This window comes from Ceratotherium simum, chromosome 35, assembly GCF_057802395.1.
Source record: "Ceratotherium simum simum isolate JZ-2026a chromosome 35, ASM5780239v1, whole genome shotgun sequence".
Taxonomy (NCBI): domain Eukaryota; kingdom Metazoa; phylum Chordata; class Mammalia; order Perissodactyla; family Rhinocerotidae; genus Ceratotherium; species Ceratotherium simum.
In genome coordinates, this window is record NC_141934.1 from 23,537,131 (window position 1) to 23,681,309 (window position 144,179).

A 144,179-nucleotide genomic window follows, 5' to 3' on the forward strand; every position below is an offset into this window, starting at 1 on the left:
CTACCTCCAGAATTCTCATTCAGTAGGTCTGGGATGGAGCCTAAGAATTTGCATTTCTAACAAGTCCCCAGGTAATGCTGATACTATTTCAGGACCTGCACCCTGGAAAACAATGCCCCAAAAGAAAATAGTGGTGCTGTTACCAGAAGGAGGGGAATGAATGTTGGGGTGGCAAAACAAAAGGTGGCCACTTCACTGAGGAAAGTCAAAGATCTAACTGGTATGGAGGAAGCAGAAGTAATTAGCACGGGCCACTGGAAACCACATTTGGAGAGGCCCTGGATTGTTCCATTGCAGTTTTCAGTTTCATCTGCCATATATCCACCACAACCTCCCCTGCAATTCTAAGCTCCTGCCACAATAAACCATTATCCGTCCCTCCGTCCCTTTGCTCAGGCTGTTCCTGCTGCTTGGATCTGCCTGGTGAACCCCTAATCATCCTTCAAGATGAAGGCTCAAATACCACCCTTGGAAGTCTCCCCTGATAATGGCCCTTTCCATCACTCCCATCCTTACCACCCAGAAATTAGTTGTTACTTCTGTGTCCCACATAGCACTTTGTATATCACTCAACTATAGCATAGTAATTCAGGTCTGCCTCCTTTTCAGCTGATCCTTTTTAGCCTTTTTTTCATGTGCCTCCTCTTCTACTCAATTTGAACTGTGGAGTGTCAAACATTCAAATGTTAAGGCTACAGCAGAGGCCATGGGTTCTATCATCATTTGAGATGGAAAGCGGCTAAGAGAAGGGGAAGCAGTTGTCTTGTACCTCTGGACTCCAGCGTATGAGGAGACACAGGACAGGACCTTACAATGGGTGTATCTGTTTCCAAATCAGGACATGATCTGGGTGGTGCAGGAGGACTGAGTGAATGAACAGGGCTGTCCCATTCTTCCCTATGACATTCTTCCCTATCTGCAATCTTTCCTTAGGCCCATCGCTTTATGCCTCACCTAAATAGTGATGACATACACACTTGTACGTCCAGACTCCTACACCCCAGCTGTCTACCTGGCCTCGCCACAGGGATTCACATGCAAGAGTGGGGGATAGGGCGTAGGATGGACACCTTCCATCTGAGAAGTGAGCCATGAATAATATAAACTATTTGTATACTCAGACCTGGGAAGAACAGCATTTGGGGCAGAAAGACAAGCAAACAGGCAAACACACATATGGAGACTACTCTTTCTTTCATAGTGCTCATCACCTAAGTCACTTCTCTATTGTTCGTCTTCTTCCACCAGATTATAAACTCCAGAACAGGGATCATGTGCACTTAGACGGCGCACAGTAATGAATGAAGGCATGACAATTATTTGCTTTGAGGACTCTGAGTGCTCCCCTATTTACTTTGTGTCCCCAGTGCCTAGCACAGTGTGGGGCATGGAGCGGGTACTCAGTACATACATATCTACTAAATTAATTAATGAGGTCCTTCGCTTCCTTTGCAATTACTGCTCTGGGAAAAAAAAGTTGCCTTTTAAAAAAAAATTAAAGAAAAGAAACCCATACAGCAGTACCAAAGTACTGTGGAATGGTTTTCAAAACCATAGCTCCCTGATGGGATAATGTAGTTTAAATATAGCAGCTATTTTTCCCTCCAGTCGGTTTGTTCTTTGATTTTTGTGGAAAGATTTCAAAAGTTCTCCTCCACTGCCCTCCTTCCTGACCCCCAAGGTGCTCAGACCTTAAACAGCAAAATGCTTACAATGCAGAGACGACTCGGCCTCCTGAGCCTGTAGAAAAATGAACAGGGATTAAATGCGATTTTAATTTTAAATGATGAGTTACTCAGATTCTCGCTTCCCCGCCGGGTGCCAGGGTGCTGCTCTAGCAGTAGTGGTAGCACAGTGAGCAGGTAGAGTTTCCGTCCGGCAGAAATCCAAGGACTACGAATGCAGTGGATTGGGTTGCAATGGACAAATTCCTAGAATAGGATCTTTGTTCCCAAGCTGACCAGCTCACTCCCTTGATGTCCTCTACAATAGAAAAAAAAAAGGGGGGGTGGGGGGGGGATGTTTAGGTCTCCTATTGTGATCCCGCTGTAGTTACCTGATAGTTCACAAAAGATCCCGGGAGGTTGGCTGCCCTCCTGAGTCACCTTGTGATTCTCTCCTGATTTTGGAGGGGGAGGGTGGGGGACACGGTGTATCCTGAGGGAAGCATGTCTGACAAGCCTGATCCGTTCCATCCGAGAGGATGCATCATGAGCCCCATCTGGCTCCAGCAGTCTGCTGACGCTGAGGCAATGGTCCTCTCCCAGCACACCCCCGTCTGCTCCTGTCCCTCTCCAGCCAGCTCAACCTTCATCTTCCCCTGAAAGAAGCAGCTCTGGCTTCTCTCAGTTGCAAGACTTCCTCTCTCTTCCTAGCCCTTGCCTTCTTTTCTGCAATCCCTCTTGCTCCTTTCTCTCACCCAGGGCTCCTCTCCATCTCCCACCCCTCTGCACATGTGGGGTTGACTGGAAGTGCTCTCACGCAGGCCCCTTGGGACAGCCCTGTTCATTCACTCAGTCCTTCTGCACCACCCAGATCATGTCCTGATTTGGAAACAGATACACCCATTGTAAGGTCCTGTCCTGTGTCTCCTCATACGCTGGAGTCCAGAGGTACAAGACAACTGCTTCCCCTTCTCTTAGCGGCTTTTCATCTCAAATGGTGGTAGAACCCATGGCCTCTGCTTTAGCCTGAACATTTGAATCTTCTCAGGTGGGTCCAATCTGCATAGATGGGGGATGGGTGGAGTATAAGAAAGCAGAAGCTTGGCTGGAGATGTTTGCAAACATTAGACGTTTCTCTTCCATGACTCATCGGAGGAGAGCAGAGTCCTCCCTCTTCCTGGAATGCAGCAAACCCACGGCCAAGTCCTACCCCCACCCCCCCTCCAAAATAAAACAACCGACACATAGAGCTTTGTCCTCAAAAATCAGATTTCCCCAAACATCTGACATGGCAACTTGGGGAGGGGAGCATTTTGAGGCCTCAGAAGAACAGCCTCCAAGGGGATTCTCTGAGTTGGAGGGAGAGGGGGTTGCAGAAACAGAAGGATCATTTGCGGCAAAGCAAGTGCATGTGTTGTTAGGCTGGGTCTGTTCAATAGAAGTGCCTTTACCCCCACTCCCTTCCCCCAACCTTCCTACTTAGTAGCTTCCTCATATAAGACCTGGGACAGCCAACCTTTGTATCATTCCAGCTAGGCTTCATTTCAGTGGTACATAAAAGGGTTCTAGAAAAAAATAGGCTGATGCAGATAAAAAGGAAGGAAAGCAGACAAAAAGGAAGACATCATTTATTAAACACATATTTGCCATGCCTGCGATATGCTAGGAACTTTTCACGGGTTGTCTCACTCCATCCTTAGGACAAGCCTGTCTGGTAGGTATCATTATCATTCCTATTTTTCCAGATACTGAAAGGTGATTCTCAGAGATGTTAAGTCATTTGCTGAAGTCATACAATTAGAAATCACTATTCAATAAACAGTGTTGGGAATACAAGATTATTTGTATGGAGAAGAATTAGTTGGATCCATTCCTCACACGAAGAAATGCAACCAATTTCATATGGGAGAGAGAGTTAAATATTAGGGGAAAAAATCTGTAAAACAATTAAAAGAAGCAACAATAGCATAACTGTGTGGAAGGGAGATAAATGTGTAAGTACTTCAGATAAAGAAACATTTTAAATTTGCATAACAAAATGTTACAAAATAAATGGAGGAAATATATGCATAGAGTTTTGGAAAGAGACTAGATGATTCCTGAAAAATCTTTTAATGCAAGGATCTGTGATTGCATGACTGCGTAAAAGCACTCAGAGAGAGACACGTGCACATAGATCTTGATTGTAGCAAGTATCTCCGTGGCTGGTCCTCGGACCAGGTTAATTTCCTGGTCCCAGAGCGGTCCCTACTCCCACTGTGGTAAGGGGAGGGGATCATTCTGAGTCCCGCAGAACTGTAGTCTCCCCAGGGTGGGGAAGGGACAGCTGTTTAATTCACTGCACAGGGAGCTGAGAAAGAGGCAAAGCAGAAAGTTACATCTGCTGAAAACACATGAAGAGGCTTCTGCCAGCAGAATGCAGTGACCTGAGCTGGAATTCTGCCAGGACAGTGGGATTAACTTCCCAAGCGCTGGCCAAAATGGGCCCCAGCATTTTTATTTTTATTCGTTTTCCATTACAACTGCACAGCAACGCAAACAAGCCCCAAAACAATATGAGCCACCGAGAGTCATTTTCCCTTGCGGGGTGCCATCTCAACACCACACATCTTGCTGACCTTATCTTACCGAAGTTTAAAATCGAGAGTTTGATTACTCACTTTCCCACCAATGATAATGTGAGAAATTGCCCAATTGGAGCAGTAAGCACACAGAAAAGGGAAATAAAGCAAGATGTGCACGTGAAGCCCATCACAACCAGGAATAATAACTTGAGAAGTCAGTGGAAATCTAAGAAAAGATAGATCCAGCTCTTCCAGTCTCCCAAGATCAGGGGCTGTAGGCACTGGGATAGAAAGAGATCTAACCACAGGCATAAATGTCAATTAAAAAGATGGTGGGGTGGGGAGAGAAGGGAAAGGGCTTAGTGCATTACACCCAGGCTTCAGGCTAATGATACTCTCAGAGGGTACTTTCTACATGTCAGACATTAGGTATGTTTTAACTTATGATTTGCTCTGTTCTTCTAGCTACATGATTCGATGTTATCACAGGTCTTCAAAATATCACCTTTTGGAAAATGGAGGGAAACAAATTCAGAGAATTGCAGCCACCTGCAAGTATGAATGTATGCTCTTAGGCAAACTACTTATCCTGTGTCCCTAGTTCCTCATTGCTCAAATGTGGATAACAAAATCTACCTTATGTAGCTTTTGTGAAGGTGAAATGAGAGAAGGCATGTGAAGTGCGTAGCACAGTGCCTGGTAGAGCTGATAGACACACCTTTATCTTAGGCTCATGTTAAGATCCAGTCCTCTTAAAACAAACCATTTGGTTCAATCTCATAACATCAAACACATTCATTAACATTGTTGAGGATATAGAGGCTTCCTATTGTTCCTTTTTTATTAAGAAACATGCCATACATATAAAAAAGTACAATAATAATAAACACTCATATATCCACCATCCAGTTTAAGAAATACACGATTGGTATAATGGGAGTTCCTTGTGTGCTCCTTGAACTCCTTCTCCTCCTTACTTGCCCAGTGGTAACCTCTAGCCTGAACTTGGAGTTTCTCATTCTCATGCATATTTTTATATTTTTACTATAGATGTATAGATCCATAAACAATTTTGCAAACTGTACTGTTTAGCATTTTTCAAATTGTACATAAACCTCACCGATTCTGTGCACATTTTGCTTCTTGCTTTTTTACTCACCGTTGTTTTTTTGTTTATAGTCAGGTCCCACCCTCTTTTTCAGACTGTGAAGGCTGCTCCTATCTTGAAGAAAGCTGAAGCCAGCAATGCCATGGGGTCTGGCACTGCCGGGGTACTGGCTGATGACAATTTCTCAATTGTCACACTTTTGATAGAGCCTTAGTATTAAACGAGAATTGAGTAAAACCTGCAGGTCAGCATGAATTTTTCACTCAAACCCCACCCCCCGCAATTCCCCATTAGGAATATTTCACAGTTATCTTAAGGAAGAATGATGTGAAAGCCCAGATATTTGCATATAAACTTTCCTTTTGGTCCTTCCTCTGAGCTACCTCAATAATTCAAACACTAGTTTGCCTGAGAATTACTGTATGGGAGGGTTGTTTACACAAAATCATACATATTGTACTTTGTTGGCAATTTAAGGAACTTTCAGGGGTTGTTTTGACTATAGTTAATTTTCACCTTTATCATATATAATGTCATTCCTTTGTTATTAGTTTTCAATAAATGCTAGTTATTACTATTGTTATTATTGGAGAGGCGAAGTATATAACTGATTTGCAAAAATATTGGAAGAACGAAATCAGTTTGGGGTATGATGGAAAATGGTCAATGTGTATAAAGATGATGCTTTGGGTCTTCCAGATAATGTGTTCTGGGGTGCACCAGGTGGGCTGGGAAGGTTTGGCAGGGGAGCCTGCTATGTCTGCAGGTAGAGTACACCCACACAGCAGACAGGCTTCCACCACAAGATTCGTTACTGAGCTAACCTTTGGCACACGTATAATTGGATTTTATAGTGCCCCACCTCCTTTTTTTTATTGTGGTCAAAAACACATAACATAAAATTTACCATCTTAACCATTTTTAAGTGTACAGTAGTATTATCTATAGGCACATTATTATGCAACAGATCTCCATAACTTTTTCATCTTGCAAAACTGAAACTCTATATCCATCGAACAACAACTCCCCTTTACCTCCTCCCCCAGTCCCTGACAACTACCATTCCACTTTCTGTTTCTAAGGGTTTGACTAGTTTAGATACCTCATATAAGCGAAATCATACAGTATTTGTCTTTTTATGATTGGCTTATTTCACTTAGCATAATGTCCTCAAGGTTCATCCACGTTGTAGCATGACAGGATTTCCTCTTTTTTTTTGGTGAGGAAGAGTGGCCCTGAGCTAACACCTGTTGCCAATCTTCCTCTTTTTGCTTGAGGAAGAGTGGCCCTGAGCTAACATCTGTGTCTATCTTTCTCTATTTTTGTATGTGGGTTGCTGCCACTGCATAGCTTGATGAGTGGTGTGGGTCCACTCCCGGGATCTGAACCCACGAACCCAGGCCGCTGAAGCAGAACACGCTAAACTTAACCGCTATGCTACTGGGCCGGCCCCAAGGATTTCCTTATTTATTTATTTTCTTAATTTTTATTTATTTATTTTTTCCGCCAAAGCCCCAGTAGATAGTTGTATGTCATAGTTGCACATCCTTCTAGTTGCTGTATGTGGGACGCGGCCTCAGCATGGCCGCAGAAGCGGTGCGTCGGTGCGCGCCCAGGATCCGAACCCGGGCCACCAGCAGCAGAGCGCGCGCACTTAACCGCTAAGCCATGGGGCCGGCCCTCCTTATTTTGTTTTAATCTTTTTTTTTTTTTGAGGAAGATTGGCCCTGAGCTAACATCTATTACCAATCTTCCTCTTTTTTTTTTTCCCTGAAAGCCCCCAGTACATAGTTGTAGGTCCTTCTAGTTCTTCTATGTGGGACACCACCTCAGCATGGCTTGATGAGCAGTGAGTAGGTCCGTGCGCCCAGGATTCAAACTGGTGAACCCTGGGCCACCGAAGAGGAGCGCATGAACTTAACTGCTGTGCCACCGGGCCAGCCCCCGAGTTCCTTATTTTTTTAAGGCTGGATAATATTCCACTGCATGTATATACCACATTTTCTTTATCAATTCACCTGTTGATGGACATTTAGGTTGCTTCCACCTCTTGGCTATTGTGAATAATGCTGCGATGAACACGGGTATGTAAATATTTCTTCGAGATCCTGTTTTCAATTCTTTTTTTTTTTTTTAAAGATTTTATTTATTTATTTTTTCCCCCAAAGCCCCAGTAGATAGTTGTATGTCATAGCTGCACATCCTTCCAGTTGCTGTATGTGGGACTCGGCCCCAGGATGAACGGAGAAGTGGTGCCTCGGTGCGCACCCGGGATCCAAACCCGGGCCGCCAGCATCGGAGCGCGCGCACTTAACCACCAAGCCACAGGGCCGGCCCCCTGTTTTCAATTCTTTTGGGTATATACCCAGAAGTGGGATTGCTGGATCATATGGTAATTCCGTCTTTAATTTTTTGAGGAACCTCCATACTGTTTTCCATGGAGGCTGCTCCATTTTACATTCCCACCAACAGTAGTGCCCCACCACATTTTGATCCTTGCTACATTGTCCTGCTTTGCCCCACCAGTTTGGTGAGCCCACCTTTCACCCGTGCTCTCTGTTCTGCTAATTCAACTCTGGCTACACCAGGTGCTCAGGGCTGCACAGCTCCACTCTGTGCAGCTCCCTTGGTCGGCCTCCGAGATTGATTCCAGATGGAGCAGGGCTCAGGCACAGGATCCAAGGTCTCAGTGACCAAACCATCTCAGATTCCATATCGGCTATTTCTTACTTTCTAAATTTGGGAAGCATTGCCATTTGTTTCTTATTTTCCTCCTCTTTCTTCTATGAAGGGAGAGGTAACTGTCAGAAGGAGTTTGTTGGCCTCATTCTGTCGTTTTTCTGCTCTTGAGGCCACTGAAGTGGATGAAACTGGCTCTCAGAAGCCCAGGTGCACAGAATCTAAACCTTAAGTAGAAACTTCCTCCCAGTTCTCTTACTCCTCAGGGTCACCTGTGGCTCTAAGGGTTTGACAGCACTGAGCTCTTAAAGGGAAAGGGCTAGAGTCCTGCATGATGCAATTCCCAAGCCACAGAAGGATAGAGTCCTTGCTCAGATCTTCCCCTTAAGCTCCGTATCAGACCAGAAGACTACAGTCTACTTTTTCTGTACAACCACCCCACCAATGGGCAGGCTGGCTCACTGCTAGTCCTGAGCTGGTGAATCGTGAATCATCTTCTTTTTTTTTTTTGGGAGGAAGATCAGCCCTGAGCTAACATCCATGCCAATCCTCCTCTTTTTGCTGAGGAAGACCGGCTCGGAGCTAACATCTATTGCCAATCCTCCTCCTTTTTTCCCCCTTTTTCTCCCCAAAGCCCCAGTAGATAGTTGTAAGTCATAGTTGCACATCCTTCTAGTTGCTGTATGTGGGACACCGCCTGAGCATGGCCGGAGAAGCGGTGTGTTGGTGCATGCCTGGGATCCGAACTCGGGCCGCCAGCAACAGAGCGTGCACACTTAACCGTTATGCCACGGGGCTGGCCCCATGAATCATCTTCTAACCAGGGTCAGTCTAGCACTGGCAGCTTCCCACCTGTGCCTGATTCATTTGGCTTCAGCTGTAGATTTGACCTGCTGGTGTTCAGAGGTCCACCTTAGACTTGTGGGGAAGGGTGGCGGGTATGCAAGGAGACACAAAAACCTTCAAAGATTATTCTTGCTCTCTGGAACATTACCTTCTAGTTTCAGCAATGGATAGAGTTGAAGAGAGAGGAGACAGAAAAGGTTCAAAATGGTCTTCCTCCTCAGCTCATGAATTCTTGAGCCGAATACTATTGATGCTATGTCTGCTGGAAACATGGGTAGGCTGGAACCTACTATCAATTAATTGACACTATCAATTAATTGACCTATTTGATTTAGCTCTGGAAAAATGAGGTTTCATCTCTAAAGGGAGTTCATGATAAATGTAATTTCCCTCTCTGAATCCTAATGTTCCACTAAAGAGACATCTTGTTGGAGAATTTGGGAATAGGGAAAGATAATGGGAATCTGACTCCATGGGGAGGTAATAATAAATTTACTCATGTATGTGAGTCTCATGCTTTGAAAAACCATGTTAACCCCATTCTCTCTTTCCATTCTCATTTCTAACTGGTACCCATGATGGTCAGTGTCAACCTGGCTAGACTACAGTCCCCAGTTATTCAATCAAACACTAATCTAGTTGTTGCTGTGAAGGTATTTTGTAGATGCGATTTACATTCATAATCAATTAACTTTACTAGAAGCATCATACTTCCTGATTTCAAACTATACTACAAAGCTATAGTACTCAAAACAGTATGGTACTGACATAAAAACAGACATATAGATCAGTGAAATAGAATAGTGAGCCCAGAAATAAACCCAGGCATATATGGTCAATTAATTTATGACAAAAGAGCTAAGAATATACAATGGGGAAAGGATAGTCTCTTCAATAAATAGTGTTGGGGAAACTGAACAGCCACATGCAAAAGAATGAAACTGCACGTGTATCTTACAGAATATACAAATGTCAACTCAAAATGGATTAAACACTTAAATTTAAGACCTGAAAACGCAAAACTCCTAGAAGAAAACATAGGGGGTATGCTCCTTGACATTGATCTTGGCAATGATTTTTTGGATTTGACACCAAAAGCAAAAGCAACAAAAGCAAAAATAAACAAGTGGAACTACACCAAACGAAAAAGCTTCTGCACAGCAAAGGAAATCATCAACAAAATGAAAAGGCAACCTAGGGAATGGAAGAAAATATTTGCAAATCATATATCTGATAAGGAGTTAATATCCAAAATATGTAAAGAACTCACACAACTCAATAGCAAAAAACCAATCTGATTAAAAAATGGGCAGAACTGAAGAAACATTTTTCCAAACAATACATACAAATGGCCAACAGGTACATGAAAAGGTGCTCAAAATCATTAATCGTAGTGGAAATGCAAATCAAAACCACAGTGAAATACCACCTCACACCATTAGAATGGCTGTCATAAAAAAGACAAGAGATAACAAGTGTTGGTAAGGGTGTGGAGAAAAGGGAACACTTACACACTGTTGGTGGGAAGGTAAAGTGGTGTAGCCACTATGGAAAGCAGTATGGAGATTGCTCAAAAAATTAAAAATAGAGGGGCCGGCCCAGTGGCGCAGCGGTTAAGTGCACGCGCTCTGCTTTGGCAGCCCGGGGTTCGCAGGTTCGGATCCCGGGCGTGCACTGACGCATCACTTGTCAAGCCATGCTGCTTATATGGCAGCATACCATATAAAGCAGAGGAAAATGGGCATGGATGTTAGTCCAGGGCCAGTCTTCCTCAGCAAAAAAAGAGGAGGATTGGCACTGGATGTTAGCTCAGGGCTGATCTTCTTCACACATATAAAAATTAAAAATAGAACTACCATATGATCCAGCAATCCCACTTTTGGGTATACATCCAAAGGAAACGAAAACAGGATATTGAAAACATATCTGCACTCCCATGTTCATTGTAGCATTATTCATAATAGTCAAGATATGGAAACAACCTAACTGTCTGTCAATGGATGAATGTGGTATATATACACTGTGGAATATTATTCAGCTATGAGAAAGAAGGCGATCCTGCTGTTTGCAACAACATGGATGGACCTTGAGGGTATTATGCTAAGTGAAATAACCCAGATAAAGACAAAGACAATTACTGCATGGTATCACTTATACGTGGAATCTAAAAAAAAGTTAAAATCATGAAACAGAGAGTAGAAAACTGGTTGCCAGAGGTTAGGGGTGGGAGAAATAGGGAAAGGTTGGTAAAAGGGTACAAACTTTCAGCTATAAGATGAATAAGGTCTGAGGATCTAATGTAAAACATGGTGACTATAGTTGATAACACTGTATTGTATAAGTGAAATTTGCTAAGAGAGTAGAACTTAAATGTTCATATAGATATATAGATATGTGAGGTGATGGATGTGTTAATTAACTAGATGGGAAGAATCCTTTCACAACGTATACTTAAATCATCACGATGTACACTTTAAATATCTTATAATTTTATTTGTCAATTATACCTCAATAAAGCTGAAAAAAAAATCAGTTGACTTTAAGTAAATGAATTTATTTCGGATAATCTGATCCAATTGGTTGAAAGACCTTAAGAGCAGAGCTGAGGCTTCCTTGAAGAAAATGCAATTCTGCCTGTGGACAGCAGCTTCAGTTCCTGCTGAAGAGTTTCCTTCCAATCTGCCCTTCCTGATGGCCTGCCCTATGGACTTCAGATTTTCCTGACCAGCCCCCAGAATCACATAAGCCAATTCCTTGCAATAAATCTCTTACTATATATTTCCTACTGGTTCTGTTTCTCTAGTAGAACCTTGGCTGACACAGTACCGTGCACGTGTGTTCTGGGCAGCTAGAATGATCTCACAATCCCCAAACGTGCCAAGTGCATTTCCACTTCTGTGTTTTAGCTCGTTCCTTACCCCCTGCTGGAATGTCCTCTTCCACAATGCCACTTTTCAAGTCTCACATCTTGCCTTCAAGGTCCAGTTTGAAGAGCTGCCTCTGTGAAGCTTTTCTGGCTGCCTCAGATCTGTCAGTGCTCCCTCTTCTGAATTCAGACAGCATTGTGGGTGACCACCCATCTGGCCTGCGGACGAACTTTATCTTGTTATGACTCCAGTAAGGGTCAGAACCATCACTTTTACAACTTTTTCCCTAATCCTAACTGCTGCTCTGCCCCAAAAATATTGACATTTGTCAGTGATGTTCCTGAAACTCTACCAGCATAAGCAGAGTGCCATCTTCAGCGTTCTGATGTATTTCATAATTCCTGTCTCTTCACAAGAAGCAACATTTTCACGGTGTGGAGCATCCTCACCCATCTTCTGTGGCTCAGATATGCTAGAATAACAGAAGGGGGCCTTTTGAAACATGACTCAAAATAGGGAACAGAGCCAAAGACATGATTCTTTTCTTTTTTTTTTTTTAAAGATTTTTTTTTTTTAAAGATTTTATTTATTTATTTTTCCCCCCAAAGCCCCAGTAGATAGTTGTGTGTCACAGCTGCACATCCTTCTAGTTGCTGTATGTGGGACGTGGCCTCAGCATGGCCGGAGAAGCCCGGGATCCGAACCCGGGTCGCCAGCAGTGGGGCGCGCTCACTTAACCACCAAGCCACGGGGCCGGCCCCAAAGACATGATTCTGATGTAAAACACATAGGAGTTATATCAAGAGGCTGAGGAAAGGTCTCATTGTTCAGTCTTCAGGCCAGATTTTCACTTTTTCCACTTCCTCTACTGCAGGGACTTGAAGTCCCCTCTGGCTCCACGCAGGGAAAACCTGACAGAACTGAATGTCCAACAACCTGAGCCAAAGATCCTAAGTGGAGGTGAGGAGGGAGGAAATGGGGGCTAAAACTGGAGGTTGGCAGAGGAGAGAGTCCATAGAAGGGAGATTCTCAAGTTCTCCAATCACAGCCAGAGAACCACTCAATGTGAAGCCTGAGAGGAAGCAGTAGAGGGTCCTGGAGCAGCGGGCAGGACAGGGTGACTGCAGTGCAGGAGCCCCACCCAAAGTGAACATGCTGGAGCCTGAATCGAGGAACTCTTGTGCAAATTCCTTCTGGACATTGAGGGTGCACGTGACTTACCAGCTAGTACCTGCCACTCCTCAGTGCTGGGCTGCACCTTCTGTCCTCCTGATGCTCCAGGCAGAAGAAGGGGATTATACAACCTATCCGAGATGACGGTGCATTCCTCTCTAGCTCAGAGGATTGCAAGGGCTCTTCAAAGATGGGGGTCCCTGTCAGAAAGCTCAGTGAGGGGACCGAGTAGCAGTTAGGATTAGGGAAACAAAGATGTAGAAATCATGGTTCTGAGCCTTATGGGGTCATAACAAGATAAATTCAACCTCACTAGTAATCAAGGAAATGTAAATCAAAGAGATACAATTTCCACCTACCAAACTGAATTGTTTTTAGAAGGGCCTCAGGCAGCCTCACCCATGGGGCTCATGAGAAAGCGAGTTTCTTCTTCTGGCCCCCAACCTTTTGTCACCTCCCCTTAAAGAACAAAAGGAATTGAAGTTTTTTGGGAAGAGAAAGCAGAGTGCGTGGGCCTTCTGGCCCTAGCTCAGCTACATCCTGAATAAAACCATACTGTCTTCAGAATGGTCTGAGACTGCATACTGAACTTCAGTTTGTCTGAAGGTAAATCCTGAACTCTGACCTTTCCTCTGAGGTGGGGCAATTCTGAGGGAGCTCCACAGTGTGGCTGGGGGTGAGAGAAAGGAGAGAGGGGGCAAAATGGGGACACAAGTCCTCATTAAGACCAAAGTTCTACTGGATATGTTGGATATGAAACAAATTTTCTTCACTGATGCACCCCTAAATTATCTGGGTCCAGACTGAAACTCAAAATCAACAGAGAGAGTGAGTGACAGCAAGAGAGAAGTGCCAGCAGCAATGACGAGTTGCCTCTGTGACAATTACTCACGGATCTCCAACTGACTAATAAATGCACAAAAGAAAAGTTCAGCCTCACTAGTAATCAAGGAAATGTAAATCAAATTAAAGAGATACAATTTCCACCTACCAAACTGAATTGTTTTTAAAAGGGCCTTCTGTTACACATGCTGGTGGGAGCGCATACTGGCTTTCTGAAAAGTCACTTGGTAATAAGTAACAAGACTTGAAAAATGATGAGGCAGTAATTTCACTTCTAGGAAATGATTCTGAAGAAGTAACAAGAGATGTGAACAAGGAAGATTTTATGCAGAGATCACTGCTTCATTATAATAGCAAAAAAAAAAAAAGAAGGAAACAATTTAATTATGTCCAACAAAAGAGAATGGTTAATGACGATAAACCCATATTGGAGAATATTAGGTAGTCATTAAAAATGATCATTGGTATAAGCAATTTGATCCAAAAATATATGTGAAATCCTGTGGGCATTTTAAGTCTTTGCTGGCTAGGGTAAGTTCCTTCACCTCTCTGAGAACTCACATTCCTTGTCTGTAAAATGAGTTTATCAGTATCTACTGGGAGAGTTGCTATGAGAATTAAATATGATAATATATGGAAAGTGCTTAGCAGGGTTCCCGGCTTATTATAAGACTCAATCAATGTGAGTAATGATTATTTCACAATGGACATGAATAATTTTTTAATAAGGGAAAAAATCCTAATTCATGCTATTTTTTTTTTTTTTAAAGATTTTATTTATTTTATTTTTCCCCCCAAAGCCCCAGTGGATAGTTGTGTGTTGTAGCTGCACATCCTTCTAGTTGCTGTATGCGGGACTCGGCCTCAGGATGAACGGAGAAGTGGTGCCTCGATGCGCACCCGGGATCCAAACCCGGGCCACCAGCATCGCAGCGCGCGCACTTAACCACCAAGCCACAGGGCCGGCCCTAATTCATGCTATTTTGAAATAATATTTCAGAAGAATTTTTGATAAAATGGAAGACAAAAATAACATTAAATATAACAGCAGAATACAAACAATGCGTGTGCATATAATCCCACTTTTGCAAATGCACACACACGTACACAAACATATGCATGCATTTCAAAAACACTTAAAGGAGCTACCTCAAAATATTACCAGTAGTTAAGTTGTGGATTATGGAGTGATTTCTGTTTTCTCCTTTATAGAAGGTGTATTTTCAAAAGTTTCTACAGTAAGCACTTTATGGTTTTTAAAAAGTAAAAATTTTCAAAAGATTCCAAATCTGGTGCGGGGAGAATAGAGAAGGGAAAACTGTGACCTCCAGCTGTGAGTGGCCCCTCCGTTGGTGTCATGCTCCACAGAAAGCCAAGTCACCCCTGTGGGGCCAGGGTGTCCTGTGAAATATATAGACCAGGGTCAGACCAGCTCGTGAGGCACGATGGCCTCAGCAGACCTTTCCGGGGAGTGGGCACTCTGCCACCCGGGCCTGTATCATAATGAGATAATGTCTGTGAAAGCACTTTGCCAAAGAGAAAACTCTATCCAGATAGGTGATTCTGGGGCTTATTCTAGAGAAAGGAGGCTCTCAGAGCACATTCCATTAAGGAATTTCACACTCTGCCTCCTCCTCCAAGCTCTTCTCTTTTTCTCCCTCCCCTGAACAGAAATATATTTAGTAACCCTATCTAAATCCTCTTCTTTCCCTTAATTTGATTAAGGAGGTAGGGGAACAAGGGATGAAGTGGGGGGTGAGGAGAGAGGGAGGTTGAGTTGTGGGGAAAGATTAGAGGAGCTGAATGGATATCTCAGGCCGAGTGATGCCTGAGTGTGGACAGGACAAGGGCCTCCAGGTACTTAGTACAGAAGCAGAGGACAGAGGGAGGGAACACAGTTGATCACGGAGCACGCCTCTCTGGGAGAATGAGAACCAAATCAGGGGGGTCAAGCTTTAAGGATTCACCAGGAGAATGGGGGACAATTTCCTGAAGGAGGCACTGGCATCTTCCCGAGTCTATTCTGGCTTCCTGGAGCTTTAGGGTCTTCATATCCTTAAGAAGTTCCAAGAGGCCAAGAGGTTGAACTCCTGCTATATGTTAGGTACTTTCACACGTATCAACTAATTTACTCTAATTAAGTAAGTTATTACCACCCATGAAGCTGATGCTCTGAGAGAACAGGGATTTTGCTCATCAGCACACAGTTGTCAGTGGGTGGGGAAACTGGGGTTCAAATCCGGCTCTGCCTGCTTCTACTACTCTCCCTGGCCAATGTTATCCTCAAGAGGAAAATAACAACAACCAGTATTTACTCAGCACTATGTGCCGTACAAATCAGTGGTTTTATTTAATCTTCACAATGTCTCTACGAGGTAGATACTATTAATAACCCCATTTTACAGATGAGCAACCTGAGGCTTAGAGTAAGCAATTAAGCTGAAGTTACAGAGCTGGTAAATGGTGTGAGAGTAGGGAAAGTAAAGGAACGCTGGGTATGAGGCATTCCAAACGAGAGGAGCCCGTTTTATGTGTGCCTCTTCTGACAGTCTGGTTGCTCCTCAAGGACAGGGACCTTACCTTGTTTATCCTGTATTCCCAGCCCCGAACACAATGCCTGGAACAGAGGGAACGTTTGTTGCAAGAACTAGCGGTACTTGATAAGCTTGGCCAAGTGAGTCTCTGCTGGGGGCCAGCTTGGTGAGGATTAAGTGAGACATATTTGTCTAGGGATTTCCAAGTCTAAAATGTCATGGTGTTGTGCTTCAGAAATGGCTCTGTTGGCAATGGGGATTCCTGCAGGAGGCTTTAAAGGTGACCAGGACCTTGACAATGGGCAGGCCCAGGGAGAGGGCTCTAGCTCCCCTTATGGGGTTGGATTCAGACCAAAGTGACAAGGGAGGGTTGTGGCACACACTCCCCACTGGTTCCTTCCACAGAGACATCTCAAGGACATCGCCAAACTCTGGGGGATAAAACATAGTATAGGAGATGGGGTGGGCTGGCGGGAAGAGTGCCATCTGGGCAGCTCAGAAAGACAAGAGAGAGAAGGGAGGGGGGAGATTAGTGCTTTAATTAACAGGGGCCTATGACTCTCCTAGAAATAGGTTTGAAAGAATAAAGGGCAGAAATTTGGTCTCTTCTAGAGAGGACTAATATCCCCCAGGAAGGGACCCCAGGCTTCAGCAAGAGTCTCCCATTGATTAGCAAATACCTCACTGCCTTATGGTCCACTACAGCTTTATTATTATTTTTGTGTGTGTGAGGAGATCAGTCTTGAGCTAACATCCGATGCCAATCCTCCTCTTTTTGCCAAGGAAGATTGGCTCTGGGCTAACATCTGTACCCATCTTTCTCGACTTTATATATCAAGCCGCCACAGCACGGCTTGATAATCGGTGCGTCGGTGCACGCCTGGGATCCGAACCTGCGAACACTTGGGCCGCAGAAGTGGAGTGCGTGCGCTCAACCGTTGCGCCACCGGGTTGGCCCCCGCCACAGCTTTTGTTGAAGCATTCATGCTTCTCTTCCTTCTATAACCCCTGAGGAAGGCTACCAAAAGGCACAGAACAGAAACAGCTACCAAGTTCCTGGGCCAAGTCCAGGACTTGCTGGCCTGTATTCAGAGAGCCTCAGCCTTTCTCCTCCTCTTGTAATAGTTCTTGGTGTCTTTATGTGAGCTGCTTATTAACCAGAGGATATCAGGACACTGGGAGGGGAGAGCTGCTACCAGTTGCCAGTGAGTGTAATTTAGAAACAGAGCGAAGCAAAGCTGATGCACGCAGTCTGTGTGACAGAGGTAGCCTGGCAGGGTGGAACCAGACTCTGGTCACAATGCTGGAGCATCAGATTGGAGGGTCCTACGACCTACGCGGGCGGCCAGGAGAGCCAGGGGTTCACTACCAACATTGTCTGTCTGTAGAAGAGTTCCAGCAGCCAGGACAAAGGATAACGAACAGCTCTGAAGGCAGCTGGAGGAATCCTAGTTGGGGTGGGACAAGGCGTTGGATCGACACTCCCCTCTCAGAGCAACAAATGGAGGAAGCTCTTTCAACGCTGTAGGAACTCTTCTATCATCCACCCTTTCCAAAGAGACTACTTTTCAAGAAGAGGCCCTAAATCAAAGACGCAAATCCTGGGCATCCTCTTCCCTCTCTTCCAGTAAGCTGCTGCTGACAGTCCCAGTCTACAGAATTACTGTTGATGGGCTTCATCAGCCAGCTGACCCTTAGGGTCAGACCAAGGAAGCAGAGCCCCTCTGGGCCTGAGACGGTTCTCAATACTAGTGCATGGAATGGCTTCCTGCTGTGTCTAAAGAAAAACAGCTTAGCCAGGTTTCAGCTGGGCTGCAGTGTTATATGTCTTAGGTTTCAAGTTGGTACCAGCTGCACTGAGGGGAAATGGTTGGGGAAATTCTCCCATTTGGCTTCTTTCCACATGGAGGATGGCTAAAGGAAGAGAGAGCTTAGAGCTGCTGTGCTGGTGTTGGTGCCTTAAAAATAATGATATAAACATAGCCACAGAAGTCAGCCTGTGGAGTCCCTGATGGGGACCAGAGAAGAAATGTTGTCCTGACTTACCCTTCAACCCATGCTCTGCAAACAGAAGTGACCCAGCCCTCATCTATCACCTCAGAAGCTAAACAACTTCCTCAGATGGCCCCATGGAATATAAATCAAGAGGGCCTAGCTTCTAAGAAACCTGTATACAACTGCAGACCTCAGAAATACTTGTCCTCATATTCTTTCCTCCTCTATGTTCAAAATAGGGTGCTAGCAAGTCATAATTGCAGATGAATACTTCAGATCACCTTAAGCACGTTACTCGACTTCTCTGAGCCTCGGTCCTCACCTATAAATGGGAATCATGTCATATCCACCTACTGGGTTTGAGGTGGAGATTAAATAAGATAATTCAAGTAGAGTGCTTAGTCCAGTACCTGGATGACTGTTAGCTGCTATACCATCATCATTTCACTGGCTGAAGGCCATTCCCAGGTACAAAGAAGGAAAACAAACACACACCACCACTTCGAATTCTAATCCCAAACAAGAGGGTTGTGGGCCAGAGCCTCAATGATTTCATAACTTGCAAAGCTTCTTTCTCCTGCTCGCTCTTGCCAAATCCGTGCCAGACCTGGTTATACCTGGCAACCTTAGTGGCCTCCAACTTGTTTATTTTCATAGAGAATCCCAATAGATACTTAGACCTGCTGGAGCAGAGACAAATTCAAACACGCTGGGGTGTCAGTGAAATGTAGGGTAAGAAATCATTGCAAAGAAAGTTTGCTCCAATTCTAAGAGTGCCTGAAGAGCTGTGGTTTACACAGAGAGCCCCACTTTTTCAGACAAGCAGGGGAGCTAGCTTACAAATTCTTTCCTCTCAAACATACTGCCACGATAGCGTCATAACACGCATAACAAACACGTTTGGCTCCCAACTGAACAGGTAAAGACACGATAGCATTTCTGCTTTAAAGCTATTGAATGCCAAAGCCTTTGCTTCTGCTCAGGTGTCCTAACCTTCCCTGCCCGGCAATTGGATCTGGGGTAATGGGTGATCCAGCAGGCACAGAGATGACAGATTCCTGCATCGTGTAGCAACGCCGGGACAACCTGGGGCCTCTGGCCTGGCAGGCAGGCGGGCAGGCTGGGAGAGGCAGCCGTAAGTGCACTGACCTTTGTCCCTGTTTGATCTTGGGGTGGGCAGGCCTTGCCAATGCTGCTCTCCTCCCTCGGTGTCTGCCTGGGACTCCTGGCTAATCCAAACATTCTCGGGGACTAGAGAAGCCCTGACCCTGGTGGGTGGCAAGCAGAGACCTCTTCAGGCAGTCAAAGGGCGCTCTGAACCTCATTCAAGACACAGCAGGGGTGGGGCTCATAGGTGTGTGTGCCCTCCTGCCACCAAAAGAAATCGCTTCCCTTCTGGCTTTTTCCCAGCTAGAAGGCTTATCATTAACTAGCTATCTGCTCCTCTAGAAAACTCTTTATCTCCTTTGAGGCACTCCTTCATTCAAACCACTACGGGGTCAAGGGGTCATATTAAAAGACAGTACCCCCAATCCGAGCTCAGCAGGGTTGCTTTCCTCTTTGCGTGGCTTGTCCTCTGGTTGCCAATTAAGTGGTCGTCCTGAGGAACCTGTGTGTTCTTTCTTCCAGGAAGGTTCTCCAGCGCTCTGGTTCCCCAGGTTGGACACAAGGAGGGTGACAGACACACACGTCTGCTAAGGAGGTGGGGGCACTCTCTGGCTCTTTCATGGTAAATCCTCCTGTTTTTTCCCTCTTTCTTTCTTCCTTTCTTAATTTCCCTGAATGACGCTGCTGGGGCGTGAGGAAGGTTGAGCCACAAAAGCAACTTTTCTTGAGAAAAGTCTGCCGGTTTTCTCTTTTCAGTAGGAAGTTAGGCCCTGCTTCTCCATCCCCTTAACCTTATAGAGGGCACTACGCCTGCCAGTTCCCTTCCAGCTGGCAGGGGAGCCCACGGTCAGAGAGAAGCATCCTTCTCTTTCACAAATAAACAAATCCAATCCATGTGCTAGAGGACTTAGGGTATATTAATAGCCAGATATTTTGTTTTCCTATTCTGGTGCTTATCCCCTTCCACTAGTATGAAAGATAAGAGAACACAAAATGTTCTCCACCAGCCACCCTCTTCCCCTCCCCCAGGGAGAGGCAGGCCAGGGGGCGTGAGCTACTCTGTTTAAAGCCATCGCTGATGTACAAACTCTGAGAAAATACACTTAAAAGTTTATATTCAGTCTCTCTTGGCTACTGTTGCTGCTCAGCAAAGAAACTCTATATTGTTTAAACCCTCCAGGCAAATGGGTTGCAAGGCAACCTTTAAATAACAGAAAATACCCCAAACTAAAAATAAAGGCATTAAAGGATGGAAACGTGGTGGCGCTCTGGTGAAGGAATTCCAAAATCGGGGCCAAGGAGAAGGTGAGCAACTAGGCTGCTCTTACGCCCCATCAGCCCATTTGCCTGATTTCACCCTTGTTAATCAAGTGTCTTATAATCCAGACATACTGGGTCCCTCTTCTTTTTATTTCTAGACTCTTAGGTTCTTTCCATGGAAGAACCTTTTATGGAAGGAGGGGGCTCAAAAGCCCTGTGATGTCTGGCTGCCTCCTGTCCTAAGGAAAGTTCCAAAGACTCTAATCAATGTACTTCCCTACTGGCTCCCAACCCTGACAGTGACTAGAACTCCTATTCCTGAAAAGTCCTTAGAAACTCAAGAAAAAAGAGAGCTAGGGGCCCAACGAACCACAAGCGTCCTTGTACCAGGAAGACAGGAGGGTCAGAGTTAGAGAGGAATGTGATGACAGAAACAGAGGTTGGAGTGATGCACCTGGAAGACAGACAAGGGACCACAAGCCAAGGAATGCAGGCAGCTCCAGAAGACGGAAAAGACAAGGAGTCAGATTCTCCCCTAGAGCCTCCAAAAGGTACACAGCCTTGCTGACACCTTGATCTTAGCCTTATAAGACTGCTGACCTCCAGAAATGTAAGAAAATACACTTGTGTTGTTTAAGTTTGTAGTAATTTTTTACAGCAACAATAGAAGACTGACACAGCAACTGAGGATCTTTTATAAGATATAAGAAACCTATGGTTAGTTCTTGGGCACTTTGTACCCTGGTATTGCAGGCAGATGACGGGGAAACCAAGGTGTTTCCTTCTTGATGCACTTGACCACAGAGGACCAGACCATCAGGGGGCACTAAATCAGCTGGGCTGATTCACTCTTGTATATCATGGCTTCCTTTAAACAAATGAATAAAATAAACACAAAACAATAAAAAGGCTGCTCTTTTTTCTTTTACCCACTGACAGGGCAGGCTGATCAATGTATTATCCAGTAGGCAGACTTGACAGTTGGACATTGTTTTCTCCCATAACCTATGCCCCATACCCTCAACCAGTGTCACTCAAAGAGAGATCTGACCAGAAAGGGAAACTGGAAGAAAGAAAAATAAATCACCTCTATCCCCCTACTCCAGGTTGCTGGTCAGAAACTACTGAAGAATCTCTTGGACTTCTGTCTAGAAGGAAACTTAAGAGACTCAAGGCTCTTTTCTTTTGTGAGCAGGTTTGCTTTTTTTCAGACTATTCTCTGATTAGATGTCTTCTAAGGGCTTGCATAAGAGAGCCTAGGAAACCCTATCTCAACAAAAGAAGGGAATGACACAGGATTTCCCTAGTTCCTTGCCTTCTAGAAGCATAAGCACTTGAAGACCATAATTTACTCTGTCTCATATTTCTAGGAGACAAGAACCATCAGGCCCATTTTATAATTTGGGACCCTGAATTTGGGACCCAGAGGGCAAGCAACATGGATGCAGTCACACAGCAAGTCAGAGTGATTCGCCTAAACCAGAACACAGCTCTTCTGACTCCTAGACTGGCACTGCTCTTGTGTTCTTATGCTTAGTCTCAGGCCCTGGCTAACCAGGTCAGTAGGGTGCAGCCTCTGGGTAGGTGGTCTCAGTGGAATGCAGAGATATAAAACCATTAAACCTGTCATCACAAGGCAAGCTACTGACGCCCCAGTGGAAAGATTTTCCAGACTAGAGCTTTGAATTGCTGTGTGTGTGTGTGTCTGAATTTGGAAGGTAGCCAGGGGTGCAAAACAACTACCAGGTCAAGATATTTGCACTCTACCTTGCATAAGGAAACCCATGAAGAGCTTGCATCAATAGAAATCTTTTTCTATCTTCTCTCTCATTCATCCTTCCTCCTCTCCTTCCCTCTACGATTCTTCTGAGAGCCTGGAATCTAACTTGAGGAGCAAAGCTGATAGATTCCCTAAACTCACCGCAAGGGGACTGAGTTGGCTTATACTGAATAGCTGCTGAGGCTTCAGGGCCAGAACTACCAATGCTCACAGCTCTGCATGAATGCTGAGAAGCTCCGCATATTGTCTCCCATTTTTACTGCCCTTTCACACACAGGGTGCTCTGCAGAACCACCCTCATTTCTTGCCATCTACATTTTGTGACTCTCAAAGACTGTGAAAGGATTCCCCTTTCTTTTTGCAAGATATAAAGAAAGGAGAATGGAGTGATTTGGTTTAAATATTTTAAAAGTGTAACAGACTCCTAAACAGGCTGTTGTGTAAAAGTTGATGTAGAAATTAAGCTGATATTGCCAGGTGCCCTTCCTAAGGGCCCAGAGCGGGCAGAGCCACAATATGGACCCTGTGTCATATCAGGTAGAGGGCAGAAAATGGCAGCTGACAAAGGCAAAGTCAATAACCTTCAAAATCTGAATGGAGGAAGGTGATAAAACAATACCAAGAAGGTCCAAAGATGTCAAGACAAGACAGAAGGAAGGACTGGGGGGACATAGCACTTGGAAAGACTGGTTAGTGCTTTCTAAAATCTGAGCTATCAGTGGACTCAGGTTTGGATTTAGTTGACTATCCCTCAACCTTAGACTAGCCCTAAACTAAAAATAACCAATGCCCCCGAATCTCCTTCCCTTATGCTAGATATATGCACACAGAGACATGATAAAATAGAGAAATGGGTTTTATTGGTGAGGAGAAGTCAGAAAGGAAGACTGGGACCCAGAACAAAGGATCAGATGGGAGAGAGTCCCCAGAACCTCTTTATAAGGTTAACTTCTGAGAAGAAAACTACTAAGAATCCAAAAATAATAATGTCTGCACTTAAAGGCGGACACATCTAAAAGATGTGTAGCTGAGGTGACTGTGAACTTCCAATCACTAGGCTAACTTCTATCCATCCTTTAGGAGCTGGGGCCTCCCCACCATGGATAACCCAAGGAAACTGCACCTTATTAAACTATCCTCTAACTAGACTCAGGATGTGTACCAACAAATGGAGGGATGGCCTGCAGGATATTGACAAAAGGAGACTACCCTCCACAACAAGAATTTACCAGTATTTATATAGCATTATGCTGATGAGGACAGAGACACAGTCTCCTGGTCAGTTTTCTAGCCACTGTAGAACATACTCACATTCTTTTTTTTTTTTCATAATTTTATTTATTTATTTTTTCCCCCAAAGCCCCAGTAGATAGTTGTAGGTCATAGTTGCACATCCTTCTAGTTGCTGTACGTGGGACGCGGCCTCAGCATGGCCAGAGAAGTGGTGCGTCGGTGCGTGCCTGGGATCCGAACCCGGGCCACCAGCAGCGGAGCATGCGCACTTAACCGCTAAGCCATGGGGCCGGCCCAATACTCACATTCTTGGAAGTAAAAATACCTTAGGAGTCTGCAGCTACTTTCTAGGGTCCCTATAAGAGCTTCTGATTACCAACTGGGTATCTTAGATCCCTTGATAACGGGAAAAGAGGTAGCTTGGGGGCTAGACAGAAACACTCCATGCCCTGGTATCTGGTTTCTAGATCTGCAAAACCTTTAAATTGTGGTAAAACAAGCATAACATAAAATTTACCATTTTAACCATTTTTAAGTGTAAGTTCAGTGGCATTAAGTGCATTCCCACTGTTGTGCAACCATCACCACTGTCCTAGATCTGCAAAACTTTTAATCAGACTCTGTAAAGTGATGATGACAGCAAGGTGTTGATTTCCCTGGGAAGGCCCTTCCTGGCCTTCCTTTGTGAAATCTCTCTCTCTTAAACTACAAAAGCCTCCCAAAAGGTACCAAAAGTCCTTTTGAGCTGGAAGAGCTGGAAATACCAAGGTGGAGAGTAGTAATGCCAAAGTGACTCCTCATTCCACTTTCATTTCAGGCTCTACCATCCCTACCACTTAGCAATGATTTCTGGGCCAATCCAAATCTGAATTAGCTTCATAAACACCTCTGTTTCCAAAGTTCCCCTCCCCAAAACCTACTCGTTCCTTTTGGTTTCCCTGGGTAATTGCATATTTTAATATCTAAATGAAAAGAACAGTTGAAAGCTCGAGGGGTAAAGGTTTTCAACCTATGGAACTGGTTTTCAACCAGTTTTCAATCAGTTCCATAACAGAAAAGTTTCCAGAGAATGACAATATGGGGAAAAACTCTGTGGTGTGGAGCACCTATGAAGCTGTAAGGAAATAACTTGAGAAACACTGTTGGGGGTAGTCCAAGAGAGCATAAAAGGATGGAGGAGTGTATGGGAAGGGGTGATGAGACCTACGTGTTTATGATTCTCAAGTTTTTATTCATCTTTATCTCCAGCCCTGACCTCTCCGTGGAATACAAGACTCCTATATATAGCTCCTACCTGACAATTCCTCTTGTACCTCCAGTAGGCACCTCAAACTTAACACGGACAGAGTAGAACTCTTCATTTGACCCACATTTCCTAAATTTGCTTCTCTCTTAATCTTTCCTAACTTAGTACATGACAAAAATCTGAAAGTCATCCTTGATACCCCTTTTCCCTCATCCCCTACCTGCAGAAAATCTTACTGACTCCACCTCCAAAACACATCCCGAATCTGTCTACTTTTCTCCATGTGCACTGCCATTGTCCTAGTCTAAGCCATCATCCTTTCTCATCTGGACTACTACAATGGCCTCCTCAACTATCTCCCTACTTCTATTCCACAACCCCTTTAAGTCACTTTCTTCCCAGTAGTTAGTGATCTTTTAAAATTCAAATCAGGTCACTTCCTTCCTTGCTTAATAGCTTCCAAGGTCTTCTCAGTACTTTAAGAATAAGATACAATCTCCTTACGCTAGCTTCAAAGCACTTCATAATCTGGACTCTGTATATCTCCCCCATCTCATCCTGTATCCTTCTTCCCCAACTCTGTCCTAGCCACAGTGGCCGTCTTGTTGGTCCTCAAACACGCAGAGCTTCTTCCTACCTTGTAGCCTCTGCACTAGTAGTATACTCTGTCTGGGGAATGCTCATTCCACATATTCCTCTATGGCTGGCTCCTTCTTATTTACATCTTGGCTTAAATGACACATCTTCAGAGAAACTTTCTCTGCACATCTCATCTAAAGTGGACATGAGGTAATTTATTACTATGTGATTTTTTCTTGGTTATTTAATATTTTAGTGTCTTATCCCACTAGAGTATAAGCTCCATAAGAGCAGGGGACTTTGTCTTTTCTATAAAGGACCCCCAGTACCTAAAATAGTGTCTGGCACAGAACAGGTATTCAATAAAAATAACTGAAAGAACGAGTCAAAAACATAATCATTCCATGTAACAAATGTTTAAAGGGAACAGCAAGGATCAAAAGTAAGATAGGAAACCAGACAAAGACATCACAAGAAAAGAAAACTACAGACCAATATCTCATACTGAAATCCTCAACAAAATACTAGCAAACTGAATCTATCAAGATACAAAAATAATTATATACCATAACCAAGTAGGATTTATCCCAGTAATGAAAGGTTGATTTAACATCTGAACATCAATTAATATATACATCATAATAGACAAAACCCACATGTTCTTCTCAACAGATGCAGAAAAAGCAATGGACAAAATCCAACACCATTTTTATGATAAAAGGAATAGAAGGGAACTTCGTTAATCTGATAAAGGGCATCTCCTAAAAACTCACAACTAAGATCATACTTAATGGTGAAAGACTGAATATTTTCTCCCTAAGATCAAGAACAAGACAAGGATGTCCACCATTGTCACTTCTATTTAACATTGTTCTGGAAGTTATAGCCAGGGCAATTAGGCAAGAAAAAGAAATGAAAAGTATGTGGATTGGAAAGGAAGAAGTAAAACTATTTCTATTGGCAGATGACATGGTCTTGTATATAGAAAATCCTAAGGAATCCATTTAAAAACTATTAGAACTAATAAATGAATTCAGCAAGGTTTCAGGGTACAAGATCAATATATAAAAACCATTTTTTTTTTGTTCGTTAGCAATGAACAATCTGAAAATGAAATTAAGGAAACAATTCCATTTACAATACCATCAAAAAGAATAAAATTCTTAGAAATAAATTTAATAAAAGAAGTACAAGACTTGAACACTGAAAACTACAAAAATTGTTGAAAGCAATGAAAGAAGATCTAAATAAATGGAAAGACATCCCATATTAACAGATTGGAAGACTTAACATTGTTAAGATGGCAGTACTACCCAAACTGATCTACAGATTCAATGCAATCCCTATCATTTTGTAGAAATTGACAAGCTGATCTTAAAATTAATATGGAAATGCATGGGACTCAGAATGGCTGAAACAACCTTGAAAAGGAAGAACAAAGAAGACTCAAAGTTCTTGATCTGAAAACTTACTCCAAAGCCATAGTAATCAAGACAGTGTGGTACTGGCAGAAGGATATATATAGACAGATAGCTCAATGGAATAGAGTTGAAAGTCCAGAAATAAACCACAATTAAGGTCAACTGATTTTCAACAAGGGTGCTAAGACAATTCAATGAGGAAAGAATAGTCTCTCAACAAATGATGCGGGGACAAATAGACATCCACATATAAAATAATGAAGTTGGATCTCTTCCTTATATCATACACAAAAATTAGCTAAAAATGGATCATAGACCTAAATATAAGAGCTAAAACTACTAAAAACTCTTAGGAGAAAACAGGAGTAAATCTTTTGTGCCATTTGGTTAGGCAAAGCCTTCTTAGATACAACACCAAAAGTACAAGTGTCAAAAGAAAAAAACAGATAAATTGGACTTCACTGAAATTAAAAACCTTTGTGCTTCAAAGGACACCATCAAGAAAGTGAAAAAGCAGTCCACAGAATAGGAGAAGATATTTGTAAAGCACATGCCTGATAAGGGACTTGTATTCAGAATATATAAAGAATTCTTACAACTCAACAGAAAGACAAATAACCCAATTAAAAAATGGACAAAGGATCTGAATGGACATTTCTCCAAAGAAGATATGCAAATAGCCAATAAATAGATGAAAATTAGCCATCAGGGAAATGCAAACAAAACCACAATGAGATACTGCTTCACACTCACTAGGTTGGCTATAACAAGAAAGAGGGACAATAACAACATCCTTTTCTCCAACATCCTTGGTGAGGATGTGGAGAAACTGGAACCTTCATGCTTTGCTGGTGGAAATGTAAAATGGTGCAGCTGCTTTGAAAAGTTCTGCAGTTCCACAAAAAGTTAAACAAAGAGTTTCCATCTGACTCAGCAATTCTACTCCAAGGTATATGGCCAAGAGAGGTGAAAACATATCTTCACAAAAACTTGAATATGAATGTTTATAGTAGCATTATTCATAATAACAAAAAAGTGGGAATATCCCAAATGTCATCAACTGATAAATGGATAAACAAAATGTGGTATATCCATACAATGGAATAGTATTCAGTCATAACAAAGGATGAAGTAGGAAGGAAATTCTGACACATGCTACAACATGAATGGCAAGGTTCTTGAAGATATTATGCTAAGTGAAACAAACCAGTCATGAACGACACATACTGTACGATTCCACTTATATAAAGTACCTAGAGTAGTCAAATTAATAGAGACGAAGTAGAATTGTGGTTGCCAGAGGCTGGGAGAAGGGGAGAATGGGGAATTGCTATTTAATGGGCACAGAGTTTAGTTTTACAAGATGAAGTGAGTTCTGGATATTGGTTGCAAAACAATATGAATGTACTTAGAATACTGAAGTGTACACTTAAAAATGGTTAAGATGGTAAATTTTATGTTTTGTGTATTTTTCCACAATTAAAAAAAAAAAGGAATGAAGTAATGATAGATACTATGACATGGATAACCTTGAAAACATTTTGCTAAGGGAAAGAAGCCAGACAAAAGATCACACATTGTATGGTTCCATTTAGATGAAATTTCAGAATAGGCAAATCTATAGAGATAGAAAGTAGATTAGTAGTTGCTTAAGGCTGGGGAATCTGGTGGAAATGAGGAGTGACTACTAATGGGTACAGGGTTTCCTTGGGGGTGATGAAGTGTTCTCTAAGTGAATGTAGTTATGGTTGCACAACTCTGGGAATATACTAAAAACCACTGAATTTTTAAATAGGTGAATTGTGGGCCAGCCCCATGGCTTAGAGGTTAAGTGCGTGCGCTCCGGTGCTGGCGGCCCGGGTTCGGATCCCGGGCGCGCACCGACGCACCGCTTCTGCGGCCATGCTGAGGCCGCGTCCCACATACAGCAACTAGAAGGATGTGCAGCTATGACATACAACTATCTACTGGGCTTTGGGGGAAAAAATAAATAAAATTATTAAAAATAAATAAATAAATGGGTGAATTGTATGGTATGTGAATTATATCTCAATAAAGCTGTTAAAAATTAAGGTAGGAAGACTGAAAACGAATGAACTCTGCTTCTTTTTAAAAATTACTATTGTTAGATTCTGTCACCTAACAATATCTACAGTTGATGACTGCATTGTCTTAATGAACTGTGGAACATGAGGCTGTTGCTATGACAGAATAGGGGAGGAGTGTTATTCACAAACAGGAATACAGCTAATTCAATCTGAAGAAGTTAGGAAGAATGTCTGCAGGCTTGAAGGAAAAAAATAACCCAGCAGCAGAGATATATTAGAAGGTACTTCAAAACAAGTTGTAGTAGGTCAAATACATTTCTAGAAAAATGAAACAACTAAAACCCTTCAATACAAGGGGCTTACAAAAGGTCTTTAAAGCCTGATTGCTAATTTAGCATCAAATAGTTTTTCTCACACTGAGGAAGTCCTACGTTGTTTGATTACCTTATAACTTGTTTTGATTTCTTGACGAGAGAATTTGGAAGGTCAAATGTGCATTTCAACTTGCTTCTCATCATTCTGCATTTGATCATGCTCTGGGAAACAGAGAATACCTGCAAAGACGCTGAAGAGTAGAATAGACTGTACCATAAAAATGATATTAAAAATGATAATGTTCAGTCTTAAAAAGGAAGGAAATCCTGTCACATGCTACAGCGTGGATGAACCTTGAGGACACTGTGTTAAGTGAAATAAGCCAGTCACAAAAGATACTGTATGATTCCACTTATATGAGGAACCTAGAGTAGTCAAATTCATAGAGACAGAAAGTTGAACGGTGGTTGCCAGGGGCTGGGGGAGGGGAATGAGGAGTTGTTTAATGGGCGTAGAGTTTCAGTTTTGCAAGATGAAAACGTTCTGGAGATCTGTTGCACAACAATGTGAATATACTTAACACTACTAACTATACACTTCAAGATGGTTAATTTTAGGATATGTGTTTTTTACCACAATTAGAAAAATTTTTTTTTTACAAGACAGTGTTGAGTTAAAAGCCTTAATATAAATTTCATTTTTATTCTGCTATTAAGGTAAAACTGACATGGAAAGAATTTTCCAATTTGATAAAGAAACTTGCTGACTATGTTTATCTTTACTTTTTATTCCTGCTGGAGTAATGAAAACAGATCACTTGGTTTAATTTGTGATTATTTTTACTTCCTGGTTCCTGCCTGATTATGCAATGCTTTTGGTTACAAACAGAAAAAAAGAAAGTTTATGTGCTAGTCTATTATTTTTATGGTATTAACATTAAAGAGAACCAGACTGAGAAATATTCCACTTATATCAAGTTTTTATAAAAACTTATTTCTGGGGCCAGTCTGGTGGCATAGTGGTTAAGTTTGCACGCTCCGCTTCAGCAGCCCGGGGTTCACAGGTTCGGATCCCCGGCATGGACCTACTCACTGCTTATCAAGCCACACTGTGGCAGGTGTCCCACATATAAAGTAGAGGAAGATGGGCACGGATGATAGCCCAGGACCAATCGTCCTCAGCAAGAGGAGGACTGGCAACAGCTGCTGGCTCAGGGCTAATCTTCCTCACCAGCCCCCGCCCCGCACCAAAAAAACCCCCAAACTTATTTCTAAATAAACTGGAATTTTGTGTACGGGGTCACTAGGAAAGGTATCTTCCCTAAGATCTACAAGCTGATGCTATTTTATATTTCTAAGTGTATTCTTATTTTAACTGGTTTTACAATACACTAGCTTCCTCTTTCAACGAACGTAAAAGGTCACAGGCTCTATCTTGAGTAATATACAAAATCTTTCATAAATTTTTTTGATTTCATCACATTAACTACAAAATGTAACCATTGCTTGGAACTGTCTCTGACAATTTGATACAAGATACCAGAACAGACGTTCATTACAATCATGTACAATAGGTCAACTCTGAGAAGAGCTACTATTTCATACATATACCATGCGCTTTCCTGAGTTATCATCTCTGCTTTTAAACAATAATCATACAGATTCTAAGTGTGTTAAAGGCATGATAACATCTATTTTCTATAAACTTTATCCAAAGCTTGACGGATGCTCTAGTATTAGATTTATATAAGACACTCTTGAATACTGAGAATGAGGCAGTGGTTAAGATGCCAAAGTCTCCAGGACAAACTGGTGATTATTTCTAATTATAAAGCTGCATTATATTTACTTTATTCTCTATCTGGTTAACCAAGATGATACTCGGGCATTGCTACAGTAGGGCCTCCTTGACTAGGGCCTGATTGGCAACTGTATATAGCTCTGTAAAAATAATGAGGAGACAATCAGCTTGGAGAGGCCTCCCAGTCTCACCCACCACCTTCATACATTACCTTATTTGATCCTTTCAATAATTCTTTGAAATCGTCAGAGAAAGAAACTGAGGTCCAAAGCAATTAAGTTATTTACTCAAGGTCACATTCTTTTACTCTCATTCATTCATTATTCACTTAACTAGTATTTATTGATCAAAGTTGCCTATGTGCCTAAATAGGCACAGGGAATACAACTGTCCACAGAAACCAATCCTGCATTCCATGCTCTTACAGTCCAAAAGGAGAATTAGATAAGGAAACATATGATTGCCATATGACACTTGTGTCTTTGAATGGCTGACCCTATATGCTAATCATTTTACTGTTCCCCAGGTGTCCACCAGGCTTTCTGCATGTTCCTATCCTGGCTCACTAACCTCATCTCCTGTTTTATGTGTGTGTGTGGGTATAATGATTACATATATACACACAGACACACATTTATATATATATTTAAAGGAAATTTGTGTGTTCGTTTTTTTTTTTTTTTCCCTTTTCTTTTTTTGTGAGGAGGACCAGCCCTGAGCTAACATCCAATGCCAATCCTCCTCTTTTTTTTTTGCTGAGTAAGACTGGCCCTGGGCTAACATCCGTGCCCATCTTCCTCTACTTTATATGGGATGTCGCCACAGCATGGCTTAACAAGCAGTGTGTCGGTGCGCGCCCAGACCGAACCGGCGAACCCTGGGCTGCCACAGCGGAGCACGTGCACTTAACCGCTTGTGCCACCGGTCCGGCCCCAGTGTGTGTTCGTTTTTTAAGGTACAGGATTCCTCTACCGTCCGTGCCATTAAGGGATCATAGAGCTCCATTTCCTCTACCAAGAGACCTATTGGCTGCTAGGAAATCTCATCCAGTTTGAGCCCTGGTAGCGACAGGACAGTGTCAAGGAAAGAATGCTAATGATTTTTCCACTAGCTGATCCCAAAAGCTTGGCAGAAGGGAGCTCAGTCCACTGAATATTTATATAGCACCTTGATTAAAAGAGCTCAAAGCCTATTCTAACTGGATGAATTATAATCTCATTTTGTAAATGAAGTATTTTAAATACAAAAATAAGCTCCTTTACCAACTCTCAATATTTGTTAAAAATAATCACAAGATAAATTTCACAGAAAGAAGACTAGAAGTAAAATTGTAAACAGTGATAATATCTGAGTGGGATTATAGGTGATTTTAATTATCTTATGTATTATTCAAAATTTCTATAATTAACATTATGGACTTTTCAATTAGAAAAAATATTACAAAAGAAATTTTAAAATAGGCCATAAAAAACTCAACCTTACTCATAACTTTAAAAATACAAATTAAAATAATTCTTTAAATCTATCATATTGACAAAGATGCTATAAAGTTAAGTATACCTAGTATAGGCAAGGGAAGAGCAAACGAGGCACCATCATACACGACTGATGGGATTACAAATTGTCCCCAGATTTTTGGAGGGCAATTTGGCAATATTTATCAAAATTTTGAATGCACATACTTCTTAATCCAACAATTATACTTCTAAGATTTTTTTTTTGTATAGATATACTTGCATAAGGGTGCAAAGATATATGTGGAAGGATGTTCAGTAAGGAACTTGTTAATTAAATTGTACTATATCCATACAGTGGAATACTCTGCAACTGTTAAGAATAAGGTAACTCTATATGTACATATGATTATAATTTACTGTTTAGTGCAAAAAGCAAGTTGCAGAACAGTGAATATAACTCCTTTTGTATATAATTTTAAAAGGCTATAAATACACATATGTGCTTGTGTATACAATTAAAATGTCCAGAAGAATAGTCTAAAACCTAACTGTGGAAGTACCTCTGAGAAGTGAGAAGACTGAGGTAGGTGAGGGATTTTTATTTTTTTAAACTAATATTCTTTGAATTTTGTTACATTGAGCATGTATTTTTATTTTCAACAGCTTTATTGGTACATAATTCGTATAACATACAATTCACCAATTTAAAGTGGTTTTTAGTGTATTCACACTTTCAACGTTTTTTAGTATATTCACAGAGTTGTACAATCATCACCACAGCATGTATTTTTTTAAATGAAAAATATTTTTGAAAGATGCTCCAAAAGTGAACTTACTAGTGGCAAGAGAATGTGTGTTTGAGATATGATGAGAAAAAGTTTGAATAGTAATACACATAAACAGGAAGAAAAAAATATGAGAACAAAAAAAGATGGAGAGGGTCAGAGACAGAAAAAAAGGAAGATGTTAAAATGAGTTTTAACTGGAAACATATTAGATCTGCCTTCATTAAATAAACACATCTGGATTTTGTAACAAAAAGATCAAGGTAAGATTTGGGCATGATAAGAAAAAGAAAAGAAAAGAAAGAAATCCTTGATTTGATGGTACTCCAAATATTTGGATAAACCAGATTCTATATAAATCTGCAGACAGCTGGATATGAATTCCATCTACGGAAGACACAGATAAAAAGAGTTTAGAGAAATATATTTACTTTGTAGTTGCTAGAAATCTCTCCTATCTTAGGAAGGTTGACAGAGAGATACTAATCCTCAAGCAATGAACACTTATTAACATCAATAATGCTCTGATTTGGTTAAGAGTATCTGAGAATATATAAGGAGAGCTGGATAGAGAGAAAAGGGCTCCTGAAACATACAAACTTAATAAGCACAAACTACAAAGGAATAGTCTCTTTGGCTCAAAGCTTTGTATATGTTTTTAGAAGGATGAGATAACATACATTTGAAAGATAATGTTTTATGCAAACATTCAGCAAAACTCACATTTAATCTCTGTATTACTTAAAATAAAATTACCTTTTCTCTGAGACTTTTCCCTCATTAAAATCTTCCTTGAGCACTACAGATCTTAGGAACATTTTGTAGAATATCATCTTATTTCCCTTTTTCATATCTTTAAAAAGCACAGTTCAAAAGTTGTGCAGTTGAAGGAGTCTCCAGCACCAGGAAAGCAAACTTTACTGCTTATCCTATAAAAGCAATTAGCTTGGATACTACGAGCTTTTATTTACTTAATTAGGGCAGTGTGGTGACTGTAGCAATTGCTTTAGTTCAACATCAATAAAATAATGGAAATGTACACAGTATAGCCACACCCATGCAAAACCTGTTTTTATAGAGGAGTAAATGTCAGATTAAAAACAAAAGTCACTAGTTTTTAAATTAGGAAACTGCAAAGTAATGCTGGTGCAATAATTTATAACAATTAATGATTTAAGATCAGTCTGTTATCTGATGGGACAGATCATCTTTAAAAGTATCTTAAGTGGTAATAGCTTTAAAATCTGTTGACTATCTGTTCAAAATCACTCACCTTGTGGCAAACAGGTGACATAATACTTGATACCAAATCAAGCAACAGGGAATCCTCGAGAACAAGCTAGCCTTTAAAGTATTACAATACGGTGTGTTTTTCTATTGCTACATGTGTGTGTATGTGTGCACACGTGTGTAACACAACATTTTACTGGGAATTAATGTATTGTGCACGCTGGAGACTGTTGCCAACAACATAATCATCTCTATAAATGCTCTGAATGACTATAACATCTTAGGAAATCATGAAAATAGAAAATGTTACTATCCCTGGTAATGTGCCATGTAGGACAATAACTATAATTCTTAGTTATTTATTTGCTTAAAAGTAAAATTGCTTTATCAAAAAACATTACCTAAGTCTTGTCCTGTGACTGTGACAACAAATTAAAAATGGAACTGCTTAAACCTCCAAAATATGCAAAATGGTAACTGAAAGAATGTCACTTTAACGACAGTTAAAACCATCCATCTCCATGGGCTAAATGTAGATACAACTGGAAGCTAACCTTGGCTTTCAGGCTTGAGGTTAGACTAGCAGGACTTCTATTGTCATCTGGACAGGTGGCAATAACCTTAGACGGGGATGTCAGAGCCTCCAAAGTCTTCTTTTAGATCTTACATCAAGCTACAATGAACCCTGGCTTAGAAACAAATTTTGAATGCCAGAAAGCAAAGGTGAAGGGTTAACTGCTCGTTGTTTTTTTACTTCTTAGATGCTAAAATATTTTAAAAAGCAAGGACAGCTCAATTTAGATTACAAAAAGGCATTCTGATGAAAAGCAAATGTGTTCCTAAATATATTTTGAAGTAGATGGTTAGAAAGCTAATATAGAGTTTGTGGTCTAAATTTATCTTTCTTTTAGAGGCAGAACATATTGCTGGGGGAAAAAATCCTTTATCATAGGACTTACAGCATATAGTAACTAAAATGTTTTTCCATTCGTTGAATTTTCAATGTTGGGGGATATTATGCAGTAGACCCAGAGAGAAGTCCTAAATTGGAAAAGCAGCTGAGTCCAAGGTCATCTCTCTTGTTTCCAAATATATCTTGAAACAAATGCAAGAAGGGCACTTTGCTGAGTGTTATCTGGACATATATAGTTTCAATCAAATTCTTCAAGAAGTGTCAGAATAAAAGTTGAACATTTGTTTGACACTGCCAAGTCACTAGCAAGTGGGTCTCTGCAAGGGCTGAGGCTCTCCTTGGCGACTTGGCAATTATTACAACAGAAAGAAGTTCTTTTTCCTACGCTCAAGAAAAAGAAATCAAGCACAGTTAAAACATCAGCTCTGAATTTTTTCTTGCATTTTTTGATATACAGGAAATAATATAAACTTATAAAAATGTCTCCCAACAAAAATATAACTTTTAAATATTCTGTTTCTCAGCTAAATTCCTTGGAATTATCAAATCTTTTTCACATATGTGAAGATGTTACATGTAACAAAAAAGTGATGGTATAGATATGATACAGAGTTGTAAACTGAATCAAAGAATAAAATGCTGAATCTTTGGGTTAGTGTAAAAAATATCTCCCAAAATACTACGAAACAAATAACTGGCTTACTGCCTTATTGCTCTCCTTTGTCATAAAAAACAAACCAAACTTAGTTCATGACAGCAATCTCCCGTGGAGATGATCATTGTCATTCTCTACAATGTAGTGAACCTCTCATTTCATCAAGCATCCCAGAGGAAGCAGGGATGTGAGGAACAACTCTGACTATTACACACCAAATAGACAACGATTCGCAATCGCATCAACTCAAAACTTGCAGCAATTTGGTTTCCAACTCCTTTTCCAGCTTCAACTTCCTTATTCCTTCCAGCTTTGTCAGGAATTTTCCCTAGGGCATTCCCTTCTTGGGGCTTCCTCTCCCCCATGGAGCTCTTGCTCCTTCCCTGAGCCAAATTCTACCCATGCTTCCAGAAGGGTTTTCACTTTGTGTCATCTCCTTCTCCAGCCTGCCCAGATTGCTCCAGCCCAAAGTGTTTTTTTTCCTTTGAATTCCCTTAGGACTATTAACTCTCAACTCCATTCCAAAAAGCTGAATTGAAACTTCTGGAGACCCTAAATCCTAAAAAGAGTGTAAAGAAGTCTAACAGCGTTCTGATTTTTCTAATGAAAACTTCTTTTTGATTTCTGGAATATCAAATACTTTCAGAAAATTCAGGGTGCATCTGACTGCCTACTGGATAATCCAGTGTTATAAACGGCCTCAACTGTTGGTTATACTTCTTATCTTGCTAACTAGACTTAAGTTCCCTAAGGAGGAACCATGCCTTTTCCTGCTTGATATGCCCAATACAGGGCTGGATGCAGGAGAGGGCCAATGAATACTGTCCTCTTACACTCTCCCATTCATTTATCCAATCTCACTCATTTTTCCAGGGCCTCTTCGACAAAGCCTCCTGGACTCTTCTTTGACTCTTTGGTCTTCCCTAGATCTCACTTTTGATCGAACTTAGATAACACCACAAAATTTAGCACTTAGTTATTAGGTTTTGATATGTTTGCTGTCGTTTAATGTATTGTTAGTCCTGTTAATGACAGGGGCCATGTCTTATACTTTTACTGTCCCTTTTCACAGAATCTAGCTGAGTGCCCAGCACACTAAATTACAGAGCACAAGAGCTTGGCACATGATAGGAACTCGTTCCCCTCCCCCATGCAACTGGATAACTCACTGCGCCACACTAGACTTCTTGTCGTTTCCTGCACATGCCAAGTCCTTCAACGTCTTTATGTCTTCCACTTTTCCTATGCCCATCAAAATCTTAACTTATCCTTATAAACCCAGCTTAAGTCCCAGCTCTTCCATTAGTCTTTCCTCAATCCCCCACGTCAGAATTAATTGCTACTTCCTTTGAGCTCCTTGTTCTTTTTATACATAGCACTTTTTAATTTTTGCTACATAATATTAGAGTCTTCTAGACTGTGAGCTCTTTGAGAGCAAAAACCAGGTCATGTTCATTTTATATTTTAGCACTTAGCACAGCGTCACGCATACAGAAGAGGCTCAATAAGTATTCACATATAAATAAAAGACTGAACTTACAATTTCATTCTCCAATTAATCAAGTAATATCTTGCTAACTTCTTTGGCTTAGCCTTGGCATTTTCATAGAGGAAGGCAAGAAATATCTATAAAACTATTCAACGGATTCTGGAATTGACCAAATTAAATAAATTTTGTGGTTTTGCTTAATATTTTATTGTATTTCAATCTTTATATTGCAGCATCATTCATAAAGTAAAAAACTGGAATTGATTTAAATGTCCAGCAACAGGAGACATATGATTTTAATACTTTCACAGAGAAAGATTTAATTATAACCTATAAAGCTTCCATTTGCTCTGTATCTAAAACTACTCATTTCTTTTATGCATTTACTTGATATTCATTTTTAGTATAATTCCCTCATCTGGTTGGTAGAGCTTATTTTTAATCATTTAGTAAAGTTTGTTCTTCAGGTACAGTAAGCAAATACATTAAAAAAAGTTACAAGAAGCATTAAAAATAATTTCATACATACTATAGTTCATAAATGGACATCAACCTGTCTGCATATATTTAATCAGTATATACATGGGTCACACTGCAGTACAGCGCAGAAGTTAAGAGCACAGGTCTTAGACTCTGGGTCTGCCACAGTTATTAGCTGTGGAAGCCTCTCTATGCCTCAGTTTCCTCATCTATAAAATGGGGATGATAGTACCTGCCTTATACGGTTATTGTGAGAGTTACATTAGTTCCTACACATAAGCAGTTAGGACAGTGTCTGGTTCATACTAAGTACTCAATAATGGGTTAGCTGCTAGCATCATCATCATTATGATTATTATGATTAGAGAGTTTCAGGGAGTAAAATTTGTTCAATCTTGCTTTGCCTAACTGCTGTTTTAAAAAAATTTCCTTCCTATGTAAGTTTGCTTCACTTTCAGAAGCAAGAAACTAATTAGGCTGTGCTCTTTAACAATGGAACAGGCTCCCTCGTGAGGAACGAGCTGCATTGCGGTTACTCCACCTAGGCTAGAAAGCAATTTGCTACAAGCACTACAGAACCGATTTCTGCACTGTAGAGAGGCTGAAAGAGATCCCTCAAAGGTCTCAATCTAATAAATGACTACCTAAATCATTCTGAGGTTCCTTTCAAGCTTCAAAATTCTATGACTATTTATCAGGTTATCCCATGCAGTGCTAAGCAGGAGCCTTGCCAAGAACCTGCTGTTACACTCTGAACTGAGATAAAAACTAATACTTTCACTGAAAAACAGAAATATTTAATTTCCTCCTGTGTTCTGAATAGTGAATTTCCATAGCAGTAAACCAAGTTTGGTGACTCAAGTCTCTCAGCAATTCTGGAAAGGAAACTGAAATTATCAGTGTTTGCTGAGAAAGTACTTCCAGTTTGCCAAAAGAGGGAGCATGGGAGCAGAAAGCATATGTTTGTCCAAGTCTTTAAAAAAATACTTGTTTGGGTTCTGTGTTTTAGTTTTTAATTTCTTTTGCAAGGTTGGGATGGGACTAATGACATAACACCAACTTTCTCTTTTTTTAAAATTGTCTTAAGACAAGAGGGTCAAAGATGGAAAATATACAGATAACTTTGAAGGCTCCCTTTCTACCCTCCCCAGATAAAACGCTCACCTCGTGCCTGGCTGCCACACACTAAACAGCTCTAATTAAACTGCTCTCATTAAAAGTAAAGGGAGGAGGAGCTAAGCCAGTAGCTCCTCCTAAGTAGAGAACCAATTACATATTTAATGAAAGTACAACTTTATTTCTCTCCTGCCTGCCATGGATTGTTTAAAAAAGAAGGATTCATTGTATATATAATCTAGATCTTACTGCACTATGACAATGGAGAAGTCATTGATATAACCAAGTTTAATGAAAGTTAATCATCAGGGTGCTAACTTACCCACTCCCTAGGGCTAAACACTCCTTCAGGCCAAGCAAGAGGAATGATGTAAGTGCCTAGAACCCTTTGTAGAAACAAGTCTTTGATTCACACTCATTAGTCACCAACATTAGGTGAACGCCTGTGTAAAACAAGGTTTCTATAAGACACACACTCACACAAAGTCATTTTTCAATACAAACCTTGATTTTGCCTTTGTAAAGGCAACTTTGGCAAGTTACCCATTTGTGCATATTTTCAAATTCAATTCAGAAGAATTCTGTAAATTTATGTATTTTTATTTTGAGCAACATATTCAGTCTCTTTTAAATTTTTTTTTTTTTTTTAAGATTTTATTTATTTATTTTTCCCTCCAAAGCCCCAGTAGATAGTTGCGTGTCACAGCTGCACATCTTTCTAGTTGCCGCATGTGGGACGCGGCCTCAGCATGGCCGGGGAAGCAGCGCATCGGTGCGAGCCCGGGATCCGAACCCGGATCGCCAGCAGTGGAGCGCGCTCACTCAACCACCAAGCCACGGGGCCGGCCCCCATATTCAGTCTCTTATTTTCCTCAAATTACCAAAAAGTGCTCTGTATCATGTTAGCCCAAAACCTTAAGAAACAAACATACATGGAAAATGCACATTTTCCAAAAAATTTATATATGTTATATAAACTAATTAGACGGAATAATACATTTGGATTTATTTGATAGTTTAATGAAATAGCTTCTTTTCTTATTGCTGCTTGCTGAACTAAAGCAAAATGATAGACAGTATTAACCTAAAGAAGAAAGTTAAGTGTTCTGCAAATTCCTGAGATCTGGTTTGATTTCCATATGCTTTTGAACGATGTCCTAAGACCCTTCTGGTACACTCTCCGAACCTAGAAAATACTGATCTTGGATTCAGTTGTTAATAGATTTAAAACAGAAAAGACATTATCTGATTATAAGATTCTCTTAAAGGACAACCTTTAAAGTTGGATTACTTCCTGAACTAATATAGAAAGCAAGATAAGCAGTGGCCTTTTGAAATTTACAGTTCATTCAGTCAGTCCCATGCAACAGTCAGCAACACCGAGTCCGAAGAGGAGGAAATCCGTGAATACAGAAGCAGATTTCACAGGCTACATTTTTCTCCTTTATATGGGCCACACGGAAGACAGATTATTTTCCAAAATGATTAAGTATTCTCATCAATTAGCCAGCTAGAGGATCAATCCTGAAGGAAAAATGTAATAAGCTCTTCTTCTGTAAGTGCCAGCTGTCAAAAACTGTCAGAGTTAGTCAAAGCTTTTTAATGTTCCAATCAAATCACGAAATGAGTGGAAACTCACTGCACAAAATCCATTAAGCTGTATTACTAAATGTCCAATGTTACATAAAAACTATAAATAACTTTGTACTTTTAGGGTTTTTTTTTTTTCAATTTGCTTTTCTCGAAGTAATAAGGATGTTCTGCTTTAGTTAATAAAGTCATTTTGGAGCTGCCTCAGTGTTTAATCCACATACTCTTTCTACGTGGAAAAAAGATGGCAAGCAATAATCAAATGAGAATTATAAGCATTCCTTGGAGTATCTGTCATTAACAATTTTAAAAATTGAGAGAAGAGCACCAAAGATAGTGAAGGCTAAAAAAATTAATCACTCGGCTTAATAATCTTGCAAGTTAACTTTCCTTTGGGAATGAAATGCTATTTCTCTGAAGGGCATCTAGTCTTTTTCAAATATTTGCAAAGGAATTAATACTCTGGTTAAAGGAACATCATTTACTATTGACTTAAAAATAACAAGCCAGTAGCCAACACTGAACAAATACATCTAACTCAATGTTCAAAAACGGATTATTGAATTACAAAGGGTTTGTTTCCACACTGAAACACAGCCTTTCCTCTTTTAGTATATGGTTGATCTAATAGTTGATCTAAAGGTACAAATGAGAAGGCTGGTGGCTGATACTTCCTCAAATAAGAGGCTAAAGTAAGTTAAAGACCAGATTCAAACCCACTTAATAAAACTGAAATTCTCCTTTTTTTCTTAACATTTGTTAAAAGAAATTTCTTTCTACACTTTCCTGGTAAGTCCAGTCCTTCCTTGCTCTGATCGATCCCATCTCTTCTTGCGATATAGCTCTCAATGCGGGTAAGTTTCTCTGATTATCAAGAAAGAAGCTTTTAAACAAAAATTAAGAGTAGAACACACTTGGAAACAAGGAGATAATCAAGATATTTTGCACAGGGTAGAAACAATTTTCTTCATTAAAATTTCTTTTCCAGGAAAGCTAAAAAGAACTAACTCAAGATGGACATACTAATAATGTGAAATCGGAGTTTCAACTCTAAAGGAAAGACATTTTGAAAAGTATACTGAAACTGAAATGAAGTAAAGGGTGGCATATGAATTCAGTCTCTTTCTTTAAGGGAAAATTCAAAGAAATCTTTAAGTACCTTGTCCAAATGAAGCAGAGATTGGAAGCACTTTGAACTCTTTCAAATTTCACTTGGAATCTTGTGCTTGACTTTTCAGCACACGATAACATCTATATCCCATGACAATTTTTATATTTAAAATAACAGTCCCCAAGACCTAAATACTGTATTAGATTTTTTGTGAAAATAAGTAATAATTCTTAAATTTAATATAATACTACAACATGAATACTTAACTTTAAAAAGAATAAATTTTGACACACCATATTATTTTTAAATAGCCATAATATGTGCACCGAGTTTTATTTGCCTTTAAAAATACAAATAGAACAAATATTTTATTCAAAATATTAATTTTTCTTGAGTTTTACAGAAGAAAAAGAAACTGAAGTGAAACTGTAGGTAGAAATTGCTGAACTTCAGATAAATGTTTCTTCAAAACAAGAGATACTAGTTCCTAAAAGATTCCTCTAAAGTCAAAAAAAGATTAAGAAAAACATTAAGCCATTGGGTTATTACGTTTTTAAAAAACTACGTTTCTTAATGGACATATGTTTACATTTACAGATAGTAAACTTAGTCTCTTCTCTCATAAAAGTCAGAAGACACCAATGATGTTTCAATTACGCAAAACCATAAAAGTCTCTTTTTTCATCTTAAAAAACTTTAAAACCTAAATCTACCTTAACATTATTTTCCAAGAAAACTTAATAGGGAACGGCTAATCTGAAAGCAAAATGCAAAATGTTGTACAAATCACTTTCAAGAAAAGAAATACATCATGGTATTATGCTTATAGCTAGTAGTATCAACTGAAGCCCCAAACGAGGGCACATGAATTCAGAGGATCAGTCGGTCCTCTCCTCCCTCCTGAATTACCTGACCAATGGAAGCTTGGCTTTGTTGTTTCAGAAAGCACTGTTTCTTACATTCCATCAATTGTTCAAAATCACGCCACATTTTCGCTTGTTTCATATTTGGACCATGACTTTCTCGTACAGCTTTTTGTTTTTCCCGGAGTTTCTATCATAAAAAAAATCAAGAATAATTAAATATCAGTTACAAGGATTTACTCCTATTGCTATTATCAGAAGACTATGGTATGCTCTGTACACCTGATGAGTAATTGTTAACTAAACCAGGTTCTCCTATGAGGTATGAAAACTAAGATTATACAAGTTAATTAAATTTATGATAGACATAGGACAACCTGAAGTTAAAAAGAACAGAAAAAATATAAAAGAAAGAGAGGGGAAAAAATAAAGGGAATCAGGAAAGTAGAACAGTATCATGGTGTAGAAAAAAGAACGCAGATTTTAGAAGTTGGAAGACTTGAGTTTCAACCTTGGCTTTGTCACTGGCTATAAGTAAGACGTTTTATTTCTCTGGACCTCAGTTTTCTCAATTGTCGATTATGACTAATAATAGGGGATAATTATAAAGGTATCTGCCTTATAAGATTATTTTTTCACATGACATGATATGGAAATAGTTGATAAACTATCATGTGTTACGTGTTATTATTAAACATTGTATTCTTTCCTGAATCAGTGTATGCTCTGTGTATGCCCAAATAAATCAAATTGTATGCATATATTCTTCAGGGAGAAGGTCTAGTGATTTTTTTAAAAAGTACACTGTTAAATAGGCCCAAATCCTTATCAGAATTGTTTTTGTAACTAATAGCCTATACGGTTCTACCTGCCAAAACTGTTCTACTCATTGACTCTAAAATGATAAACAGGAATAAGAAAAATTTTCAATAAACTACAAAGATATACTTTGGTTCTATACTATAGCAAACTGAAGAAGGGTAACTGAATGGAGGGACAGCACAAAGTCAGAGACAATGAGAGGAAAGAAAGGAGGGAAGCAAGCAAAGAAGAGGGAAACAGAGAAGATGACAGTGCCCACATAAGGAAACACAGTGTGAGAGAAATACATACACTGACAGTGAGTGTGAGAAATTACCAAGGACAGAAAAACTAGCAAAGATACAGAAACAGATTACACAGGAACATCCTCATCTTTTCCTCTTTTAGTATATGGCTGATCTAATAGCTGATCTAAGGACACAAATGACAAGGCTGGTCATTGCTACTTGCCCAAATAAGAGGCTAAACTGAGCTGAGGACCAGATTCAAACCACTTACTAAAGACTGCCCTCCCCAGCTATGGCTAATGAAGCAAAGTTAACAGCAAACAGCAATAGGAAACAAAACAGAATTAAGAAAATATAATTTAAATATAACCAGCAAATTTTTAACACAATACCTGGCATGCAAATACATCTATTTAAGTCTATGTTACAAATAAAGTATCTTACAATAAATATTTTTATCCTCACAAACTAAAACAAAAGTAGTAAGTCAAATCAAGAATTTTAAGAGTTCTGAGGATGATTTTAAGATTAAGGTACTACTTAAACTGTAACTTTTCTTATATTATTGGAATAATTTCCTTGTCAAAATCCTAACAACCTATAAAAGTTATTTAAAGAATCAAAGACAGAATGTAGGCACTGTCTGTGTCATAAATATTAAATTTAATTTGCTTCATAACCATGTGTGTTTGAAACCTTTATGAATACAACTGACTTGAGTATATAATTTATTTTTAATGTTACTGTCATTTAATACAGATTTATTTATTGATAGTTTCGAGGTACAAAAAATACTTGTCACAGATTTCATTGTTCTTTAAAGGGGGGAAGTGGTATAGTAGGGGGGAAAGTTTCAACTTTAAGTACAATATTCCAGAGTACTTGGTAAGGCAAATTCTAGTATATGGTAATGTGAATTGTAGCCCTACAGGTCGATCTAATTTCAGAAACTCAGTTGGTGTGAGGAGGTCTGTGGATGTCCAGTCTATGCTGGTTTGGAAGGCTTAGGCTATCATGACTTGGAAAGGCTGGGTTTGTTCTGTATTTACCTTGAAATTTAGATCTACTCTAGAAGTGAGAAGATTGAGGAGTTTTGTATCTTAAATGATATTATTGCCTGACAATTGGGCAATGAGCCAGTCAACAGCCCATTTTTCTGAAACATGCTTGATGTTAGATTGCTGCTACTGCTTTTCCCAAAGACTCTGCAGTAAAACACTACACTGGAAGTGGAAAGAATAATCTTTAATTAGATTTAGCAATTAAGTTTGGGTCCTTGAAAGGATTCAAGGTTATAAATACAGTCAACCCTCAGTATCCACAGGGGATTGGTTCCAGGTATCTCCCCTGTAGATACAAAAATCCGAGGATTCAACCAACCGCAGATCATAAACACAGTACACAATCCGTGCTGGTTGAGTCTGCGGATGTGGAACACGCAAATACAGAGGGACACACGGCATCCATCCAGATACTTTTCAAAACAAAAGAAATAGAGGAATGTTTTCATGTGAAAAATTACATTACTTAACATATGAAATATCCAGATGAAAGCCAATTACTGATAATCATATTAAATCCTAAAAACCCCAAAATCTCCAGTTAAAATATTGTACAAATGAATGTTTACAACTTGATTCAAATACATGCTTTCAAACATAAGAATTGTTTTTTTCCTTTTTGAGTATGGCATGTCATCTCATAAATGGAATAATGTGAATAGAAGTCACAATTTCTCTGATAAATGGAGGAATCGGCTTTAAGAAGGTTGCCTTTTATTTTTCAGTTACTCGCATTAATATGATGGACATTTATTCACAAATAATACAAAAAGAACAGATGAATACTTTTTAGAGAAATGGCTGATGCTACTCTTGGGACAGGAAATGTACAGGGTGAGCCTGGAACATTCTGTCATACCAGAAAATAAAGAAGCCATCAAAGTCTAGTAGGATTGTTTCAAAAGGATTCAGAAGCTGACTTCAAGAGGTTTCCACTGGCCAAACACGGGGCAATTTGAGCACTGATAAGTATAATAATTGCAATAGATCAAAACATAACAAATACGTTAAATCTGGGAGTCATAAAGACACTTTTGAAGGATGATAAAAAACCAACTCATCATTTTGAAAACAAGTAAATAAGCAAATCAAGCAGTTATTCTGCCTTTCTTATATAAACTGTACCTTAGGGTAACTAAATAGTTGATAAGAAGTTGCTCTTTACAGAATTATTCTAGCCAAATGAAGAAGGAACAACATAATTAGAATGTCACCATTTTGCAACCTCTAATGAATTAATGTATCTAGGAAGATTCATTATCAATGGCTGTCTACATTACAAAAAGTATCTCCTGATAAAAGTACATACTACCACCTATGAAGTGTGCTTTCCAAATATCAAATCATATTTAATCAAGCCTCTAGATCTAACTACCAATTCACAGGACATATTGGGGACAGAAGAACATGCTAAGTGACACCAGAGGGATGCCATGAGCAAAGTTCAGGATTTTAGAAACCGATCAGGACAAATGACCGGGCCCCCACCCCCCCCCCAAATAAATTGTAAAGAAAAAAGATGGAGGGGTAACCTAGAGAAAAAGAGACTTAAGAGATATATTAACTAATAGCAATGTATGGACTCATTAGGATCCTAATTCAAACACACCATTAAGAAATTATGAGACAACTGGTGAAGTCTGAACACTAACTGGGTATTGGGTATTATGCAATTATTGTTAAATTATTTTTGGCATGATAATGGTATTGTGGTTATGTTCAAAAAGAGTCTTTATGATACATACTGAAACATGACCAGAGATTTGCCTAAAAATGATTTGGGGTGGGAAATGGGTGGGGCTACAGATAAAACAAGACCGGTCATGAGTTTAATTACTGAAGCTGGGTGATGGTTACATGCGAGTTCATTCAATTTTTTTCTCTACTTTTTATATAGGCTTGAAATTTTCCATAATAAAAAGTTTTTGTTTTTTTTAAAAGTAGAGAACATATCTACTCGATTCAGCAATTATTCCATTGTTTTCTATACCATTTGTTTTTCTGAAGTTCATCTTTAGAATATTATTTCTTGGGTTTATTGGAGCTAATTCAGCTTTCATGTAAAAGCATAGATACAGGTATGTTTTTAAAGATTTTATTTATTTTATTTTTTCCCCCCAAAGCCCCAGTGGATAGTTGTATGTCATAGCTGCACATCCTTCTAGTTGCTGTATGTGGGACTCGGCCCCAGGATGAACGGAGAAGCGGTGCCTCGGTGCGCGCCCGGGATCCGAACCCGGGCCGCCAGCATCGGAGCGCGCGCACTCAACCACCAAGCCACGGGGCCGGCCCGATACAGGTATGTTTTTAATGATTCAAACCAGAAAACGTACATAAGGATGAATAATTTTGCCATCATCAATTTATTTAGTCAGACCAATAGCTAAACTGTGCAATGCATTAGACTGAAACAAAGCCATAGTTCTCATGTGTACTTTCAGAATGGACAAGCTTTAACACAGTATATATATAATCAATAATCATTTCCAGGTTGCAGACCCAAGAATATTTGAACAGTGAAATTAGACATCTATATATAGTCAATATTTTAAAAGAAAAATTGCAGCTAAACAATCTCTAACTATGATGCTACAAACTTGGCATTCATTAGAAAAAGTAATAAGAAATCTCAATTTTCAATGGTAAAACTAAATAAAAAACAGATAAAAAGGTGTATAGTGAAGCATGGTTAGCCCTCACAATGCAACATGGACTTAAAATCATTGACGATGATCTTAGAACTCATTTAGGCAATCTAATTTTTAAATTTCTAATCTACCTATTTCAGTTTAAATATGAGGAAATAAACTCCAAAGTGGTAAGGGTTTGTCCAGAACCACAAACTTAAGACTGAAGCCAATCTACTTGATGACTGGCCCTGAGCTGTTGATAAATACAGGTCTTTAAAAAAAAAAAGAATGACAGAACTGGTGTCTTTAAAATGACTGTCAAAATGTGTTGCTTTATGAAATCAATTAGAATAATTAATTAGCTGGTCATTAGTTGGGCCTGATGGTCAAGGCCCTCGACCATCTACTTACCACCTCTGTTTTACTATTTACCACCTCTTCTACTAGGAGTGGCTAGGAGAACTGAGAAAACAAGACACAATCGCAAACTCCTATTTTCAGTAGCCCTCATATAGGATTGGCAGGGAAGGAGCTGAATATCTCAAGTAAGAATTTTAGATTATTTGTATTAAGTGAATCAATGTTTGTAAAGGGCTTAGACCAGTACCTGCCCGGTAACAGCTCTGTGTTCATTAAATAAAATAAATGAATAAATTTATGCTTAACTCATAAACAGAGATACCTAAGAATAATCTGAAAACTTGTAGTGCATTATACATAGTATTTTCGTTTGTTATGCAGAACCTTCTCATGAGCTCTTTGTTATTTAAAACTAGATTTTTTTTCCTAAAAATCTATGTGCCTTTACTTTTATAAAACTAAATTCCTAAGGAAGAGTTTTAATCTTTAAAAGGGATTAAGAAGGATCCAATTTCCCCTTAAAAACTATACTATAACATTTAAAAAAGAAAGACAATGTCATAACCATGTACTGAAAGCCTGAATTAGACAAATTTTAAAAAATAAATAATACATTCTTACCTTTCCAAGGTTTTCCTGTTCAGCAATATTTTTGGTATACTGTTCCCTAGGGAGTCAACATAATGATTTAGTTTCAATTTACTTCAAGTGATTTGATCATACAACTAAATTATAAATTAACATAGCTATCTAAAGATATTAGACAATATAGTTTAGAGTCCTGGAGTCAGAATGAAATCCATTACCAAATACTCTCTTTCCCCATCTTTAGTCAGTTGTTCTATTAAATAGTAATTTAAGAGGAAAAAAGGCAAAAGATCGAATAAGAAATTAAGTTAAGAGAATTAAAATGTTAAGTAGTATTTCTGGTTAATCTATCCATAAAACAACGGCAACCCAGTTGCTTAAATTATACTTTGCTTTTGAAGAGGTTTGCAGAAAGGAGAAAGGATACATATTTTAAAAAAACATTAAATAGCATTTAACCCTGCAATTGCACTTCTAGGAAGTCATCCTACAGAAAAACTCTCATAACTTAATAAAGATAAAAGCAAAGACTATTTACTTCACCATTGCTTAATAATAGTGAAAATTTGCAAACAAACTAAATGTCGATAGATGGGGAAATGGTTAAATAAATCATGGCACATCCATTCAAAGAATAATATAGAATAGTAAACAAGAATGAGGTAGATTTATAAATACTGAAGTGGAAATAATTCTACATAAATTATTAAGAGAAAAACTATATATGTAGTTTAATCTTATTTTTGTATATACACAACATAAATTTTTCCCATGCATTTGCTAACACACACACACACATACACACATATACAGACAAATTAGCAAATGCATGGGAAAAGAATATGGAATAATGTATATCAAAATATTAACAGCAGACATTTCTGAGGCGTGGCAATATGGACAACATTCAATTTTTGTGTACTATACTTCATAATGGTTACTTTTTGTTTTTACAAAGTTTTTTGTTTTACAAGTTTTTCTTTTGTAAGCTAAAAAAAACCTAAAAGTTTTTAATGTAAAAATAAAAAAACACAGATAACACTGTATTGTATTTTTTTAAAAGTATAATTATATTTTAATACTACATAAGACAAAAAGTGAGATTTAAAGTGTTAAGGACAAAGAGGAAGACAAATGAACCAATGACAAAGAAGATATGAGAGAATTTAGACCTCAAATTTGGATGGAAATAGACTGTTTCTACGTAAAGCTAAACTGTAGTACTTAGGGAGAAATTAAACAACACAAAATTGGGAATCTAAGAAGTCATAAACCAAAAAGAGAAACTCTAGCAGCCTAAGTGAAGAAAGATTCACATTTATGCAAAAAGGGAGGTAAAAGTGATTAGAACAGAGAGAATGCCAATCAAAAGTACCCACAAAGTCCTTACAGAGCTGAAGTGAAGGCAGAACTTGTACACAGGAATAGGGTGGAAGGGAATAAACACAATCCTGATGAACCTTCATTTTGCCCTTAAAATTTATGAGACACTGAGTCAAACTGTTTGTCTTTCCAGCTCTCCAATGAAAAACAGCCAGGAGGATGTAAATGACATACTGCTCAAGAAGAATGCATGGTTATAGTTCAGATAGCTTTAAATAATTCATTTATTACCCTAGGCCAGAGAAATGTCCAAATTGTTTTAGAATTTCATTTATATTTTCTCAAGAAATCAAGCAGCGCATACTCTTTTTCCGTGTAACACTACTATGCAATTTTAATTTATTCAGTGAATTTATTCAAGAAATAATTACAGAGCACCTGTTATGTACCAAGCATACCCTGGGGTTTCAAAAAGAAAACAGGACAGGGTCCTTGCCCTTCAGGAACTCATGCTATATAATTTCCAAAACACTGCTGTATACATTATATTTAACCTCATCTTTTGTGGTATATATTATTCTCCTTATTTTATAGATGAGGAAGTGATTTGCCGAAGGTTACAAAACTAGGAACCGGAAAAACCAGGTTAGAAACAAAATTTTATGAGTCCTTCTCTAGTACTTTGAAATAAAACACGATGCCTTTTTAAATACAATGAAAATTTTCAGACAATCTTTTAAAACTAAGTTAATTTCTTAGACATTTGGCCTTACCAGAAAGTATCATAAAAGTAGAAAATGGAATAATAATAAAAACATTATGTCTATAATAATAATATTTTAAACATGTTATCAGTGAGTTTAGAGTATAATTAACTCCATTTTATTCAAAATATTCTTATCACGTACTATTCTAGTCAGGGCACAATATTCTTCTATAGGGAAACAAAGGAATAGTAAAGGTTTATAATGACTTAAAATGATGAAGAATATCTGGCTAGAAAAATGATCAGAAAACTAACAGTTTAGGAGCAATATTTCCTTTTTTACTATTTATATTGATAACTTTGGAAGAAATGGAACTTAATTTCTAAAACTTTTTATTTTTCAAGAACAAAATTAACTTCTCACATTTGTGAAATATTAGCATTGACCATATAGATTTATTTGAGTAAAGTTTACATTCAATGAAAGAATCTGAGTAAATACATTTAATGTTAGAATATTAGAAAAAATATTGTTCTATTTATAGGATATTTTCAGTCTGGCTTGCATTCCAGTGCATTATATATAAAAAAATTTAGACTCTGCAAGACATTCTATTTCTTAGATACCTTTTTGTAACATTAATGTAAATGACACTAAAAATCTCAAGTGCAGTCTAGAACAAATGTGAAGCCTATACTTTGAGTTCTTACTGTATGGTAAAAGCAAAACATTTGAATTATCATAAGGGGCAAAGAAAGCTCTCTTGTTCAATTACGGCATTTTATCACAGCTAGCAATTCAACTATAAGTGTATTTTTTAAGGCAGCATATGATTTATTACAGTATGCTGCAAGCTAGGATTACAAAAAAATTCACCATATAAGGACTAGTGGTATTTACACACCCTTTCTCGTTTTGAAGGCTGGCACACTGCAATCACAGTTTCTAGCTGAAATGCAGTCACTCACACTGCACAACAAGCAGGCAGATAATTAGAGTCCAGGCCATGTGGGACTTTAAAAACAGACCAACCTTAGTGCTTATAAAAAAGCAACTATGAAATTATATGTATTCCTGGGGAGGAGGGGATGGAGAGTTAGTGCTTAATGATTACAAGAGTTTCTGTTTGAGGTGATGAAAAGTTTTTGTCATATATAGTGGTGAGGGTTGCATAACATTGTGAATGTAATCAATGCAACTGAACTGTACACTTAAAAATGGCTAAAACGGCAAATTTTATGTTACATATATATCTTTTGCCACAATAAAAAAATTAAGCAAGCAAGAAAAAAAATTATATGTATTGCTACTTAGTTAGCAGGGCTGCACTATCCAGATGATGGTTAACAAGATTTAACCCTAAATAATATGTTAGTGTCTGCTTATTTAAGGACTCCAAATTTTATAATTCCATCTTATTTATAAAAATTCTATAAGTGAAAATATTAAGTAACTCAATATAAAAACAACAAAATTACTTGCCTAATTGCCTTTCTTTTTTCTTGTTGGTCAGAAGAGACATACACCTTCATCTCATCAGTAGCACGACGAAGCTGTACTTCTAGGTTCTAAGTGGAAAGACTACGTTTTAGATTAAATCCTTAATACAGATGAATCTCAGAAAAGTTTTTGATCCACTTTGTTTGTCTTACCTTAATCATACAATTTGTATAATGGTATCTACTTTCTTCTTGAAGACATTCTTCACGAAGTCCTCTGACTTCCTGCAATATATAATTTTAAATGGGCAATATTATTCAAAGAATAATCAGATGCAGAGAGGATGATCTTAAATGTACAACAAAAGAAATACCACCAGAGTCATTTCCTCTTCTGTGATTGTAACTCTGTTTACTACAAGAGACTAGGTTGCAATCTTTTCTAGAGACTACTCTAAAACCTACAGGCTCAGTTTTTCATTTATTAAGTACCCACTGTATGCCCAGCTCTGTGCTAGGTGCTAGGGACACAGGAGTAAACAAGACAGGTCCCTGCTCTCATTCAAGGAGAGGAAAACAGACATAAACAAGGAAACAAATGATGAAGGTAGTTTCAGACGGGGATAAGGACTGTGAATAAAACTCAGCAGGAGAAAGTGACTGAGTGGGCAACAATAGATAGGGTCATCAGAGAAGACTTCTAGGAGGAGGTGACACGCAGGCTGACAGCTGAAAGATGAAAAGGAGAGATCCAGGCAAAGAGATGGAGGCAGAGTGTCCCAGAGAAAGAAGAGCACTACACAAAAGCCCTGAGGTGAAAATAAGCTCGGCCTGTTAGAAGCACAAGAAGAAGGCCAGTGTGGCTGGGGCCCCATGGATGAGGAGTAGAGCACGTGGATGTGAAGTTCATGTGGCAGGTGGGGCCTTGGAGACCACAGTTCTCAAGTTAGATTTTAAGTGCAACAGGAAGCCAATGGAGGGTGCCCTAAATTTTAGTTTCTGTGTCTGCTCTGTGGAGAAAAACACCTTAGGAAGGCAAAAGTGGAGGTGGGGAGCATGTGGTGGGTAACTGTGGGAGTCTAGGAAACACAAAGAGGCCTGGACTTGGGCAGTAGTGGTACAAATGGAGAATTCAATGTGTACACATCAAGTCTGAAGAAATAAAGATCTGGAGCTTAGGAGACAGACTCAGAGGATGAGGTAAAGACTTGGGAATCTTTTGACATTGGTGTAGTGAAAATATGCACACACAGGCAGTTTCTGCTAAATTATTAAAATAAAAACTGTCTTCTTACCTGTTCTAATTTGGACCGATTGCTTTCGAGGCCTGCTGCACAGCTATCATATTGAGATTTCTTTTCATCACATTCCTGGGTTAGTTCCTAATATGAAAAGGGTAAATGATTGAATAAGTGAAAAACAAAGGCCTAAAATGTGGCTCTGAAACAATGCATGCCCTTGTCAATCTTGTAACATAACTCTAAGCTTCTTGGCACACTTAAGAGTTATTTATACAACAATCAGACATTTGAGAATTATGACAGATGAAGGTGCTGATAAAAATAATAGCTACCATGTAATGAGTTGTGTGCCAGGCTCTTTATTAGGAGCTGGGGATACAACAGTGAACAAAACAGCCCAAAACCCTTCTCTTCAAGTAATGTTCAGACAAGTAAACAGGTTGCTGAGTGCTATCATGGGAAAATGCAAGTGTTATGGGAGCACATGAGACTCTCACTGGACCTAACCCAGGCTTGGGGATCAGCAGGGACAACTTCCTGGAGAAATTGATATCTAAGTTGAGGTATGAAGGATTAGTAAGAATAGTTAGTGGGAAGGTGGACAGGGGAGGAAAAAGTTCAGAAAAAAGGAACACTATGTATAAAGGCTTGGAAGCTAGAGAGAATAATAATTTAGGACATACAAGTAGTTTATTATGCTGGAGTGTGTCTGGGAAGTGTGAGAAGAGGCTGAAGACTTCGGCAGGGGCCTGACCAGAACTTTGTAAATCACATCAGGGTGTTTGAGTTTTACTCTTGACAATAACTAAATTTCACAACAACCCCCTGAGATAGGTATTAATATCCCCAGATCATGGTTGGAGAAAGTTCAGGGAGGCCAAGTATCTTGCCAAAGATATACTGCTGGAAAGGCGTGTCAGAATTTTAACTCAGGCTGTTTGAGTAGTTTCAAACTTTCTTCTAATGTAACATTTTGAATTAGGTAATCTGAAAATCTTCAGCTACAAATACCTAGAAATGATACAAGTTATCTACAAATGCTTGATAGGGTGGAGCAAACATCCTTTCCAATCCAGAGCTGAATCGAATTCTCAAGGAAGTAAGAGGAATTACCAGGGTCAGAAACAAAGGATGACCCCATCCACTGTGGCTACCCTTGATGAAGGGAGTTGGGAACAGTCAGTCTCAGTTGCAGAATGATTACAATGTCCAGGCAGGGCAGAAGACAGAGTGGGAAGTTAGAACTGAGAAGCCCATAGAATCCAAGCTGTTTTTCAACTTGGGAACACGTGAGTTAAGGGTTAACACCAGGCCTGGACTGATGCAGGCCAGCCTAAGAATGACCTTAGTTTCACACAGCACAGTTTCCTGGGGAACAGGAGAGTTAACATAAATGGGTAATGCTGTCTGTGCTTCCTTTGTTGTGTGGGACTGCATTTCGTTTGGGGTGATGAGCACAGTGTAAAAGACTGGTGGAAAAAAAGAGCTGTGGCTTTTAAGTACCAAAATGACCTACAGACACCTAAGGCTCTCACGGGTGACAGTCATACACTCCTTAAGCGGGAGAAGGGGCAACAGAGGCTGTGTACTTAGGTAGCTGCTGGGCCTCCCAATGAGATGAAGATACTACGGTAGATGAAAGGCTTTTTTTGGTCTGTTTCATGGCCAAACTGATTAGTAAATGCAGCTGTGGGGCTGCAGAGGCAGATGGAAAAAGGAAGCCTATCCCCAGGCAAGTTTGGGTTTGAATTTACCCTACCTATATGGTCTAAGAACTCCCAAGCTGAGACATTAACTCAAAATTAGCTCTAAGTTTGTGATATTCCTAAAACACCTGGCAGAACAATTGCAAAACCACTCTGGAGGGACACACCCTCCATCCTAGCTACCAGGACTGAAGAGACAATACCCTACTAAAGATAAGCTCACAATCCAAAAGTATAAACAGATAAGGAAAGGACTGATCCATCATGAATGAGAACCAGAAGATATAAAAAACAGCAGGACTATACCTCTAGGAACTTTGGATACTAGCAATAAGCCTATTAAAATAACTTAAGTTATAAAGGAGGAACTGAAAACAAAAGATCAAAAAAAGGTGCAGTGAGTAAAAATAGACAAAAAAATAGTCACTGAAATTAAAAAATGAGTAGATGGCATAAACATAAGATTAGACACAGCTCAGGAGACAAAAGAACCAGAAAATAGAGCTGAAGAAATTATTTAAAATTCATCACAGGCAGACAAAAAGATGAAAATATCAAACTGAGGTTATGCAATAGGGAACAGAATAAATATGTCCAACATATATCTAATAGGAGTTGCTGGAGAACAGACTAGAAAAAATGAGGGAGAAAATATTTGAAGATATTATGTAGGATTTCCCCAGAATTAATGGAAGACAAAAAGCAAAATTCCAGCAGAGCAAATAAAATTAAATCTATACTTAGATCACGGTAGTGAAACTAGACAACACCACACACAAAGATAAAAATATTAAAACCAATTACAGTCACGTGTCACTTAATAAACGGGATATGTTCTGAGAAACGTGTTTTTAGGTGATTTTGTCATTGTGCGAACACCACAGAGTGTACTTACACAAACCTAGATGGTATAGCCTACTACACACCTATGCTATATGGTACTAATTTTATGGACCACCATTGTGTATGTGGTCCATCATACACATGTGGTGCCTGACTGTCGAGGGAAGACATTACCTAAAAAGAAATGATAAATAAACTGATAGCAGACCCTTCAACACAAGAGAAACCAGAAAGCAATGAAAATAATATTTTTCTGACCAAGCCTTTATTCAAGAAGAAAAGAAAAGATGGTTTACTTATAGTAGTGATTCTTTACTGAGAGAACTACTAAAAGAAAACAAAACAAGGAAATTTAATTTCAGGAAGAAGGAAACTGAATCTAGAAAGAAGGATTAAAATACAAGAAGCAATGGTGAGAACTGCTAAATATGTGGGTAAATCTAAACAGGAAATGACTATATAAAGTAGTAATTATAACAGTAACGACCACCATGACAACCACTTTTAGAGATAAAGAAATAAAGTGGAAATAAAATACCAGAGCATAACAACACATATGTAAGGCAGGAGGCAGGGTTAAAATATTCTAAGGTCCCTGTATTGTTCAGGAGATGCTGACTAACTTCAGACTTTGTTAAGTCAGGAAAATGCATATTAAAAATTTAAGCATAAACAATATCAGAATAGAAAAGGATAGAAAAGGAAATAAAGAGAAAAAAGAAGATACAAGAAAACAGGATTGGTGTAATGGAGGGTAGGAAAGAAGAAAAGCAGCAAAGAAAAAGCACAGTAAATAGGAGGTACAAAACAGAAATAAATCCCAATGTATCAACAATAAGAGTAAATGTAAATGGGACTAATTTTGCCAATTAAAAGGCAGATTGTCAAATTAGGTGTAAGAAGCTATACCCACACAAAATCCAGCTATATGCTATTTATGAGACATATAGGACAAAAATGAGGATATAGAAAGCTGAAAGTAAACAAATAAAAAGATACACCAAGCAATACTAATCACAAGAAAGCTGGTATATTTACATTAATAGCAGACAGAATAAGATCCCTAGACAAAAAACATTACTAGAAATAAAAAAAGTCAAAAAATAATGATAAAACAAATAATTTACCGGGAAGTTTTGTTTTGCTTTTTCAAACCAGGAATCTTTTTAAAATTGTGGTCAAGTACACATAACACAAAATTTACCATCTTAACCATTTTTAAGTGTACAGTTCAGTAGCGTTAAGTACATTCACATTGTTGTACAACCAATCTACAATCTTTTCATCTTGCAAAACTAAAACTTGGTCCCCATTAAACAATAACTCCCCCATTCACCAGGAAGTTTTGAGCAACACTTTTAAGAAGCTTCATCTCATGAACACATGGAGAACCAAGCACTCAACAACTGGAAAACACACATTCTCTTCAAGATCAATCACTAATAACATTAGGTTGGGGGCCAGCCCCGTGGCTTAGTGGTTAAGTGCACGCGCTCCGCTACTGGCGGCCCAGGTTCAGATCCTGGGCGTGCACCAACGCACCGCTTGTCAGGCCATGCTGAGGCCGCGTCCCACATACAGCAACTAGCAGGATGTGCAACTATGACATACAACTATGTACTGGGACTTTGGGGGAAAAAAAGGAGGAGGATTGGCAATAGATGTTAGCTCAGAGCCAGTCTTCCTCAGCAAAAAAAAAGAGGAGGATTAGCATGGATGTTAGCTCAGGGCTGATCTTCCTCACAAAAACAACAACAACAACAACAAAAAACATTAGGTTAGCCTCAGATCTCTCCATGACCACACTTAACCCTAGAAGACTGTGGAGCTATACTTTAAAAATCCTCAAGGAAAGAAAGCGTGTTGTAAGAATTTTATGCTCAGTTAAGCTGCTGTTGAAATATTTAAGGCAACAAACTCTAGAACATGCAAGAACTCCAGGAATATTGTTCTTAGCCTTTTTTGAGAACTCTACTAGAGGACAAATCACAGACAATAAAAAAGTAGGAAAAAGGGCAGTGAAAGGATTGGTAATGAGCACTGAATCTAATAATTACAGGTCTAACACTAAAAACAAAAGTGGGAACTAGGGCAACAAAACAGAATGTAAATGTTACGTGTCCTGACAATGTAGAAACAATACATTAAAACCTGCAGGGAAGGGAAGGGGGGAAGAAGGTGGAAGGTAGAATAAGTAAGCTGGTTTCCTCAATTGTTAATTGCTAGGAATGGGTGGTGGAATGTCAAAGGATATAATTTAAAGCCAGCGAATCAAGTCATAGTACAAGTATATTCAAAGTATAAAGGCAAGCAGTAAGAAAGACAATACAATTGACTAAAATCAGGTGCTAAAGGAGAGGGAAGGGAGAAAGAAGGCAGGGGAAATATGCTAATTTCATCACTGCTCACAGTGTGGATTAATAGATACTATTTACAGAAATGGATGATTAATGGTAGAGTTACAAATATAACCACTAGAGCAAAACCATAAGCCCAAAAACACACACACACAGAAAGAGAGAGAGAGAGAGAACAGAGGATTTTTTACTGGCTTTAAAATCAAAAGCAAAATGTAAAATGCACTAAGACCAAATATGTCTGCATATCAATAAATATAAATGGCTAAACTTATCTATTAAAACAAACTTTTCAGATTGTATCACATAACAAAACCCAATTCAAGATCTATTCAGAGACACACCTAAAACAATGTAATTTTTAAAAAGTTGAAAGAAAATATGGGCAAAAGTATAGCAGGCAAATGCAAACAAAAGGAAGCATTTTGATCTTAGCATCAGAGTTGAATTCTGGCCCACCTGCCCCCTACAAAAGCCTTTGATTTTTTAGAGAGTAGAACAAAGGTGTTGTGGAGAACAAACTTTAGGTAGCCAATAAATAATTATACATTCATTAATTCTCAGAAAATTTCTAGAAAATACACAAGGAACTGTTAACTGTTATTACTTCTGGGGAGTGTGCTGGGGGTGGTGCAGAGAGAGAGATAATTTCTATTCTTTCCCTAAACAATTCTTCGTAGTTTGAATTCTTGCCAAGAGCATGATTTTACTTTTACAAGAAGAAGCAATGAATAAGAAATATTTCAGTGAAATCAATAATTACCAGATTGTATACTCTAAATATTTAGTATTTTAGCTTTTCCCTATATATTAGCAATTATATGTATTATGCCATTTAATTACATATAATTTGTAGAATTGCTCCTAAGACAACAAACATGAAACTTTTTAAGATGCTATTCTAATTCTAAATAATTATAAAAGATTTAGATAAATGTAAGTTATATATCTTGAGTTGTGATGCTTTAATTTTCAAATAGTTAATACTCAAATTTAGAACAACATGCAAATACAATAGAAAGGAAATGTACTAGCACTTCACTATAAAATTTCCTAAATATTTGAGAGTTGCTCATTAAAGCAAGAAGTATAAAGTATTTTTAAGTACCGCTGCACTTTAACAATGTGATAATACATCTATGTAGTTTTGAGTGTTAAATATACCTAAGTTAAAAATAAATAATATTCAAAGTAGAGAACAACTAAGAATTTCAGTTAATATTTGGAAACAGCTTAGAGTCAATGAAGCGGCTTTTTTTTTTCCAGTATACTTTTTATTACAAAAGGCTTCTGGGTAAAAATAAAACTATACAGGGATGTAGGAGATTGGCATATGGAGATAAGCAAAACAAGTATCAGGCACTCACCAACTACATTGAACTCAAACATTAAAAAACAAAACAAAACAGTTGATGTAAATATAGGCAAGCCCAGAACTCTTTTTTTAGATTTTTTTATTATGATAAAATATACATAAAATAAAAATTACCACTTAAACCGTTTTTAAGTGTACAGCACACTGGCATTAAATACATTCACTCTGTTGTGCAACCATCACCACCATACATCTCCAGAACTCTTCATCTTCCAAAACTGAAACTTGGTACCCATTAAATACTAACCCCCCATTTCTCCCTTTCCTCTCCCCCAACAACCAACATTCTACTTTCTGTCTCTATGAATCTGATTACTCTAGGTATCTCATATACGTGGAATCATACAGTATTTGTCCTTAGCAGTTGACTTTTCTTTTCTTTTCTTTTCTTTTTTGTGAGGAAGATCAGCCCTGAGCTAACATCCATGCTAATCCTCCTCTTTTTCTGCTGAGGAAGACCGGCTCTGAGCTAACATCTATTGCCAATCCTCCTCCTTTTTTTCCCCAAAGCCCCAGTAGATAGTTGTATGTCACAGTTGCACATCCTTCTAGTTGCTGTATGTGGGACGTGGCCTCAGCACGGCCGGAGAAGCAGTGCGTCGGTGCGCGCCCGGATCCGAACCCCGGCTGCCAGTAGTGGAGTGTGTGCACTTAACCGCTAAGCCCAGGGGCCGGCCCCAGCAGCTGACTTTTCAACATGGCAGAAGACAGAGATGAAAACACTCAGATGGCTTACGCACCCCTTTGGATGAATATGGAAAGAACTAGAGAGTTGTACTATTTGGGAAAGGTGGTGAGACAGTTACATTTCTTTGTAATGGGAGAGGTAGGCAGTGTTTCACATACAGAGAAATCTAGTCAAATCATATGAAAATGAATTTCAGGTTTTGGTTATATTATTATAATAAGTGACTTTATAGAATTTAAGATCTGATGGGCCGGCCCATGTCTCAGCAGTTAAGTGCGCGCGCTCCGCTGCTGGCGGACCGGGTTCGGATCCCGGGCGTGCACTGACGCACCGCTTCTCCGGCCATGCTGAGGCCGCAGCCCACATACAGCAACTAGAAGGATGTGCAACTATGACATACAACTATCTACTAGGGCTTTGGGGGAAAAAAAGGAGGAGGATTGGCAATAGATGTTAGCTCAGAGATGGACTTCCTCAGCAAAAAGAAGAGGATTAGCATGGATGTTAGCTCAGGGCTGATATTCCTCACACACACAAAAAAAGAATTTAAGATCTGGTATATGATTTTACTTACAAAACGAGTTGGTTGAAAAGCAATAATATTCCTTCTTTTAAAACTATTTTTAATAATTACAATGACAAATACCTTTTAAAAAGGTTCTTATGTATTAGTCATTGTTGCAAAGTGCCTTATAGGTGTTATCTCATTTAAACTTTACAATCACCCTATTAAGGGACCAGTTTACAGATGAGGAAACTAAAGTTTATAGAGATGAAGTCACTTACCCAAGGTTATCTAGGGTCTGCCTATTCTGCAGCCCATGTTCTTAATCATTCTATCCAGACTGTCTCTCTATAATTAATGCAATTGGTTCTATTTGCCTTTCACCTGCTGAAGTGTTTCCCAATCATGGCACATTGTGAAGCTTATCCTAAATCTATGCTACATATGCCCTTATTGACCTATATTGACAGATGGCAGAGTTTATCACATACTCTAAACAATTCTTTTAGTAAACTAATAAATTAGCAATATATTTCAAAAGAATTAACAAGTTTGGAGCAGACTGGCTTAGTGTAGAGAAAACGGGCTTTGAACTCAGACTGTAGTTTGAGTCCCTGTGCCATCAGTTATGTCATCTTAAGCAAGTATTTGACTTTTCTAAGCCTCGATTTCCTCATCTATAGAAAATCTGAAAAAATATATTTTATGGTTGTTGTGAATATTAAATATATGAATGAGAAAGCACTAACAGAACACTGCAAGAACTCAATAGTTATTATTTATTTAATTCTGTAGAGGTTTGCTTCTAACTCCTGAAGACTTTTGCTACTTACATGTATACTCGATTTGATTTTTAAAATACTTTTATAAATGTTCTGTTAATTAATTCAACAAAAATTTATTGAGCACCTACATTGTTCTAAACTTGGTTCTATAAACCAGACACAACTCTGGTAGAGATTATGGTAAAGGTCTTAAAAGGGACTTAGCAATTTTTTTTTAATTCCAAAAATAAACTCTAATTAAGTACATAAAATAATTCATTTGCATTATGTAGTCTTAAACCAAAACTCAACATGGCCTTTCCTGAAATCTCCTCAGACTTCAGGTAGTCTCACTCCATGCTCTTTCTGCCGGCTGCATTTTCTCCCAGGCTGTGATCAAACATCATATCTAGGCAGATGATGACACACTTCAACTTGAGCCCTAAAATCTTCTCCTCAACTCTTGCTGGGTATTAACCTCCATGTGTCTGTAATGAATTCATCATTTCCTCTCTCCTTTGCCCACTGCCACCAACAAAACTAGCTCTTCCTCATCCCTAACCTGCGTTATTAGTGGCTTCAAACCTCAAAATTATTTTTGCTACCTTTGTTCCCTTGTCCACAATTAGTGTTCCTCCATATATCGTTCAGATCTATTCCTTCTCGTCCATTTTTCTACCAATACTTTAGTTCAGGCGCTCAGTATCTCTAACCTAGACCTCAAAAGGCACTTGGTACTACTTTTATTTATTAAAAAGTATAATTACAGGGCCGGCCCCGTGGCTTAGCGGTTAAGTGCGTGCGCTCTGCTGCTGGCGGCCTGGGTTCGGATCCAGGGCACGCACCAACGCACCGCTTCTCCGGCCATGCTGGGGCCGTGTCCCACATACAGCAACTGGAAGGATGTGCAGCTATGACATACAACTATCTACTGGGGCTTTGGGGGAAAACAAATAAATAAATAAAAAAATTAAAAAAAAAAAAAGTATAATTATAAAGACTATGGCAAACAAGGGAAATATGATATAGTAATTGAATAAAAACTTAAAGTAACTACACTCATACACTGCATAATGACATTTTGGTCAACAATGGACCGCATATATGACCGTGGTCCCGTAAGATTAGTATCACACAGCCTAGGTGTGTAGTAGGCTATACCACCTAGGTTTGTGTAAACATAGTCTATGATATTCACACAACAACGAAATAGCCTACTGACACATTTCTCAGAACGTATTCCTGTCGTTAAGCGACACGTGACTATAAATGCAATGGATACTACAATTCCAACCAAGTAAAAAAGTATAAATGAAAGGACAAGGATAAAATGCAAAGATGAACACTGTTCAGCTGCTACTAATAGGTTAATGGATGGTGTACTAAAAATGTCAATTAAAGTACCCGAAATACCCATAGTGTCTCCAGAGGGAAAATTCTCTAGGCACCCATACTTGGTACCATATCACCCTCCTTCCCACCCTTACCTCAAGCATAGCAGGTTAAACTAAGGATGGACCCCAGACCTGACCTGAGGACAGCCAATAGTCTTTGAGGTAGTCTAGCATGAAAAACTGCTCAAAAAAGAGAGGAGCTGCACCAAGAATTTGAATTAGAAAATGCAGAGAAAATAGGGCAGTTAGTAGTGAAAACTTCAACATAAAGTCTGTAGAGAGAAAGGCCATAGTGTGAGACATGAACAATGAGGAGCCATAAGCAAGTTGAGGTTATAAGGATGCCAATCCAAAGAGTAAGGAGAAACTATAAGATAGAGAAAAGAAAAAGAGGTGAAAAACCTGGCTGGTGGCAGAAAGAGAGTGAGAAGCCAATACACAGAGATTCACTGAGTCATGTTATTGGTGTAGTATTTAGTATAAAGAGCTTGGCTCTGCCATTTACTGGCTGTATAACCTTGGACAAGTCCCTTACCTCTCTGTGCCTTTATTTGCTCATTTGTGTAAAGGGGAGTGAGTCCCTATCTTACTGGGTGGTTCTGAGGCCTTAAATGAGTAATGTAATAGTGCCTAGTACATAGAAAGCACTTAATAAATGTTGTTACTATCATATTCATCACCATGATCCATAAGCTCCTGATGCTAAGGTTCCTGAAGCTTCCCTGAACCAAAATGCTCTCTGGTTAGAGTACCTCTACCTGTTCCAGATAGACTATGGTTCTGGTCTTGGATTTCCATGACAGAGCATTTCCTTTATTGTCCTAAATATCCTTTCAATAAAATTCCTCATTTAAAATGTAAATGGATTTAATAAAAGAACTATTTATAAACAGATTTATTAACTTACTATTAGGGAGAAATTTTTCATCACTAGATATAACCAGTCCCTTTTGTGTCCAAGTCGCTTACTCAAGAAAAGCATTAAGAAAATCAATGAATTAGAAAGTATTCACGAAAACAATTCTTGATGTCCTCAATCTGCAACCTTGCTCAAAAATCTCTCTGAAAACTTTCCCTCCTAACAATCACTTCATTTGCTTCCTCTTTCCTTATCAGTTAAGTATATGATTCTGATTATATTTTTTTCTATGTTGTTCTTAAGTTGGGTTATCTTTGTTTTTCTTGAATTTCTTCATGTGCTTGTCCCATCTCACCTATTAGAGTATGAACTCCAGAGAACAAGGACTTGTCTCTTCCATGTCTTTGTGATTGCAGTGTAATGGAACAAGCAGGAGATTTTGAAATAAGATGATATAGATGCTAGAGTCAAGCCCCAAATCTCTGATTTCCTACTTGTCTATTTGGATAAGTTACTAAACCTGTCTCAGACTCCACAGCATTTTCTATAAAAAGGAAATGATATCCATCTGATTTCAAAGTCCATGTGATTTTTCACTCTGCTTCTCTGACTCTGATGGATGGCATTCATGAGGAATTTTATAGTTCCATGCTCAGTACAGCTCACATTCAAACCTAAAATTACTACATGGAGAGTGATAAAATAACAAATGCTAATGCCAAATTGTGGAGGCCACCTGATCTGGATTTGTGGAGGGCATTTACCTTGTAACAGTTTATCTTTAAAGCAGCAGTTAGAATTAGCTCCCAAGTAATGGTATTTCACCACATAATAAGCTATCATAGTTTGCCCCCTACCCTGCTCCCCAGCAAAGCAAATTCATTAATTTAAAGTTAACTTGTCACCACATGCTGGCAGACTCTGAGCTTTTACCTGGCCACCAAAGAATGTCACTTCATATTTATAGCTCTGAGATGCGTATGATTTAAAGCAAAAAAATCTCATCTGGCTACACTTGTGATTGCACCTTAAATTCCTTCTTCTCTTCTCTTGCAAATAATTTACGACAAAACAAATACTATAAATTAAACAAAAACCTTTGTAGGTCACATTATTACTCTCTTTTGCAGAATCATCAATATAATCATAATCATCATAATTTTTTTTTAATTACCCAAGTAAAATATTCAGGATTCTAACTAGTACATATGAACAAGATAGAATACCAGAAGTATCACAAAATCAAATTCACTTACTTGACATTTCTGACGCAACTGTCTTAGTTCTTTTATAACTGGGGCTAGAGCCGACTTCTTTTCAGATACCAGTGAATTCAGTTTTTTTACCTATCATTTAAACAAAATACATGATATTTAAAAAAAGATTCAAAAGAACAAAAGTACTACATGCATAAAGATATTTATTGCAATGTTATATATAAGAGTAAAAAGACTATAAATTACTTCAAAGCCAAACAATGGGGAAGTGATTTAGTAAATTTTGATTCCTCAGTAAGATAGAATACCATTTAACTATTCAAAATGTCAATTATTAAGACTGTAAACCATTATGGGAAAATATTTATAATCTAACATTGAACGACTAAAACAAATTACAAAGTTGCCTGTATTCAACTACAATCATGTTGTATTATGTAAAAAATTATGTAGGTTATATAAAATATATATAAACATGGATGAAGTGATATTCAAATTACTTAATAATCCAAATGGCATAAGTAATGACCAATCAGAATGGAGACCAGCCATAGAGATGAATAGAGTCTCGGAGGTCTTTGCTGTGCTAAACGTTAATCTTTTTAGGAATTAGATTGTGGTGAGATCCAGAGGGTTCTGGGCCAATGTGGACAAGGCAGGTGGAGATGGGTACTCTGAGAGTTAAGGGCAGCAGCTATTTACCAATAAGTAAGGAAAGATTTCAACATTTTAATGCCTGATGAAGCTGTATCAGTACATTCTGGCTGAATAGCAGCCCTGAATATGGTAGGATACTAAGGATATACGCAAAAATGAAATAATTTTATTAGAGTGGTATGATGTGGGAAAACTTACTTTTTATCTTAAATATTTCTTTAATTTTATATAACTTCTACACACTGCAAAAACCACAAAATGCATAAACTATTATAAGTTGAACAATCTTACTAACTGGAAAAATTCAAAAGATACTGATAAAGATAGATGAAAGAATATAAAGCAAACAATTTGCAGAAATGAAACTATGAATGTTTCACTGAAAACAGAACAAACACAAAAGCATTTGCCTTCTAGCTACACAATAAAAAACCCTAAAGAAAAATGTGTAATCACCATTTCAGACATGTCATCCAGTGTTTGCCCTTTCATTTCATCGATTTCACTCTTCAATGCAGATACTCTTTCCAGCTCTTCTTGGGTATAACTATACCCAGATATACCCTTTTTCTCCTCAATAGTTTGCTAAAAGCAAAGATAAAAATAGGTGTAAAAAATGGGGTCCACAAAATGGGTGTTAAAACCAAGATGATTCCATAAGAAGTATACAGATTTAATACATAACAATAAAGTTGTAAATAAAATAAATTAGTTTAAAATCCTAAAGGACAATCTTTATTGACTTCAACAATAATTACATACCTTTATATGTTATAAACTTACACTAAATTTTACTATGGTATCTTCAGGTACATATCCAATCTTAGAATTTAGAATAATGCCATGTACTTAGCACAGAATCTAAAACACAGGATGCACTCAATAAATGTTTGCTGAATGAATTAATTCTCACATGATCAATTGTACTTGCGTTCACTAACTCATCTAAAATTTATTATATATATGCAAATGCGCCAAGCACAGTTCTAGGCACAAAATACATAGCAGCGAACAAAAAAGGAAAATAAAAGTCCCCTTCCTCAAAGAGCTTACTTCTAGTGAGAGTAAATAAACAATATGTAAACAAAGTAAAATACATATAGTATGAGATAAGAGTGGGGTTGGAATCTTAAATACCAGAGTGGTTAGAAAAGGTCTTCTTGAGAAGATGACATCTGAGCAAAGCCCTGAAGGAAGTGAGGAAGCAAGCCATACAGATATCCAGGGGATCAGCAAGTGCAAAAGACATGATGTAAGAGCATACCTGGCCTTTTCAAGAAACAGCTAGGAGACTGGTAGAGCTGAAAATGGAGTAAGAATGAGGTAGGAGTGGGGAGGAATCATATAGAACTCAGCTGGTTTGCCGGGACAGTCACAGTTTATGTCTATTGTCCTTTGCATTTTCAAAAAGTGTCCTAGTTTAGATGATAAATTATATATAAATTATATTGTTACCTTATTTTTAGGCCAATGAAAGAGCTTAGACTTATTTTAAATGAGATGGGAGGCTTGTTGGAAGGTTCACAGTAAAGGAATTTTTTTTGTGTGTGTGAGGAAGATCAGCCCTGAGCTAACATCCATGCTAATCCTCCTCTTTTTGCTGAGGAAGACCGGCTCTGAGCTAACATCTATTGCCAATCCTCCTCCTTTTTTTCTTCCCCAAAGCCCAGTAGATAGTTGTATGTCATAGCTGCACATCCTTCTAGTTGCTGTATATGGGACGCGGCCTCAGCATGGCCGGAGAAGTGGTGCATCAGTGCGCACCCGGGATCCGAACCCGGGCCGCCAGTAGTGGAGTGCGCGCACTTAACCACTAAGCCACTGGGCCGGCCCCAGAGTAAAGGAATTTTTTAATGATCACTTTAACATCTGTGCTGAGATCAAAATATAGAGGGGCAAGGGTGAGGGCAGGGAAGTCAGCAGAAGATTATTCCAATAATTCATGTTAAAGATGACGGTAGTGTGAATCACGTGGTGGTGGTACAGGTAATGAGAAGTACTTCTGTATACATTTTGAAGATTGATCCAACAAGATATCATGACAGATTAGATGTAGGATGTGAGGGAAAGTGAAGGGTAAAGAATGACTCCAAGGTTTCTGGCCTGAAGAACTGAGAGGATGAAGTTACTATTTGTTGAGATGAGGAAGACTTGAGAAGATCAGCTTTGAGAGAGTAGTGCACATCAGAAGGTTAGTTTTGGACATGTTAAAAATCCCAAATGTTTAGTAGATATCCAACAGAGAGGTCAAGACTTTATATGTAGAAGATTGGAATTTGAGAAGAAATCCAGGCTGGAGATATAAATTTGTGAGTTGTCTGCATATAGAAGGTCTTCAAAGCCATGAGACAGGATAAGATCACCAAAAGAGTGAGGACAGAGAAGAGCTCCAAAGGCTAAGCATGGGAAACTCCAACATTTAGACCTTGGAAAAATGAGAAGAAATCAGCCATGGAGTAGGAACAGCAGAGTTAATAAGGGGAAAAAACCAGGAGAGTGTAGAGTACAAGAAGACAAGTACAGAAAAATTTTACAGGAAGAGGGAGTCATCAACTATGTCAAATACTGCTAACAGGTCAAGTAGGAAGAGGACTAAGAATTGACCATTGGCTTTAGCAACGTGAAGCTATTGGTGACCTTGACAAGAGAAATTTCAGTGGAATGTAGGTGTGAACACCTGATTGGGAGGGTTCAAAAGAGGATGGAAGAACCAAAAGGAAAGAAAGACAAGGAGAGAGGGAATGGAAGCAGAGCTGGAATTTGAGGCTGCCAATAAGATTTGGACTCCTAAGAAAGGAGTAGAGGGAACTACAGAGTATTAGCCCAAAATTCTGTATGCAATTTCCTCTTTAGGCATTACCAAATCCTAAGCTGTGCACAAGCAGGGTAAGATTCCCAGAGGACAAGTGGAAATTAGCAGATAGGTTGCTAAAGAGCTGAGCAAAGATTTCAGCAGTCTCATAGTGCTAGGGAGGTAGAGGTAGGAATTCAAAACTTATCGAAGTGTAGGGGCCTTGGTAAATGCCCCAGACTATCAGCTAAAACCCCAGAAGGGCTACTCCTTAGGAGTAAGGGCTATATCCTAGGAGGAAGAGCTAGGTCCTAGGAATAAGGACTACTTTCTAGGAGTAAACTCTCTGCCACAGGAATAAGGGCTGCATCCTAGCAGTAAAAGAAAACTGGAAAAATACCAGCTCTAACAAAACTGGATCAAGGTAATCTACAAGAAAAAAAAAAAAATCAAATGCTCTTTCAAGGAAGACAAATACATCCAGAGCCTGACATTCAATACAAAATTACTAGGTAAGCAAAGTAGCAGGAACAAATTGTCTGAAAATCAAGAGAAAAAATACAGACAATAGAAACAGACACTCAGATGAATTTATCTGACAAGACATTTAAAATAGCTGTGATTAATATATTAAAGAAAATAAATGAAAAGTTGGAGAATGTTACAAATAACTGAAATCTATAGAATAGAATCAAATGAAAATTCTAGAACTAAGAAACATAATACTAATATTAAGAATTCAATACATGGATTACATAGCAGATTAGATACAACAAAAAAGGAAGATTAATGAACTGGAAGATAGCACAGAAGAAAAAAATCCAGATTAAATCAGAGTGAGAAAAAAAAAAAAGGAAAATGCAAAAAATATATTAAAAAAGCAAACACAAAACCCATAAGAAACATGGTAAATGGTGCAAAAGTCTAACATACATTTAACTGTAACTGTATTTCAAGTAAGGGAAGAGAGAATGAGATGATAACAATATTCAAAGAAATACTGGCTGAGAACTTCCCAAAAACTGACAAAAGACATTAAGCCACAGATTTAAGAAACTTTACAGACCCCAAGCCAGATAAATAAAAAAGAAAAGCACACTTAGGAAAATCATAGTAAAACTGCTGAAAAGCGAAAGACAGAAAGAGAATCTTAAAAGCAACGAGAGAAATCCACACTACCTTAGAAAACAACAAGACTAACAACAGAAATAATGGAAGCCAGACAACAACGGAACTAATCTTTGAAGTGGTGAAAGAAAACAGCTGCTGGGCCAGCCCTGTGGCTTAGTGGTTAAGTGTGTGTGCTCCGCTACTGGCAGCCTGGGTTCAGATCCCGGGCGTGCACTGACACACCACTTCTCCGGCCATGCTGAGGCCGTGTCCCACGTACAGCAACTAGAAGGATGTGCAACTATGACATACAACTATCTACTGGGGCTTTGGGGAAAAAAAGGAGGAGGATTGGCAATAGATGTTAGCTCAGAGCCGGTCTTCCTCAGCAAAAAAAAACAAAAAAAAAAGAGGAGGATTAGCATGGATGTAAGCTCAGGGCTGACCTTCCTCACAAAAACAAAAAAAAAGAAAGAAAGAAAACAGCTGCCAAACAAGAATTTTCTATTCAGTGAAACTGTGCTTCAAAATGAAGGTGGAGTAAAGATGTTTCAAGAAAAACAAAAACTGAAAGGATTTATCACCAGCAGACCTACACTAAATGAAATACTGAAAATGAGCTCATCACACAGAAGGAAAATGATCCCAACAGAATAATGATGATGCAAGAAGGAAAGAAGAGGCACAAAAAGAGTAAACATGCAGATAAATCTAGACTAATAATGAATATAATATCATGTAGGATTTAAGTTACACATAGAATTAAAAAATCTATATCCACAAAGCACAAAATACGAAAAGGAGGTAAACGGGGCTAAAGTGTTGTAAGGTTCTTGCATTGCCCAGGATATAGTAAAATAAAAAATTCAGGGAAGACTGTAATCAGTAAAAGGTAGCATGTTATAATCTCTGGCATAAGAACTAAAAAAGTAATAGGGATAACAAAAAGAAGCTACAACCAGTAAGCTAAAAGAGGAGAAACAAGGAAGATAACAATACTTGACTAATACAAGAGAAGGGAAGAAAGGAGAAAAAAGGAATGAAGAGCAGATGAGACAAATAGAAAACTTTGAAAAATCAGTAATATATTAAATATAAAAGGATTAAATACTTGAATTAAAAGACAAGGACTGCCACACTGTATAAAAATATAAAGCCTAACTATATGTTTCTTACAAGATATACACAATAAACATAAGGATGGAGAAAGGCTGAAAGGATGCAAAAAATATATGTCATTTAAACATTATAGGGCCGGCCCTGTGGCTTAGCGGTTAAGGGCGTGCTCTCTGATGCTGGCGGCCTGGGTTCGGATCCCGGGCGCACACCGACACACCGCTTCTCCGGCCACGCTGAGGCCGTGTCCCATATACAGCAACTAGAAGGATGTGCAACTATGACATACAACTATCTACTGGGGCTTTGGGGGAAAAATAAATAAATAAATCTTTAAAAAAAAAAAAAAAAATAAACATTATAAGAAAGTCTGTGTGGCTGTATTAATAACAGATAAGTATGTTTTAAGGCAAGAGATATTACTAGAGATTAAAAAAAGGGACATTTACTAATTATCAAAGAGCAAATTTAATAGGGAGATAATGATACTAAATTTGCATGGACAAATAACATAATCTCAGGATATTTGCAGTGGATATTGCAGGTGTTCTGCCCTGATGTGCTTACTGGGCCAGTGTACCCATCCCCCCAGCTGTTGTGAGAATAGGCTGTTAATTGCTTACAAATTGCCCCTGCTTCAAAGTGTGCCCTTGGCTGGAAAGGAACTGTATCATGGTGGTAGTGAGAGCGTTCATAGCAAATGACTGACTGACATAGGGGTACAAAAGGGTAACCCTCCTGTCTAAAGATGAGACCAACCTGGTGATGTAATTTGTGTTCCAGAGCTCCTCATGGGATCAGACTGAAACTGGACTCCAAATGAATCCACATTTCCCCCCTGCTTCATCTACTTCATTCACTTCCTTTCTCCTAAGAGCACTGTCTGGATTAATCATGCGAGGAGGAATAAGAATTCTTGCTTCAGGTTCTGCTTCTAGAGAAGCTGAGCAAACTATAAGGTTGGGCTTCTAGAGTGGATCACTCACTGGCTGAATGGAACTGAGGGATCCATCACCGGTGGCAGGTAGAGTACTGTTAGTCCCAGGCATGTTGTAGCAGTGCAATTGCTAAGATTTGTGGTGAACTGGGGCAGAATATAAGTGAAAGGGGATTGCGGTGGCTCTGAGAATGGACTGCTCAGATCTCCTTCAAGAAAGCCTGCTGAGAGGAACAGAGTTGACTGATAGCCATAACTGCTGCCCCTCTGGATCCATCATGTTTGTACCAAGGCCATGCTTCCCCTGGGCTATTCCCAGCCAATGAATGAGCACAGCAGTCGTACTAGTGCTGGCCCATTCCTGCCTGAAAGGAGACTCCTCTAATTGGTGACTGTGTCAGGAACTCCCCATCATCCTGACCAAAACTTTCTCAAAACTGAGCTATAGTCTGAGGCTCTTCCTATCCAATCCTCCTTCCTTCTCTCTCTCCTTGTACAGATGTCAGACTTACATTAGAGCCTAAAGGCTTTTCCTCCCTCCTCCTGCTCCCTTCCTTTTATCTTTCATAAGTGTTTCCTCCAATAATTCTCTTGTATATCTAATCCTATCTTGGTGTCTGCTTCTTAGGGAACCTGAACTGTCACAGGCTGTTGCAACAGCTGGTGCAATGCTGCTGGCGTTGAGAAGTATGAAGAAACAGTAACTATAAGGACTAAGGAATTGAGGTGGACATTGCTAAGCTGCACTGACAGTTGAAGAGGTACAATGACAGACTCAAATGCATCAATTAGTAATTTAAAGCAAAGTGATAAGGTCAGAGAACCTCCTTAGCAGCTTTAAAGAGATCTTCATTTCCTATGGCTGAAGGGCAGAGGGAGCTGAAAACCAGGCACAAGACTTAAATGTAAGACTGGCAAAACTTCAGAAAAGGCTGAATATATTCTATGTCAAAGTCAGAGCTTTGATAGGGAAGAGAAAGGGTGCTGAGCCTGGGATGGGGATATCTAGATAGATTCACTCGAGAACCTTGAACCCCCAGATTATCTTGTATTCTCTGAGCAGTGGCAAGTGGCTTAGTTTGTTGGTCAGGGGCCTGGAAGAAGCAAGATAGCAAGATTGAAAGATTGGGGACAAGGAGGTCTGGGGAAGAGGTATGTGAATGGACCTATGCGAGTAGGCACTAAGTTTGAAGATCTTTTCATCACATGTTAATGGCCACCAGAGAATGTCCACAGCAGAAGAGGCACTAAACAACCAAGTGGAAAGGATGATTTGGCCAGTAGATGTCAGCCAGCCTCTGTCACTGGCCATTCAGTGCTTGGACAATGGGCTCATGAACAGAATGGCTGTGTTGGCAGAGATGGAGGCTAAGAACGGGCCAGATAGCATGGCCTCTCTCTCACTAATGTGCATCTAGCTACTGCCACCACCAAACATCTGACCTGGTAGCAACAGAGACAAGTCTTGAGCTCTGGGTATGCAATCATCCCTTGAGGAAACCAATCATTTACTTAGTGGCAATTTGATAACATCAGATCCTTTCTGCCCTGAAAAGGGCAACATTTCATCCTGATTGAGGCTGACTTATATTCTGACTCATTTTCTTGCCCACAGTGCTTCAGCCAGCACCACTACCCAAGGGCTCAGAGTGTCTGGTCAACTGATATGGGATTCCACATCATATCACCTCAGCCCAAGTGACTTACTTTATGGCAAAGGAGGTGTGGTGGTGGACACATGACCATGGGATTCAGTCACTGTACCATATACCATACCATCCAGAAAGCTAATGACCTGACAGAATAGTGGAAGAGCCTTGGAACTAGTGGCCTGTGAGAATGGATTCTACTCTTCAGGATGGAGAGTACATCTTAAACCAATGTCCATTATATGGTGCTGTGTTCCAAACAGACAGAACACACAGGTTTTGGAACCATGAAATAAAAGTATGAATCTCAACACACACCAGGATTCCCACTTATCTATTTAGGGAATTATGCTTCCTTTCTAGATAACTTTTTGTTCTGTATAAATGTATAGAGGTTCTGGCTTCCAGAGTGGGCATGCTTACACCAGAGGGTACATTAAGAGGTCCTCTAAACTTAAGCTCTGGCTACCATCTTGTCACTTGGGCTCCTCATACCCCTAGACCAGCAGGCAAAGATAATACTAGTAGGACATCATAAGGCTATACAGATGCTGCTATACGATGGGGGCAGATAGGAATATGTTTGGCACTCAGGTGATCCTTAGGGCATATCTTGGTATTCCCGTGCCCAGTTTTATCAGTAAATGGGTAAATATAAAAACCACAGCCTAATAAGGACATGTTTACTAGAATCTCAGACCTCTTAAAGATGAGGGACTGGGTCATCCCACCAAGTAAGTCATCTAGACCAGTGGAGGTACTAGCCAAATGTGAGGGAAATCTAGAATGGATAGTAGAAGAAGGGGATGTTGAGTATCAATTATATCCTTGGGACCAAATGTAGCAATGAGAGTTTTAATTTGTCCCACTAACCTTCCTCCTATCAGTTTTCCTAGAAATTGTGACCAGCCAGAAACCCATAGAAGCTATACCTGGATGGAGTGAATTTAACAGGACAAACGAGTAGGTGTTTGGTGCCCCACTCAGACCTCATCTGTAGGCTGCTATGAGTGTTGACTGCTAATGGTTCACAGTTGCCCCTTCTTCAGAGAATGCCCTCAGCCCAATGGGAGCTGCCTCATCTAGGAGGTTACATCCTGCCACAGCCAGTGACTGACTAATATGGGAGTATAAAAGGCCAGCCCCCTTGCCTCAAGATGGAATCAACTCCATGGTGCAATGTGTGTTCCCAAGTTCTTCATGGGAGCAAAATGAAGCTGTCTCCAGTCAGGACTACGTTCTTGCTTGTTTTTTCCTGTTGCCCCATCTGCTTCCCTCACTCTACTTCTTCTGAAGGCACTCTCTCTCTCAATCAATCACTTGTACAAAGTATTCCCTTCTCAGGCTCTGTTTCCAGGGAACCCAGCTTAAGAAAAAATATAAAGCAAAAACTGATAGAACTAAAAGGAGAAACAGACAAAGCAATAATCATAGAGATTTTAACACATCTCTCTCAATAACTGATGGAACAAGCAGACAAAAATATCAATAGGAATATGGAAGATTTCAATGTTATGGTTAATACACTTGACGGAATTGACATATAGAGAATACCATCCCCAACAACTGCATAATGTATATTCTTTTCAACTGCGCATGGAGCAATTACCAAAATAGACCACAGGCTGGGCCATAATGCAATACTCAACAAATCTCAAAGGACTGAAATCACAGAGTATGTTCTCTGGTCAGAGTGGAAATAAGTAGAAATCAGTAACAGAAAGGTAACTAGAAAATCCCCAAATGCTTGGTTTTAAGCAATAACTCATAGGTCAAAGAAATCACAATGGAAATTAGAAAATATTTTGAAGTGAACAATAATGCAGTTACTACCTATCAATTTTAAAAATGCCATTAGAATCTATGTTTCATGCATGGTAAATTTTCAATCTTAAATTCCCTAGAAGCAAACAATATTCAACAGCATGAAACAGAAAAGTTCATACTGCCAGCTAACCACAACCGGCTGAAACTTTGTTTACCGCTACCAGATTATTACTAGCTGGGAAACCAATATCCTGATGAAATACTTTCCCGAGGGTGAAAGGAAAAAAAAACGTGAAACCAAGAAAACTCAGAGGAACTGGCATGCACAATGAGAACAGCTTTGCTGTTAGAGGGACTACTCTGGGTTTAACTCTTTTCTGACAATCAAGGCACAAATATATCAGGAACAAGCCTGATATACTTACAAGGCAAACTTCCATATAATACTTTCCCTGAATATTTCTTTCCAATGCTCCACGGAAGTGGCTGCTTAGAAATTTCTGCCCAGCAGGCCACAATAAATAAATATTTTACAGTCATTCTCTTGGTATGATAATTTTGCTCATATTAATAGCTAACCAAAAGAAAAACCTACTTGAAATTCAACTTCTATTAATTAACCCAAAGTCATCACACATAAAAAGTTATTGCTTACTGCTACACTAAAAATAAACGAATCAGCTTATATAAGATCTCTGTAATTAATCAGAGAAAATTAATAATTTTATGGTTTTTCCAGTAAAAATAATGACCTCAGTATAAAGCTATAACTCATAAACCTCCTGGCATTTGTATTTCTAGCACTCCAAGATAATATTGTATTACCAGTTGATGCTGAATATTTTCATGACGTTGCTTAAGAAGTTCTTCTGTTCTCTGCAAAAGACCGAATTCAGCTTTAAATTCAGCTATTATCTGATGCTTCTTTTTGAAAACTGTACTCTTGCTTCGAAGTTTACTGACATAGCGTTTGAACTGTAAAAGAACACAATATGTAATCTAATGAGTAGAAAAGTAGCTGCTAAAAATCATATATAACTTCAACGTATTAGAAAAAATTTTCTTTTCTACTGTCCAACATGTGTGCCACAAGTATATAATAACTTAGTTTTATTAGAAACCTTGAAAAGACTAATTGCTCAATTAAAATACTTTGTGTATGTTTTTATTTTTTGGATCCATCTAATTATTATAAATCCTTATGTAAAAGCTATTCATTTGGGGCTTTACAAATAAGGATTAGGAAAACAGAAACTCAACTCTATAAAAGAAAAAAGGTTAAAAAATAAAAGAAGGAAAAGTAGGAGACCAGGTCTGGCTGTGGTATTATATTTCTCATGTATTGTACTATTTTGGCAGCACTGGATCTACTGGGATTCATACAGCTAATCAGAAGAGTCAACACTTGTAGCTACTATTTATCCTTTAAGAAATGTACTGTAACCATGTACTCTAAGGAGCATCTGAGACATTGGGATGAAACTCATCCCAAAGGTTAAAAAGCTAAGAATATTCCAAGTTAGTGGGAAAATACAGTTGCTTAATTCAGCTATTTACTTACTAATGATATTAAAGTTATAACTACGCTACTCTAATGGAAAGACCCTGTTATTAAGTAATACCAGCTACAGTTTAGAAAAGCAAATGAAATGAACATTTAAAGGAATTCATTTGATAAGTAGTATTTATTAACTATTATGTACTAGGCACTGTGCCAGACACTGAAAATACAACTCTAAACAAGATAGTCACAGGTCCTGCCCTCATCAAGCTTAAGGAATAGTGAGGAAAACAAACAAATTGAACTGATGTTTACAACCGTAGTGAACACTGTGAAAAAGTGAAGGGGCCCTAAAAATAAATAATAGTTTAACCTGGGTTGGGATGAAGGAAAGGTGGGGTTGGGATTTAGGGGAGGTGGGTTATGGCAAGCTTCTGAAAATAATTATACTTAAGCCAAGACTGAAGAAGCAGGAGTGTGTTAGAGGAAGGAGGAAGAAGTAGGGAAGACTATTTCAGGTAGAGGAAACAGCAGGTGTAAAGGTCCTGAGGCCCAGGCTCATTAAAAGTATTGCTTAATATGAGAAGCAAATGTGAGAAATTTCTGGTATTTCTGAAACAAAACATAATATTTTTTAAAAAGTCACTTCCTCTTATGTACCATTAGTACTAATAACTCCCAGATGTTTTTTACTACACAAAATAATTTTTTTCTGCTCTAACTATCCTTCTATTAACTACATTATAAAGAAACTTTCCATGGTAAGATTCTGGCCTATTATATTTAAACACATCACTTCAAAACAAAAGTAAGTTTCCATATCATATGAGACAATTCTTTGAAAATCTTAGCCTTTTTAATGTCCCATCTTTTTTAAGATTAATTTTGGTGGGAGAGGGTTAGAAATAATTTTATAAATAATAAAATTAATGAACATATTACTGAAATTTTGGAAAACATGACAAATTCACTCATAGCTACTATCCCAATGCAAGTTCAATTACCATGTTGGTATTTTTTCTTCTAAGTTTTAAGTCTAAATCTAAGGTCAGCGATTCTAAATTGTAAGGTAGCAAATTAGGAAGTATAATATTTCTAAAATTTAAGTGTTTTTTTCCCTTAAAGACTTGATTGATTCCTGAGTATACAAAAAAGTCCTTAAAAATAGTAAGATTAAAAATTCTTCACATAAAAATAACCTTCTAATTCCTAGTTTAGACATATTTTAAAATTTGACTTAAACTTTGAAAGAAATGAAAACATTGTGTTTTAGAGGAAGGAAGTTCGAAATATTTTTCTAACCGTGATTAAGACAGTTTTAATATTAAGGAATCCAGCCCACACACAGCAAATTACCAATGGCTGGATTACAGAAACGGTTTTAAAATTTTAAGTCATACCAATGTACCTAGAAGTCTCACAAGGTACAATTTTTCCTTTTAAAGAATAAATGTGTAAGCCTGACATAACCACAGACTCAGAATCCCTAGAGTAACTGTATGTTCTATTAAAAGTGTCCTGGGCAAAGTGCCCAAAATGAAATCAACCCTGTTCATCTGCTATCCTCTGTATTATCTAGGCCAATTTTCCCCTTCTCTATCTTGCTGTGCTCCAGAACTATTTTTAAAAGCTAAAAGCTATAAATGTTTTTGGTGAAAGAACAAACCCACCAATTACTCAATGTGCTCTATGCTGATTGGTTATTATTTGACATTCACTGGATAAACTACCAAAGGGAAGGGTAGTCAAGGTCAGATTAATGACGGTTCCATACAATTAAGCAGCAGGTGACTATCAAAGCACTCTAGGGGCTCTACTACCTCTAATGAATTAGACGAAAGAAAACTCATTATCAATGTTTTTCTTCCATTGGAAGTTTCTTCTATCACTTGGATTTTAGGGTATTTCTGAATTTTCAAATTAAAAAAAAACCACGATGAATATATTGAAGCTAAATCTTCATACATATTCTTACTAATTTCTATAGGACATATTTCTAGAAATAGAAGGAAACAGAGTTTTGATACATTCTGCCACACTGTCTTTCAAAGGCTATTTATAGTACTTTTTATAATTGTCAATTTGATAAGTAAAATAGCATCTTACTTTTTATTTGCATTTCTTTATTAGGGAACTTCACTTTTTCGTCATGTTCATTGTGCATCCATGGGGATTTTTTTTAAATGACTTGCCTGTCTTTGGCCCAATTTTATTGGAGCTTTTGACTTTTTCCTGTGGATCTGTAACAGTGATTCTCTTTTTTTTTTTTTTTTAATAAGTTTATTTATTTATTTATTTTCCCCCCAAAGCCCCAGTAGATAGTTGTATGTCATAGCTGCACATCCTTCTAGTTGCTGTATATGGGACACGGCCTCAGCATGGCTGGAGAAGCGGTGCATCGGTGCTCGCCTGGGATCTGAACCCGGGCCGCCAGCAGTGGAGCGCGCGCACTCAACCGCTAAGCCACGGGGCCGGCCCGATGTAACAGTGATTCTCAAACTTCCTGGTCTCAGGAACCCTTTATATACTTTTAAAGTTATTGAAAATCTCAAAGGGATTTTGTTTATGTAGACTGCTGGCATGGTAAATTTGAGCGGAAAGAACAGAATTTTCAATTAATGGATCTCTTACTTCATAACAATAAAAAAATCAATTCTAACTGGATTATAGACTTAAAAGTGAAAGACAAAACTAAAAATCTTTTAGAATACAGGAAAATATCACTGATTTTGAGATAGGAAAGGATTTCTTAAACAAGACACACAAAAAAGCACAAACTGAAAATAGATGATTGGTAAACTTAACTTTGCTAAAATTAAGAACTTACATTTATCAAAATATGTATTAAGAGATTAAGAATATATAAATTTTATTTATTTATTTATTTTTTAATTTTTTAATTTTTTCTCCCCCAAAGCCCCAGTAGATAGTTGTATGTCACAGCTGCACATCCTTCTACTTGCTGTATGTGGGATGCGGCCTCAGCATGGCCGGAGAAGCGGTGCGTCGGTGCGCGCCCAGGATCTGAACCCGGGCCGCCAGCAGCGGAGCGCGCGCACTTAACCGCTAAGCCACGGGGCCGGCCCAAGAGATTAAGAATATAAATCACAAATTGGGAGAACATTTTGAAACCCATTAAACCAATAAAGGATTTGTATCCAAAATATATAAATTAAGCCTACAAATCAATGAGAAAAAGGCAAATAATCTAACAGAAAAATGGATAAAATACTTGAATAGGCACTTCATAGAAGAGAAAACCAAAAATGGCCAACAAACATATAAAAGATGCTCAGCCTCATTAGTAATCAAATTAGTAATACAAATTAAAACCACAATAAGATACCATTTTATTTTATTTTATTTTATTTTATTTTATTTTTTTTTAAAGATTTTATTTATTTTATTTTTTTCCCCCCAAAGCCCCAGCAGATAGTTGTATGTCATAGCTGAACATCCTTCTAGCTACTGTATGTGGGACCCGGCCCCAGGATGAATGGAGAAGTGGTGCCTCGATGCGCACCCGGGATCCGAACCCGGGCCACCAGCATTGCAGCGCGCGCACTTAACCACCAAGCCACAGGGCCGGCCCTAAGATACCATTTTAATACCCACCCAATTAGCAACAATAAGAAGTCCTTCAATACTAAGCATTGGTGAAGACGTGGGGAAAGTGGAACAACGACACATCACTGAGAGGACGAGATACATAACTCAGAACAACAGTCTGAAAAACAACCTAGCGTATCCACTAAAGTCGACATTGTGCTTATTCTATGCCCCACCAATTCTGCTTCAACGAATAGCAGGGCTTCTCAAACTCATCTATGGTGATGGGGCACTTTTTAAAAATTTCTAATCGTTTGTGGACTGGATACTTTTATAAAATAATAAAAATGTTTAGGCAAACTACTATAAATGTTTCTAAATGCTTCCTTTCAACTTACATGGTCATGGATTAGTAACTAATGGTTTGTGGACTAGAACTGGTCTTCAGACCACGCTTTTGAGTAGCACTGCTCCAGAGCAGAGCTTCCTAAACGGGATATGTTCCAGTACACTCACGTGGCACAAATATTGCAGGTGTGCCAAGTATTAATCCATTGAGGCTTTGCAGCAGCTGGGCAAGATATTATAAAGAACTCCTACGCCAGTCACCCTCAGCTATAAACAGCCTTATCCTTTACCTCACATGCTAAACAACGATCATTTTCTTTAAGTGTCAGACTGTGAGAAAGTTAGGTAACATTGCCTTGGAAAAATCCTTGTTCGTGGCCACTGGGAGATACACATAAGAATGTTGACAGAAACACTGCAATAGCAAAAAATTGGAAAACAAGCCACAACACATTGTTGTATATTCATACTATATATATACAGTGAAAATAAACAATTATAGGTTCAAGAAATAATGTAGTGCAAAAAAAGTAAGTTACAGAATACATAGAGTATGCTCCCATTAGTATTGCTTAGGAAAACTAAATAATACATTGTTTATGGATACAAATGTGTGGTCAAACAGTAAATAGAAGCCAGATAATGATAAATACCTAACTCAAGATGGTAGCTACCTCTGAGAGGAGTAGAAATTGGATGGGATAGGGGAGAGGCACACAGGGAACCTCAAAGATTCTTTTTTTAAGCTGAGTTATCATGATCTCATTATTATTAACTCCTCACATATAACACACACACACACCCACACACACACAAAAACGCTTTTTCACCTACTCTTACTTAACACAATTTTTTAAAATTAAACATTTTGAAAAGTAAATAAACATTAAACAATCAATCTAGAAAGTCCTAAATCTAACCAATGAGTTCCAAGAGAAGAGAACAGGAAAAAAAAAAAAGTAGAAATAATACAAGAGAATTTCCCAGAACTGAAGGACCTAAGATTCTAAATTAAAGGGCCAATGTAATGCCCGGCTCAATGAATGAAAAAAAGAGTTATATTTAAGCCCATAATCTTAAAAATTTAGAAAATCAGAGGTAAAGAGAGGATCCCAAAAGTTTTGAGAAGAGGTAAAATAACAATAATAACAATGAAAGGTCACATCAAAGGACTGGGAAACAGCCTCAGACAGCAACAATGAATACTAGAAGCCAACAGAATAATGCCTTCAAACTTCTCAGGGAAAAGATTTTCAACCAGAATTCATTATCCAGTCAAACTATCAATCACGTATGAGAAAGGACTGAAGACAGTTTCAAACAAGCAAGATTCTCAAAAATTTATCTTCCAAGTCCCTCTTTTCAGGAATATTCTCTATAACAACAAGGAAATAAACCAAGAAAGAGAAGACACAGAATGCAGGAAATAGGGGATCTAAAATAGGAGAAGGGGGCCGGCCCGTGGCTTAGCGGTTAAGTGCGCGCGCTCCGCTGCTGGCGGCCCGGGTTCCGATCCCGGGCGCACACCGACGCACTGCTTCTCTGGCCATGCTGAGGCCGCGTCCCACGCACAGCAACTAGAAGGGTGTGCAACTATGACATACAACTATCTACTGGGGCTTTGGGGGAAAATAAATAAATAAATAAAATTAAAAAATAAATAAATAAAAATAAAATAGGAGAAGGGTAAGAGAAATTCCCAGGATGATGATTGCGAAGCCCCAGGTTACAGTTGTACAGCAAGCCTAGAAATTAATCTTCCCAGACTGGAACAGAAGAATGAGAAGGGCTCCAGAAAGAACGAATCCAAGGTTTAAAAAATTTAATTAATAGATTACTGTGTATGACTATATGCCATATTAAGAGAAATTGTACAGTTCTAATAGAAGGTCTGGAGCTGAGGGAGTGAAAGGTACATAAAAAACTAATCAAACAAAAATGAAAAAAAATGAGGTCAGTATTAATTTAAGAAAAAGAAGTATACAAGAAAGGATGTGTAATCATAGTATACTACGTGGCTCAGCTGTAAACAATATGTTTATACAATCATCATAATGAATAATGATTTAACCAAAAATTATAATTTTTGGGGGAGGCTATAAAGAACGGAATGCTGGGTATGGAAGGGTAGACAGGGAATGGGGAGTGTAGAGCTAATTCCTCATTTCCTATGGTAGTATGTCCAAAATTGAAAAAAATCAAGAAATTTCAGCATAAACGTTATTTAGAAACACAAAAGTAAATACTAGAAGAAACAAGTAAAAGCATTAGGATTGGTTGCCTCAAGGCAGCATGACTTGAGAGTGTAGAGGGGGATCATTATTTTCATCACGAGCTTTGTAGCACTGTTTTACTTTTTAAACTACATTATTTGTATTAATCTAAAAAAATTAAACTAAAAGAACAACCTACCCAAAAAAAGCCCATCACTAACAAAAACCTAATAGCTGATAGATTTTATTTTGAATAGACTTTGAGTATTAGAAAGCAAATTTACTCATAATTCTGTGTTGTAATAACTTATACGAGCAAAAATTCACAAATAATTTCATTTAGAACTTAATCATTAAAGATCCTAGGAGCAGTACAATAGGGTCACAGGCGCAGTTCAGAGAGCTGTTAAGATCATGGGCTTTGGAGTCAAAGATATATAATTTCAAATCCTGGCTCCACCACTTAAAGTGAACTTGGGCAAGTGACTTTTGTCTTTATATACCAATTTCTTCAACAACAACAACAAAAAGGAGCTGACAATACTCATCTCAGAGTAATATGAAAATGTATGTAAGGCAATTAGCACAATGCCTAGTGTAGAATACAATAAATAGGATCTATCATTGTTATAATTAATTATGCTATAATGATTTAATAAAGCATTCTTGACTTAAATGTCTGTAATTATTAATAACCATAATTGCCACTGTTTAGTCGCCAATTCTTCAATATACTTTATTATTGTGTAAAGGGTTTTTTATAACCTTTGAGGATCAAAACATACAATGTTAAAACATTACAAAATGAATGATTATTTGTCTAAAATAAAACTAGGTAGTTTTATAATTTTATTTATTTATTTTTCCCCCCAAAGCCCCAGTAGATAGTTGTACGTCATAGCTGCACATCCTTCTAGTTGCTGTATGTGGGATGCGGCCTCAGCATGGCCGGAGAAGCGGTGCGTCGGTGCGCGTCCGGGATCTGAACCCCGGCCGCCAGCAGCGGAGCGCGTGCACTTAACCGCTAAGCCACGGGGCTGGCCCATAAAACTAGGTAGTTTTAAAATAAGATCTATAAAATGTCCTAAAATTCTATAAAAAATTGAATAACGGATAATGATTAATAATGTCTGTCATTATGTTTGAACACAGTTAAAGAGTACCTAGGAAAATAAGAGATAATTACTGTTCCTTCTAAATACTAAAGAAATGTTGAGTAATTAGAATGAACAGTAAAGTTCTAGGTGTGATGGACACTCTTTAGAGCTAAAATAGAAAAATTATTACTGCAAGCAACTACAAATCTACATAATCTGAGAACAACTATGTAAAAATTTTGTATATATGTCTATAAACCAAGATTGGGAGAAAATTAAGAAATAAAAATAGCTGTTGTGTTGGGCAGGTAGGGTTATGAGTCAATTCTTTGAGATTTATTTCTTAAATATTTAAAAAATATAAAAATATTTTTAAAGGAACTCTAGCATAGGAGACAAGCAACAAATCCTTGGGACCTTAAGGAAACAGCTTTCTACAGTGCATTACAGCAGGTCAATCAAGCAAATTTGTCATTAAAATGAACTATAAAGCTTGCTGCTGTGGAGGAAGGCCCATTATAGCAGCTGTTACTAATCATGTGGAACAATACACATTTGTAGTCTAAACCTGTCACTTATGAAAGAGAAGTCATCATTTTAGATGCTGAGATCTTAATGCTTTATACTGCTAGCTTCTGGTTTAGGGACCAATTTTACAGATTCAGCTCCCTTGTGATCAAAATGGAATTTGACAGATGTTCTTTCTCCTTTAATCCATTCAGTATGTTTTAGAACCTTTAATAGTAATGATCAAAATCTGGGCTAGCTTTTTAAATGGACAAGGCAGCTTATTTCCCTAAGTATGTAACTATTTACAAATGCTTTTCAAGCGTTTCTGAAACTTAAAAGTATTACTGGATTCCAGACATCATTCTGGATATTTACGTGGAAACAAGAATCTCTGCTCCTGCTGCAAATTTTCCACTTCAATATCTGGCATGAAAACTATGTCCACAGTAATTAGCCACGAGGACTTCACGAGACAACCATATAATCAGTACTTCATATTGTCGAGAACCACAAAGAGCTACTTTTTTTAAAAGCACTATTCTCTTGTTACAGAGAAGGAAACCTACAAAGAAATTAGTACAACTCACCAAAGTTCAGCAAGTTAGAAAAACTGGACTAAACTGAGTACTTATGTCCCCAGATCCTGTTAGTCCAATATCCATCCTATTTTCCACTTCTTAATTAGATCACATCTTTGTCAGGTATTTCATCAAATGATTTTTAAGCATAGAAAACTACAGAAATAGGCCCAAGAGAGTTAGGTGTGAGATGAGATAACACCAACCATTCAAGAGTAGCATGAATATGCTCAATGGCCATAATTTTTTTGCCCATTTGTCAGTGTCTTGTATTCTGTCTGAATTCAGACTTGCAGAAAATCTGAAAAGGCCATCTGTTTATGTCATGCTTCATGTCATAAATCATTTGAACTCCCTCAAGTCTGGTCTCCGAGTTACTATTTGTTTTAAAGCAAGAAAAAAATGTTTCAAAGCAACCTTTGTTTTCTGCTAAAATGACAGTCTTTTCAAATCGCCCATCATAACCAGCGCCATTTATATAGACACACACATACAAATCCTATTCTAACCTTTTCCAACCTGTTAGTATTACATTTTTCACTTTAAATTAGAAAATTTCAACAAGTCAAGCAAAAAAAATGTAATTGCCTACATATGGTAGTGGACAGTTAACTGCTAATTCTTTTGAGAGAGTCTATAATAAGGAATATGATATATGCTGGTAGAAATCTGTCTTAATAGAAACTTGTGGCACAAGAACATCCGTCTGTGAAACACAGTTAATCATACCATCCAAGGTCTCTGTGCTTCTATTGTAAATCAAATCACCACCAGACAGCTGTTACTATATCCCTAATGGGGTTTTCAACCGCTGTCCAAGCAGTTACCTCTCAATAAAAGGTTTATGAAAAGTTTTCAAATTGTGGGTTAAAATTGCGGCATTAGCTAGATTGCATACATAATACACTACTTCTGTTACAGTGAACAGAATTTGAGCCAAATTTATTTGACTCTGTTTTGTTCTGTCTCTTGGGAAATGTTAGGGGCCTCAGGTCCTGCTATGAACTCTGAAGAGTGTAATGTGATTTGAAGGTTCTAAAAATATCACAGGTTTGCCTGGGCTCACTTAGAAGGGTGGATGATTTAATTACAAGTGTCAAAATTTGATTCCTAATTTTTCGGGATCTGACAGCTGCAGCAAATCTTGCCAGGACTCCCTTATCTTCATTGTGCTTCTCTTTGAAGTATTTAAAGAAGATTTCATAATCTTTGCAATTCAGCTCTAGGATTTCTGTCGGTAGCTGTAGAATGAATTGGTTGGCCCTTTCTAAAGCTGCTTACGAATATTATTTGACCCAGCACATTTTTAAAGTAGCCGTTAACTGCAAAACAGCTGAGCTTCTTCTAATGGTTAGGGGAGAAAACACAATAGACTCTATACCCATACACCATAAACCTGGAGTGACCTTTCAATGCATGAAATGCCAATGGAACCTTAACCAGAGGTCCATTTGTTGCTATAAAAAAGTTGAGACCCAAAAGGCATGCATGCATTTGAATGACAGCTCTGGGAAGGGTCCTAGCACTGCGTCATTAGGGCTGATTCTTTGTTTGCTTTTCAAATAATTAAACCAGAGATTCAGAGATATCAAGGTGACTAAAATGGTAAAAATCAGTAGCTATGTGGTACGACTATAAGAAGCACAGACTGTGTTCTTTGCTCTTCCATTGAGACAAAGTCTTCAAGCTCAGACTGCTGCCTATGAAAGGGCAAAAATCATACTTACCAAAAGAATTGACTGGAGGCTACCATATTAAATGGAAAATTTAGGTTTGTGGTCAGGTATTTAAAAATAACTTTATCTATAAAACACAATAAACAACTATGGTTAGGATGAAGAGTTACATATAAATAATTTTTCTTATCAATTGAAGTGCCAAGACATTTTTAACGTTATCACTTTTCTAATGAAAAAAAAATCTAGATTAGATTATACACTTTCATTCAGGTTTTCTACACGTTTACCAAGTGTCTATTACATGCCAGCTTTTAAGTAATGGTGGTGAACAAGAGATATGCCCCTGCCATCATGGAACTTACTGGTTTCTTAGGGGACGCAGAAATCGAACAACTGATGTTAAGTGTGCTGTATGTTACAACACACATGAACAGAGTGCTATGGAAATACATTTCAAGGTTGTGTGTGTGACCTGGGAAAACAGCGTTATGCTTCCCGGAAGAGATGCTACTTAAGCTCTTTCTGTTATCTTAAAAAAATCATACTGATCACAGCAACCTTTCATTGACAACTCAGAGTCATAATTATGACCATTAACTATCATACTATGCTATAATACTGTGTTTTTCTATCTCCTCTCACACTGAATCCTGCATAATTTGGAGTTTTATGGAACTCCAAATTATGGAAAACTAAGGTCACTTAACTTCAAATATTGGGACAGGATTTTAATATTATCATAACTTGGGATAACAGCAATAATTTACACTAAATAAATGCAGTTTATTATATGTTTATTATATCTCAATAAAGCTGTTTGAAAAAAAGGAAAGAAAACCCTCTGTGTGACAAAAGACACCATATACAAAGTTAAGATACAAATGACAGACTAGAAGAAAACAATTTCCAGATTATGTGGACAGATGCTCAATCTCACTCCTAATCGAGAAAAATGAAAATAAAAACAAAATACTGTCAGAATGACAAAAAATTAAAAGATTGAGGATCAAGTGCTGGTGAAGAGTTTAAGTAACAGAGGAAACAGATATTCCTGTACACTCTGGGTTGGAATAAATTTGGTACATCCATTCCATGGAACACAATGTAGCAGTTAAATGAAGAGAAGTACACGACAATAATTATTATTATAACTGCAGGTAATATTTATTGTTTCCTATAAGCCAGGCACTGTTGTATATTGCTTACTTGTATTAACTCATTTAACCCTCATAACTACCATATGAGGTGAGTACTGTTATTATTCCCACTTCATAGACAAGGAAACTGAGGCATGGAGGAGTCAGGTAACATGTTAACGTTGAACAGCTAATAGGTGGCAGAGCAGAGATCTGGAGTTCTGGCTCCAGAGATGATTCTCTTAACCTCTACAGAACAGCCTCTTCAATTAGTGACATGGAAAAACCTCTAAGACATGTTATTAAAAGCAAATTGCACAAAACACAGAGTATAACACCATTCGTATTTTTAAAAACCCAAAAACAATATTATCTATATCTGTATTTATCTCCAGAGAAAGGGCTGAAAGGATACAGAAAACTGGTAGCAGTGTTTTCTCTTTGGAAAAGAGACTGAGGGACTGGGATTGGGAGTAGGAGGCAATCAAGGGGGACTTTTGTTTTATGTGTATTGTTTGATTTTCATACCATGAGAATGTATTCAGGTATTCCTTGTATAATCAGATTTTTTAAGATTAAAAAACCCAAAATACTGATCCAGTACAATCTTTTTTCTACTCAATACACACATTACCTCTAAAATGCCCCTCATCCAGCTTCTGTTAGAATATTTTAAATGGTGGAGCACTCTACTTCACCAAAGCACCTCATTACTGAAATGAGTTTACTTCATTACTGAAAAAAGTTTAAGTGGTAGAAATTTTTCCTTATAGTCAATCAATGTTTCTTTTTCATCACCATCCATTGGTCCTAATTCTGCCTTCTGTCGAGCAAACAGGAATAATGCTAATCTCTCTGTGTTGGGGGTCCCCAAGACCATCCCCAGGTTCAATGATTTCCTAGGAGGACTCACAGGACTCAGCAGAGTCATACTCTTGGCTATGCTTTATTACAGTGAAAAGATACAAAGCAAAATCAGCAAAGGGAAAAGGCACATGGGGTGAAGTCCAGAGGAAACCAGGGGCAAGTTTCCAAGAATCTTCTCCCTTAATTCCTCCAGCAACGAGTTGTAATAATACCTGTGAAATGTTGCCAACCAGGGAAGCTCATTAGAGACTCAGCGCCCAAGGTTTCTACTGGGGGCTGCTCACGTAGGCTTACTCTGCCTAGCCCATACCAAAATTCTAGACTCCCAGAAGGAAAGCAGGTGTTCAACATAAACCACACTTTTTGTACATACAGGTTAGGCACAGTGAGCCATTCTTATCAGGGAATGGTGGGAATCCTTCTAAAATCCAAGTCCCCAAATGCCAGCCTAGGGCCAACTTTTTTTTTTTTTTTTTTTTGAGGAAGATCAGCCCTGAGCTAACATCCATGCTAATCCTCCTCTTTTTGCTGAGGAAGACCGGCTCTGAGCTAACATCTATTGCCAATCCTCCTTTTTTTTTCCCCCCAAAGCTCCAGTAGATATTTGTATGTCATAGTTGCACATCCTTCTAGTTGCTGTATGTGGGACGCGGCCTCAACATGGCCAGAGAAACAGTGCGTCGGCGCGCGCCCAGGATCTGAACCAGGGCCGCCAGTAGCGAAGCCACAGGGCTTGCCCAAGGGCCAACCTTGCAAGTGAGCTTTTCGAAGAACAGCAGTTTCAGGCCTGCTATGTTAATTCTTTTCTGCACAGCATCCTTTCCATAATCCTTTTGATATTTAAATGAAATTCTTTCTGTAGTTTTTTATTCTCAGGTAGTACATAATCAATTCTTTCTATGAAAGTTTCCAGATTTTTCATCCATTTTGGTCACCCTCACTTGGACTCTGGCTTGACTATGTCCCTCTTAAAACATGAAGCCAAAAATGTAAAATAATATTCCAGGCATAATTTCACTATAAATAGGATATTACATTTTTACTAATGGAGTTTAATATTTTGTTTTTTAAAGCTGCATTACTAATGGGTGATGTGTTGAGCTGGCAGACAAAGCTCGAATTCTATGACATTATATTTATAATTCCATTAATGGCATTTTGTAAGTTTAAGCACAAAGCTCCTACCTACCAAGATCATTTTGAATCATAATTCTATCATCTGTCTCAGGTTGACTATTCCTTTGAGTTCCTGTCATATGAAAATTATTAAGGGTTCTAGAGCCAGACTGACTTAATTCAAATCATGGTACTACTACTTACTAGCAATGTGATCTTGGGTAAGTTAGCATAAATCTTCCTTTGCCTCAGTTCCTTTATCTATAAAAACTAAGAATAATAATCATATCTATCTCACAGAGTTGTTCAATAAAATAAATGAGATAATGTATATAATAAGCCTAATATGGTATCTGGCACATTGTAATTGCATAATAAACAGTTATTATTATTATTTATCTAACTTATTGATAATAATAAACAGGTCAGGATCAAGGGCAAAGCTTTATGGCATTTTTTGGGTGACTTCTCTCACAGATGACAGCAACCAAAATTCTTTGAGAATATCAATTCAACCAGATTTATACTTTATTATATACTTAAATCCAATATAAAAAACTTCAAGATATAAAATATAGATATTAATTATAATCAATTTTTAATTATGTTAAGAGACTGTAGTCTCCAAACTTAAGCTTTTTATCACCTACCAAATACTGGTGGGAAGAGAAAGAAATCAAGATAGCCTAGAACGGCAAGAAAATCTCTATCATTGAGAAGATAATTTCAACTGTTCAAGAAATTCCTACTTACATCAGAAATCGGCAGAATAAGAGATAAACACATACCTGTGCTTATTCCTGTGATTTGCCTTAAACAAGGCAACACAATGAAACTAAAATGATAACCAAAATATATTGGAAAAAAAGCATTTTTAGATACTTTATCTTTTATTAATAAGAAAAATCAAGGGAACACTAAAGAAAAAGTCTAGTGACGAACAAATGCCTGTAGCACTTGTCATCTGCAATCAGAAGAGCTAAAATTCTTAGACAAAATGTAACATCTGGAATATTAATTTTAATGGCAGTAGGAAGCATCAAAAAGCATACTTCAGGGGCCTGCCCAGTGGCATAGTGGTTGAGTTCATGCACTCCGCTTCAGCAGCCCCGGGTTCACCCATTTGGATCCTGGACACGGACCTATGTGTGCTGAGGTGGCGTCCCACATAGAAGGATGTACAACTATGACATACAACTATCTACTGGGGCTTTGGGGAGAAAAAAGGAGAAAAGGAGGAAGATTGGCAACAGATGTTAGCTCAGGGCCAATCTTCCTCAAAAAAAAAAGAAAGAAAGAAATATCAAGCAGGAAATACAACTGACCTTATAAAAAAAAAATTAAAAAAGCATACTTCAACACTGAACTTTAAAAACTGCCAACCGACCTCTAAAAAGACAATGACAAAGGAATATCAATTACTATATATATAGTATTTGTTACATTTATCCTTATTAACACAGTTACATTCCTAAATTTTTCCAAGAAAAGATTAATTAATATATATGGGTAATCAAGGAAATAAGGTTTACACCCAAACAAATGGCTGTCATACAGTTTCTAGCAAGCTAACATTTCCAGTTAATGACTGTCTACAATGTAGTCCTGTTTAGAGTCAAATGTGACTCTCTCATTCTAGTAGTACCTTGAAGAATAGCAACAGTATTCACTTAGGAGCACAGCTGCAGAGGCTTTCAGACCTGGGTTCAAATCCCTGCTCTGCAATTCACTAACTGTGTGACTTTAGGCAAGTTACTTAAATTTCTCTAAGCCTGTTTCCTCAACTATAAAATGGAGATAATATTTACCTCATAGGCTTTATGAGAGGATGAATTAGGATATTTTATAATATATATATGTATGTGTGTGTGTATATATATATATATATATGGGTATCACATATATGTGTGTATGCGTATATATATAATAATAATTCTAGGAGGTATATACTAGTAACAGTCACATTTTACAGCTGAGTACAAAGAGGTAAGGAACCCGCCCAAGGCCACCCAGCTGGTAAGTTGACAAAGGCAGGATATGCACTTAAACAACCAAGTTCTAGAACCCATGCTCTTAACCATTCCACTATACTGCCTCTCACACATGTAGTAACATGTGGCCCACAGGAAAAATTATTTTCGGATGCCAGATGTTACATGTTGACTGAGCCTGTAAGTTTCTTGGAAGCTTTGACATCCATTATTTCACGTGTTCTTCCTAAGGACAATGAAGAGCAATCACCCCCATTTTACTCAAGGTCAATAGGAACACGTGAGCGAAACCTGGATCCCATCTTGGCCACTTCTTAGCTGTGTGAATCTATAACCTCCCTGAGCTTCACTCAACTGTAAAACATAAATAACAATAACATCTCTTACAAGAGGTAAAGAAGCATATGTTTGCAAAGCATCTAGCACAGAGCCCTGTATCAAAAGTGCTCAACAATGTCAGCCCTCCCTTTCCTCATTCTCCTATTTCTGACTCCTGGCATAGCATTCTTTCCAAACACCATGCTAACACTTCTTGATACCCTCTCACCAACTATGTTAACAGATGGGTGGCAAAAAACATCACTTTTTGGTGATTACCATGGGATACCAAATGAAATCTCAGTGAAGTCCAGCTATATTATATAATTTTAAGTATAATAAACTTCCTCCCTTTTGTCCGTATGGTCTATCACTTTATCAAAGTAGAAAATGAAATTAGTCTACCAAGATTTGTTCTTTATAAAATTATGCTTAATGCTCCCCAATACCTTCTGTTCTTTTAGGTAACTGCCAAATGATTTACTTGATTTGTTCTAGTTTCTAATCAGACATTCTTTAAAAATTAAGTTGACCTTATCATTTCCAAAGTTATCTTTTACCCCTTAAAAAAAAAGTATGCCTTTTTCTGTCATCAGATACTTCTCCTAGTCACCATAATTTATCAAAAATAAAAGCTAATAGGGCCGGCCCGGTGGCTTAGCGGTTAAGTGCGCGTGCTCCGCTACTGGCGGCCTGGGTTCGGATCCCGGGCACGCACCGACGCACCGCTTCTCCGGCCATGCTGAGGCCGCGTCCCACATACAGCAACTAGAAGGATGTGCAACTATCACATACAACTATCTACTGGGGTTTTGGGGGAAAAAAAGGGAGGAGGATTGGCAACAGATGTTAGCTCAGGGCCGGTCTTCCTCAGCAAAAAGAGGAGGATTAGCACGGATGTTAGCTCAGGGCTGATCTTCCTCACAAAAAAAAAAATAAATAAAAAAATAAATAAAATAAAAGCTAATAGCTTGGCACTAGGTTCTTTTCCCTCACATTTGCATAGAGGAAATATCTAATACTGAATTATAAGCACTATTCACGCTAAATGTAGCGATAGCAATTAGTATTTCTTGACAATTGGGCAGCATTTTCTTAAGAAAAGATAAAATGCTAGGAGGTAGCATGATGGCTTATAAATCAAAATTGCTGCATAATTAATCTTTTTTTTTTCCTGGATAGCAAGGTTGTCACGAAGCACATGCTGTTGGCTTCCAAGTATCATTTAAAAATATTCCCATATCTTAAAGCAATCTGGAACATTCCTTTGGATGTTCAAAGCCAAAGGAATTTTTCAATCAAGTGTTGACTTCTGAAATCTACTACCTCCTCAATAAGCTAAAAGGCATGGTGGGAGACTACAGTCAGAAGCACCACAGAGAAAAGTGGTACCGTGGGAACAATTCATTTGTGTTGGGCACAGTGAAGTTTCACTACCAATTTGTTAACAGTATGAATTCGATAAGTTTTCAAAGCCAAAATGAGGTTTCAACAGGAGCAGCTTTTCAAAGTAGCTTTTGCTGAGGCCTAGTAGCTAATAGAAAATAAAAAAGCCATTAAGAGGTGGTAAAGTACAGGCAATGTTTAGGAATTAAAATATGATCTATTACTTGATTTGCTAAAAAAAGTACTGAGCTGAAGACAAGATATTTTCCTTCATTCATTCACTCTTTCTTGAGCTAACTTTATGAAAAGGAGATGGGGAATTATATTTTTGGTGCTTAAGTTTAGTTATCTATAAGCAACAATGTTACTTGTCCTACTAATCTCAGGAGTCTGACAGAAGGCTAAATGAAATAACAGCCGTTAAAGCATTGTTCAAAAATTAAAGTATATAGCAATGCAAGATATAATCCTATTTTTATAATTGGTAAGCATCTACAATGAAGTCATTTTAATGGTACCCATCCCACTGGCAAAATACACATTACTGACAAAGTAACTTAGTGATGATCTTTTCTCAGCCCTTTATGGAATTACATTTATCAACAAATATAAATTTTTGTCTTATCTCTTAGTTCCTACTCATTTTGTTTCACTTTTATAACTTAACACTTGTATAAATCCAATATAAATCCACTTAATTAAAAAGTGAAAATGTGGGACATAAAATCACTAAGATCTCTATTGTTATACATCAAGAATATCTCAATATTATTGCAGAGTTTTCAGTTTTAAATAAATAGGTTCCATAAAATAAGATGAACTTCCCATTATTGATATTTAAACTAAAAAAGTCAAAAACACTAACTGTTTCAAACAAAAACCATATTCATATCTCTGTCCCATTAGATACCTCAACTTACCTCGTCTCCCTTCAAAACTTCAGTGCCATCAAATTCACGGGTCTGATTTGTCTTCACTGACACCTCTCTCTCTAAGTTGGCTAACTTCTCCTTTGCTTCCTGAAGTTCCTCAGCTTTGGCTTCTTTTTTACGAGAAATGATGGATGCCTAATTGAGCATTAAATATAAATGTCAAATAAGACATACAATTAACTTTCTATTATCTTGTGAAATTATCTATTTTTTAGATTTTACTGAGCTAAATTTTTAATATCAGGTATGCTTTTCCTGATCAATACTTCTTGCCCTACTATCTATCATCACCAGTTATATTTTTAGGACGAGTATGCAATGTATATTAAATACTAACCTAAAAACATTTTGGAAGACAAAGGCCCTGATATTATAGGACATATCAGCAGAGAAACAAAAATGCAATAGTAATAAAAATATTAAGATCTTGTCAAGTAACACTCGAATGCTAACGAAAATACATTCTAGGTAAGTAAATAGAAGCTATCACTAAGTCTATTGTTTCTCTGCATGGTGGGATTCTTTTTATTGGCGAAAACAAGAACACTTTCTTCTCAAAACTATAACACAAGGTCATCTTATCTAAATTCAATATCCATACTTTTAAAATCAAATGTTAAAACATCTATTATATTTGGGGCATTCTAATACATAAAACGCAGGTTTAAAACCAAATATCTGACTCACCAGAATTATGCAAATGTTTACACAATCCAAATGGCTGCTCTTAGCCATTATTGCAGCATTTTATATTAGTTAGCAACTCTTGGGAGATTTCTTTAAACAAACCATGGCTATACTAAGCTTAAGAAAAACATTAGCCAAACTGTCTTCTTAAGTGAAATAGTACAAATATTTTCTGCAAACAATTTGACAGGAGAAGGGAAATCTCTAGTGCAAACTCTTTAAAAAATTCTATTGTCCTTCTTGTTTAAAAAATGAAAAGACAGGTGATGACGGAATGTTTCTCTCTATAGAATTATTCCAGCCAAAAAAAAGAAGAGAAGGAATGATGAGAGTACCAGAATTGTATAGGAATTGATGGTATATTTCCTTAATATGATAAAATAAATAAATATAAACCTCAGCCCAAACCAGGATCTTCCTTAACAGAGGAACATGAGGGTATCTCCCACTAAAGTCTGGAAAAAGATAAAAATGCCCACTATCTCCACTACAATTTAATATCGTGTTGAAGGTATTCGTTCATACCATTAGACAAGAGAGAGCAATTAGAAGCATAAGAATTTGAAAGGAAAAATTGGAATTTTCATAGGATATGATTATGTACTTAAAAAACCAAATGAATCTATGGAAAAACTACAGAAAACAAATCAATAGCTTTCATAGACAAATCAGTCAGAAGACATAAGGAAAGAAAAGCCCTTCATTTATAAAAGCAAAAAATAAAATAAAATATGTAACCATAAATTTAATAAGAGAAGTTCTAAAACTTTATGAGGAAAACTATCAAACACTCCTGAAAGAAACAAAAATAACTTGAACAAATGGAGAGACATACCATGTTCATAGACAGGAGGACTCAATATCATAAAGATGTAAGTCCTGAGGTAATTAATAAATATAAAGCAACCCCAATAATTAAAAAATTATGTTTTTTTCCTAGAGCTAGACAAGTTGATAATAAAGCTCATTTGGAAAAACATACAAACATGAATTGTAAGAAAAATCCTGAGAAAGTAAAGCAGTTGGGGTGAAGGTGGCTACTTTTATTAGATATTAGAACTTGATTATAGGGACGGTCCCGTGGATTAGCAGTTAAGTACGCGTGCTCTGCTACTGGCGGCCCGCGTTCGGATCCCGGGCGCACACCGACGCACCGCGTCTCCGGCCATGCTGAGGCCGCGTCCCATATACAGCAACTAGAAGGCTGTGCAACTATGACATACAACTATCTACTGGGGCTTTGGGGGGAAAAAAAAAGGAGGAGGATTGGCAATAGATGTTAGCTCAGAGCCAGTCTTCCTCAACAAAAAGAGGAGGATTATCATGGATGTTAGCTCAGGGTTGATCTTCCTCACACACAAAAAAATAAATAAATAAAATTGTTTAAAAAAAAAAAGAACTTGATTATAAAGCTTCTTTAAATAAAACAGCTAGTGTGGGTACATAAACAGGCCCGTGGAACAAAAGAAAATCTAGAAATAAATCCAATAGCATTTTTACATTTCAAATAAAACAAAGGTAGAATCTCAAATCCACAGGGGAAAAATGGACTTTTTACTAATAGGTATCAGGACAACTGGATAATTGGATAGCCATATACAATAAATACCATACATCGCAAAAAATTTTAAACAGATCAGAGATTTAAATATAAAAAACTAAATCATAGAAGTCTGAAAAGAAAATGAGTAAATTTTTCTATAAACTTACAAGAGGAAAAAATGTTCCTAAATATGACGAAAATCTGAAGTAATAAGAGAAAGAACTGATAAATTTGATTTCATAAAAATGAAGAACTTTTCCATGGCAAAATAACACCATAAGTAAAGTAAAAAGGCAAATACTAAACTGGGGAAAAATGTTACACTTATTAGCTAGACAAACAGTCAATATTCCTAAATATATAAAGAGTTTCTAAAACTAGAAAAAAAAGCCAACAACCCTATAGAAAAAATAGGTTTAGATATAAAGGAACAATTCATAGAAAAAGAAATTAAAATGACTAACTCATGTGAAAAGATGCTCAACCCTGTTTACAGTAAGATAAATGAAAATTAAAACTATTGTAAGATACCATTTCTCATTACAAAAATCTAAAAGTTCAACAACATACTCTATTGGCAAGGCTGTGAGGAAACAGGCATTCTCATACATTGCAGGTGGGAATTTAAAATGCTACAACCCTTATGGAGAGGAATTTGGCAATATCTAGCAAACATACATATACATTTACCCTTTGATGTAGCAATCTCACTTCTGGTACTATATCCCAAAGATACACTGGCAAAAAATATGCAAAGACATAAACAAAAAGCTATTTATTGAAGCACAATTTGTAATAGCAAAAGAAGGGCAACAACTCAAATGTCCACCAACTGGGGAGTGGCTGAATGAACTGTGGAAAACCCACTCAGTGGAATACTATGTGACTGTGAACAGGAATAAGCATACCCACTAGTTTGGCTATAATAGAAAAGATAAATAACAAGTGCTGGTGAGAATGTGGAGAAATCAAAACCCTCACACACTGCTGGTAGGAATGCAAAATGGTGCAGCCGCTTTGGAAAGTAGTCACCCATTTCCTCAAAATTTTAAACACAGAATTATCATATGAACCAGCAATTCCACTCCTAGGAATATAATCAAGAGAAATGAAAACATATTTCTACACAAAAACTTGTACAAGAATGTTCATAGCAGCATTACTCATAATAGCCAAAAAGTAGAAACAACCCAAATGCCCATCAACTGATGAAAGGATAAACAAAATGTGATATAAGCATACAATGGAATATGACTCTGTAATAAAAAAAGAATGAAGTACTGATACATGCTATGACATGGATGAACTTTAAAAACAGTATGCAAAGTGAAAGAAGTCAGTCACAAAGGACCACATATTATATGATTCCATTTATATGAAATGTCCATGATAGACAAATCTATTGAGACAGTTTGGTCTCTGGTAGTTGTCTAGGGCTGGAGGTTCAGGGGGAAATGGGAAGTGACTGCTAATGGGTTTAGGGTTTCTTTCTGGGGTGATAAAAATGTTCTAAAATTGATTGTGGTGATGGTTGCACAACTCTGTGAATATACTAAAAACCATTGAATTGTACACCTTAAATGGGTGAATTGTATGGTATGTAAATTGTATCTCAAAAAAGTTATTAAAGAAAGGAATAAAGCATATATTGCTAAGAATAAAAAAAGCATGGAGAATAAAGTGTGTATAATATGCTCTTCTTTCTTTAAGAAGGGAGAGATATATGAATATATAATGTTATTTTTTAAAGGAATAATAAACTAAAAATTAAAAAAATAATTACCTATGGGGGAAGGAAAGAATAGGGTGGATAGCACAGGGTAGATGCTAGAAACTTCTTTGAATATTTCTTGCTTTGTAGATTTGACCTGGAATCATGTAACTATTTTAAATAATTATAAAACAAATTAATCCCTAAAAAATAATGCCTAAAAATCTAAATAAATGTACACATGTATCCAGTTTAATCTGTGGCATAACCATACAGAATTATTCTAAGTGACTTTAAAACAGTAATTTGACTGTATATCCCTAGTGGGATATACCATAAAGACAAAACAAACTAAAAAACAATTTTCAGCAATAATCATATTTTTGGTGGTAGTACTGGTACTTTTATTTTGAAACTGTTGTATGTAAAGTATGGATTACAGCAAATGGTGAATTATGATGGTGCCAATGGACTAAAGCAAATAATGAATTAAATTATGTTGGTGTTACTGAGAGCCTGAATTTTCAATGTGGGATAAGGAGAAAGACATGAGATTGACGAGGTTAAATAAAACCCCAGTAGTCTTGAATCTGAACTGGAAGGATTAGTACGATGTACTTTAGTACATGGTGTACTTTAGTATATTTTGATGTACATGGTGTACTTTATGACAGAAAAAGAGAAAAACTACTTCTTAGCTCTGTCCACTGAAAAGACCTTAAAACAACTGGCCACCCCAGTAGCAATGAGAAATCCTAATACAACCCAGATTGGATTAGCCGACATTTGGTCCACGTCAAAAGGTCCTTGACATTTGGTCCTGTCCCAAATGTCCATGAGTATATTTGGTCCATGCCAAATGGTTTTGGACAAGACCAAATATCAAGGACCTTTTGGTGTAGACCTAATGTCTCCATGGACATTTTGGACGGGACCAAATCTGACCAGATATCAAGGACCTTTTGGCATGGACCGAATGTCTTATGAACCAAATGTCCTTTGGACCAAATGTCTTATGGACGTTTTGGACAGGACCAAATGTCCTGTAAGGCCCAGATTGTGGTCTCTAAACATCATTTCCTACTAAAACAAATCAGGCTCATAGAAGAAAGTCTAATTCCAGGTCTAGGGTAGGAAATGTCGAAAATGAGCTTAGAAATATTTTAATCATATCAGAAAGCAAGGACATTATCAAAGACAAATAGAATCTTAAAAGGACTCAGAAGTTAACTTGAAAAGCATCCTACTAGCCAAAAATGGGACAATTTGAGCATCAATAAAAAAATGTTTGAAACTTATCAAATATGATTACATCTATGATTCATAATGACATTAAATAAAGGAACAATCAAAAAATTAAAAACTAACCCTTATTGATCACTCTTACTGCTGGAAGATGAAAATGAGTTGGAGGAAACCAGTTTATTTCGAAAATTGATAAAAATAAGAATCAAGCATGCACCCCGCCTTTCCTATATGAACTATAATGCACGATAACCAAATAGTTGATGAGAGGAGGTTTCTTTTTATAGAAATAGTCCAGCTAATAAATGAAGAAGAAATCATAGTATCAACATTTTGTAATCCCTAACGAAATTAACGGGGGCCAGCCCCGTGGTGCTTAGCAGTTAAGTGCGTGAGCTCCGCTACTGGCGGCCCCGGGTTTGGATCCCGGGCACGCACTGACACACTGCTTCTCCGACCGTGCTGAGGTGGTGTCCCATATACAGCAACTAGCAGGATGTGCAACTACGACATACAACTATCTACTGGGGCTTTGGGGAGTAAAAAAAGGAAAAAAAGGAGGAGGATTGGCAATAGATGTTAGCTCAGGGCCGGTCTTCCTCAGCAAAAAGAGGAGGATTGGCGTGGGTGTTAGCTCAGGGTTGATCTTCCTCACACACACACACAAAAAAGAAATTAATGGATAGGCAATGGTAATCAATGGCTGCTAACATCACAAAGAGACAACCAGACATTATCACCTCCAAATTAAAGTACATAATTCCACCTAGAAAGTATTCTTGCCAAAAAGAAAATCAAACCAGAATCTGTTCAAGCTTCTTGTCCTAATATATAGGACATATAGGAAACAGAGGAACACCTTAAAAAGACATCATAGGGTCACACTCAGTAAACTACAAACTATAGGAAATGCTATAGGATAAACAAGTTTCTTCAATAAATAAATTGCAAGAAAATTATTAGATAAATAGATAAGTAGGAAAGAGAACCTATAGATTAAAAGAGACTTGAACATAACCAAATGCAGGCACATGAATCCTGTGTGGATCCTAATTAAACAAAGCAACTAAAAAAAAGGAAAGAAAGAGACAATCAAGGAAATCTGAACACTGACTAGATATTTGCCAATATTAAGGAATTATTAAAATTTTCAGATGTGGTATGTTGTTAAGTTTTTTAAAAGCCTTTATTTTTTAGAAATATGTTCTGAAATATTTACAGATGAAATGATATGAAGTTCAAGATTTGCTTCAAAACAATCCAGTTGCGGCTGGGGATACAGATGAAACAAGAATGGCCATGATTGCTACAGCTTAGGGACACATGAGAGTTTACTGAACTATTTTCTCTACCTTTGTATACGCTTGAAATTTTCCATTACAAAAACGTTTTTAAAAATTCCAGCGTCCTTGAATAATGCTTTGTTACGTAGCTCAGTATTTTCTGAGATCACAGAATGCTCTTCAGACTAAACTCCTCCTGCCTGGGTTCCTTTCAGATAATCCATGGCTTTCATTTGAATCTTTTGTCTAGAAATACATAACAACATATATACCCTCATAATCTAATAGTTGTGGATAAAATGATAAACGCCTTAGCACTAAAATTTAATTTATTCTATACTTGCAAACTAACTTGAAACCTGAAAAGCTATATTGCCTTAATTCATTAAAGATTATAAATATTTTGATTTATATCATTTAAGGTAAGCTTTCATTTAAAACAAAAATTCCACACTCACAGATATAAACACAAATAGCTCTGTCACCACAGTTGGCAGACACTAAGGAAACTAAGCATTATCAGGTGTATAGAATTTCAAACTTAAACAGGTGTGTTTTGTGGCTTTTCCACAAATTCTATTATAATCTGGAGATTAGCAATGACAGAAGAACATTTATTCTTTACTTTCTTCCCACTTTAAGACTATGGATAATACAGCATATGGTGTTTATGAAGATGTTCACCAATAAGATTACAGATCTAAATATGTAGGCCAAAGGAGTCGTCTTACCTGTTGCCTATATAGTGATAGTTTGCCTTCAATTGGCTCATTTCTCATCATTTTCTTTTCAATCAGCTGATTGATCTGTGTGTTCATTTCATTTATCTAAAACAGTATCAAAGTAAAAAGGGTTAAAACTCTCCCTATGATTATACAAACTAAGGGACATCTGGCCAAACCAAGCTTTGAATTTACAGTTCTTATCAGTGATTTAATGGGAGGAACAGTTCCATTAATGTTATGAGTGGGTTGTTATGATTACTTTTATAAACAATTTACATTTCACGGCTCCTGATCTATATTCACACAATTTGATTACTTATATGGATTTAACCATCCATGTCTAAATTATCCTAAAATATTCTACATGAAATATTTATGCATTATTATCAAAAACATGATTTCTAAAAATCTGAAGTTATCCCCTCACCTAGGTTGTGACTTTCAAGTCACTATAAGTGATAAAGCAAATCCGGACTAACATTCCCCTGGGATTTAGTACAAGGAATTCATGAACCCAGCTGAGAGGTGACATGGATGACATCTAAAAACCCTTCCTGTTCTAATGATCTGTGATTCTACCATAGCTGTCATTTATCCTACTCATTAATCTAAACCTTTCCCAAATGTAATAAAGTAAAACTGAATAAAGCCAATAGAAGCACATAGTCCCTCAACAAATAAAAAAATTACACGGCTTTCAGTATATCTATCCTTTGAAAAGACTAGAGTTCTCTTAATTCTATGACATTAAATTTGAGCCAAATATGACTTAGACATCTAATTTCAAAAAGTAAATTAAAAGAATAAAATGGTCAGATTATGTATTTAATTGTAGTGGCTATTAAGCACATAGTAAGCACATTAAAGGATAAGCAAGTCAAAACCTTTCAGTCGATGTTCATGATATTTAATTATTTAAAAAATATATACATCTGACTAGCGTGTTATTTCTAGGGAACAAAAATGTTAGGTTTCAATGAACATTACAAGAAAATTTAGTAATTCCAAAGCAGGTATAAAAGGCTAATAAAAAATATTGGCTTTAAATATAAAATTGCTATAATATTATTCTTAGAAATAAAAATTAATGATATTTAAAATATTTTAAAATTTGCCATCTAAATGATTACATTATAAATACATAAACCTATGAGTCGATCATATGCATTAATTTATATATCCAAGTTACTTAGTTACATAATCAGTTGACTAGGTTTTTTTTTTTTTTTTAAAGATTTTTTTTTAATTTATTTATTTTTTCCCCCCAAAGCCCCAGTAGATAGTTGTATGTCATAGCTGCACAACCTTCTAGTTGCTGTATGTGGGACGCAGCCTCAGCATGGCCAGAGAAGCGGTGCGTTGGTGCGCGCCCGGGATCCGAACCCGGGCCGCCAGCAGTCGAGCGTGCGCACTTAACCGCTAAGCCACAGGGCTGGCCCAGTTGACTAGGTTTTTATAACATCATGTGGATTAAGTAACAGCATCATATGCTATAATCTTTCATAAAGAACAACTCCTCATAAAAGCTGTCAACTCTTAGCACAGCTTAACTTAAGAGTCAAGAGTAGAACACTATAGAAAGCAGTTCACATAATTTTCACAGGACTGAGGATGAGATAAAATTGGGATCTATAAAAAGAAGAGGACTGTCACTTACTTTAGATTCAAGTTCAAGGAGATCAGAATGGCCCATAGCAGGCTCTGAAACCACTTTTTGTAAAAAATGCAGTTCTTTTTTCTTGTTTTCTAATTCTTTAGGAAATTTTTCAGTTACCATATATGAATTAAACTTTATCTCCTCCTCTAGTCTCTTCATTAAACCTTTAAAAATAAAATGAACGTATATTCAGCTCAAGAGAGTAGGTATAGTGATACTTTGTACACTTGAAAACATAAGACCTGGATAGTAGGGCCTATCTGTCGAAAGCATTCTGTATAACATCTAGTATAGTACAATAAAACATTGGCCACTGAAATCTTCTGATGTTCATTAGAATGATAATGAAGAAGGACAATTTACAAAGAAGAATATTTAACTAATTACAGAAAAAGTAATATTATGATCTTTCCAAATTACCATCTAATTCTTTTTACTCCACAATATGCAAAAATAACATTTGTAGAGCCAGATATACTGTCGGGTCATATTTTGCCTTCTAAGTATTTAAGAAATCCACGAACGAAATGACAACACAAATGAAATCTAATCCAGGTTCTTTCTTCTATAAGCAGTCATTTACTCTTTTTCTTTTGCAATACTTCTGAAGCGATTTATATTTCTATTTTAATACTTCATAAATGGTAATACATTATAATTTGTCAGCTTCAAACCAACGAAGACATTACTAAAAGTACAAGTTCAAAACCCAAAAAAGAGAAATTATCTACATTCATAAATGTTTTCAGTTTTCCATGTTTGGTAGTTTTGATTTTGTAAAGTATTAGTTTAAAGTTAAGTGGAACTTAAACTATATTTTTAAGATTTAATAGTTTTCTTATTTTGGCAGAGTGCACAAATATACACACACACAGATTTTCAGTGAATAATGGTTTTGTTATAAATTCCCAGCCTAGAGAGCTTTAAAAAGTTTATTTCAGATCTTTCCATTACACATTTACAAACTCTGGCTTGACTTTTTAAAACATTGGATTTCCGGTTTAAGTAATCTGCGTGCGTAGATTGCATAATAAATCTGGCCCAAAGCCTTAAAATTATTTTTAGTTCTGCTGTGCTAGCCATATATTAACATGTAAAAATTTATTAATGGCAAATTCCAAGTTTTCCATTCATCCCTACAATTTTCCCCCTTTTTAGGGACTGGTGAAAGGGAGGGAAGAGAAAAGTGTTTAATGAATCACACTATAATTAGGCAGTCACTCCTATGTAGTTTCCGATTAAATCTACATCCTGGCTTCTTTGGCTATTAGATGACTAGTTTTTCCATCTTCAAGTTCTTAAACATACTGTATGTAATCAGAGAGATGAGGAACCAAAGTCTAAAATGTTTTTAAAGACATACAAAGGGGCACAAGGAAACATCTGGGGGTGATGGATATATTTGTTATCTTGATTAAGGCTGATGGTTTCACCAGTGTATACATATGTCAAAATTTATCAAGTGTATACTTTAAATATGTGCAGTTTATGTCCATTTTACCACAATAAAGCTGTTAAAAAACATAAAAACAGAGTTTCCATCATATTTTAAATTCCTCTCAAAAATTTTAACTTAGACCTTGAAAAGTAGCCATATGTTTCTATGAAGTTTTTAAAAAAATATCTTTCAAAATCCTGGTGAAATTAAATATAAGGTCACTAAGATCTCAGTAAACTTTTTGATTAAAAATCCTCTGAAAACATCTCATTGATCCTACTATAACTGAATGAGTAGTTTCTTTTATGTAATAAATCTCTTGAATGTGTAGAGTACAAAGATGAATTAACTTCAATGAATGCTTTATAATATGGCTACTGCTCTGAAAAAATACAAATCATATCGTTAAACTAAAAATACTTTTTATTTAAGTAAATAGAAAGAAACTTTTTGTAAACCATTTTTTGTTACTAAAAAGTTTAGATAGACCTTTTTTAAATTAAATACCTGGATCAATTAAACATCTGTTTAATCTACTCTTTTCCTAGGCTGCTGAATACAAACCTTAAGACTCTGTTTTCCAGAAAGATGTCAACAAAGCAAGAACTCCTTAACTTCCTGCTCCCCACTCCCTGTCCACCCAGAAAAAACACATATTACACACACAATATCTTATTTTTATATTTTCAGCCATTTTTTCTTATTGGATTCCCCTCTTATCTTTGGAAAAGATAATTTTCTTCCTATCCAGGGTTAAGGTCTCTACTCCCACCTCCCAACTACTTAACAGAATATTTGCTGAATGCCTGCTATGTGTAATCTAGTGTGCTAGGGCCTGGAAACAGACCAATTATGACTTGGTGACTAGCCTGGGATTTAGAGGAGTCAGAGTCAGATATGCTAACAATTAACATATTGTGGTAATTGCTGGAGAACATTCAATGCAATGCATGGAGTACAACGGGAGCACACAGGAAAGATTGTTATCAATTCTCACCTTTTCCTCCTGAATCTTCAGCTCTCCATTTGTTTATAACTCTTTCTTCCAGCACATGAACACCACTACACTACCACCCTCCCTCAGTCTAGGCACAGTACTGTCTTTCTCACTCATTTGCATACTCCCTCTCTTGCCTTCTTTTCAAAAACAAGCAGTCAGAAGAAGCCTATCCTATTATCTCTACTTCTTCATCTATCATTTGCTCAGCCCACTATACTGTTTTTACGTTCTTTCACGGCACCGTGCCTTGGCATGGAATGTCTTCCACTCCTTCACCTTTCCAACTTTAACTTAGGTCAGTTGCCACCACGTCCAGGAAGCCATTATTAGGGTTTAGTACTTTGCCTCTTGGTTCTCATAGAACCCTACGCTGAGCGCCATCATCGTATTCATCACGCCGCATTACCACTGTCCGGGGCTTGTCATTCCTCCATTAGACTGTGAGCACTTGAATAGAAATATCTTTCTTTCTAATCATTGAACTTAGCATAGTACCTGATATGTAGAAGATGTTCAATAAATATTGAGTTAATGGACTACTGGTTTTGAGCCGACTATTTCTATTACTACTTATCAATGCAATTGATTTTATTGTTTTGCAGCATCTACTAACATATTACTTATATTAATATTTTAAACCAACATCCCAAGAGATGCCTCAAGCAGAACTTTATTTGTCCATTTTATTACTAAATAACTATGTATTTCCTGGTCCAAACAACTTCTATTTAGGCTAGAAAGCCAAAGCAAAATAAAGACTATCAACTCAAATAAAAAATGAAATATTACTAATACTGGAAACATCTTTGGATATTCTGTTTAGTTGCCAGAACTCAAACATAATAACAAGAAATATTTAACCTAATAAAATTGAGGATAACAGATATTGCAGAAACACACATTCAGGCTAACTTTTTTTGTGTGTGTGTGAGGAAGATCAGCCCTGAGCTAACATCCATGTTAATCCTCCTCTTTTTTTGCTGAGGAAGACCAGCTCTGAGCTAACATCCACTGCCAATTCTCCTCCTTTTTATCCCCAAAGCCCCAGTAGATAGTTGTATGTCATAGTTGCACATCCTTCTAGTTCAGGCTAACATTTTAAATTGTATTAAACTGTACTGATCAATCAATTATTTTTCTGCATACCAAACCTTTCAATTCTTATATTCATTAACTTCATTTCCAAAAATTCACTGTGAATAATAAGTTCTAATAATTTCTTAGCAAGAGTAGGCCTACACAAATTGCTTATTGATGTTAATTTTTAAATGGCTATAATTTAATGGATTTCTTTTGAAGACTCACCTTAATTTTTTATAATAAATATGTGAAAGAATCTACATCAAATCCAAAGAACATATACTAAAAAGACATATATTATACTAAAGGGAAAAAAATCATTAAAAAATTATTTTCTTTTGTCCTGAAAATTAACATTTTCCTAAAAAGTGAAAACTTAGTGAATAAAGAATCGAATGACACCAACAAATAAACGCCTAGCAACTTCCAAGTATTGCCTGAATCTGAATTTATAATGACTGAGAGCAGTGAGAGATTGTATGGAAAGCTACTAGTTAACATGTATTAACCATACATCTTGTAGGGAGTACTGTACTGGTTTCTTAAATATCAATTAAATATACTATATTTCCTTGATTTTAAGATGCCATTGATTATAAGACACCATCAACTAAATTACAAATACCATGTTAAATGAACATACAAAATGTAAGATACATCCTGATTACAAAAACAATAAAAATGGGAAAGAATACGTGTCTAGAATTAAGGAAACACTATCTCTTTTACTAGCTTTATTGAGATATAATTTATCTACCATAAAATTCATCTGTTTAAAGTATACAATTCAATGGATTTTAGTATTTTCACATAACTATCCTCCCCTACAACACCCCAAGCCTATGTAATCACTAGTTTGATTTCTATCTCTATGAATTTGCTTTTCCTGGACATTTCATAAAAATGGGATCATATAATATGTGGTCTTTTGTGACTAGTTTCTTTCACTTAACATGTTTTTGAGGTTCATACACGTTGTAGCACGCATTAATACTTCATTCCTTTTATTGTTGAATAAGAGTCCATTGTATGGATATACCACATTTTGTTTATTCATTCATCAGTTTAGGGACATTTGAGTTGTTTCTAATTTTTGGCTATTATGAAATAACGCTGCTATGAGTATTTATGTACAAGTTTTTGTGTGGATATACGTCTTCAATTTTCTTGGGTAGATACTTAGAAATGACATTGCTGGGTCATATGGTAACTCTATGTTTAACATGTGAGGCCAAACTGTTTTCCAAAGAAACTGCACCATTTTACATTCCCACCAGCAACATATGAGAGTTCCAATTCCTCCATATTCTCATCAACACTTGTTATTGTCTGTCTTTTTTATTATAGTCATTCTATATATTGTATCTTAGAGTAGATTTCATAGAATACTACAGAAAGATAAATTAACCCTCTAACAGCTGGATATTTAATTGGAATATTTCTCCAGTACCAACGAGAGTTTTGCACTGTTCTTCCATTTTACATGGTCTCCCTTCTGATGAGCAAAAACACTTTAAAAACGGCTAGGATGGCCGGCCCCGTGGCTTAGGGGTTAAGTGCACGTGCTCCGCTACTGGTGGCCGGGGTTCGGATCCCGGGCGCGCACCAACACACCGCTTCTCCGGCCATGCTGATGCCGCGTCCCACATACAGCAACTAGAAGGATGTGCAACTATGACATACAACTATCTACTGGGGCTTTGGGGGAAAAAAAAAAAACGCCTAGGATGGGTTTGGTGGTGTAATCTTGGATAATAGAACAATTTATCCTCTATGAAAAGCTAATGGGACAACAGAGTCACGGATACCCATGTCATTAGCACAACCCAAAATATGAAGAAACATTCAGTTTTAAGGGTCCAGCATTTTATTCTTTTTCTTTATAGTTCTGGCTCTAAAACAATGATTCACATTTTTTCCATCCACTTTTTTCATAACATTCATCTTAAGTACTTCATATAGTCACACATCAGAGAGCCTCCATCCACGGTGATTTTCATTACCTTCACCATCTGACAAAACATTGAAGGGGAATTTAAAACCCCAGGACTCTTACTCACTGGCTAGGAAATTAGGCTCCAAAATGCTGAGATATCACTTGATGATAATTAATTCCCATTAGTCAATTACTTTAAGGAAGACTACTGATTTAAACTAATATTCTCTGGTCACCTATATCATAAAATAATTTCCACTTACTTTCAGGCTTTGCATCTGCCGCTGCATGGCGCATACTTTTCAGCTGGTTTTGTACTCTTTGTAGTCTCTGTACTGCATGAAATAGCTTTAAAATACAATTAGATCCATTACTTGCTTAGTCTATTGAAACTTACCATTCACACAGACAAGCAATGAAAAATACAAGTTTCACATAATTGTGGTGATATAAAAGAAACAAATAATAAAAACTAAGAAAATTACTATGTTAAACCCCAAATGTAACTGATTCTCTCAATACCTTTTCATGTAAAACTTAAAAAAAAAGCTTTCAGAAATTTTTTTAGTTATTTGTTAAATTTGGTGATAATGGAAAAATATTTGTTAAAAAAATAAACGTAGGGGCTGGCCCGGTGGCATAGTGGTTAAGTTCGCGTGCTCTGCTTTGGCAATGGCCTAGGGTTCATGGGTTCGGATCCTGGGCGCAGACCTATGCACCATCTCATCAAGCCATGCTGTGGTGGCATCCCACATACAAAATAGAGGAAGACTGGCACACATTAGCTCAGGGACAATCTTCCTCTCACACACACACACACAAATATATATATATGTGTGTATAAATATACACACACACACACACACACCCCAGCCTTTTCTTGTTATAACATAGTTTTCTTAATTCTAACAAATGCAAGAATTCTCACAAATGATGTCTCAGAATCAGAAACTGATGCTAAGCAACCACTCTGGCCAGGCAATGCAGCTTACTGCTGCAGTGGAACTCCTGTGACACCAACTCAAGCTCCAAAAGAGCCAAACATCTAAACTGCCCACTTAGGAGGAAATAAAGCTGACTGGAACTTTATTTTTAATGTATTAAGTCTACTCAGTTTTAAGATAGACTTTTAACAAAATAAAAGTAATACTTTCTGGCCAAAGTACTTTTTATTTAAGGCAAAGTCTACAAATCTGGAATGTGGGTGATTTTGAGCCTTTTCATGATTTGCTTATTTGCCACTGGAGTGAAGTGTAGGAGGATACTGTGATCAGTGGAATAGAAAGAAAGGAGGTTCTCATAGCCACAGAATCTCAGGAAACCCTTGAGAGATTCTAGAAGTTTTATCAGCAGTTAACCTTACTGCTTAGCATTACAACGAATGTTGTGTAATGGTTTAAACATAGGCCAAAAGACACTGTATAAATACATACAGAGTACAGAATCCAAAGGTGGTATTGTTGTTGCTGTTGGCACCACAAGAGTATTCCACCACGTTAACAAAGGGAAATATGAACTTCTACAATTCTAACATTCTTCTTTCTTTACATTTGAATTACCAGAAGGAACTATTTCTCTCATCATGAGAATATAAGCTTTCATGTGAATACCTGATTCTTTTGTTCCTGTTTCTGCTGTGCAAGAAATTCTTCTCTCTCTTTTTCTACTCGAAGTTGCCTTGCTATTTTAAGCATCCGTTGATGATTCTGAACTGTCTCCACCTACAGTAAGGGAATAAGTAGTACATGTTACTGTCAGGTTTAAGAAAGAAACTAGCAAGTCATGTGACTCAGACATCCACTCATCATTTCCTTTTGGTAAACAGTACTCCCTAGAGATGACAATAAAGCTCTGGTCCTTAAAAGTTTTGGGCTACTGCCTAGGGAGATTCCCTTTCCATCAATGTTACTTGAGTCCATCCTCAGATGTACATCCATGCCTTGCTTAATCTTCATTCGCATTCCTAAATCTTTCCAAGTCCTTGGGACTTAGAGCCAAAGTCTTAAAGTGCTAATTCTTGCCTTACCCTTTTCTTCAAACGTTCAACTCTCTTAATGAGCTGATCCTTTTCTTCCTCCATTGCACTGATATCCTAAAAAGTAGACAAGAAGTCATTATAAGAAAAAGTATTCTTTGTCTGTACACTTCAGAGAAGGTTTTTATATGATTATGCATCTACCATTTTCATCACTTATAATCAGACCACTAAGGAACAAAGATCCTCTTTTATTTTTTTTTTTAAAGTTTTATTTATTTATTTATTTAGTGTGTGTGTGTGAGGAAGATCAGCCCTGAGCTAACATCCATGCCAATCTTCCTCTTTTTGCTGAGGAAGACTGGCCCTGGGCTAACATCCATGCCCATCTTTCTCGACTTTATATGGGACGCCGCCACAGCATGGCATGACGAGCGGTGCGTTGGTGTGCACCCAGGATCCGAACCCCGGGCCACCAGCATCGGATCGCGCGCACTTAACCGCTATGCCATGGGGCCGGCCCAAGATCCTCTTTTAGATGAAGGGCATTTCTATTTCACCCCAGGGTTCTTCATGCAGGGTAATTTATTTGGCAGCTTGGTGTTCATCTAGAAAAGCAACTAAAACAGGTTATAATGTAGTAAGGTAAAGCCGCCAACTAGCACATTTGTGTTCTGATTCCAAATATGGGCACATGATTTTTTAAAATTCTTTCCATTATAGAAAGTATGCAGGTCTAAAAACATGAACAACAGCTGCTGACATCCCATCTGCTCTGTTAAATACCAAACTATGTATTCTGCCAATTTTCCATCAAAATTATTTTTAAGGCTATGGTGATTTCAAGATAAATTTGTGTCTGGTTTTGTCAATTAACCAATTCCCTTCCTAAAAATAAAGACTTCAAAAATAAGCCACCTTACTTTGAACCAACTCCATAATATTTTCTAATGAAAACAAACAAATAAAAAATCCTTCCTAAACCTAAAAAACTAATAGCCTAACTATCACAGTAATACTAAAGGGAAAAATATACATAGCAGTCAGTATTGATAGGATTTGAGGAAACAGGCACTCTTACTCATTACCAGTGGCATTGTAATAAAGAATATCAAAAGTCTTAAAATAAATGCATATACCTTCTAGCCCAGTAATTCCACCTCTGGGAATTTGTCCTAATAAAATACTCATGAAAGGTCACAGACTTCTCTATAGGGGTTCTCATAAATGCTAATTATATCTAAAATTTGGAAATGACCCAAATGTCTGAGGATTATTAAAAAAATTATGGCACAATACAATGAAAATCATTAAAAATTATGCAGAAGAATGCTTAATGACAGGAGAAAAAGTCTTGATATGATATTACTTGAAAGAAGCAGATTACAACATTTATTTATAGTACAATATCAAGAAAAAGATTTAAACATATTCACTAAAATGTCAATAGTTATCTCTAGAGAATGAGATTATGAGTGAATTATTTTCTACATCTTGTGTAATCATATTTTCTATAAAGAATATGCTCAAAAATATTTTGGTAATAATTAATGAAATTAAAATTATAGACTCTAGGTTATTTCATCTTTTGGTTTACTCACATCACATAATGGAGGAACAGCAGATGGACATCTAACACTCTTATTCCATACTATGTATCTACTAGGTATCTACTTATGGGTCTTTCTCCCCGTCTAGATGTGAGTCTATCTTTCATTTCTAATATATTCAACAAACTCTTATTGAGAACCTACCATGCACTGGGGATACAGTGGTGAACAAGACACACAGACATGGTCCTTGCCCTCACAGGGCTTTAAAATAGTTGGGAAGACAGACATTAAAGTAATTATAAGTGTAATGAGTGTTATAAAACAAAAAGAATTGGGGGAACTAATCTATTTCGGGAATTAGGGAAGGCCTCCCGGAGAAAGCAACTTCTAATGTTTCCTGATTGAATAAGATAAAGATGGCGTTGATAACTCAGGAATTCTAAAAATACAAAATCCACGAAAGTGAAAAGTAGCAAGTGTTTAGGGAAAGAACTTATATACCTGGTGACAATGTAAAAGTATTTTTTTGGAGAACATTAAGCAACACGCATCAAAAGTTCTGAAAATTTCAGGGGCTGGCGCAATGGCCTAGTGATTAAGTTTGGCATGCTCTGCTTCGGTGGCCCGGGTTCAGTTCGGGGCACAGACCTACACCACTTGTCGGCAGCCATGCTGTGGCGGCAACCCACACACAAACTAGGGGAACACTGGCACAGATGTTAGCCCAGGGTGAATCTTCCTCACACAAAAAGAAGAAGATTGGCAACATATATTATCTCAGGGCAAATCTTCCTCAGCAACAAAAACAAACAAAAAGTCCTAAAAATTTCCATATGCTTTAATAAGCAATTGCATTTCTAGAAATTTATTCTGAGGAAACAATCACAGACACACAAAAATAACTTTACGTAGAAGATAATCATAGCGTTATCTATAATAGCAAAAAATGAAAACAAAAAACCAAAAATGACTAAACTATCCACACTATGGAATATTATTTAGCCATTAAAAATCACATTGTAGAAACATAACAATGGGAATATATTTACAATGTAATGATTAAAAGCAAGATACAAATAATTATGTATGGCATGAGCCCAAATCCACACATACACATGAAAAATAGCCTAAAAGGATATACAACAAAATGTTAACAATTGGATGATTTTTTCTTTTTTGTTCTTTTCTCTATTTTCTATAATATATATCTGATGTATACATATTAAAGACCCAAAATGTAATCTTTTTAAATCTATGGTAGAGGTCTATAAGAACTCATTACAAATACCCTAGCCTCATTAATTTCTTCAGTAAAGAACTAGCAAACGTCCTACACAAAAAATTCTGCCATTTGCTATCACTAGTTTCCATATAGTCTTAAGACTCATACTCAATTAACTAACAAAAATGCTAAATCTAATATTATTGAAAAAAATATTATTATGTTTTATTTTCTTTACCCTTCTTATTTCTGCTGTAGAAAATCCAGATGTCTTCAGCTGCTCACATTCTTTATGCAAAGTTTTAAAGGCTTCCATCAACTCTTCATACTAAAAGAACAAGTTAAAAAATTATAAACTAATGACTAGGTCCAGTAGGCTTTTCTTAATCAGGTTATCAATTAACTTATAGTGATTACTTAAATCATTATAGAACAGCATTAAAAATACATCCTTAAACATTTATATGGGAAACAAAAAGTAAGTGTGTATAATCTGGCCTAAATACTTCTCCAGCTTCCTCTCTGGTTATTTTCCTACCTCACACTCTATACTCCAGCTACGTTGATGTTCTTTTTCAGTTCCTGGAACATTCCAAACTCTCACCTCCAATTTACACACCCTATTCCCTCTGAGAATACTCTATGACCCCCTCACCTCTAACCTGGATAGCTCCTATTCATCCTTCAGGTCTCAGCATACATACCACTATCCTCAGAAAAGGCTTCTCTAGCCCTGTACCTATCCTATATCAGAGTATCATGATATTAGAGTAGATATCACATAAAATTATAATTGCCTAGTTACTTGTCTGTCTCCCACCCTTAGACAGTGAGAGCCAAGAGGACAAAAATCATATTGATCGTGTACACTTTTGTATCACTGGGGCCTAGCACAGTGCATAACTCATATAGGTGTTCAATAAAAAGTAGCTGAATGAATGGAAAAAAGTACAACTTTACCTAAAATTTTTAAAAAATAGTATTTTTTGTGAGCAATGACAGGAAATTAACAGTATTTTTCCTGACTGATCATATCCTACAAATCTACAGATCATTCATTCTAAAACCCTTCACTCAGAAAGACAATGTGAATTTTTTTATTAGGGTCTCTGCTAAATGACTGACTAAATGTGCTGTCATTGTATATATACACCTCGAATATACTTCAAGAACAAATATGTCTTTATTATCATTAATTCTTCCATTAGCTAACTGGCCATATTTAGTAAAAACTATTAATAAACTTCCCCCAGAAGAATTAGTATTTATCAAATTTATTGATGGGGGAGAGTAGGGAGGAGAAAACATTTTGCATTTACACTTCTCTATTTCCTACACTATATAAAACCTTCAAAGGCAAGGGCTGGTGTGGTCTCATTCTGCTGTACTTCTCCCATGGCACCTACTATAATGTTTGACATAATTATTTGCATAAACTTTTCGACCCCAGAAATGTCTTAAGAGATCAATATTGACTCTATTTTGAGTGACTGCCATGACTACCCAAAATAACAAAATCTATGAAAAAACATTTAGTGATTGTTTTGATTCAATCCAAATTTTGAGCACATACCATATAGAAGCAACTCTATAAAAGCAATTCTGTATTTCCCTAGAGGAAAATAAAGATGGATAACACATAATATCTATCTTCATAGACTTCACTATTGGGAGAGACAGATTGACAAACCATTCACAACAAACTGGCACAAATCAGTCTACGTACATACTGCAGAATAAAAGCATAAAGTGTTAAACAAAGGTACTTTTTCTTGTTTTTTACTCAAAGTCCTTTGAAATCTTAAGCCTGAATTCTTTTTCCATAGCCTTTGATCAGCAATGTGCTTTGAAATCCCAGGACCAGGAGCCAGACCATCCAGAATCCTCAGGAGTTAAGAGCTTTAAGACCTTAAGGCCAGAACCCAGTAACACCCTATAACTCGAGTAGGAAAGTGTACTGAAATTTCAAACTCCTGGCCCTTTCTCTATCTTCTGCCTGATTGGGAAGTCCTTTGAGATCGAAAGCCAAGCTTCTTTGCCTACATGCAACTTTCACAGAGGCTCACATATTCTGATTTGCCTGGGATAGTGTCAATTTATACCTTTCGTCCTAACGTAATTAAAATGAGAGTCCCTTTCTCTCTGATTTGGATGAGAAGTTGTATAGACCTAACTGATCAGCAAAGTGCTCTGCAGTCCCAAGTCCCAGGATCCTTTCTATCCACAATTCTTAAGTAATAAATTATTCTAGGGGCCAGCCTGGTGGCGTAGTGGTTAAGTTTGCGCACTCCGCTTCAGCAGCCCAGGGTTCTCGGGTTCCAATCCTGGATGCGGACCTAGACACTGCTCATCAAGCCATACTGTGGCGGCGTCCCACATATAAAAATAGAGGAAGATTGGTACAGACGTTAGCTCAGGGACAATCTTCCTCAAGCAAAAAGAGGAAGATCGGCAGCAGATGCTGGTTCAGGGCCAATCTTCCTCACCACCCCCCCACCAAAAAAATTATTCTAAAATCCTAATTTCAGAGTTTTTTTCTATCCACATCCCCCATTACTGAAATAGTATTTCTGTGCAAAAGTCAATATTTTCATATGTGATTACAGTTGAACATTAGCTGATAATTGTTTTACCTTTTGGTGTCACCAGGAAATAGAGACAGCAAATAAGCTAAACAGATTAACAAGTATTTGAACATGCGCATCTTGAAATCTATTACAGAGAGTTTAAAAATACCATTTATGTATTGTATACCTGTTTATTGGTATCAGCAACGGTTTCATCCTGAAGAAACTCACTTGGTACCTCAAGTTTTATTAAGAAACGAGCTAAATACGCTCTTTTCTTCAGTTCATTAATCCTCTGAAGAAGCCAGTGGAGCACTGGGTAAATTACAGGTTTACTTCCAATCACCAGACCCTGACGAAAAGTACTCCTATGAAAAGAAGACACACACACACACACACACACACACACACACACACAGGCTGATAAGTAAACCTTGAAACATTTGCTCAATACCCTACTTACAATTTCATGATTGCTTTCCACAACTATTTAAAAAAGATAAAACCAAGGCTATTCTAGGGCCGGCCCCGTGGCTTGGCAGTTAAGTGCGCGCACTGTGCTGCCGGCGGCCCGGGTTCGGATCCCGGGTGCGCACCGACGCACTGCTCCTCTGGCCATGCTGAGGCCGCGTCCCACATACGGCAACTAGAAGGATGTGCAGCTATGACAGACAACTATCTGCTGGGGCTTTGGGGGAAAAATAAATAAATAAAATCTTTAAAAAAAAAAAAAAAAAGGCTATTCTAAAGCCTGTACATTAATGATACATTAACGAAGGATACATTAGTGTAACGTAATGATACATTAATGTAAATCTGTATGATAATGATAAACATAAAATTAGGCCCTCAATATATCACTAGAATCTATGGGGAGGTTGTGTTGGAACCATTATCTAGGATGACAGATAAATGATCAAATGGAATAGTGGATTTATCTGACTTTTGATTAGGAGAAAGAACTGACTCACTTAAGACTTCCGCATGACAAAATAACATTAAAAGTTCCAGATTATTTTGAAATTTAGTGATATTCTGAGGCCACTGGCTTATGGAGACTAGGTATTGCCTAGAAAGATTGATTGTAGCCTATGAAGCCTTGGATATTAAAGCACAGTTTTAACAAAGCAACACATTATCAGATTCTTACATGTCCGTGGCATTTCCTGGAGGTTTGTATTTAAGAATACCAAGGAGGCTCAACATCCGTTTGGCTGTCTGCTCTGGCATCTCCTCTCTGATATCAACAACTTGCTAACAAATAAAGAAATTGAAAAAATATGTTATTGTTGTATATCTAACAAAGACAATATTTAAACTTACTGACAAAATTCTTCTGCTAGAGCATAACAGGCACAATGGTCTCTTCATAAAATAGATTAAGTACGAAGGCTCCCAGATTCCAAGTGAGGGTAGACACAAGTCAGATCAGGATTCACGTTAAGAATGTCAAGCTTAAAAAAGTCTTCGGTGAAAAGACCAGTGTATGAGAGATATGAGGTAACTTGTAATACAATAAAACCTTTTGTAGAAGCATTTTCATTCCAGGACCAAATCTATTTATGTTTGAAAATAGAGAAATAATTTCTAAATAAGGTACAAGCAGATAATTTAATGTTTGAGCTAGCAGAGAAACCTTAAAGATCGTTCACTATTACTTTTCAGGCATGGAAAATAAGGCCCAGAGAGGTTAAAGCATTTGCCCAAGACTCACAGATATTTAGAGGCAGAAACTGGCTTTCCTGTCACCCTTTTCATCACAGAGAAAGAGAAAACTCTTACCTTTGGGTCAATCTCAGCCAGAACATCATTGAGAACCTGTAATAGTTGCATTGGCTCCAGGGAATCAAATGTGATTAAATTATAGTTCTTACTAAAAGGCTCCTTATTGAGACTGTCCACGATGAATTTGATTTGATCACTCATAATTAGGTGTTATAAAGTAAACTAAAGAGTAAAAAATAGAGAAAAATTGCTCAGCATTGGTAACAAAAGTTCTGGAAAAAAATCAGTATTAGGTGATACGAAGTAGGCATGAAAAGTATAATTCTACATGGCATACAAAATGCTGTGAGAAGGGTTATTTTGTTGAACGAAATCAGAGTACAAAGACTTTATTATGAATGCTACAGTATATACTGTTAATATTTAATGCCAAATGTTTTTGTACATGCATCTGGTGTGACAGCAATCATCTGAATTAACATGAACAAATGAATAATAAGTCCCATCTGTATTCACATCTCTCCCATTGATCTCCACAACTTCTACCCAGGGGTAAAAACTTGTTAACCTGCAGACATGCTTCTAATTTTTTTTATTAGCAGCCCACATTAATATAGATTTCCAATTTCTCTTGAAAATCAGATCTGGCAACCCTGGGCCCACTTGGTGCCTGGCCATACCCAAGTAAACCTGAGCAGAGGCTGCAAGCTTTAGCCTGGGTACGTGCTCTTCGGTTTTGTCTTGGTTTCCTTCACCCTGCACTCTTCACCCATCTGTGTTATCAGCTTGGCCCTGTAGGAATCGACTCTGCCATCCTTGAACAACTCAGGCCTCCGTTTCCTTTGCCTTCAATAAGGAAACAGCCTCATGTTTTCCAGTCTCTGATTCTCCCATTCCAAATCATTTGTAGGCTGCTCATTGTCCACAAAATACAGTCAAACCTTCTTGGATTTTGAGACTCTTTAAGATCTAGCTCAATTTAGCCTTTCCCAATTTTATTTCCAAATTGTTACCTTTCACCCTTTCAAACTTCAGCCGACTGAAAGTCACTGCTCCTTAAATAGCTTTTCCACCTTTGCCTTCATTAATGCTGTTTTCTCCGTCTAGAAGGACTTGTTCTCCCTTTCCCCATCACCAGAGGTGCAAATCCTAACCGTCCTTCGAACTCTGCCCTCCAAATGCAAGTTCCTCCAGGAAATCTTTCTCACACTATCCCCCAGGTTCTGCATCAGAATAACAGTGTCTGCCCTCCAAGTTGACCACACTTTATCTGCACTGCTTTCCTACAGTTACGTTTCTATTTTGTACTGGTTACTTACATACATTTTCTCTTCTCTACTAAACTGTAAATTCCACGAGGACATACCTGTGCCTAATTCCATCTTTGAATACCCACTGCATCTAAAAAAGCAACTTTTCATTAGGTTGAATGAATTTCTTCACAGGCCCAAGGCCAGAAAAAAATGTAAGCCTAAGTAGGCCGGTGGTGAAAAAGATCATAACTTTTAAAAAAATTGAACATCTGATTATTCAATTGCTGAAACAGTGTTATCAATATTCCTAGTGTTTCCTGTATGCAGATATTACTTGCTTAGTATGGGAAGAAGTGGTATAAATGTTGCAGGCAGTCAGTGTTTTAAACTAGCAATTTAAAAAATGAATTCAAAATGAAATGCTAAAAAAAAGAAAAAATTACTTCGGTGCTCCCTAATAGCTTTTAACCATGAAATGGACAAATGCTATTTTACCTAAGACATTAGTTGGGGCTGCATGCACCTTGCTCTGTAACAGGTTTTTTAAATTGGGTGGGTGGAGCTGGCTATTTAGAAAATACCAAAATGTGAAGATATCATTTCTCCATAATTATGCTGAAATGATTATTACTGTTAAAAAGAAAAAGTCAAGGGGCCAGTAGGTAGCACAGCTGCTAAGTTCACGCCTTCTGCTTAGGCAGCTGGGGCTCACGGGTTCAGATCCTGAGCACGGACCTACTCAGCGCTCATCAAGCCATGCTGAGGCAGTGCCCCACACAGAAGAGCTACAACTCTGCAACTATGATACAAAACTATGTACTGGGGCTTTGGGGAGTAACAAAAAAAAGAGGAAGATTGGCAACAGATGTTAGTGCAGCACCAATCTTCCTCAAAAAAAATGTTGACTTCAGTATAGCTGGCACACAGACATATATTCCATTTGGGGGGTTCTTTTTAAAAAAAAAAAGTCAAAAGACGGTAGAAAGGACAACCAATGTGGTTTTAAAATTTGTGGTTTCCTTTAAGCTATAAAACGGAAACCTTTACATAAATAAAAATTCACAGTGGAGATGCAAATTTTCCACTGTTAAAAGTATTTTAAGTAAAAGTTCACCTCATAACCTTTACACACATATCTAATTTTCAACGATATAAAATTTGAATATATATAATATATAACATGTATACACCCACACATATATTCTGTTCTTCCCTTTCAAAAAAAAAAAAACTTGGATAAACGAGTAAAACGTTGCCAGGAGAGGAAAAGAAACTAGCTGACTTCCCCCTAGTCGCCCACCAGCTTTCAGATGGTCACCCGCTGAGGACAAAGACGTACTGAACAGGTAGGTTGTCTATGCCCAGCGGGCTCTCCGCTCCAAAATTAGCAAAAGCAATTACTCTCCCTCTTCCAGCGGAAAGTCGCCACTCTAATTCCCAAGCACTTACCCACATAAGAACCCGAGGGGGTGGGGGGAGAATTAAAATCAGGACGTGCGTTTATCTGGCACAACTCGGGACAGAAATGACGCTGCCCTGGTCCCAGGCTGGCACGAGCGCTGGACCAGCAGCCTCCTGAGAGTCCCCAAAATAGTGTCCCCCCGTCCCCGGGGCTCGGGAGGGGGAGAGAGGAGCCCACATCCGACCCAGGCACCTAGACAGGGCTGCTCTGGGCTCCCCGACGATTCATCCTGCGCGGGAGCGGCCTGGATCACCGCGCGGCCCCACAGGGACCGACCCCCGATTTGGGGGCTTCACGGCTGCGACCCCTCCACTTGCGAGGTGCTGCACTGGGAAGGGTAGGGGGCGGGAGTTCTCTTCTATTTCGGGGTTCGGGGGAGTTTCCCACCGCAGGTTGGCGAGGTTACCTCAAATGCTCCTCACGAAACCACTTCCCCCCACCCCAGGAGGCATCCGGGCTCCAGCGGGTTCCTAGAGACGAGCTCCTTGGCAACGGTTGCTAGGCCGTGGCTTTACGTCACTTCCGGCGCGGAGGGCGGGCGCGTTTCCGCGGGGACCCCGGGCGCACGCGCTGGGGCTGAGGACCCGGAGGGCGGAGCGGGTGCCGGGCGCTCGTGCTAAGTTGGTTCACGGGTTTTGAGCCACTGCGGACAGCCTACAGAATTTGGGGGTGTTACCGTGGCAATAAACTTTCTCGAATGTCCTGCAGTTTGCAGTTTACAAAATGCTTTCTTCATTATTAACCTATTTAAATAAGTGCGCCCTTCCGTTCTTTCATTTATTCACCAAACATCGATGATGACTTCTTTGTTTGAGGTAGGGCCAGTGGGATTTGGGTTGAGAAAGCATTTGACCTGAGCTTCAAATTTAGATTTTTGACATAAGTGACTCCAAATTAGGTTATAGGTAGGAACAATTGGAGAGTCTCTGGCAGGATTAAAAGAAGACACATTCATAGAGATATCAGCTTCTATGTCACATTATTGGGCCACATAGCTTGTACTGGGAATTAAATTTTTTTAAATCCAGTACTTTTTTTAATATGCTGAGAGCCTGGAAAAAAAAGAAGTAAATGGCCTAAGGCTCCTTTTGCGAGTCTCTTTTCAGGCACCTGCAGAAACGAATGAATTCCTCCTTGTGGTCTTCATGGAGTTCACATCTAATGAGGTAGGGAGGAGGAAGATTTTCGTGCCCAGATCACAGTTGAGGATCCGAAGTCTACCGGACTAGAGACCCCAGGATTGCACTAGCTGGCTTGAGGGAGACCTAGGCTGGTGAATGGTATTTTGAACCCACCCCTATTAGACTGGAGACCACTGTACATCGTGGTGTCAGCTGGCAATGAAAGAATGAGAAGAAAAAAATGAAATTCCTCACATCTTGAAAACTACGTTGCCTGCTCAAACATCTTGGAAGAAACCAACTACAGATTTAGCATCAGGTTTACAAAAAAAAAGTGATGATAACAAATTCTGTAGTAGGCATCTCCTGTATGCCCCGCACTGGGGATGCAGTGGAGAGCAGGAATTACCTGGCCCCTGTCCTCATGGAGCTGACGGTCTAGTGCAGGAAGAGCGACAATTGAATGGGCGACACCAATACAACTATAATAAATGCTATCATTAAAGGACCCCATGATGGGGGAGCCCAGATGAAGGATCCCAAGTTTATTTGTGGCTGAAGGGACTATACTATCAGGAGAAGTTCCACTGAACAAAGTGATGTTTATGGGTCAGTAAAAATGAGCCAAACAGGAAAGGGGAGAGTTTTTTGGATAGAGGGAACAGAACACTCCGAGACAAGCCCACTGCTGGCCACATTCTTACTGCTGAACTATCAAGCGAAGGCACCCTGTGGGACACTTGGTGAAAAATGAAGACTGGTCCCAGCTCACAGATGCCTACAAGCAGTTGGAGGAGGAAACATTTAAAACCTTGAAAAGTTAAATAACAAATAACTCTATGAGAAACAAAGATCGTATAAGGGATTACATAATTAATTGATCCTGTTGAGTGTGTTAGGAGATTCTCCTGGCTGCCCAGATTTGAATCCTGGGTTTGCCATTGTGTGGCCTCACCTCTCTGAGCTTTTGTGTCCTTACCTGTAAAATGTGCCTATAATAATAACTTCCTTGGGGCTGGCCGGTGGCGTAGCGGTTCACTTTGTGCGCTCTGCTTCTGTGGCCCAGGGTTCGCAGGTTTGGATCCTGCGCTCAGACCTCCGCACCACTTAACAAGCCATGCTGTGGCGGCGTCCCATATAAAGGAGGAAGATGGGCACAGATATTAGCCCAGGGCCAGTCTTCCTCTCACACACACACACACACACACACACACACACACACACAATACCTTCCTCAAAAGTGTTGATGTGAGGATTGAGTTGATAGAGATAAAATGATTAGAACAGTGTCTGACACTGGAAGAGCTAAGGACATTTTACTATTTTTCCTTCTTTTAAAAAAAATGAGGGGCTAGCCTGGTGGCGCAGCGGTTAAGTGCACGCGCTCTGCTTCGGTGGCCCAAGGGTTCGCAGGTTCAGATCCCAGGCACGCACCGACGCACTGCTTGTCAAGCTATGCTGTGGCAGCGTCCCATATAAAGTAGACGAAGGTGGGCACAGATATTAGCCCAGGGCCAATCTTCCTCAGCAAAAAGGAGGAGGATTGGCGTGGATGTTAGCTCAGGGCTGATCTTCTTCACAAAAGAAAAAAAAAAAAGAGATGATTAGATTTTCTCCCTCTATGGAGTCTACAGATGTAGGCTATAGAAAGAGAAGAGTGGCTTATTTAATAGTTTTTAGTTCCTCTTCTGCCCATTGCAGCCGTTATAGAAACTCTATATTTTTCCGTTGTGAGAATGCAGCCCTGTGTAAATTCAAGTTAGCAATGGAATCCACTCTTTGCACTGAAACTTGAATGGATTTTATGCTTCAACTGGTTGCTATGGAACACAGAGAAGAATTTGAGGCCAGTCAGCATGCTTCCTGGGATCCATATACCGAGAAGCTTATGTTCCAACTTGAAGCAAAAGAGAGAGACGTAGAAAGGCCTGCACATGTTGGGTCCCTGCCTATCTATAGGGCCCAGGTACAGGCCAAAGGAAGATTTGCTACCACTCCCTGATTCATTTATGATAAAACCTTGGAGGATTCATTGAGGGATCCAAGAGGAATTTCTCAGCACAATTTCACAACAGTGAAGGCATTGCTGATTACATCCCAAGTCAAACCACTCACGTGAAGACTTTTTTTCCCTTAGAGGCTATGTTGCGTCTTCCTTGCAAACCCCCAAATATGCCTCCTTGGCTGGACTATATTTGACATTTTTAATAGGTAAAGGGAAGTCCCAGTCATATGAGACAGCCTTTGTGAAATATTCCCACTCCTACCCTGACTCTCTCTTTTTTTTAAATAGCTTTATTAAAATATAAACCACATACATACGATTCACCAGTTTAAAGTGTATAATTGAATTGCTTTTGGCATATTCACAAAGTTGTGCAACCATCACCACTATCTAATCCCAGAACATTTTCACTACCCACAAAAAAACCCTGTTCCCTTTAGCCATCATATCTCAGTTTGCAATTAAAAAAAAAAAAACCCACCACTTTCCAGCCCTTGTCAACCACTAAGCTGCTTTCCTTCTCTATGGATTTTCCTTTTCTGGACATTTCATATATGTAAATAGAATCATAAAATACGTAGCTCTTTGTGTCTGGCTTCTTTAATTTGGTATAATGTTTTCAAAGTTCATCCATGTTGTGGCATGTACCAGTACCTCATTCCATTTTATGGCAGAATAATATTCCATTGTATAGATTTTTGTTCATCCATTTATCTGTTGATGGACATTCAGATTGTTTCTACTTTGGGGCTATAATGAACAATGCTGCCATGAACATTCATGTACATTCCTCCACTCTATGGATAAAGCACTTCCAGTGGCTAAGTCAGGTAAACAGGGTATGTACATCAGAAATGTGGGTAAGTGGGGGAAGGGTGGCCATTTATTCCTGGGTTTGTCTTTTTCTTTCAATTCATGTTAAGTTTGGCCTCTTGGGTGCCCGTGGTATAGACTACAGGACCCAAGATGTGGATTCCTTAGCAGTTTTTGGTTGTAACAATAGATTGTTGTTGAAACCTACTTGTCCCTTGCTACCAAAGCACTAAAATTCCCAATCTGCTTCTCTGATAAGCCCTCTGATAAGAAGATGCTGTTATGTGGAAGTATCCTTTCATTGTTCACCAACTTCCAGTGGAGGAGAGGATGTGGAGAGGAGGAGGTGAGAGAGAAACTGGAAGCTTCCCCCTCATTTAATCTTGTAGATACTGCAAGGACCACCCATAGTTGTGAACTTCTGCTCTGGTTATTCAGAGGGGAAAAAAATAACTCCTGGTCAAGTGTATTTTTCAAGAATCAGTTTAGTTCAAGATAAAAAATAAGGAGAGGGGTCATTATTTCATGCAATTGTGAAGTCCAAGGATATTACTATCTTGAGGTATACCTTGATCTAAAAGCTCAATGATGGGGGCCAGCCTGGTGGCGTAGCGGTTAAGTGCGCACACTCCACTTCGGCGGCCCGGGGTTTGCAGGTTCGGATCCCAGGCGTGCACCGACGCACTGCTTGTTGAGCCATGCTGTGGTGGCATCCCATATAAAGTAGAGGAAGATGGGCACAGATGTTAGCCCAGGGCCAATCTTCCTTAGCAAAAAGAGGAGGATTGACATTGGATGTTAGCTCAGGGCCTATCTTCCTCACAAAAAAATAAATAAATAAAAATAAAAGCTCAATGATGTCATCTTGACATTCTTTCTCCCTCCACCTCTCTATCTCTCATCCCTACTTTCCCCAGAATGAGCTGCTACTAGCAACAGGCTTACATTCTGCCAGCCTAGCAACCTCAGTAAAAGCAAAATCTTTTCTCCAATAGTTCCAGCAAATTCCCAGAGCTGACTCTCATTGGTCTGAAGTGTGGTGTGTCAGACCATTCTCGAATCAATTGCTATGACTCTGATGGACATAGTAATAGACTGAGTGAGGGTGGCTCCCCAAAAGGAAGGGCTGCATTCTGTTACCAGGGGTAGAGATGCAATGCAAACAAGAACAACAGATGTTCTGTACAGGTGGTCAGGGAAGGTGGTTAAATCTTGAAAGCTGGGTAAGCAAAACCAGCAGAGGAAGAAATGAGCCTATACTTATTTTAGGGAGTATCTGTATCAATGAGAACTTTCTCCCTGATTTCTTTCCAAAAAATTATCTTTCTCCAATGCAGGCTTCCATCATGGACCAAATGAGGTCTTGGGATAACAGCAGACCCTGCAGGTCCCCACAAAAATCGGAGGATGCCGTGAACATAATGTCTCTAGCCTCTTCTCTTTTCAGAAGTTCCAAACAAGAACTTTCCTGTGCAGAGCACAGGGAAGCCAAGCCAATTTTCTGTTTTTGGTATTAAATTTAGACCTTTCATCCTGACCACGAGATATTTCTGGATTCTGCATGAGTATTCAGCAAATGCCAGTTTTCAAGATGCTATCCCATCTGGGGCTACTCTGCACACCGCCCACTTTATCTCATTCTTTTAAAACTGGGAAAAATGACCCAGACACAGGAACAAATTCGGAAGTGGGTTATTCTGTTATCCATTAATTGTCATTTAATGCCTTTGCCATCTAGGTTACTTGGAGATGAAAGAAATTAAATTTAAACGGAAGCCTGAATTGAGTTTTGCAGATATCCTAAATTGTCTCTGCTCTGGCAATTTAATCTTGTGGATATGTTTAGTAGCAGAATGTGCTTTCCTAAAAAGTAGAAAGATAAATAATATGTGAAACATTCAACTGAACAGATGAGATTCCAGAGGTCTTATTAAATGTGTGCCTCGTACTACATTTTTGTCAAATAGGTTTTTTTAATGTGTTTTGTGAGATTAATGGGCGATGTAGAAGAGTCAAAATAATATGCAATCCATATTATTTCCTTGGTTATAAGTATGGATTGAAATATAGAATGGACCTAACATGTTTCCTGGGCTCAAATAATAATCGTGTCCTCACTTACTGAGTGCTCACTGTATGTCAGGAACTTTGTTAAATACACCATGTATATGTCAGAATTTATTCAAACATTAATTTATGCGTGTACTCCTCCTGTTTCCCCTCCTGTTGAAACAATTTGCATTGCTTTGAGTTTTGCAGGTCGAAATCAGAAGCTGTACTTCCTGTCTTTTGTAAAGGTCTGAAGTCTTTGGGGGAGATTAAACTGGTTGTCCTCAAGGGGGGAGCGGAGAGAGGAGTTCCTTCCAAAGTGAGAAGAGAGAAGAGAGATGCTAAGAAGACTGGGAAAGGATCACAGGTTGATAATTCTGGGGCAGCTCCCGAGAAGGGGGAAATACCCTGAGGAGGCCACATCATTAATCCAGTGGCTTCCAGTGTGGCCAGAGCTTTCCTTGTCCCAGGCCTGACATGGAAGCATCAATGCCATTGGACTGAAAAAGACCGGGCAGCCTAGGTTGATGGATGGATGACCACACAGTCACCAGGAGGCGCCATTGACAGAGACTGCAAATGACTCTCCGAAGCTCTGTCATTGCAAAAGAGCCCAGGGACTTGTCATCCCCCAGGGTGTTTGTGAGGGGGAGATGCCCGATAATGACAGGATGGGGGCTCAGAGTTGGATTTCAGTTGATTATAAAATAGTATACTTCCTCTTGCAAATCTGAGTCATGGACTAAAATGGATAATCTCTGTATTGGTCAGCTTCCTGGCAGAATACAGATGGCACACTCTGGGCAACTGAGGAGAGCTTAATAAAAGACTATTTATAAAGGTGTGGGCAGGGTGTAGGGAAACGAACAAGGGTCCAGCAACAAAGGCAGCCACTGCTGCCCTAAGCAGCAAGAGAAGGGAACAGGCACCAGAAGCCCAATAGAGCAGCTATATAGAGAATGCTGCCCAACAGGAGACTTTAGATCCAGCTAGTCTTGACCTCACTCTCCTCCCACCCTCTGATCTCCTGCCTGGCCTCCCACTGGCTAAACCCTGCAGGGCACCAAAGGGTCAGGCAACCCCTTGAGGTCATCCGTGCAGATTAGATTCCCAGGACACAGAGCAAGGAAGAAAATGGCAGAGTAGGGATCTGCAGGATTCAGGCAAATGGAATGAATTATAAGTTGAATTATATATTGAATTATACAAACAAAACGATGGGCAGAAAGGCCTTGTGAGGTCAACCAAACCACGCCCACATCTCCAAGCTGCCCTGGCTCTCTAACTGATGTTCCAGGCATTGCATGGAGTTAGGCCTAATTTCATTTCAGCGCGCTGCCCACACTCACATCATCTCATTTAATCTTCACAACAAGCCTGCAAGGACAGTATTGTTTTTTCCATTTTATAATTAAGGACATTGAAGCCTGGAGAGTTAATAGAGGCCTAAGTTCACATAGCTAGTAGCTGGCTGAGCCAAGACTCAAACACAGGTCTGCCTGATCCCAAAGTCATTTTCACCAACCTACTAAACTGGTTCAAAACCAGCTCAGCAGAGTCTGGAAGGAGGACTATAAATCAGGCTGCTGAGGCTAGAGGCAGAGGGATTTTCTGTGTGGGAGGGCCAGTGTTAACACACTGTCTGGCTTTCTCTGCCTACAAGGGCTTTGCCAAGGAAACTCTTCTCTTACCCAGGTAGGGATAATGGTTTGAAATCCAAGTGCTTACCCTGGAATCACAGAGGGGGAAGGCAGAGAGAAAACACTTGGCTGATGATGGGAAAAAGTGTATTTTCATTTCAGATGCCTTTCAAGTTCCTTTTTTCCCAGCTGAGTGTTGGTGTATTTATAGAATTCAGGGGGAGTATTTAAGGGTAACCAGCAGTGAAGCTGCATTTTGGGCCATCAGGAAGCTCAGAATCACGCAGGAAAAGGTTGATGGGAGGGGACGAGAAAAGGCCACGTACAGCCGGCACAAACTGTCCTTCTCTTTCGTGTTGCCAAGGCCTTTTCTCCCTCCTGGGCTGATGACGTCAAATCGAGGTCTATAAGATTGCTATAGATGGAATTATAGAAGCAAAATGATGGACAAACAGATGAATGGCTAAACAAATTGTGGTGTAAACATACAACAGAATGTTATTCAGCCATAAAAAGAAATGAAGTACTGATACATGTTACAACATAGATGAACCTTGAAAACATTATGTTAAGTGAAAGAAGCCAGCCACAAAAGACCACATATTGTATAAGTGAAATATCCTGAAAAGGTAAATCCATAGAGACAGAATGCAGATTGGTGATTGCCAGGGGCTTGGGGGAGGGGAGACTGAGGAGCAACTGCTTAATGGGTATAGGGTTTCCTTTTGGGTTGACAGAAATCTTCCGGAAATAGAGGTGGTGGTTGCACAATATTGGGAATGTACGAATGCCACTAAATTGTTCCCTTCAAAACGGTTAATTTTATATTATGTGAATCTCACTTCAATTTTTTAAAAAAATGATGGGCCGTCAGGGCCCTGGGAGGTCAACCATCCACCCCAAGTCTTCCAAGCTGTCTTTGCTCTCTATAGCTGAAGTCCTAGGCGCTGCATGGCATGAGGCCTAATTTCATTCCAGGCTTCCCTTCTCTCTCCACTCCTCAACCACTGGCTTCCTTTCTGGTGCTCAAACACGGCAAACCCATCCCCGCCGCAAGACCTTTGCACTGCTGTTTCTTCTGCCTGGCTGTTCCTTCCCCAAATCTTCCCCAGCCTGGCTCCTTCTCCTCACTCAGGTCACAGCTCACATGTTACTTCCTCAGGGAGACCCTTACTGACTCTCTTACTGAAAGTAACCCACCTACCAGTCATTCTCCACACCGTGTTTTTCAGACTGTCAGTTATGGCTTGTTAGCAGGTATTGAAATCAGTTTAGTGGGACTTGATTAACATTTAAAAAAACTGAAATGAAATGGAATAGAAAATATCCCACAGAACAAGGGTAAATATTTCTGTGTCAGAACTATTTTTTTCTCACAAACCAGTCCAAATTTATTGACTTAAAAACAACACTTTTTTTCCCACAAGTCTGTGGGTTAGCTGGGCTCAGCTGGGCAGTCCTTCTGCTCCACGTGGTATCTCCCAGGGTCACCATGTGGCTAAATTCGGCTGGGAGCTCGTCTGGGGCTAGAACATCCAAGATGGCTTCCCTCCTTTCCAGGCCTCAGTACTGGCTGCCATTTCTCCTTCATGTGAACTCTCTCCTTCTCCTTGTGGTCTCTTGTCATTCATTGGCAGCTGGGTACTGTTAAAAGACAGACTGAGGCATATTAAAAATTTCAAGAGTTATTTGAGCAAAAATCAATTCCAGTTGGGCAGCACCAAAACCAGAAGTGGTAGGAGCGCTCTGCTGACAGGAGCCAGGGGAAAGATTATATAGAGAAAAGTGCAGAAGCAAAGAAAAGAAATTACTGGATTGGCTAGAGCTAAAAGCCTAGTTGGCTGTTTGTGATTGGTTGTCTTTAGCATTTTGATTTTGTAACCTGGAGGCATTTATAGGCTTAGATTTTGGTTTGCTTACATAGGCCGCCATGGCATTAGAGCCACATCAGTCTAATGGCCTCCTTTTTAAAGTCATTTAACAGTACAGTAGTCCCCCCTTACCTGCAGGGGATTTTTTCCAAGACGCCCAATGGTTGCCTGAAGCCGTGGATAGTACTGAACCCTATGTATACTATATTTTTTCCTATACAGACATACCTATGATAAAGTTTAATTTACAAATTAGGCACAGTAAGAGATTAACAACAATAACTAATAATAAAATAGAACAATTATAATAATATACTGTAATAAAAGTTACCATAGATCTTAGCAACGTTAGCATATGATTTTTTTCTTTCCTTATTAAGTTGAGAACTTTCATCTTTTCACTTCGAGGAAGCTCTTTACGGCTTCTCTTCAGCGTATCTGAATTGGTGCCATTATTAAGTAAAATAAAGGTGACTTGAACACAAGCACTGTGATACCTCAACAGTCGATCTGATAACCGAGACAGCTTACTAAGTGACTGACAGGCGAGTATCCTACATGGCGTGGATGCAGGGGACAAAGGGATGATTCACGTCCCAGGGAGGATGGAATGGGACAGTGGGAGATTTCATGCTACTCAGAACAGCATGCAATTTAAAACTTATGAATTCTTTATTTCTGGAATTTCCATTTAATGTTTTTGGAACTCGGTTGACCACAGGTAACTGAAACGGTGGATAAAGGGGGACTACTGTACCAAGAGCACAAAAGTGAAAGCCACCAGGCCTCTTAAAGCTGAGGCCCAGAACAAGTACAGTGTCATTTCCATTGCATTCTATTGGTCAAAGCAAGTCATAAGACCCTCCCAAGTTCAAGGAAAGGAGAAACAGACTCCACCTCTTGATCTGGGAGTAGTGTGTGCATGCCAGGAACGATGTTTGCCAAATTGTTGGCAGACATCTTTGCAGACAATCTACCACAACTGTTTTTTGATAGTTTTATTTCAGTTTGATAAACATGCATGTGTGTTCATTGGATCACACAATGAACATATCTCTTGCTGTGAGTCACAGTCAAAAAGTTTGAAAAACATACTTCTTTCACATCCCTTTTTAAATTTCTTCCATTTCTGAACCTAATTTACTTTATTATATATCTCCCCCGTTAGAATATAAGCTCTCTGAGGGCAGGGACCTTGTCTGTCCTGTTCATGGCTATATCCCCAGCAGCTAACAGGGCCTGGCACTTAATAGGTGCTTAACAAATATCTGTGTTGTTGAATAGGAAGTAATAGCTATCATTTATGGGCGCTGAGCACTTAAAAGCATTATCTCATTTAATTCATTCCACACATACATATTTGAGCTCCTACTGTGTGCTGGCAAAACAACAGAGAACAGAATAAGCAATAATCTCTGCCCTCACGGAGTTTACATTTCACTATGATACCAGCACAATATCGAGTAGATTTGTTGATACTATTTTGACAGGTAAGGAAAGTGAGGGTCAGAGAGATTAGGCAGTTTGCCCAAGGTCACACAGCTAACAATTTCACCCTGCTACCTGGCTCTTCTCCACTCTGCTGCAGATGTTGGGTTTTACCCAGAGATGGGCCTAAGTGGTTACAAATCTCAGTTCCTGCAACTGCTTCCCTGAAGGATCAAACTTCTCTTTCTGGGAATCAGACACAGGGCAGTGCGAAGAGGCAAGTGCCAGTGACCTCGGAGTCCCTGCCGGCCCCACCCCCGGCCCCCCGACTCCGTGACGACGGCCCACACCTGGGGTGTTGCAGATTTGAGCCACAGGTCTCAGTCACCCCCACTGTCTTATCGGCATGTGACATCCCCAAGTGGCTGGGGCCTGCAGGCCTGGCAAAGAATGCAGCCTGAACAAAAATAAACCTGCCACATTCCTTGGCAGCCCCCTGCCCCTTCCCACTCTCCAGCTATCCATCCTCACAGCAGAGTCTGCCAGGGAAGGCGGAGAGAAGGAGAGCAGGGTGCAGGAAGCAAGTGCTGCTGCAGTCCAACCCCGAGAAAGAGAGGGAGAGGGGAAGAGAGGAAGAGAAAGAGAGAGAGAGAGATCACCTTATATGGGAACGTGCGCAGACAATGTGTGGCAACGGCTTAGAGGGCAGCAGAGGTCAGATACCAGACAGATGGAAGAAATTAAACATGGGACAGAGCGTGTTCCTGGGCCCTGAAAACAGCTCTTGTTTCACAGCGAGTTCGCACAAAGCCTGGCCCGCTTTCCTTTTTTGCCTAAGCCGAGCAAGATGAGCGTCCTGAGCTCTACATGACTTTGAGTCGGGGCCCCGACTCGGGCTTGGCAGAGGTCTCAATCCTTTCAAGTCATTTCTTTGACGAACAAAATTCCTCTTTGAAAATAACCAGGAAAAGACTGGGCCTCTTTCCCAAGAGTTTCCAATATCTCTCCAAAGCACATAAATTAGTGGTTAATGAGTAAATACTCCTTCATTTCTTATTCATTCGTTCAACAAACATTGAGGACCAATTATGCCCCAGGCTCTGAGACAGACGCTGGGAAAACAGTATTGTTGTTGTTGATGATGATAATGATAATAATAATAGTTACCATTTGTTGATTTGCACTCATCTGATAAATATTTCAATTCATAATAATTTACTTAGCACATTCCATTTTCTAGTTGTTGGTGATATAGAACCTTGATCTAGGATCATCTGGTCCCTGCCCTTGTGGAGTTTACAAGCGGGGGTGGAGGAAAGCAGAAATGACAGATGTTGAACAAGTGATCCCATGGGATCCTCACAACAGCTTTTTTAATTAGCCACCATTACCATCTCCATTTAACATAGGGTTTTTCAACCTCAGCACCATGGACATTTTGGGATGGATCATTCTTTATTGTGTGTGTGAGTGTGGGGTGGGGGGGCTGCTCTGTGCACTGTAGGATATTTAGCAATATCCCTGGCCTCCACCCACTCAGCATCAGTAGCAATAACTCCCTCTCCCTCGGGTTCCTCCAGTTGTGACAACCAAAAAATGTGTCCAGACATTGCCAAATGTCCCCTGGGGGACAAAATTGCTCCTGGTTGAGAACCACTGATTCAACAGATGAGGAAGTAGAGGCTCAGGGCCGGTTAAGAAACTTCCTAAAGGTCGTACTACTGGCAAGTAGGGCTCACACCCTGGTCATTCTGATTCCAAGGCCCGCAGGCCTAACCATTACAATGTGAAACCCTGTTTGATTGACAACAGATGATTGTGGGTTTGGATGGTTGTAAACTTCATTAGCTCATTCCACAAAATGGAAGTCATCTGTGTTAGTTCAGATCCTCTGAGAAGCAGATGCCAAGGTAGGCTTAGACTTGCAAGACACTTACTGAGGATTCATTTATTTATGCCTATGAAGGATAAAGGGGAAGGAAGTGAGAGTAGGCAGGAGAGTCTTCAGACTGTGATGCCGGTCTGATACCTGTGAAAGGAGAGTGGGAAGGAAGGATTGGGTAGGAAGAGCCTTGGACAGCAGTGCAGTTCTAAGAAAGTTTTGGCCGTGCTGATGGGGAGTTCCTGAGCCAAAGTCAGCTGTAAGAGGAATCCCAGGTCGGGCAGCAGTAGAGCTGCACTAGCACCCCCACTGTGCTCAGTCATGGCTGGGAGCTGCCTGGGCAAGTATGGTCTTGGCATGAACTTGGTGGATCCAGAGGGGCGGGAACTAGGGCTGTCAGTCAACCATGCTCTTTGCAGCAGACTCTCTTGAAGGAGTTCTGAGCGGTGCACTCCATGGCTGACACATCATCAGAGAAGTGCTGCCCAGTAGTTACATCCACCTTAAGGCAAGAAGATTTAAAAGGCACCAGAGACACAGTGGGTAAAAAAGCCAGGTTGGCATCCTTTAAGCAAAAGGGTTCATTTTCCTTGCAACATCTTGGGCTTCTTAGCAATCTTCAAAGTCAGCTCCAACTTGGTTACCACCAGCGAGGAGGTAAAGAGCTTAAGGGGCTACTTTGTAGTTTGTGGATGTGGGCACTCTCTGAGCCTTGGTTTCCCCCATCTGCACAATAGAATTAACTTGCCTTATCTCATAGGGTTGATGTAAGAATTGAGCGAATGTTTATGGAACTACTTTTCAGGAGAAGATGGAGGTCCTCCTGCACAAACTTTCTGCCCATCTCTTGGTTTTGTGTGGACATCTCCCTGCTTGCCTCCCTCTCATCCTTCCAACTAAGATTCATCTTGGCACCCACACAAGGGACAACAAACTAGCATCCCCAGGACTAAGTTCAACAGATAGACAAGTTGTGTCTGGCTCACAGAGTGCTAAACAAACAGATCAATAAAATCAACTGTTTGAAAATTGAGACGTTTCAAGATGAGGCCAATCAAAACCAGTAAGGCTCAATTCCATTTGTTGGGACTATCTGGATTTCTGGGTTTCCTTGGAAATTTAGGAAATCTGGATAAACTGTGTGGCAGATTGGCTGGAGCTGAGAAGAGGCTGCCTGATTCAGATGGCACATGCACTGTCCAGTTTGCCACAGTGCCCACCACTCCCTATCATATGTAATCCTGAAACCAGTGTCAATTGCCTATTATCATCACATTTGTGCTGCCGTTTTTCTTAGGATAATATTCCTTTGTCTCATTTATTTATCAAATGGGAAAGGGTAGACCAGGAGGCCTATGATCTTTCTTGTACCTGCCTCCACTTCACTCTCATAGATCACTGCTTGGCACCTGCAGCATCCAAGTTTACCTTTAAGCTGGCCATTCTTTTAAGCCATCTGGAATCTCCTTCCTAAAATGATTTCTGTGATTTCATAAGAATCCTTTACATTTTTATTTCCCTTCAGTTCACAAAGCACTGTCATTCACTTCTTCCAACAACCCAAAAGGCACATGTTATGGCCTCCATGTTAGAGAGGAGTTGAGTCCCGGAGAGATGAAGTGGTTTGCCCAAGGACACAGCTGGTTAGTGGCAGAGCCAAGTCCTTCTGACTCTAAGTCCAATACTTTTTCCAATACTCTAGACTGTAAAGTGTATTAGAACTTTTAGTTGCAAAAGACAAAAAGTTAACTGAAACTGGCTTAAACAAAAAAGGCAAATTATTAGCTCATGCAACTGGACAATCCAAAGGAGCCATGGGCTTCAAGCTCACTGGATCTAGAAGCTCAAATGTTGTCCTCAGGACTCCGTCAATCCTCCATCTCTGGGTTCCACTCTTTACTCTGTTGGCTTTATTCTCAGGCAGCCTCTCCACTCATGATGGCAAGACAGCAACCAGTAGCTCTAGACTTCATCCTATTAGCTTTGAATCCAGTGGAAAGAGAGCTTCTCCTTCCAGACAGTCCCAACAAATAGAATTGAGTCTTATTGGTCCTGATTGGCCTGATCTAGTCATGTGCCCACCCGTGAGCCAATCACTGGCCAGAGGGATGTGGTGGTCAGACTCAGTCATGTGACCACCTCCAAACAAGGGGATGGGGTTAGCTACACCCAGATGGGTGCTGTGGGTTAACAGTGGAAGAAGAGTGACTCCCCAAAGGAAGGTTGGGTGTTGTTTTCAGAAGGGGGGATGAATGCTGGACAGGCCAAAAAAACGGATATCCATTACACCTGTAATCTTCCCTACTTCTGACTTTTTCTCTCTAGCCTTCCAGTATACACCAGTCTTCTACCCTACCCGACCTGCCCTGCCTTTTTTTCCTGGGACACGCCCTTCCTCTCATTGGAAGGCCATCCTTATACCCTCTTTCTTCATTCAAATTGACTTCAAGACCCAGGTCAAGCTTCCCCTATTCAACGATTCTGGGCTACAATGAAATCGTTCTTCTGGAAACTCCTAGTACAGTGAGAATCTGAACCACACACACCAGCGCTCAGCTCCATAGCTGCTGAAGGAATGAATGAGGAGATAATTTGCATGATTGCAATAATTAGAAAACAGGGCCAAGATTAGAAGGAAATAAGCAAAAATGTCAGTGGTAGCTATCTTGATGGGCTATGGGCGATTCTGGCTTTATTCCTTTCAGTATTTTCTACAATTAAAAAACAACAAATGATAGTAGTAAAACGGAAGTAATGCAAGTCTGGTTTAAACAGCTAGACTATAAGCAAGATGAGGGCAAGGACCAAGTGTTGATCCTGTTATAGCCCCCTAACTCTCAGCAGTGGGGCACACACAGCGTAAGAGCCAATTAGAGCTCATTGGGAGCTAAATTAACAGCACCGGGACTTATAACAGAGCCTGTCTGTTCCCTTCCCAAAACCAGTCCCCCTTTCCTCTTTCAGATGATCCAAACCCCAGTGTTGTGTGGTTCCTCCCACCTCCTCCTCACTGCCATGTGCTTCATGGAAGCAGACCCCAGCCCCAGCCCCTAGAGCGTGAATCCTGAGTGGTCTAAGCCAGGGTTTCTCGGCCTCGGCGCTGTTGACATTTTTGGGCAGGATAATTCTGCTGATGTTGAGTTGCTGCATGAACCATGTTGGAGTTTACTTGATATATGAAGTAAAATTTTCCTTAACATTTAAGTGTTCAAGCTAATTTGAGTTGTGCCTTTCTTTTACAGCATCTTAACTAACCCAGGGATCTGTTAAAGGCCTTGCACAGCCATATGATTAAAATGACCACCAAAAACAGTGATTCTCTGGGTGGTTGGGGGTAGATATCAGAATCTGGAGTTGGGGACAGGTGTGTTATTTGAGAGTCCCTTTTGAGTATCACTGTTGATCAAAGCTATTCTGGTTCCGTGCGGAATTGCCAATAACCCATGCAGATGCTGAGATAGAGAGAGGGGCTTAGTTCCTTCTGCAAAACAAGGAGCAATATTGGGACTAGAACTCACTATGTCCCATCACATGAAAACTGCTGCAAAATACCGAGATTTGTAGTTTTTAAGCTAATATTTCTTGGAGTCCACCAAACAGTCTCCACGATGAAGCTGATTAAGAAAATGCTGAGCCAAATGGCATAACCTCTAGAATCCCCAGTTTGCTCATCTGCAAGCTGGGGAGAACAAGATGAGAATCCTCTGATATTGAGGATCAGAAAATACTCCATGAACCAGAAAGCAGGTAATGGGTTATCAATACTAAGCAGACTAGACATACGGCATTGGAACTGTGTAAATTTAGCATGTGGTGTGACCAAAATTGTCAGTCGATCGTTTATATGTGGACTTGTTAAGTTTCTTATGCTTCTGAGGCTCTGCTTCCTTGTCTGTATATTGTGGCAAGACCTCATTCTGAGTGTGCACTGAGGATAAAATGAGGCTCTTTGTAAAAGAGAAACATACCACTATTGTTTCACCACAATTTTCTGGCCCTAGGTCAGAAAAGAGCACCTCCGGCAGAATAGACTTGGAGGCACAGACTCCACAGTGAATATTGGTGCGTCACTGCCCTCTGCTGGTCAGTAGTGGTGCCACAGATGGTTACAGAGAGAAGAGGGTCCTTGAGAGGGACCCCTGGGAAATGAGGTCGGAGAGGGAAAGGGACTTGCCTGAGGGTATGGAGCTAGCCTTGGACAGAGCATTTGGAACTCTTGACTCTTGGCTCTTTCCAAAGGGAGAAAAATGAGGACTGGAAACTCACCCATTATGGCTTCACTCTTGTTAGGCTCTCAGGAGCTTTTCTAGATAGTCTGATTGGGATTTTTCTCTCCTGTTCTTCCCTCGCCACCCAATCTGTGTGGATTTCTGGTCTTTTTCTTCATACCAAGGTAGCCACTGTTGGCCCTGAGACCAAGAGTCCTGTTGGGTGCTGGGAGATTTACAAAAATGATCTTGGATCCTTACAACTGCTTTGTAAGGTGGGCCAGGAAACTAAAGCTCAGAGAGGTTAAGACACTTGCCCAAGGTCCAATAGCTGGTAAGCACAGGAGTTGGGATCTGAATTCTGGCCTGGGACCCCAAAACTCCCATTGTACCTGCCACCAAAAAACAAAACAAAGGAAAACATCATGGCAACTAACCATCAAGACATGATTAAAGGTAATCTTGTGTTTTTTGAATGCTGAACAGACACATGATGAAGCAATGAAGGAGGGAAATTTTTTGAGAACATGCCACATGCTGGTGATATTCACATACATTATCTGTTAATTTTCCTATTGAGAATTATATGATCTTGAATCCTGTCCACAATATTGAGGCACAAATGAGGAAATTGACTTCAAAGAGCTTAAAAAAATTGCCTAAGGTCACTCAGTGAAAGCTGGCATTCAGACTCTAATCCTCCTGCTTGGTATTAGTATACAGATAAATTACGCTCCTAAAAACACAAATAGAGGAAAACTTATGGTAGCCTGGGTCAGCCTGGCCTGCAGGCGTCCCAGCCACGAAACCCCTCAAACTCTCCTGTAAACCATTTCCTTCCTGGATGCCTCAGGATTTGAAGTCCTCTTGATCTGGGTTCAAATCCCACATTTCTGAGCATTACTATGTGCCAGGCCCTGGCTGGGTATATTATTTCATTTAATCCTTGTGAGAATGCTATGAGGTAGATAACTATTATCCCCGTTTTAGAGATGAGCAAATTGAAGCTCTGAGAAATTATCTTGCTCAAGTGCGCAGGTGAGCCCAGGTGTTGATAATTTGCTAACGTTCTATGTGATATTGTCTTCATGGTCTTATTTTTCCCCATTTGCAGACAGGAAAACAGAGTTACAGACTTGTAAGTGAAAATGACTTGCCTCAGGGCCTTTGCACTCACTGTTCCCTCTGCCTGCAACACTCTTCCCAGACATCCCAGTGGCTTGCTCCCTCATCCTCTTAAGGTCTTCACTTAAAAATCATCTTCTCAAAGACGCCTTTTCTGATCACAGTATTTAAAAGTTCAACCCCCACTTTTACATCTCAATGACAAAAAGACTCAATTCAGAAGTGGGCAAAGGACTTAGACATTTCTCTAAGAAGATATACAAATGGGCAATGAGTACATGAAAAAATGCTCAACACCTAATGATTTGTATTAGGGAAATGCAAATCAAAACCACGTGAGATACCACTTCTTACCACTAAGATGACTATTATTTATAAAACGGAAAATAAGTATTGGCAAGGATGTGGAGAAATTGGAACTCTCACACACTGCTGGTGGGAATGTAAAATGGTGCAGCCACTGTGAAAACCAGTTCCTCAAAAAGTTAAACATATGACCCAGCAATTCCACGCTTAGGTGTTTACTTGAAAGAATTGAAAACAGGAACTCAAATACTTGTACCAGAATGATCATGGTGACATTATTCACAATAGCCAAGGTGAAAACAACCCAAGTGTCCATCAACTGATGAATGGATATATGAAATGTAATATATCCATACAACAGAATATGATTCAGCCATAAAAAGGAATGAACTACTGACACATGCTAAAATGTGGATGAATGTCAAAAACATTATATTTAGTGAAAGACGCCAGTCACAAAAGACCACATAGTATACGATTCCATTTTTGAGAAATGCCCAGAATAGGTAAATCCACAAAGACAGAAAGAAAACTGGTGGTTACCAGGGGCTGGTAAATCCATAGAAACAGAAAGCACATTGATGGTTGCCAGGGGCTGTGGGGGAGGAGAAAATGGGGAGTGACTGCTAATGGGTGTGGGGTCTCCTTTCGGGGTGATGAGACTGTTTTGGAACTAGAGAGAGGTGGTGGTTGCACAACATTGTGAAAGGATTAAATGCCATTGAATCGTTCACTTTAAAATGGTTAATTTATGTTATGTGAATTTCACCTCAATTTAACCAGTAAGTTCAACTCCCAACACATCTTATCTTCCTTCCCTGCTTGACTTTTTTCCATAGGGCACATGGTCCTCTCACATTCTGTATATGCGACTTACGTATCTACTGTTCATCCTGTTTCTTTAGGATATAAGCTCCAAGAGGGTAGGGATTTTGGTCTCTTTTGTTAGCTCACATACCCCCAAAGAGTCCCTGGCACTCAGCAAATATTTGTTGAATAAATGAATTAGAAAGACTGTGGTGGAGGCCGGCCTGGTGGCATAGTGGTTAAGTTCACGTGCTCTGCTTCAGCGGCCCGGGGTTTGCAGTTTGGATCCCACTTATCAAGCCATGCTGTGGTGGCGTCCCACATACAAAATGGAGGAAGATTGGCACAGGTGTTAGCTCAGGGACAATCTTCCTCACCAAAAAAAAAAGAAAGAGTGTGGTGATGAACTAGAGTCCCGCCCCATATCCCTCCACCCCTGTCTCTAATCCAATGGATTCTTGATCCTCAAGCATGTTAACAATAATCCTCAATCTGGGCTCATTTTTTCCTAAAGAGCAGAATCCACAGGCTCTCACTCAGCTCAGCCCTTTAAACCCTTCTCTGTGCAGAGTCTGAGATAAGAGGGGCAGGAGGGAAGACAATGAATCCATCACGATGTAGAGAAAGAGCTCCGCTGCTCTGTGGCTTCCCACAGCAATTTCTCGTAACCTCAAACTGCTGCTGCAAGGCCGTCCTGTCCCCCGGCCAGGAGGACTCATTCCAGCTGCTGCACGGTGGTTCTTCAGAGGGGAACATTCACAGGAATGCGTCAATAACCATTTACTGAACAGCCACTCTGACACAGCCCTGTACCAGGCACTTTGCCAAACTGCAAATGAAAGATATAATCATTCATTTGATCATTCATTCTTTCACTCATTCATTCATGTGGTTATCAAACATTTGTTGAGCACCTACTACGTGCTGGACTCTGTGCCTTGCACTGCGGCCCTTGATTTCACACTTTACAACTGAATTTACAGCTGAGGTGTCAACACTGTATAGACACGGGTTTCTCAGCTTGGCACTCCTGACGTTTTGGACTAGACAATTCTTTGTCATGGGGGGTTGATCTGTGTGTGGTAGGATGTTTATCAGTATCCGTGGCCATTAGATACCCTTAGCACTCCCTCAATCATGACAACTAAAAATGTCTCCAGGCATTGCAAAATGTCCCCAGAGTGGCACAGTCGCCCCTGTTGTGAACCATTGGTCTAGACAAGTATATTTTTCCCAAACCCAGATAGAACCACAGATATCAGAGAGAAAAAAATGCATTTAAAATGATTTTTGCTGTCTTTCCTCTCTCTGTCTCTCTCTAGCTCTCTCTCTTTCTGTCTGCTGTCTCTCTCTCTCTCTGTATATATGTATATATACTTTCTCTCGCTCGTTAAATTGGAAGGGGAGAGCAACATTCGTAAAGGGCACATAGTGTTAATTTTAGTTATAATAATAATTATTATGAACCAGCACCATGTTCAACACTTTGTCTCTTGTCTCAATTACTCTCACAACAACTCTATGAAGAAGAAGCCATTAATGCCCATTTTACAGATGAAGAAATTGAGGTTCAGAGCTGTTAACTTGCCCAAGGCCACACTGAAAGTACTGGGCAGAGCCAGGCTCCAATCCAGCTCTTTATGACTCCAGAGCATGAGCTCCTCACCATGACACTACATGTTCCCTGTCCCCGGCACAGTGCCTTGCACATAGTAGGTGCTCAATAAATATTTGTTGTCTGAATGAATGAACAAAAGAATGAGGAAAGGATTGTGAGAAAGGCTGGAGAAGCACAGGCTGCTACTTTGGGGCTTGATGTTCAGGAAAGATATGTATTATCTTACTTCTTTCCAGTATTCATCCAGCCATTGATACATTGATCCTCCATTCATTCACCAAGCATTCCCCAGACACCTGGGTTGTGCCTAGCACCTAGGACAGATTCTGGTTTCAAGATCTCACAGTCAAGCAGGAGACATGAGATGTGTTCAGACATAACTGCAACATCAGATACAAAGTGATAAGCCATGTCATGAAGGTACACATAGATGCTGTACTAATCAAGACTCTTTTGGTTGAAAGTGATAGGAATGTCTGCTTCAGTCGGCTGAAGCCAAAAAGGGAAGTTACTGGCTCCTGAAACTAGTCAAGGCTTCAGGCATGGCTTGATCAAGATGTTCAAATGATGTCATCAGGAATCCCTCCATCATTTCCCTCTGGATTTCTCTGAGTTGACTTTACACCCTGCTGGCAAGATGGCCACCAGCAGCTTTAAGCCTATATTCTACCAACTTATCAACTCCAGCCTAAACAGAGCACCACTTTCTCAATAATTTTAACCAAAGTTCCAGGACTCTTATCAGACCGACTGGACTCACGTGTCCACTCTTGAACACAGCACAGCAGCCATGGTGAAGTGGTGCTCTGATTATCTAGGACTGGGTCCTGGGTCCACCCCTGGGGTCTTTGGATGAGGACAGGTTTCAACGTGAACAAGATCAGCTGAGAGTGCAGAAGCCGTGGTTCTGCCAAAGGAAAACCAGAAGAGAAAATAAAGCCAGACGTCAAAACCAACAGATGTCTACTCCAGGAGTTCAAAGGGGAGAGCAGTCTCTTTTAGCTGGTGGATCAGGGAAGGGCTTGTGGATCTTGTGAAATCAGTGACCTCTGAGGTTGTCTAGGGACCCAGCACATTTCCAGGACACAGCCTAGGAACTGTCAGAGCAATACTCCATCCTTGAGACTCTGACTTTCAGACACCCCCATCAGTGCCAAGCTAGATAGACCAAATTGTATGGGCCCATTCCCTCTGGAAAAACATAAACAGATCATTTTATCTGTGTATCCCTGGGCAAATAAATTCTTTTCTATGATGCTCTTCCTTGGCTGGGCTGTGTTATATGCCTCATAGCTGTCCAGGTCCCCTGTGAACGCAAAGATTTCCTTCCACGTGTGGGAGAGGCTCCAGGTCGGAGGACTGTTTCATTGGTACCAATGGCAGGAACTTTTGGTTGTCCTTAAATATCCATTCTCCTTTCTCAATAAAAGTAAGAGAATCCTTGTTTTTTTTGCAAGGAACATGGTTGAACAGAAATAAGGACTACATTTCCCACTTCCCATTGCAGGTGTGTATGGCCATGTGACCAAGTTCTGACCAATGAGCTGCAAGTGGCTGTGAAAGGTCATGCCCTTGAAGAGAGGAACGTGCCCTTTCTTTCTCCTTTCCTCCTTCTTCCAGACTTCTGTTTGGAATTTGATCCTGGTGGGGAGCCATTTTGGACCATGCCAATAGGGGCAACACCCTAGAGATGGCAGAGCTGGGTCCCTGAATGAATTCATTGCTCAGAGCTGCCATACCAGCCCTGGGCCATCTTCATCCAGACTGTATGTGAGAAAGAAATCAATTTCTGTGTTATTTAGGCCACTATTATTTGGGGTCTCTCTTGCATGCAGTTGAACTCATATCCTACCTGATATAGTACCTGTATCTAGACATTTCCAATGTCCTTAGGGAAGAGAAGGGAAAGAAAGATGCTACACCCTTGATAAATGCTGGTATGAGAGTGAACAACCTCATTTAATCATCAGGACAACATAAGATAGGTATTATCATCCCCTTTTACAGATGGGGAAAGCGAGGCTCAGGGAGGTTAAATAACTTTCTCCAAGTCACATAGAAGTGGCAGAGTTGTGATATGAGCTCAGAACCACTTATTCAAATTAGCTCCAGAAAACAATTTTCACAATAAAGATGTAGCCCTCATGAAATCTTCTAGAAAAGCTATGACCTCAGGAAGGGCAAGAATCAGAGCGATTCCAGGGATCACATCATTTAGAGTTGGAGAACTTTCACCCTAGTGCTCTTCTTTTTACTTGATCCTTCAGTGTCTTTGTCTTTTGATTTATATTCTTGGTAGAGAGATCCCAACTGGCCACTGGCCAGCCAATGGTCTGGCTCTCCTGGGCAGATGCAGGTCCTGGTCCAATTGGCCATGGCCAGGGATATGAAAGCTGCCTGCTCATTTCAGGTTGAGCTAGAAGGAGAAGTTAGGTGTGGCAGAAAATCTATCAATCTCTGCTGTAATCAACTATTTGAATATTGGGTTATTGAACCCCGGCACAGAGTAACCACTGTCCTAAGAGCTTATATCCTCTTCTTCTTATTGTTACTATTACTAATAACATATCATTATTAATCAATAGCTGTAACTCACTGAACATTACTTTATGCACCAAACATGGTGCTTTTAATGAGTAATCTCATTTAACTCCCTTAAAGAAAATCAGTCAGAGACCTTTCATCATGTATGGCAACCCCAGGGGAATTTGGGATTTAAGAGGTATGTTTTGAGGAAAGAAGTATAATTATTCAACTTTCACTTAATCAGAGATACTAAGTGGTAGCTGGAGTTGTAAAGGAAGGCGAGGCACTGGGCAGGCAGATGCTAAGTGGGAGACTGTTCCAGGCATAAGGGAAACGGGGGTGGGTATGAACAAAAGCAAGAGAGAGGGGGCTGGCCCTGTGGCGTAGTGGTTAAGCTCGCCGTGCTCTGCTTCAGCGGCCCAGGGTTCACAGGTTCGGATCCCAGGCACTGACCTACGCACCACTTATCAAGCCATGCTGTGGCAGGTGTCCCACATATAAAGTGGAGGAAGATGGGCACAGATGTTAGCTCAGGGCTAATCTTCCTCACACACACACAAAAAAAAAAACCAAGAGAGAGAGACAGCCAAGGGAAATTTGATTTGACTGGCTA

General features: G+C 38.8%; 1 protein-coding gene across 2 annotated transcripts; it reads right to left on the reverse strand.

Annotated features, from left to right (window-relative positions):
* Positions 1 to 42,194: 42,194 nt before the first annotated feature.
* Positions 42,195 to 120,638, reverse strand: IFT81 (intraflagellar transport 81). Of its 2 annotated transcripts, none has more exons than XM_004429994.2 (19): positions 120,574 to 120,638; positions 117,510 to 117,674; positions 116,878 to 116,981; positions 115,915 to 116,095; positions 113,399 to 113,488; positions 110,437 to 110,502; positions 110,021 to 110,131; positions 108,674 to 108,758; positions 102,957 to 103,120; positions 101,306 to 101,401; positions 94,094 to 94,240; positions 75,710 to 75,859; positions 65,971 to 66,099; positions 64,897 to 64,986; positions 53,204 to 53,290; positions 52,122 to 52,193; positions 51,952 to 52,037; positions 48,473 to 48,518; positions 42,195 to 42,941 (listed from the first exon to the last, which is right to left on the reverse strand). In XM_004429994.2, exons 2-19 carry the CDS (start codon positions 117,651 to 117,653, stop codon positions 42,759 to 42,761), a joined length of 2,031 nt encoding a protein of 676 aa, XP_004430051.1. In that variant the 5' UTR covers positions 117,654 to 117,674; positions 120,574 to 120,638; the 3' UTR covers positions 42,195 to 42,758. The 2 variants fall into 2 exon arrangements, with proteins under 2 accessions (XP_004430051.1, XP_004430052.1); XM_004429995.2 differs by lacking the exon at positions 120,574 to 120,638 and adding an exon at positions 120,155 to 120,567.
* Between the last annotated feature and the right edge of the window lie 23,541 nt (positions 120,639 to 144,179).

Coding starts and splice junctions, on each gene's coding strand:
- IFT81 (XM_004429994.2), bottom strand. CDS start 117,653: ATGAGTGATCAAATCAAATTCATCGTGGACAGTCTCAATAAGGAGCCT. Junction 116,982..117,509: donor TGGCTGAGATTGACCCAAAG/GTAAGAGTTTTC, acceptor TTTATTTGTTAG/CAAGTTGTTGATATCAGAGA. Junction 53,291..64,896: donor AGTTGCGTCAGAAATGTCAA/GTAAGTGAATTT, acceptor TTTTCATATTAG/GAACTAACCCAGGAATGTGA.